The sequence below is a fragment of the Equus caballus genome, chromosome 23 (assembly GCF_041296265.1).
Source record: "Equus caballus isolate H_3958 breed thoroughbred chromosome 23, TB-T2T, whole genome shotgun sequence".
Taxonomy (NCBI): domain Eukaryota; kingdom Metazoa; phylum Chordata; class Mammalia; order Perissodactyla; family Equidae; genus Equus; species Equus caballus.
In genome coordinates this window covers 125,822-263,657 of record NC_091706.1, presented here as the reverse complement: position 1 = coordinate 263,657, position 137,836 = coordinate 125,822, and positions in this window count along the sequence as shown.

The following is a 137,836-nucleotide window of genomic DNA, read 5'->3' as shown; positions in this document are numbered from 1 at the left end:
ACGCTGTGGGGCCTGTCTGCCCTTGAGGAGTCAAGGCAGGACTTTGAGCCTTGCAACTCTAGGCCGATGTAGGACACGGCATAGCAGCAGTTCTACCTCAGCGAGATAAGGCCTGCAAAGAAACTGCATTTCTCAGGCCTTTGCAAGAGATGCTCCCGGTTGGCTGTAAGAGAGGTCTGCAGAGCGAGTTGTTCTTAGCTTCCCAAAGAGCTGGAAGAAAGAGGCTTTGGGGCCCAACACACCCTTTGGAAAGAAGCCTGCACGTTGTGCCTTTCAGCTCTAGGGCCATGTGGCACACCCAGAGTAGAAGTTCTACTTCAGCCAGATCAGGCCTGCAAAGAAACTGCGTTTCACAGGCCTTTGTAAGAGATGTTCCCGGTAGGCTGTAAGAGCACTGTGCAGAGCGAGTTGTTTCTTAGCTTCCCAAGGAGCTGGAAGCAAGATGCTGTGCGGCCCAACTCTCCCTTTGGAAAGAAACCTGCACGTTGTGCCTATCAGCTCTAGGGCCATGTGGCACACCCAGAGCAGAAGTTCTACTTCAGCCAGATCAGGCCTGCAAAGGAACTGCGTTTCACAGGCCTTTGTAAGAGATGTTCCCGGTAGGCTGTAAGAGCACTGTGCAGAGCGAGTTGTTTCTTAGCTGCCGAAAGAGCTGGAATCTGGACCTGAGGGACTCGTCTACCCTTGTGGAAACAAGGCAAGACTTTGTGCCTTGCAGCTCTAGTGCCATGTAGGACCCGGCAGAGCAGAAGTTCTACTTCAGCCAGATCAGGGCTGGGAAGAAACTGCGTTTCACAGGCCTTTGGAAGAGATGTTCCCGGTAGGCTGCAAGAGCACTGTGCAGAGCGAGTTGTTTCTCAGCTTCCAAAGAGCTGGAAGGAAGATGCTTTGGGGACCAACTCGCCCTTTGGATAGGAGACTGCACGTTGTGTCTTTCAGCTCTTGGGCTATGTAGCACACCCGGAGCAGAATTCTACTTCAGATACATCAGGACTGCAAAGAAACTGCGTTTCACAGGCCTTCGTAAGAGATGTTCCCGGTAGGCTGTAAGAGCGCTGTGCAGAGCGAGTTGTTTCTTAGCTTCCCAAAGAGCTGGAAGCAAGATGCTCTGGGTCCCACCTCGCCCTTTTTTAAGAAGCCTGCACGTTGTGCCTTTGAGCTCTAGGTCAATGTGGCACACCCAGAGCAGAAGTCCTACTTCAGCCAGATCAGGCCTGCAAAGAAACTGCGTTTCACTGGCCTTTGGAAGAGATGTTCCCGGTACGCTGTAAGAGCACTGTGCAGAGCGAGTTGTTTCTTAGCTTCCCAAAGAGCTGGAAGCAAGATGCTGTGGGGCCCAACTCGCCCTTTGGAAAGAAGCCTGCACGTTGTGCCTTTCAGCTCTAGGGCAAAGTAGCACACGCAGAGCAGAAGTCCTACTTCAGCCAGATCAGGCCTGCAAAGAAACTGCGTTTCACAGGCCTTTGGAAGAGATGTTCCCACTAGGCTCTAAGAGCACTGTGCAGAGCGAGTTGTTTCTTAGCTGCCGAAAGAGCTGGAAGCTGGACCTGAGGGACTTGTCTACCCTTGTGGAAACAAGGCAGGACTTTGTGCCTTGCAGCTCTAGCGCCATGTAGGACCCGGCAGAGCAGAAGTTCTACTTCAGCCACATCAGGGCTGGAAAGAAACTGCGTTTCACAGGCCTTTGTAAGACTCGTTCCCTGTAGGCTGTAAAACACCAGTGCAGAGCAAGTTGTTTCTTAGCTGCCCAAAGAGGTGGAATCCCCACGCTGAGGGGCCTGTCTGCCCTTGAGGAGTCAAGGCAGGACTTTGAGCCTTGCAACTCTAGGCCGATGTGGGACACGGCATAGCAGCAGTTCTACCTCAGCGAGATAAGGCCTGCAAAGAAACTGCATTTCTCAGGCCTTTGCAAGAGATGCTCCCGGTTGGCTGTAAGAGAGGTCTGCAGAGCGAGTTGTTTGTTAGCTTCCCAAAGAGCTGGAAGCAATATGCTTTGGGGCCCAACTCGCCCTTTGGAAAGAAGCCTGCACGTTGTGCCTTTCAGCTCTAGGGCTATGTGGCACACCCAGAGTAGAAGTTCTACTTCAGCCAGATCAGGCCTGCAAAGAAACTGCGTTTCACAGGCCTTTGGAAGAGATGTTCCCGGTAGGCTGTAAGAGCACTGTGCAGAGCGAGTTGTTTCTTAGCTTCCCAAAGAGCTGGAAGCAAGATGCTCTGAGGCCCAACTCGCCCTTTGGAAAGAAGCCTGCACGTTGTGCCTTTCAGCTCTAGGGCCATGTGGCACACCCAGAGCAGAAGTTCTACTTCAGCCAGATAAGGCCTGCAAAGAAACTGCGTTTCAGAGGCCTTTGGAAGAGATGTTCCCGGTAGGCTGTAAGAGCACTGTGCAGAGTGAGTTGTTTCTTAGCTTCCCAAAGAGCTGGAAGCAAGATGCTGTGGGGCCAGACTCGCCCTTTGGAAAGAAGCCTGCACGTTGTGCCTTTCAGCTCTAGGGCAATGTGGCCCACCCAGAGCAGAAGTTCTACTTCAGCCAGATCAGGCCTGCAAAGAAACTGCGTTTCAGAGGCCTTTGGAAGAGATGTTCCTGGTAGGCTGTAAGAGCACTGTGCAGAGCGAGTTGTTTCTTCGCTTCCCAAAGAGCTGGAAGCAAGATGCTCTGAGGCCCAACTCGCCCTTTGGAAAGAAGCCTGCACGTTGTGCTTTTCAGCTCTAGGGCAATGTGGCACACCCAGAGCAGAAGTTCTACTTCAGCAAGATGAGGCCTGCAAAGAAACTGCGTTTCACAGGCCTTTGTAAGTCATGTTCCCGGTGGGCTGTAAAAGCACTGTGCAGAGCGAGTTGTTTCTTAGCTTCCCAAAGAGCTGGAAGCAAGATGCTCTGGGTCCCAACTCGCCCTTTGGAAAGAAGCCTGCACGTTGTGCCTTTCAGCACTAGGGCCATGTGGCCCAACCAGAGCAGAAGTTCTACTTCAGCCAGATCAGGCCTACAAAGAATCTGCGTTTAACAGGCCTTTGGAAGAGATGTTCACGGTAGGCTGTAAGAGCACTGTGCAGAGCGAGTTGTTTCTTCGCTTCACAAAGAGATGGAAGCAAGATTCTCTGGGCCCCAAATCGCCCTTTGGGACTGAGACTGCACGTTGTGCCTTTCAGCTCTAGGGCAATGTAGCACACCCAGAGCAGAAGTTCTACTTCAGCCAGATCAGGCCTGCAAAGAAACTGCGTTTCACAGTCCTTTGTAAGAGATGTTCCCGGTAGGCTGTAAGAGCACTGTGCAGAGCGAGTTGTTTCTCAGCTTCCAAAGAGCTGGAAGCAAGGTGCTTTGGGGACCAACTCGCCCTTTGGATAGGAGACTGCACGTTGTGTCTTTCAGCTCTTGGGCTATGTAGCACACCCGGAGCAGAATTCTACTTCAGATACATCAGGACTGCAAAGAAACTGCGTTTCACAGGCCTTCGTAAGAGATGTTCCCGGTAGGCTGTAAGAGCGCTGTGCAGAGCGAGTTGTTTCTTAGCTTCCCAAAGAGCTGGAAGCAAGATGCTCTGGGTCCCACCTCGCCCTTTTTTAAGAAGCCTGCACGTTGTGCCTTTGAGCTCTAGGTCAATGTGGCACATCCAGAGCAGAAGTTCCACTTCAGCCAGATCAGGCCTGAAAAGAAACTGCGTTTCACAGGCCTTTGGAAGAGATGTTCCCGGTAGGCTGTAAGAGCACTGTGCAGAGCGAGTTGTTTCTTAGCTTCCCAAAGAGCTGGAAGCAAGATGCTGTGTGGCCCAACTCTCCCTTTGGAAAGAAGCCTGCATGTTGTGCCTTTCAGCTCTAGGGCCATGTTGCACACCCAGAGCAGAAGATCAACTTCAGCCAGATCAGGCCTGCAAAGAAAATGCGTTTCACAGGCCTTTGGCAGAGATGTTCCCGGTAGGCTGTAAGAGCACTGTGCAGAGTGAGTTCTTTCTTCTCTTCCCAAAGAGCTGGAAGCAAGATGCTCTGAGGCTCAACTCGCCCTTTGGAAAGAAGCCTGCACGTTGTGCCTTTCAGCTCTAGGGAAATGTGGCACACCCAGAGCAGAAGTTCTACTTCAGCCAGATCAGGCCTGCGAAGAAACTGCGTTTCACAGGCCTTTGTAAGACTTGTTCCCGGTAGGCTGTAAGAGCCCTATGCAGAGCGAGTTGTTTCTTAGCTGCCGAAAGTGCTGGATGTTGGACCTGAGGGACTTGTCTACCCTTGTGGAATCAAGGCAGGACTTTGCGCCTTGCAGCTCAAGCGCCATGTAGGACCCGGCAGAGCAGAAGTTCCACTTCAGCCACATCAGGGCTGGGAAGAAACTGCGTTTCACAGGCCTTTGTAAGACTCGTTCCCTGTAGGCTGTAAAACACCAGTGCAGAGCAAGTTGTTTCTTAGCTGCCCAAAGAGGTGGAATCCGCACGCTGTGGGGCCTGTCTGCCCTTGAGGAGTCAAGGCAGGACTTTGAGCCTTGCAACTCTAGGCCGATGTAGGACACGGCATAGCAGCAGTTCTACCTCAGCGAGATAAGGCCTGCAAAGAAACTGCATTTCTCAGGCCTTTGCAAGAGATGCTCCCGGTTGGCTGTAAGAGAGGTCTGCAGAGCGAGTTGTTCTTAGCTTCCCAAAGAGCTGGAAGAAAGAGGCTTTGGGGCCCAACTCGCCCTTTGGAAAGAAGCCTGCACGTTGTGCCTTTCAGCTCTAGGGCCATGTGGCACACCCAGAGTAGAAGTTCTACTTCAGCCAGATCAGGCCTGCAAAGAAACTGCGTTTCACAGGCCTTTGTAAGAGATGTTCCCGGTAGGCTGTAAGAGCACTGTGCAGAGCGAGTTGTTTCTTAGCTTCCCAAGGAGCTGGAAGCAAGATGCTGTGCGGCCCAACTCTCCCTTTGGAAAGAAACCTGCACGTTGTGCCTATCAGCTCTAGGGCCATGTGGCACACCCAGAGCAGAAGTTCTACTTCAGCCAGATCAGGCCTGCAAAGGAACTGCGTTTCACAGGCCTTTGTAAGAGATGTTCCCGGTAGGCTGTAAGAGCACTGTGCAGAGCGAGTTGTTTCTTAGCTGCCGAAAGAGCTGGAATCTGGACCTGAGGGACTCGTCTACCCTTGTGGAAACAAGGCAAGACTTTGTGCCTTGCAGCTCTAGCGCCATGTAGGACCCGGCAGAGCAGAAGTTCTACTTCAGCCAGATCAGGGCTGGGAAGAAACTGCGTTTCACAGGCCTTTGGAAGAGATGTTCCCGGTAGGCTGCAAGAGCACTGTGCAGAGCGAGTTGTTTCTCAGCTTCCAAAGAGCTGGAAGGAAGATGCTTTGGGGACCAACTCGCCCTTTGGATAGGAGACTGCACGTTGTGTCTTTCAGCTCTTGGGCTATGTAGCACACCCGGAGCAGAATTCTACTTCAGATACATCAGGACTGCAAAGAAACTGCGTTTCACAGGCCTTCGTAAGAGATGTTCCCGGTAGGCTGTAAGAGCGCTGTGCAGAGCGAGTTGTTTCTTAGCTTCCCAAAGAGCTGGAAGCAAGATGCTCTGGGTCCCACCTCGCCCTTTTTTAAGAAGCCTGCACGTTGTGCCTTTGAGCTCTAGGTCAATGTGGCACACCCAGAGCAGAAGTCCTACTTCAGCCAGATCAGGCCTGCAAAGAAACTGCGTTTCACTGGCCTTTGGAAGAGATGTTCCCGGTACGCTGTAAGAGCACTGTGCAGAGCGAGTTGTTTCTTAGCTTCCCAAAGAGCTGGAAGCAAGATGCTGTGGGGCCCAACTCGCCCTTTGGAAAGAAGCCTGCACGTTGTGCCTTTCAGCTCTAGGGCAAAGTAGCACACGCAGAGCAGAAGTCCTACTTCAGCCAGATCAGGCCTGCAAAGAAACTGCGTTTCACAGGCCTTTGGAAGAGATGTTCCCACTAGGCTCTAAGAGCACTGTGCAGAGCGAGTTGTTTCTTAGCTGCCGAAAGAGCTGGAAGCTGGACCTGAGGGACTTGTCTACCCTTGTGGAAACAAGGCAGGACTTTGTGCCTTGCAGCTCTAGCGCCATGTAGGACCCGGCAGAGCAGAAGTTCTACTTCAGCCACATCAGGGCTGGAAAGAAACTGCGTTTCACAGGCCTTTGTAAGACTCGTTCCCTGTAGGCTGTAAAACACCAGTGCAGAGCAAGTTGTTTCTTAGCTGCCCAAAGAGGTGGAATCCCCACGCTGAGGGGCCTGTCTGCCCTTGAGGAGTCAAGGCAGGACTTTGAGCCTTGCAACTCTAGGCCGATGTGGGACACGGCATAGCAGCAGTTCTACCTCAGCGAGATAAGGCCTGCAAAGAAACTGCATTTCTCAGGCCTTTGCAAGAGATGCTCCCGGTTGGCTGTAAGAGAGGTCTGCAGAGCGAGTTGTTTGTTAGCTTCCCAAAGAGCTGGAAGCAATATGCTTTGGGGCCCAACTCGCCCTTTGGAAAGAAGCCTGCACGTTGTGCCTTTCAGCTCTAGGGCCATGTGGCACACCCAGAGTAGAAGTTCTACTTCAGCCAGATCAGGCCTGCAAAGAAACTGCGTTTCACAGGCCTTTGGAAGAGATGTTCCCGGTAGGCTGTAAGAGCACTGTGCAGAGCGAGTTGTTTCTTAGCTTCCCAAAGAGCTGGAAGCAAGATGCTCTGAGGCCCAACTCGCCCTTTGGAAAGAAGCCTGCACGTTGTGCCTTTCAGCTCTAGGGCCATGTGGCACACCCAGAGCAGAAGTTCTACTTCAGCCAGATAAGGCCTGCAAAGAAACTGCGTTTCAGAGGCCTTTGGAAGAGATGTTCCCGGTAGGCTGTAAGAGCACTGTGCAGAGTGAGTTGTTTCTTCGCTTCCCAAAGTGCTGGAAGCAAGATGCTCTGAGGCCCAACTCGCCCTTTGGAAAGAAGCCTGCACGTTGTGCCTTTCAGCTCTAGGGCAATGTGGCCCACCCAGAGCAGAAGTTCTACTTCAGCCAGATCAGGCCTGCAAAGAAACTGCGTTTCAGAGGCCTTTGGAAGAGATGTTCCTGGTAGGCTGTAAGAGCACTGTGCAGAGCGAGTTGTTTCTTCGCTTCCCAAAGAGCTGGAAGCAAGATGCTCTGAGGCCCAACTCGCCCTTTGGAAAGAAGCCTGCACGTTGTGCTTTTCAGCTCTAGGGCAATGTGGCACACCCAGAGCAGAAGTTCTACTTCAGCAAGATGAGGCCTGCAAAGAAACTGCGTTTCACAGGCCTTTGTAAGTCATGTTCCCGGTGGGCTGTAAAAGCACTGTGCAGAGCGAGTTGTTTCTTAGCTTCCCAAAGAGCTGGAAGCAAGATGCTCTGGGTCCCAACTCGCCCTTTGGAAAGAAGCCTGCACGTTGTGCCTTTCAGCTCTAGGGCCATGTGGCCCAACCAGAGCAGAAGTTCTACTTCAGCCAGATCAGGCCTACAAAGAATCTGCGTTTAACAGGCCTTTGGAAGAGATGTTCACGGTAGGCTGTAAGAGCACTGTGCAGAGCGAGTTGTTTCTTCGCTTCACAAAGAGATGGAAGCAAGATTCTCTGGGCCCCAAATCGCCCTTTGGGACTGAGACTGCACGTTGTGCCTTTCAGCTCTAGGGCAATGTAGCACACCCAGAGCAGAAGTTCTACTTCAGCCAGATCAGGCCTGCAAAGAAACTGCGTTTCACAGTCCTTTGTAAGAGATGTTCCCGGTAGGCTGTAAGAGCACTGTGCAGAGCGAGTTGTTTCTTAGCTTCCCAAAGAGCTGGAAGCAAGATGCTCTGAGGCCCAACTCGCCCTTTGGAAAGAAGCCTGCACGTTGTGCCTTTCAGCTCTAGGGCCATGTGGCACACCCAGAGCAGAAGTTCTACTTCAGCCAGATAAGGCCTGCAAAGAAACTGCGTTTCAGAGGCCTTTGGAAGAGATGTTCCCAGTAGGCTGTAAGAGCACTGTGCAGAGCGAGTTGTTTCTCAGCTTCCAAAGAGCTGGAAGCAAGATGCTTTGGGGACCAACTCGCCCTTTGGATAGGAGACTGCACGTTGTGTCTTTCAGCTCTTGGGCTATGTAGCACACCCGGAGCAGAATTCTACTTCAGATACATCAGGACTGCAAAGAAACTGCGTTTCACAGGCCTTTGTAAGACTTGTTCCCGGTAGGCTGTAAGAGCCCTATGCAGAGCGAGTTGTTTCTTAGCTGCCGAAAGAGCTGGATGTTGGACCTGAGGGACTTGTCTACCCTTGTGGAATCAAGGCAGGACTTTGCGCCTTGCAGCTCAAGCGCCATGTAGGACCCGGCAGAGCAGAAGTTCCACTTCAGCCACATCAGGGCTGGGAAGAAACTGCGTTTCACAGGCCTTTGTAAGACTCGTTCCCTGTAGGCTGTAAAACACCAGTGCAGAGCAAGTTGTTTCTTAGCTGCCCAAAGAGGTGGAATCCGCACGCTGTGGGGCCTGTCTGCCCTTGAGGAGTCAAGGCAGGACTTTGAGCCTTGCAACTCTAGGCCGATGTAGGACACGGCATAGCAGCAGTTCTACCTCAGCGAGATAAGGCCTGCAAAGAAACTGCATTTCTCAGGCCTTTGCAAGAGATGCTCCCGGTTGGCTGTAAGAGAGGTCTGCAGAGCGAGTTGTTCTTAGCTTCCCAAAGAGCTGGAAGAAAGAGGCTTTGGGGCCCAACACACCCTTTGGAAAGAAGCCTGCACGTTGTGCCTTTCAGCTCTAGGGCCATGTGGCACACCCAGAGTAGAAGTTCTACTTCAGCCAGATCAGGCCTGCAAAGAAACTGCGTTTCACAGGCCTTTGTAAGAGATGTTCCCGGTAGGCTGTAAGAGCACTGTGCAGAGCGAGTTGTTTCTTAGCTTCCCAAGGAGCTGGAAGCAAGATGCTGTGCGGCCCAACTCTCCCTTTGGAAAGAAACCTGCACGTTGTGCCTATCAGCTCTAGGGCCATGTGGCACACCCAGAGCAGAAGTTCTACTTCAGCCAGATCAGGCCTGCAAAGGAACTGCGTTTCACAGGCCTTTGTAAGAGATGTTCCCGGTAGGCTGTAAGAGCACTGTGCAGAGCGAGTTGTTTCTTAGCTGCCGAAAGAGCTGGAATCTGGACCTGAGGGACTCGTCTACCCTTGTGGAAACAAGGCAAGACTTTGTGCCTTGCAGCTCTAGCGCCATGTAGGACCCGGCAGAGCAGAAGTTCTACTTCAGCCAGATCAGGGCTGGGAAGAAACTGCGTTTCACAGGCCTTTGGAAGAGATGTTCCCGGTAGGCTGCAAGAGCACTGTGCAGAGCGAGTTGTTTCTCAGCTTCCAAAGAGCTGGAAGGAAGATGCTTTGGGGACCAACTCGCCCTTTGGATAGGAGACTGCACGTTGTGTCTTTCAGCTCTTGGGCTATGTAGCACACCCGGAGCAGAATTCTACTTCAGATACATCAGGACTGCAAAGAAACTGCGTTTCACAGGCCTTCGTAAGAGATGTTCCCGGTAGGCTGTAAGAGCGCTGTGCAGAGCGAGTTGTTTCTTAGCTTCCCAAAGAGCTGGAAGCAAGATGCTCTGGGTCCCACCTCGCCCTTTTTTAAGAAGCCTGCACGTTGTGCCTTTGAGCTCTAGGTCAATGTGGCACACCCAGAGCAGAAGTCCTACTTCAGCCAGATCAGGCCTGCAAAGAAACTGCGTTTCACTGGCCTTTGGAAGAGATGTTCCCGGTACGCTGTAAGAGCACTGTGCAGAGCGAGTTGTTTCTTAGCTTCCCAAAGAGCTGGAAGCAAGATGCTGTGGGGCCCAACTCGCCCTTTGGAAAGAAGCCTGCACGTTGTGCCTTTCAGCTCTAGGGCAAAGTAGCACACGCAGAGCAGAAGTCCTACTTCAGCCAGATCAGGCCTGCAAAGAAACTGCGTTTCACAGGCCTTTGGAAGAGATGTTCCCACTAGGCTCTAAGAGCACTGTGCAGAGCGAGTTGTTTCTTAGCTGCCGAAAGAGCTGGAAGCTGGACCTGAGGGACTTGTCTACCCTTGTGGAAACAAGGCAGGACTTTGTGCCTTGCAGCTCTAGCGCCATGTAGGACCCGGCAGAGCAGAAGTTCTACTTCAGCCACATCAGGGCTGGAAAGAAACTGCGTTTCACAGGCCTTTGTAAGACTCGTTCCCTGTAGGCTGTAAAACACCAGTGCAGAGCAAGTTGTTTCTTAGCTGCCCAAAGAGGTGGAATCCCCACGCTGAGGGGCCTGTCTGCCCTTGAGGAGTCAAGGCAGGACTTTGAGCCTTGCAACTCTAGGCCGATGTGGGACACGGCATAGCAGCAGTTCTACCTCAGCGAGATAAGGCCTGCAAAGAAACTGCATTTCTCAGGCCTTTGCAAGAGATGCTCCCGGTTGGCTGTAAGAGAGGTCTGCAGAGCGAGTTGTTTGTTAGCTTCCCAAAGAGCTGGAAGCAATATGCTTTGGGGCCCAACTCGCCCTTTGGAAAGAAGCCTGCACGTTGTGCCTTTCAGCTCTAGGGCTATGTGGCACACCCAGAGTAGAAGTTCTACTTCAGCCAGATCAGGCCTGCAAAGAAACTGCGTTTCACAGGCCTTTGGAAGAGATGTTCCCGGTAGGCTGTAAGAGCGCTGTGCAGAGCGAGTTGTTTCTTAGCTTCCCAAAGAGCTGGAAGCAAGATGCTCTGGGTCCCACCTCGCCCTTTTTTAAGAAGCCTGCACGTTGTGCCTTTGAGCTCTAGGTCAATGTGGCACATCCAGAGCAGAAGTTCTACTTCAGCCAGATCAGGCCTGCAAAGAAACTGCGTTTCACAGGCCTTTGTAAGAGATGTTCCCAGTAGGCTGTAAGAGCACTGTGCAGAGCGAGTTGTTTCTCAGCTTCCAAAGAGCTGGAAGCAAGATGCTTTGGGGACCAACTCGCCCTTTGGATAGGAGACTGCACGTTCTGTCTTTCAGCTCTTGGGCAATGTAGCACACCCGGAGCAGAATTCTACTTCAGATACATCAGGACTGCAAAGAAACTGCGTTTCACAGGCCTTTGTAAGACTTGTTCCCGGTAGGCTGTAAGAGCCCTATGCAGAGCGAGTTGTTTCTTAGCTGCCGAAAGAGCTGGATGTTGGACCTGAGGGACTTGTCTACCCTTGTGGAATCAAGGCAGGACTTTGCGCCTTGCAGCTCAAGCGCCATGTAGGACCCGGCAGAGCAGAAGTTCCACTTCAGCCACATCAGGGCTGGGAAGAAACTGCGTTTCACAGGCCTTTGTAAGACTCGTTCCCTGTAGGCTGTAAAACACCAGTGCAGAGCAAGTTGTTTCTTAGCTGCCCAAAGAGGTGGAATCCGCACGCTGTGGGGCCTGTCTGCCCTTGAGGAGTCAAGGCAGGACTTTGAGCCTTGCAACTCTAGGCCGATGTAGGACACGGCATAGCAGCAGTTCTACCTCAGCGAGATAAGGCCTGCAAAGAAACTGCATTTCTCAGGCCTTTGCAAGAGATGCTCCCGGTTGGCTGTAAGAGAGGTCTGCAGAGCGAGTTGTTCTTAGCTTCCCAAAGAGCTGGAAGAAAGAGGCTTTGGGGCCCAACACACCCTTTGGAAAGAAGCCTGCACGTTGTGCCTTTCAGCTCTAGGGCCATGTGGCACACCCAGAGTAGAAGTTCTACTTCAGCCAGATCAGGCCTGCAAAGAAACTGCGTTTCACAGGCCTTTGTAAGAGATGTTCCCGGTAGGCTGTAAGAGCACTGTGCAGAGCGAGTTGTTTCTTAGCTTCCCAAGGAGCTGGAAGCAAGATGCTGTGCGGCCCAACTCTCCCTTTGGAAAGAAACCTGCACGTTGTGCCTATCAGCTCTAGGGCCATGTGGCACACCCAGAGCAGAAGTTCTACTTCAGCCAGATCAGGCCTGCAAAGGAACTGCGTTTCACAGGCCTTTGTAAGAGATGTTCCCGGTAGGCTGTAAGAGCACTGTGCAGAGCGAGTTGTTTCTTAGCTGCCGAAAGAGCTGGAATCTGGACCTGAGGGACTCGTCTACCCTTGTGGAAACAAGGCAAGACTTTGTGCCTTGCAGCTCTAGCGCCATGTAGGACCCGGCAGAGCAGAAGTTCTACTTCAGCCAGATCAGGGCTGGGAAGAAACTGCGTTTCACAGGCCTTTGGAAGAGATGTTCCCGGTAGGCTGCAAGAGCACTGTGCAGAGCGAGTTGTTTCTCAGCTTCCAAAGAGCTGGAAGCAAGATGCTTTGGGGACCAACTCGCCCTTTGGATAGGAGACTGCACGTTGTGTCTTTCAGCTCTTGGGCTATGTAGCACACCCGGAGCAGAATTCTACTTCAGATACATCAGGACTGCAAAGAAACTGCGTTTCACAGGCCTTCGTAAGAGATGTTCCCGGTAGGCTGTAAGAGCGCTGTGCAGAGCGAGTTGTTTCTTAGCTTCCCAAAGAGCTGGAAGCAAGATGCTCTGGGTCCCACCTCGCCCTTTTTTAAGAAGCCTGCACGTTGTGCCTTTGAGCTCTAGGTCAATGTGGCACACCCAGAGCAGAAGTCCTACTTCAGCCAGATCAGGCCTGCAAAGAAACTGCGTTTCACTGGCCTTTGGAAGAGATGTTCCCGGTACGCTGTAAGAGCACTGTGCAGAGCGAGTTGTTTCTTAGCTTCCCAAAGAGCTGGAAGCAAGATGCTGTGGGGCCCAACTCGCCCTTTGGAAAGAAGCCTGCACGTTGTGCCTTTCAGCTCTAGGGCAAAGTAGCACACGCAGAGCAGAAGTCCTACTTCAGCCAGATCAGGCCTGCAAAGAAACTGCGTTTCACAGGCCTTTGGAAGAGATGTTCCCACTAGGCTCTAAGAGCACTGTGCAGAGCGAGTTGTTTCTTAGCTGCCGAAAGAGCTGGAAGCTGGACCTGAGGGACTTGTCTACCCTTGTGGAAACAAGGCAGGACTTTGTGCCTTGCAGCTCTAGCGCCATGTAGGACCCGGCAGAGCAGAAGTTCTACTTCAGCCACATCAGGGCTGGAAAGAAACTGCGTTTCACAGGCCTTTGTAAGACTCGTTCCCTGTAGGCTGTAAAACACCAGTGCAGAGCAAGTTGTTTCTTAGCTGCCCAAAGAGGTGGAATCCCCACGCTGAGGGGCCTGTCTGCCCTTGAGGAGTCAAGGCAGGACTTTGAGCCTTGCAACTCTAGGCCGATGTGGGACACGGCATAGCAGCAGTTCTACCTCAGCGAGATAAGGCCTGCAAAGAAACTGCATTTCTCAGGCCTTTGCAAGAGATGCTCCCGGTTGGCTGTAAGAGAGGTCTGCAGAGCGAGTTGTTTGTTAGCTTCCCAAAGAGCTGGAAGCAATATGCTTTGGGGCCCAACTCGCCCTTTGGAAAGAAGCCTGCACGTTGTGCCTTTCAGCTCTAGGGCCATGTGGCACACCCAGAGTAGAAGTTCTACTTCAGCCAGATCAGGCCTGCAAAGAAACTGCGTTTCACAGGCCTTTGGAAGAGATGTTCCCGGTAGGCTGTAAGAGCACTGTGCAGAGCGAGTTGTTTCTTAGCTTCCCAAAGAGCTGGAAGCAAGATGCTCTGAGGCCCAACTCGCCCTTTGGAAAGAAGCCTGCACGTTGTGCCTTTCAGCTCTAGGGCCATGTGGCACACCCAGAGCAGAAGTTCTACTTCAGCCAGATAAGGCCTGCAAAGAAACTGCGTTTCAGAGGCCTTTGGAAGAGATGTTCCCAGTAGGCTGTAAGAGCACTGTGCAGAGCGAGTTGTTTCTCAGCTTCCAAAGAGCTGGAAGCAAGATGCTTTGGGGACCAACTCGCCCTTTGGATAGGAGACTGCACGTTGTGTCTTTCAGCTCTTGGGCTATGTAGCACACCCGGAGCAGAATTCTACTTCAGATACATCAGGACTGCAAAGAAACTGCGTTTCACAGGCCTTTGTAAGACTTGTTCCCGGTAGGCTGTAAGAGCCCTATGCAGAGCGAGTTGTTTCTTAGCTGCCGAAAGAGCTGGATGTTGGACCTGAGGGACTTGTCTACCCTTGTGGAATCAAGGCAGGACTTTGCGCCTTGCAGCTCAAGCGCCATGTAGGACCCGGCAGAGCAGAAGTTCCACTTCAGCCACATCAGGGCTGGGAAGAAACTGCGTTTCACAGGCCTTTGTAAGACTCGTTCCCTGTAGGCTGTAAAACACCAGTGCAGAGCAAGTTGTTTCTTAGCTGCCCAAAGAGGTGGAATCCGCACGCTGTGGGGCCTGTCTGCCCTTGAGGAGTCAAGGCAGGACTTTGAGCCTTGCAACTCTAGGCCGATGTAGGACACGGCATAGCAGCAGTTCTACCTCAGCGAGATAAGGCCTGCAAAGAAACTGCATTTCTCAGGCCTTTGCAAGAGATGCTCCCGGTTGGCTGTAAGAGAGGTCTGCAGAGCGAGTTGTTCTTAGCTTCCCAAAGAGCTGGAAGAAAGAGGCTTTGGGGCCCAACACACCCTTTGGAAAGAAGCCTGCACGTTGTGCCTTTCAGCTCTAGGGCCATGTGGCACACCCAGAGTAGAAGTTCTACTTCAGCCAGATCAGGCCTGCAAAGAAACTGCGTTTCACAGGCCTTTGTAAGAGATGTTCCCGGTAGGCTGTAAGAGCACTGTGCAGAGCGAGTTGTTTCTTAGCTTCCCAAGGAGCTGGAAGCAAGATGCTGTGCGGCCCAACTCTCCCTTTGGAAAGAAACCTGCACGTTGTGCCTATCAGCTCTAGGGCCATGTGGCACACCCAGAGCAGAAGTTCTACTTCAGCCAGATCAGGCCTGCAAAGGAACTGCGTTTCACAGGCCTTTGTAAGAGATGTTCCCGGTAGGCTGTAAGAGCACTGTGCAGAGCGAGTTGTTTCTTAGCTGCCGAAAGAGCTGGAATCTGGACCTGAGGGACTCGTCTACCCTTGTGGAAACAAGGCAAGACTTTGTGCCTTGCAGCTCTAGCGCCATGTAGGACCCGGCAGAGCAGAAGTTCTACTTCAGCCAGATCAGGGCTGGGAAGAAACTGCGTTTCACAGGCCTTTGGAAGAGATGTTCCCGGTAGGCTGCAAGAGCACTGTGCAGAGCGAGTTGTTTCTCAGCTTCCAAAGAGCTGGAAGGAAGATGCTTTGGGGACCAACTCGCCCTTTGGATAGGAGACTGCACGTTGTGTCTTTCAGCTCTTGGGCTATGTAGCACACCCGGAGCAGAATTCTACTTCAGATACATCAGGACTGCAAAGAAACTGCGTTTCACAGGCCTTCGTAAGAGATGTTCCCGGTAGGCTGTAAGAGCGCTGTGCAGAGCGAGTTGTTTCTTAGCTTCCCAAAGAGCTGGAAGCAAGATGCTCTGGGTCCCACCTCGCCCTTTTTTAAGAAGCCTGCACGTTGTGCCTTTGAGCTCTAGGTCAATGTGGCACACCCAGAGCAGAAGTCCTACTTCAGCCAGATCAGGCCTGCAAAGAAACTGCGTTTCACTGGCCTTTGGAAGAGATGTTCCCGGTACGCTGTAAGAGCACTGTGCAGAGCGAGTTGTTTCTTAGCTTCCCAAAGAGCTGGAAGCAAGATGCTGTGGGGCCCAACTCGCCCTTTGGAAAGAAGCCTGCACGTTGTGCCTTTCAGCTCTAGGGCAAAGTAGCACACGCAGAGCAGAAGTCCTACTTCAGCCAGATCAGGCCTGCAAAGAAACTGCGTTTCACAGGCCTTTGGAAGAGATGTTCCCACTAGGCTCTAAGAGCACTGTGCAGAGCGAGTTGTTTCTTAGCTGCCGAAAGAGCTGGAAGCTGGACCTGAGGGACTTGTCTACCCTTGTGGAAACAAGGCAGGACTTTGTGCCTTGCAGCTCTAGCGCCATGTAGGACCCGGCAGAGCAGAAGTTCTACTTCAGCCACATCAGGGCTGGAAAGAAACTGCGTTTCACAGGCCTTTGTAAGACTCGTTCCCTGTAGGCTGTAAAACACCAGTGCAGAGCAAGTTGTTTCTTAGCTGCCCAAAGAGGTGGAATCCCCACGCTGAGGGGCCTGTCTGCCCTTGAGGAGTCAAGGCAGGACTTTGAGCCTTGCAACTCTAGGCCGATGTGGGACACGGCATAGCAGCAGTTCTACCTCAGCGAGATAAGGCCTGCAAAGAAACTGCATTTCTCAGGCCTTTGCAAGAGATGCTCCCGGTTGGCTGTAAGAGAGGTCTGCAGAGCGAGTTGTTTGTTAGCTTCCCAAAGAGCTGGAAGCAATATGCTTTGGGGCCCAACTCGCCCTTTGGAAAGAAGCCTGCACGTTGTGCCTTTCAGCTCTAGGGCTATGTGGCACACCCAGAGTAGAAGTTCTACTTCAGCCAGATCAGGCCTGCAAAGAAACTGCGTTTCACAGGCCTTTGGAAGAGATGTTCCCGGTAGGCTGTAAGAGCACTGTGCAGAGCGAGTTGTTTCTTAGCTTCCCAAAGAGCTGGAAGCAAGATGCTCTGAGGCCCAACTCGCCCTTTGGAAAGAAGCCTGCACGTTGTGCCTTTCAGCTCTAGGGCCATGTGGCACACCCAGAGCAGAAGTCCTACTTCAGCCAGATAAGGCCTGCAAAGAAACTGCGTTTCAGAGGCCTTTGGAAGAGATGTTCCCGGTAGGCTGTAAGAGCACTGTGCAGAGTGAGTTGTTTCTTAGCTTCCCAAAGAGCTGGAAGCAAGATGCTGTGGGGCCAGACTCGCCCTTTGGAAAGAAGCCTGCACGTTGTGCCTTTCAGCTCTAGGGCAATGTGGCCCACCCAGAGCAGAAGTTCTACTTCAGCCAGATCAGGCCTGCAAAGAAACTGCGTTTCAGAGGCCTTTGGAAGAGATGTTCCTGGTAGGCTGTAAGAGCACTGTGCAGAGCGAGTTGTTTCTTCGCTTCCCAAAGAGCTGGAAGCAAGATGCTCTGAGGCCCAACTCGCCCTTTGGAAAGAAGCCTGCACGTTGTGCTTTTCAGCTCTAGGGCAATGTGGCACACCCAGAGCAGAAGTTCTACTTCAGCAAGATGAGGCCTGCAAAGAAACTGCGTTTCACAGGCCTTTGTAAGTCATGTTCCCGGTGGGCTGTAAAAGCACTGTGCAGAGCGAGTTGTTTCTTAGCTTCCCAAAGAGCTGGAAGCAAGATGCTCTGGGTCCCAACTCGCCCTTTGGAAAGAAGCCTGCACGTTGTGCCTTTCAGCTCTAGGGCCATGTGGCCCAACCAGAGCAGAAGTTCTACTTCAGCCAGATCAGGCCTACAAAGAATCTGCGTTTAACAGGCCTTTGGAAGAGATGTTCACGGTAGGCTGTAAGAGCACTGTGCAGAGCGAGTTGTTTCTTCGCTTCACAAAGAGATGGAAGCAAGATTCTCTGGGCCCCAAATCGCCCTTTGGGACTGAGACTGCACGTTGTGCCTTTCAGCTCTAGGGCAATGTAGCACACCCAGAGCAGAAGTTCTACTTCAGCCAGATCAGGCCTGCAAAGAAACTGCGTTTCACAGTCCTTTGTAAGAGATGTTCCCGGTAGGCTGTAAGAGCACTGTGCAGAGCGAGTTGTTTCTCAGCTTCCAAAGAGCTGGAAGCAAGGTGCTTTGGGGACCAACTCGCCCTTTGGATAGGAGACTGCACGTTGTGTCTTTCAGCTCTTGGGCTATGTAGCACACCCGGAGCAGAATTCTACTTCAGATACATCAGGACTGCAAAGAAACTGCGTTTCACAGGCCTTCGTAAGAGATGTTCCCGGTAGGCTGTAAGAGCGCTGTGCAGAGCGAGTTGTTTCTTAGCTTCCCAAAGAGCTGGAAGCAAGATGCTCTGGGTCCCACCTCGCCCTTTTTTAAGAAGCCTGCACGTTGTGCCTTTGAGCTCTAGGTCAATGTGGCACATCCAGAGCAGAAGTTCCACTTCAGCCAGATCAGGCCTGAAAAGAAACTGCGTTTCACAGGCCTTTGGAAGAGATGTTCCCGGTAGGCTGTAAGAGCACTGTGCAGAGCGAGTTGTTTCTTAGCTTCCCAAAGAGCTGGAAGCAAGATGCTGTGTGGCCCAACTCTCCCTTTGGAAAGAAGCCTGCATGTTGTGCCTTTCAGCTCTAGGGCCATGTTGCACACCCAGAGCAGAAGATCAACTTCAGCCAGATCAGGCCTGCAAAGAAAATGCGTTTCACAGGCCTTTGGCAGAGATGTTCCCGGTAGGCTGTAAGAGCACTGTGCAGAGTGAGTTCTTTCTTCTCTTCCCAAAGAGCTGGAAGCAAGATGCTCTGAGGCTCAACTCGCCCTTTGGAAAGAAGCCTGCACGTTGTGCCTTTCAGCTCTAGGGAAATGTGGCACACCCAGAGCAGAAGTTCTACTTCAGCCAGATCAGGCCTGCGAAGAAACTGCGTTTCACAGGCCTTTGTAAGACTTGTTCCCGGTAGGCTGTAAGAGCCCTATGCAGAGCGAGTTGTTTCTTAGCTGCCGAAAGAGCTGGATGTTGGACCTGAGGGACTTGTCTACCCTTGTGGAATCAAGGCAGGACTTTGCGCCTTGCAGCTCAAGCGCCATGTAGGACCCGGCAGAGCAGAAGTTCTACTTCAGCCACATCAGGGCTGGGAAGAAACTGCGTTTCACAGGCCTTTGTAAGACTCGTTCCCTGTAGGCTGTAAAACACCAGTGCAGAGCAAGTTGTTTCTTAGCTGCCCAAAGAGGTGGAATCCCCACGCTGTGGGGCCTGTCTGCCCTTGAGGAGTCAAGGCAGGACTTTGAGCCTTGCAACTCTAGGCCGATGTAGGACACGGCATAGCAGCAGTTCTACCTCAGCGAGATAAGGCCTGCAAAGAAACTGCATTTCTCAGGCCTTTGCAAGAGATGCTCCCGGTTGGCTGTAAGAGAGGTCTGCAGAGCGAGTTGTTTCTTAGCTTCCCAAAGAGCTGGAAGAAAGAGGCTTTGGGGTCCAACACGCCCTTTGGAAGGAAGCCTGCACGTTGCGCCTTTCAGCTCTAGGGCCATGTGGCACACCCAGAGTAGAAGTTCTACTTCAGCCAGATCAGGCCTGCAAAGAAACTGCGTTTCACAGGCCTTTGTAAGAGATGTTCCCGGTAGGCTGTAAGAGCACTGTGCAGAGCGAGTTGTTTCTTAGCTTCCCAAAGAGCTGGAAGCAAGATGCTGTGGGGCCCAACTCTCCCTTTGGAAAGAAACCTGCACGTTGTGCCTTTCAGCTCTAGGGCCATGTGGCACACCCAGAGCAGAAGTTCCACTTCAGCCAGATCAGGCCTGCAAAGGAACTGCGTTTCACAGGCCTTTGTAAGAGATGTTCCCGGTAGGCTGTAAGAGCACTGTGCAGAGCGAGTTGTTTCTTAGCTGCCGAAAGAGCTGGAATCTGGACCTGAGGGACTTGTCTACCCTTGTGGAAACAAGGCAAGACTTTGTTCCTTGCAGCTCTAGCGCCATGTAGGACCTGGCAGAGCAGAAGTTCTACTTCAGCCAGATCAGGGCTGGGAAGAAACTGCGTTTCACAGGCCTTTGGAAGAGATGTTCCCGGTAGGCTGCAAGAGCACTGTGCAGAGCGAGTTGTTTCTCAGCTTCCAAAGAGCTGGAAGGAAGATGCTTTGGGGACCAACTCGCCCTTTGGATAGGAGACTGCACGTTGTGTCTTTCAGCTCTTGGGCTATGTAGCACACCCGGAGCAGAATTCTACTTCAGATACATCAGGACTGCAAAGAAACTGCGTTTCACAGGCCTTTGTAAGAGATGTTCCCGGTAGGCTGTAAGAGCGCTGTGCAGAGCGAGTTGTTTCTTAGCTTCCTAAAGAGCTGGAAGCAAGATGCTCTGTGTCCCACCTCGCCCTTTTTTAAGAAGCCTGCACGTTGTGCCTTTGAGCTCTAGGTCAATGTGGCACACCCAGAGCAGAAGTCCAACTTCAGCCAGATCAGGCCTGCAAAGAAACTGCGTTTCACTGGCCTTTGGAAGAGATGTTCCCGGTACGCTGTAAGAGCACTGTGCAGAGCGAGTTGTTTCTTAGCTTCCCAAAGAGCTGGAAGCAAGATGCTGTGGGGCCCAACTCGCCCTTTGGAAAGAAGCCTGCACGTTGTGCCTTTCAGCTCTAGGGCAAAGTAGCACACGCAGAGCAGAAGTCCTACTTCAGCCAGATCAGGCCTGCAAAGAAACTGCGTTTCACAGGCCTTTGGAAGAGATGTTCCCACTAGGCTCTAAGAGCACTGTGCAGAGCGAGTTGTTTCTTAGCTGCCGAAAGAGCTGGAAGCTGGACCTGAGGGACTTGTCTACCCTTGTGGAAACAAGGCAGGACTTTGTGCCTTGCAGCTCTAGCGCCATGTAGGACCCGGCAGAGCAGAAGTTCTACTTCAGCCACATCAGGGCTGGAAAGAAACTGCGTTTCACAGGCCTTTGTAAGACTCGTTCCCTGTAGGCTGTAAAACACCAGTGCAGAGCAAGTTGTTTCTTAGCTGCCCAAAGAGGTGGAATCCCCACGCTGAGGGGCCTGTCTGCCCTTGAGGAGTCAAGGCAGGACTTTGAGCCTTGCAACTCTAGGCCGATGTGGGACACGGCATAGCAGCAGTTCTACCTCAGCGAGATAAGGCCTGCAAAGAAACTGAATTTCTCAGGCCTTTGCAAGAGATGCTCCCGGTTGGCTGTAAGAGAGGTCTGCAGAGCGAGTTGTTTGTTAGCTTCCCAAAGAGCTGGAAGCAATATGCTTTGGGGCCCAACTCGCCCTTTGGAAAGAAGCCTGCACGTTGTGCCTTTCAGCTCTAGGGCAAAGTAGCACACCCAGAGCAGAAGTCCTACTTCAGCCAGAACAGGCCTGCAAAGAAACTGCGTTTCACAGGCCTTTGGAAGAGATGTTCCCGGTAGGCTGTAAGAGCACTGTGCAGAGCGAGTTGTTTCTTCGCTTCCCAAAGAGCTGGAAGCAAGATGCTCTGAGGCCCAACTCGCCCTTTGGAAAGAAGCCTGCACGTTGTGCCTTTCAGCTTAGGGCAATGTGGCACAACCAGAGCAGAAGTTCTACTTCAGCCAGATCAGGCCTGCAAAGAAACTGCGTTTCACAGGCCTTTGTAAGTCATGTTCCCGGTAGGCTGTAAAAGCACTGTGCAGAGCGAGTTGTTTCTTAGCTTCCCAAAGAGCTGGAAGCAAGATGCTCTGGGTCCCAACTCGCCCTTTGGAAAGAAGCCTGCACGTTGTGCCTTTCAGCTCTAGGGCCATGTGGCCCAACCAGAGCAGAAGTTCTACTTCAGCCAGATCAGGCCTGCAAAGGAACTGCGTTTCACAGGTCTTTGTAAGAGATGTTCCCGGTAGGCTGTAAGAGCACTGTGCAGAGCGAGTTGTTTCTTAGCTGCCGAAAGAGCTGGAATCTGGACCTGAGGGACTTGTCTACCCTTGTGGAAACAAGGCAAGACTTTGTGCCTTGCAGCTCTAGCGCCATGTAGGACCCGGCAGAGCAGAAGTTCTACTTCAGCCAGATCAGGGCTGGGAAGAAACTGCGTTTCACAGGCCTTTGGAAGAGATGTTCCCGGTAGGCTGCAAGAGCACTGTGCAGAGCGAGTTGTTTCTCAGCTTCCAAAGAGCTGGAAGCAAGATGCTTTGGGGACCAACTCGCCCTTTGGATAGGAGACTGCACGTTGTGTCTTTCAGCTCTTGGGCTATGTAGCACACCCGGAGCAGAATTCTACTTCAGATACATCAGGACTGCAAAGAAACTGCGTTTCACAGGCCTTCGGAAGAGATGTTCCCGGTAGGCTGTAAGAGCGCTGTGCAGAGCGAGTTGTTTCTTAGCTGCCGAAAGAGCTGGATGTTGGACCTGAGGGACTTGTCTACCCTTGTGGAATCAAGGCAGGACTTTGCGCCTTGCAGATCTAGCGCCATGTAGGACCCGGCAGAGCAGAAGTTCTACTTCAGCCACATCAGGGCTGGGAAGGAACTGCGTTTCACAGGCCTTTGTAAGACTCGTTCCCTGTAGGCTGTAAAACACCAGTGCAGAGCAAGTTGTTTCTTACCGGCCTAAAGAGGTGGAAGCCCCACGCTGTGGGGCCTGTCTGCCCTTGAGGAGCCAAGGCAGGACTTTGAGCCTTGCAACTCTAGGCAGAAGTAGGATATGGCATAGCAGCAGTTCTACCTCAGCGAGATAAGGCCTGCAAAGAAACTGCATTTCTCAGGCCTTTGCAAGAGATACTCCCAGTTGCCTGTAAGAGAGGTCTGCAGAGCCAGTTGTTTCTTCGCTTCCCAAAGAGCTGGAAGCAGGATGCTCTGAGGCCCAACTCGCCCTTTGGAAAGAAGCCTGCACGTTGTGCCTTTCAGCTCTAGGGCCATGTGGCACACCCAGAGCAGAAGTTCTACTTCAGCCAGATCAGGCCTGCAAAGAAACTGCGTTTCACAGGCCTTTGTAAGACATGTTCCCGGTAGGCTGTAAAAGCACTGTGCAGAGCGAGTTGTTTCTTAGCTTCCCAAAGAACTGGAAGCAAGATGCTGTGGGGCCCAACTCGCCCTTTGGAAAGTAGCCTGCACGTTGCGCCTTTCAGCTCTAGGGCAGAGTAGCACACGGAGAGCAGAAGTCCTACTTCAGCCAGATCAGGCCTGCAAAGAAACTGCGTTTCACAGGCCTTTGGAAGAGATGTTCCCGGTAGGCTGTAAGAGCACTGTGCAGAGCGAGTTGTTTCTTAGCTGCCGAAAGAGCTGGAATCTGGACCTGAGGGACTTGTCAACCCTTGTGGAAACAAGGCAAGACTTTGCGCCTTGCAGCTCTAGCGCCATGTAGGACCCGGAAGAGCAGAAGTTCTACTTCAGCCAGATCAGGGCTGGGAAGAAACTGCGTTTCACAGGCCTTTGGAAGAGATGTTCCCGGTGGGACGTAAGAGCACTCTGCAGAGCGAGTTGTTTCTTAGCTTCCCAAAGAGCTGGAAGCAAGATTCTGTGGCGCCCAACTCGCCCTTTGGAAAGAAACCTGCACGTTGTGCCTTTCATCTCAAGGGCAAAGTAGCACACCCAGACAAGAAGTCCTACATCAGCCAGATCAGACCTTCAAAGAAACTGCGTTTCACGGGCCTTTGGAAGAGATGTTCCCACTAGGCTGTAAGAGCACTGTGCAGAGCGAGTTGTGTCTTAGGTTTCCAAAAGCTGGAAGCAAGATGCTGTGGGGCCCAACTCGCCCTTTGGAAAGAAGCCTGCACGTTGTGCCTTTCAGCTCTAGGGCAAAGTAGCACACCCAGACCAGAAGACTTACTTCAGCCAGATCAGGCCTGCAAAGAAACTGCGTTTCACATTCCTTTGGAAGAGATGTTCTCACTTGGTTGGAAGAGCACTGTGCAGAGCGAGTTGTTTCTTAGCTTCCCAAAGAGCTGGAAGCAAGATGCTGTGGGGCCCAACTCGCCCTTTGGAAAGAAGCCTGCACGTAGTGCCTTTCAGCTCTAGGGCAATGTAGCACACCCAGAGCAGAAGTCCTACTTCAGCCAGATCAGGCATGCAAAGAAAATGCGTTTCACAGGCCTTTGGATGAGATGTTCCCGGTAGGCTGTAAGAGCACTGTGCAGAGCGAGTTGTTTCTTAGCTTCCCAAAGAGCTGGAATCTGGACCTGAGGGACTCGTCTACCCTTGTGGAAACAAGGCAAGACTTTGTGCCATGCAGCTCTAGCGCCATGTAGGACCCGGCAGAGCAGAGGTTGTACTTCAGCCAGATCAGGCCTGCAAAGAAACTGCGTTTCACAGGCCTTTGGAAGAGATGTTCCCGGTAGGCTGTAAGAGCACTGTGCAGAGCGAGTGGTTTCTTAGCTTCCCAAAGAGCTGGAAGCAAGATGCTGTGGGGCCCAACTCGCCGTTTGGAAAGAAGCCTGCACGTTGTGCCTTTCAGCTCTAGGGCAATGTGGCACACCCAGAGCAGAAGTTCTACTTCAGCCAGATCAGGCCTGCAAAGAAACTGTGTTTCACAGGCCTTTGTAAGAGATGTTCCCGGTAGGCTGTAAGAGCACTGTGCAGATCGAGTTGTTTCTCAGCTTCCAAAGAGCTGGAAGCAAGATGCTTTGGGGACCAACTCGCCCTTTGGATAGGAGACTGCACGTTGTGTCTTTCAGCTCTTGGGCTATGTAGCACACCCGGAGCAGAATTCTACTTCAGATACATCAGGACTGCAAAGAAACTGCGTTTCACAGGCCTTTGCAAGAGATGTTCCCGGTAGGCTGTAAGAGAGGTCTGCAGAGCGAGTTGTTTTTAAGCTTCCCAAAGAGCTGGAAGCAAGATGCTCTGGGTCCCACCTCGCCCTTTTTTAAGAAGCCTGCACGTTGTGCCTTTGAGCTCTAGGTCAATGTGGCACATCCAGAGCAGAAGTTCCACTTCAGCCAGATCAGGCCTGCAAAGAAACTGCGTTTCACAGGCCTTTGGAAGAGATGTTCCCGGTAGGCTGTAAGAGCACTGTGCAGAGCGAGATGTTTCTCAGCTTCCAAAGAGCTGGAAGCAAGATGCTTTGGGGACCAACTCGCCCTTTGGATAGGAGACTGCACGTTGTGTCTTTCAGCTCTTGGGCTATGTAGCACACCCGGAGCAGAATTCTACTTCAGATACATCAGGACTGCAAGGAAACTGCGTTTCACAGGCCTTCGTAAGAGATGTTCCCGGTAGGCTGTTAGAGCGCTGTGCAGAGCGAGTTGTTTCTTAGCTTCCCAAAGAGCTGGAAGCAAGATGCTCTGAGGCTCAACACGCCCTTTGGAAAGAAGCCTGCACGTTGTGCCTTTCAGCTCTAGGGAAATGTGGCACACCAAGAGCAGAAGTTCTACTTCAGCCAGATCAGGCCTGCAAAGAAACTTCGTTTCACAGGCCTTTGTAAGACTTGTTCCCGGTAGGCTGTAAGAGCCCTATGCAGAGCGAGTTGTTTCTTAGCTTACCAAAGAACTGGAAGCAAGATGCTGTGGGGCCCAACTCGCCCTTTGGAAAGTAGCCTGCACGTTGCGCCTTTCAGCTCTAGGGCAAAGTAGCACACGGAGAGCAGAAGTCCTACTTCAGCCAGATCAGGCCTGCAAAGAAACTGCGTTTCACAGACCTTTGGAAGAGATGTTCCCGGTGGGACGTAAGAGCACTCTGCAGAGCGAGTTGTTTCTTAGCTTCCCAAAGAGCTGGAAGCAAGATGCTGTGGGGCCCAACTCGCCCTTTGGAAAGAAGCCTGCACGTTGTGCCTTTCAGCTCTAGGGCAAAGTAGCACACCCAGACAAGAAGTCCTACATCAGCCAGATCAGACCTTCAAAGAAACTGCGTTTCACGGGCCTTTGGAAGAGATGTTCCCACTAGGCTGTAAGAGAACTGTGCAGAGCGAGTTGTGTCTTAGGTTTCCAAAAGCTGGAAGCAAGATGCTGTGGGGCCCAACTCGCCCTTTGGAAAGAAACCTGCACGTTGTGCCTTTCAGCTCTAGGGCAAAGTAGCACACCCAGACCAGAAGACTTACTTCAGCCAGATCAGGCCTGCAAAGAAACTGCGTTTCACATTCCTTTGGAAGAGATGTTCTCACTTGGTTAGAAGAGCACTGTGCAGAGCGAGTTGTTTCTTAGCTTCCCAAAGAGCTGGAAGCAAGATGCTGTGGGGCCCAACTCGCCCTTTGGAAAGAAGCCTGCACGTAGTGCCTTTCAGCTCTAGGGCAATGTAGCACACCCAGAGCAGAAGTCCTACTTCAGCCAGATCAGGCATGCAAAGAAACTGCGTTTCACAGGCCTTTGGAAGAGATGTTCCCGGTAGGCTGTAAGAGCACTGTGCAGAGCGAGTGGTTTCTTAGCTTCCCAAAGAGCTGGAAGCAAGATGCTGTGGGGCCCAACTCGCCGTTTGGAAAGAAGCCTGCACGTTGTGCCTTTCAGCTCTAGGGCAATGTGGCACACCCAGAGCAGAAGTTCTACTTCAGCCAGATCAGGCCTGCAAAGAAACTGCGTTTCACAGGCCTTTGTAAGAGATGTTCCCGGTAGGCTGTAAGAGCACTGTGCAGATCGAGTTGTTTCTCAGCTTCCAAAGAGCTGGAAGCAAGATGCTTTGGGGACCAACTCGCCCTTTGGATAGGAGACTGCACGTTGTGTCTTTCAGCTCTTGGGCTATGTAGCACACCCGGAGCAGAATTCTACTTCAGATACATCAGGACTGCAAAGAAACTGCGTTTCACAGGCCTTTGCAAGAGATGTTCCCGGTAGGCTGTAAGAGAGGTCTGCAGAGCGAGTTGTTTTTAAGCTTCCCAAAGAGCTGGAAGCAAGATGCTCTGGGTCCCACCTCGCCCTTTTTTAGAAGCCTGCACGTTGTGCCTTTGAGCTCTAGGTCAATGTGGCACATCCAGAGCAGAAGTTCCACTTCAGCCAGATCAGGCCTGCAAAGATACTGCGTTTCACAGGCCTTTGGAAGAGATGTTCCCGGTAGGCTGTAAGAGCACTGTGCAGAGCGAGATGTTTCTCAGCTTCCAAAGAGCTGGAAGCAAGATGCTTTGGGGACCAACTCGCCCTTTGGATAGGAGACTGCACGTTGTGTCTTTCAGCTCTTGGGCTATGTAGCACACCCGGAGCAGAATTCTACTTCAGATACATCAGGACTGCAAGGAAACTGCGTTTCACAGGCCTTCGTAAGAGATGTTCCCGGTAGGCTGTTAGAGCGCTGTGCAGAGCGAGTTGTTTCTTAGCTTCCCAAAGAGCTGGAAGCAAGATGCTCTGAGGCTCAACACGCCCTTTGGAAAGAAGCCTGCACGTTGTGCCTTTCAGCTCTAGGGAAATGTGGCACACCAAGAGCAGAAGTTCTACTTCAGCCAGATCAGGCCTGCAAAGAAACTTCGTTTCACAGGCCTTTGTAAGACTTGTTCCCGGTAGGCTGTAAGAGCCCTATGCAGAGCGAGTTGTTTCTTAGCTTACCAAAGAACTGGAAGCAAGATGCTGTGGGGTCCAACTCGCCCTTTGGAAAGTAGCCTGCACGTTGCGCCTTTCAGCTCTAGGGCAAAGTAGCACACGGAGAGCAGAAGTCCTACTTCAGCCAGATCAGGCCTGCAAAGAAACTGCGTTTCACAGACCTTTGGAAGAGATGTTCCCGGTGGGACGTAAGAGCACTCTGCAGAGCGAGTTGTTTCTTAGCTTCCCAAAGAGCTGGAAGCAAGATGCTGTGGGGCCCAACTCGCCCTTTGGAAAGAAACCTGCACGTTGTGCCTTTCAGCTCTAGGGCAAAGTAGCACACCCAGACAAGAAGTCCTACATCAGCCAGATCAGACCTTCAAAGAAACTGCGTTTCACGGGCCTTTGGAAGAGATGTTCCCACTAGGCTGTAAGAGCACTGTGCAGAGCGAGTTGTGTCTTAGGTTTCCAAAAGCTGGAAGCAAGATGCTGTGGGGCCCAACTCGCCCTTTGGAAAGAAACCTGCACGTTGTGCCTTTCAGCTCTAGGGCAAAGTAGCACACCCAGACCAGAAGACTTACTTCAGCCAGATCAGGCCTGCAAAGAAACTGCGTTTCACATTCCTTTGGAAGAGATGTTCTCACTTGGTTGGAAGAGCACTGTGCAGAGCGAGTTGTTTCTTAGCTTCCCAAAGAGCTGGAAGCAAGATGCTGTGGGGCCCAACTCGCCCTTTGGAAAGAAGCCTGCACGTAGTGCCTTTCAGCTCTAGGGCAATGTAGCACACCCAGAGCAGAAGTCCTACTTCAGCCAGATCAGGCATGCAAAGAAAATGCGTTTCACAGGCCTTTGGATGAGATGTTCCCGGTAGGCTGTAAAAGCACTGTGCAGAGCGAGTTGTTTCTTAGCTTCCCAAAGAGCTGGAAGCAAGATGCTCTGGGTCCCAACTCGCCCTTTGTAAAGAAGCCTGCACCTTGTGCCTTTCAGCTCTAGGGCCATGTGGCACACCCAGAGCAGAAGTTCTACTTCAGCCAGATCAGGCATGCAAAGAAACTGCGTTTCACAGGCCTTTGGAAGAGATGTTCCCGGTAGGCTGTAAGAGCACTGTGCAGAGCGAGTTGTTTCTTAGCTGCCGAAAGAGCTGGAATCTGGACCTGAGGGACTTGTCTACCCTTGTGGAAACAAGGCAAGACTTTGTGCCTTGCAACTCTAGCGCCATGTAGGACCCGGCAGAGCAGAAGTTCTACTTCAGCCACATCAGGGCTGGGAAGAAACTGCGTTTCACAGGCCTTTGTAAGACTCGTTCCCTGTAGGCTGTAATACACCCGTGCAGAGCAAGTTGTTTCTTAGCTGCCCAAAGAGGTGGAATCCCCACGCTGTGGGGCCTGTCTGCCCTTGAGGAGTCAAGGCAGGACTTTGAGCCTTGCAACTCTAGGCTGATGTAGGACACGGCATAGCAGCAGTTCTACCTCAGCGAGATAAGGCCTGCAAAGAAACTGCATTTCTCAGGCCTTTGCAAGAGATGTTCCCGGTAGGCTGTAAGAGCACTGTGCAGAGCGAGTTGTTTCTTAGCTGCTGAAAGAGCTGGAATCTGGACCTGAGGGACTCGTCTACCCTTGTGGAAACAAGGCAAGACTTTGTGCCTTGCAGCTCTAGCGCCATGTAGGACCCGGCAGAGCAGAAGTTCTACTTCAGCCAGATCAGGCCTGCAAAGAAACTGCGTTTCACAGGCCTTTGGAAGAGATGTTCCCGGTAGGCTGTAAGAGCACTGTGCAGAGCGAGTGGTTTCTTAGCTTCCCAAAGAGCTGGAAGCAAGATGCTGTGGGGCCCAACTCGCCCTTTGGAAAGAAGCCTGCACGTTGTGCCTTTCAGCTCTAGGGCAATGTGGCACACCCAGAGCAGAAGTTCTACTTCAGCCAGATCAGGCCTGCAAAGAAACTGCGTTTCACAGGCCTTTGGAAGAGATGTTCCCGGTAGGCTGTAAGAGCACTGTGCAGAGCGAGTTGTTTCTCAGCTTCCAAAGAGCTGGAAGCAAGATGCTTTGGGGACCAACTCGCCCTTTGGATAGGAGACTGCACGTTGTGTCTTTCAGCTCTTGGGCTATGTAGCACACCCGGAGCAGAATTCTACTTCAGATACATCAGGACTGCAAAGAAACTGCGTTTCACAGGCCTTTGCAAGAGATGTTCCCGGTAGGCTGTAAGAGAGGTCTGCAGAGCGAGTTGTTTCTTAGCTTCCCAAACAGCTGGAAGCAAGATGCTCTGGGTCCCACCTCGCCCTTTTTTAAGAAGCCTGCACGTTGTGCCTTTGAGCTCTAGGTCAATGTGGCACATCCAGAGCAGAAGTTCCACTTCAGCCAGATCAGGCCTGCAAAGAAACTGCGTTTCACAGGCCTTTGGAAGAGATGTTCCCGGTAGGCTGTAAGAGCACTGTGCAGAGCGAGTTGTTTCTTAGCTTCCCAAAGAGCTAGAAGCAAGATGCTGTGTGGCCCAACTCTCCCTTTGGAAAGAAGCGTGCACGTTGTGCCTTTCAGCTCCAGGGCCATGTTGCACACCCAGAGCAGAAGATCCACTTCAGCCAGATCAGGCCTGCAAAGAAACTGCGTTTCACAGGCCTTTGGAAGAGATGTTCCCGCTAGGCTCTAAGAGCACTGTGCAGAGCGAGTTGTTTCTTAGCTGCCGAAAGAGCTGGAAGCTGGACCTGAGGGACTTGTCTACCCTTGTGGAAACAAGGCAAGACTTTGTGCCTTGCAGCTCTAGCGCCATGTAGGACCCGGCAGAGCAGAAGTTCTACTTCAGCCACATCAGGGCTGGGAAGAAACTGCGTTTAACAGGCCTTTGTAAGACTCGTTCCCTGTAGGCTGTAAAACACCAGTGCAGAGCAAGTTGTTTCTTAGCTGCCCAAAGAGGTGGAATCCCCACGCTGAGGGGCCTGTCTGCCCTTGAGGAGTCAAGGCAGGACTTTGAGCCTTGCAACTCTAGGCCGATGTGGGACACGGCATAGCAGCAGTTCTACCTCAGCGAGATAAGGCCTGCAAAGAAACTGCATTTCTCAGGCCTTTTCAAGAGATGCTCCTGGTTGGCTGTAAGAGAGGTCTGCAGAGCGAGTTGCTTCTTAGCATCCCAAAGAGCTGGAAGCAAGAGGCTTTGGGGCCCAACTCGCCCTTTGGAAAGAAGCCTGCACGTTGTGCCTTTCAGCTCTAGGGCCAAGTAGCACACCCAGAGCAGAAGTCCTACTTCAGCCAGATCAGGCCTGGAAAGAAACTGCGTTTCACAGGCCTTTGGAAGAGATGTTCCCGGTAGGCTGTAAGAGCACTGTGCAGAGCGAGTGGTTTCTTAGCTTCCCAAAGAGCTGGAAGCAAGATGCTGTGGGGCCAGACTCGCCCTTTGGAAAGAAGCCTGCACGTTGTGCCTTTCAGCTCTAGGGCAATGTGGCCCACCCAGAGCAGAAGTTCTACTTCAGCCAGATCAGGCCTGCAAAGAAACTGCGTTTCACAGGCCTTTGGAAGAGATGTTCCTGGTAGGCTGTAAGAGCACTGTGCAGAGCGAGTTGTTTCTTAGCTTCCCAAAGAGCTGGAAGCAAGATGCTCTGAGGCCCAACTCGCCCTTTGGAAAGAAGCCTGCACGTTGTGCCTTTCAGCTCTAGGGCAATGTGGCACACCCAGAGCAGAAGTTCTACTTCAGCCAGATGAGGCCTGCAAAGAAACTGCGTTTCACAGGCCTTTGTAAGTCATGTTCCCGGTGGGCTGTAAAAGCACTGTGCAGAGCGAGTTGTTTCTTAGCTTCCCAAAGAGCTGGAAGCAAGATGCTCTGGGTCCCAACTCCCCCTTTGGAAAGAAGCCTGCACGTTGTGCCTTTCAGCTCTAGGGCCATGTGGCCCAACCAGAGCAGAAGTTCTACTTCAGCCAGATCAGGCCTGCAAAGAATCTGCGTTTAACAGGCCTTTGGAAGAGATGTTCACGGTAGGCTGTAAGAGCACTGTGCAGAGCGAGTTGTTTCTTCGCTTCACAAAGAGATGGAAGCAAGATTCTCTGGGCCCCAAATCGCCCTTTGGAACTGAGACTGCACGTTGTGCCTTTCAGCTCTAGGGCAATGTAGCACACCCAGAGCAGAAGTTCTACTTCAGCCAGATCAGGCCTGCAAAGAAACTGCGTTTCACAGGCCTTTGTAAGAGATGTTCCTGGTAGGCTGTAAGAGCACTGTGCAGAGCGAGTTGTTTCTCAGCTTCCAAAGAGCTGGAAGCAAGATGCTTTGGGGACCAACTCGCCCTTTGGATAGGAGACTGCACGTTGTGTCTTTCAGCTCTTGGGCTATGTAGCACACCCGGAGCAGAATTCTACTTCAGATACATCAGGACTGCAAAGAAACTGCGTTTCACAGGCCTTCGTAAGAGATGTTCCCGGTAGGCTGTAAGAGCGCTGTGCAGAGCGAGTTGTTTCTTAGCTTCCCAAAGAGCTGGAAGCAAGATGCTCTGGGTCCCACCTCGCCCTTTTTTAAGAAGCCTGCACGTTGTGCCTTTGAGCTCTAGGTCAATGTGGAACATCCAGAGCAGAAGTTCCACTTCAGCCAGATCAGGCCTGAAAAGAAACTGCGTTTCACAGGCCTTTGGAAGAGATGTTCCCGGTAGGCTGTAAGAGCACTGTGCAGAGCGAGTTGTTTCTTAGCTTCCCAAAGAGCTGGAAGCAAGATGCTGTGTGGCCCAACTCTCCCTTTGGAAAGAAGCCTGCACGTTGTGCCTTTCAGCTCTAGGGCCATGTTGCACACCCAGAGCAGAAGATCCACTTCAGCCAGATCACCCTGCAAAGAAAATGCGTTTCACAGGCCTTTGGAAGAGATGTTCCCGGTAGGCTGTAAGAGCACTGTGCAGAGCGAGTTCTTTCTTCTCTTCCCAAAGAGCTGGAAGCAAGATGCTCTGAGGCTCAACTCGCCCTTTGGAAAGAAGCCTGCACGTTGTGCCTTTCAGCTCTAGGGAAATGTGGCACACCCAGAGCAGAAGTTCTACTTCAGCCAGATCAGGCCTGCGAAGAAACTGCGTTTCACAGGCCTTTGTAAGACTTGTTGCCGGTAGGCTGTAAGAGCCCTATGCAGAGCGAGTTGTTTCTTAGCTGCCGAAAGAGCTGGATGTTGGACCTGAGGGACTTGTCTACCCTTGTGGAATCAAGGCAGGACTTTGCGCCTTGCAGCTCAAGCGCCATGTAGGACCCGGCAGAGCAGAAGTTCCACTTCAGCCACATCAGGGCTGGGAAGAAACTGCGTTTCACAGGCCTTTGTAAGACTCGTTCCCTGTAGGCTGTAAAACACCAGTGCAGAGCAAGTTGTTTCTTAGCTGCCCAAAGAGGTGGAATCCCCACGCTGTGGGGCCTGTCTGCCCTTGAGTAGTCAAGGCAGGACTTTGAGCCTTGCAACTCTAGGCCGATGTAGGACACGGCATAGCAGCAGTTCTACCTCAGCGAGATAAGGCCTGCAAAGAAACTGCATTTCTCAGGCCTTTGCAAGAGATGCTCCCGGTTGGCTGTAAGAGAGGTCTGCAGAGCGAGTTGTTCTTAGCTTCGCAAAGAGCTGGAAGAAAGAGGCTTTGGGGCCCAACACACCCTTTGGAAGGAAGCCTGCACGTTGTGCCTTTCATCTCTAGGGCCATGTGGCACACCCAGAGTAGAAGTTCTACTTCAGCCAGATCAGGCCTGCAAAGAAACTGCGTTTCACAGGCCTTTGTAAGAGATGTTCCCGGTAGGCTGTAAGAGCACTGTGCAGAGCGAGTTGTTTCTTAGCTTCCCAAAGAGCTGGAAGCAAGATGCTGTGCGGCCCAACTCTCCCTTTGGAAAGAAACCTGCACGTTGTGCCTTTCAGCTCTAGGGCCATGTGGCACACCCAGAGCAGAAGTTCTACTTCAGCCAGATCAGGCCTGCAAAGGAACTGCGTTTCACAGGCCTTTGTAAGAGATGTTCCCGGTAGGCTGTAAGAGCACTGTGCAGAGCGAGTTGTTTCTTAGCTGCCGAAAGAGCTGGAAGCTGGACCTGAGGGACTTGTCTACCCTTGTGGAAACAAGGCAAGACTTTGTTCCTTGCAGCTCTAGCGCCATGTAGGACCCGGCAGAGCAGAAGTTCTACTTTAGCCAGATCAGGGATGGGAAGAAACTGAGTTTCACAGGCCTTTGGAAGAGATGTTCCCGGTAGGCTGCAAGAGCACTGTGCAGAGCGAGTTGTTTCTCAGCTTCCAAAGAGCTGGAAGGAAGATGCTTTGGGGACCAACTCGCCCTTTGGATAGGAGACTGCACGTTGTGTCTTTCAGCTCTTGGGCTATGTAGCACACCCGGAGCAGAATTCTACTTCAGATACATCAGGACTGCAAAGAAACTGCGTTTCACAGGCCTTCGTAAGAGATGTTCCCGGTAGGCTGTAAGAGCGCTGTGGAGAGCGAGTTGTTTCTTAGCTTCCCAAAGAGCTGGAAGCAAGATGCTCTGGGTCCCACCTCGCCCTTTTTTAAGAAGCCTGCACGTTGTGCCTTTGAGCTCTAGGTCAATGTGGCACACCCAGAGCAGAAGTCCTACTTCAGCCAGATCAGGCCTGCAAAGGGACTGCGTTTCACTGGCCTTTGGAAGAGATGTTCCCGGTACGCTGTAAGAGCACTGTGCAGAGCGATTTGTTTCTTCGCTTCCCAAAGAGCTGGAAGCAAGATGCTCTGAGGCCCAATTCGCCCTTTGGAAAGAAGCCTGCACGTTGTGCCTTTCAGCTCTAGGGCCATGTGGCACACCCAGAGCAGAAGTTCTACTTCAGCCAGATAAGGCCTGCAAAGAAACTGCGTTTCAGAGGCCTTTGGAAGAGATGTTCCCGGTAGGCTGTAAGAGCACTGTGCAGAGTGAGTTGTTTCTTCGCTTCCCAAAGTGCTGGAAGCAAGATGCTCTGAGGCCCAACTCGCCCTTTGGAAAGAAGCCTGCACGTTGTGCCTTTCAGCTCTAGGGCAATGTGGCACACCCAGAGCAGAAGTTCTACTTCAGCCAGATCAGGCCTGCAAAGAAACTGCGTTTCACAGGCCTTTGTAAGAGATGTTCCCAGTAGGCTGTAAGAGCACTGTGCAGAGCGAGTTGTTTCTTAGCTTCCCAAAGAGCTGGAAGCAAGATGCTGAGCAGCCCAACTCTCCCTTTGGAAAGAAACCTGCACGTTGTGCCTTTCAGCTCTAGGGCCATGTGGCACACCCAGAGCAGAAGTTCCACTTCAGCCAGATCAGGCCTGCAAAGGAACTGCGTTTCACAGGCCTTTGTAAGAGATGTTCCCGGTAGGCTGTAAGAGCCCTGTGCAGAGCGAGTTCTTTCTTCGCTTCCCAAAGAGCTGGAAGCAAGATGCTCTGAGGCCCAACTCGCCCTTTGGAAAGAAGCCTGCCCGTTGTGCCTTTCAGCTCTAGGGAAATGTGGCACACCCAGAGCAGAAGTTCTACTTCAGCCAGATCAGGCCTGCAAAGAAACTGCGTTTCACAGGCCTTTGTAAGTCATGTTCCCGGTAGGCTGTAAAAGCACTGTGCAGAGCGAGTTGTTTCTTAGCTTCCCAAAGAGCTGGAAGCAAGATGCTCTGGGTCCCAACTCGCCCTTTGGAAAGAAGACTGCACGTTGTGCCTTTGAGCTCTAGGTCAATGTGGCACACCCAGAGCAGAAGTTCTACTTCAGCCTGATCAGGGCTGGGAAGAAACTGCGTTTCACAGTCCTTTGTAAGACATGTTCCCGGTAGGCTGTAAGAGCCCTATGCAGAGCGAGTTGTTTCTTAGCTGCCGAAAGAGCTGGATGTTGGACCTGAGGGACTTGTCTACCCTTGTGGAATCAAGGCAGGACTTTGCGCCTTGCAGCTCTAGCGCCGTGTAGGACCCGGCAGAGCAGAAGTTCTACTTCAGCCACATGAGGGCTGGGAAGAAACTGCATTTCACAGGCCTTTGTAAGACTCGTTCCCTGTAGGCTGTAAAACACCAGTGCAGAGCAAGTTGTTTCTTAGCGGCCTAAAGAGGTGGAATCCCCACCCTGTGGGGCCTGTCTGCCCTTGAGGAGTCAAGGCAGGACTTTGAGCCTTGCAACTCTAGGCCGATGTAGGACACGGCATAGCAGCAGTTCTACCTCAGCGAGATAAGGCCTGCAAAGAAACTGCACTTCTCAGGCCTTTGCAAGAGATGCTCCCGGTTGGCTGTAAGAGAGGTCTGCAGAGCGAGTTGTTTCTTAGCTTCCCAAAGAGCTGGAAGAAAGAGGCTTTGGGGCCCAACACGCCCTTTGGAAAGAAGCCTGCACGTTGTGCCTTTCAGCTCTAGGGCCATGTGGCACACCCAGAGCAGAAGTTCCACTTCAGCCAGATCAGGCCTGCAAAGGAACTGCGTTTCACAGGCCTTTGAAAGGGATGTTCCCGGTAGGCTGTAAGAGCACTGTGCAGAGCGAGTTGTTTCTTAGCTGCCGAAAGAGCTGGAATCTGGACCTGAGGGACTTGTCTACCCTTGTGGAAACAAGGCAAGACTTTGTGCCTTGCAGCTCTAGCGCCATGTAGGACCCGGCAGAGCAGAAGTTCTACTTTAGCCAGATCAGGGATGGGAAGAAACTGAGTTTCACAGGCCTTTGGAAGAGATGTTCCCGGTAGGCTGCAAGAGCACTGTGCAGAGCCAGTTGTTTCTCAGCTTCCAAAGAGCTGGAAGGAAGATGCTTTGGGGACCAACTCGCCCTTTGGATAGGAGACTGCACGTTGTGTCTTTCAGCTCTTGGGCTATGTAGCACACCCGGAGCAGAATTCTACTTCAGATACATCAGGACTGCAAAGAAACTGCGTTTCACAGGCCTTCGTAAGAGATGTTCCCGGTAGGCTGTTAGAGCGCTGTGGAGAGCGAGTTGTTTCTTAGCTTCCCTAAGAGCTGGAAGCAAGATGCTCTGGGCCCCACCTCGCCCTTTTTTAAGAAGCCTGCACGTTGTGCCTTTGAGCTCTAGGTCAATGTGGCACACCCAGAGCAGAAGTCCTACTTCAGCCAGATCAGGCCTGCAAAGGGACTGCGTTTCACAGGCCTTTGGAAGAGATGTTCCCGGTACGCTGTAAGAGCACTGTGCAGAGCGAGTTGTTTCTTCGCTTCCCAAAGAGCTGGAAGCAAGATGCTCTGAGGCCCAACTCGCCCTTTGGAAAGAAGCCTGCACGTTGTGCCTTTCAGCTCTAGGGCCATGTGGCACACCCAGAGCAGAAGTTCTACTTCAGCCAGATAAGGCCTGCAAAGAAACTGCGTTTCAGAGGCCTTTGGAAGAGATGTTCCCGGTAGGCTGTAAGAGCACTGTGCAGAGTGAGTTGTTTCTTCGCTTCCCAAAGTGCTGGAAGCAAGATGCTCTGAGGCCCAACTCGCCCTTTGGAAAGAAGCCTGCACGTTGTGCCTTTCAGCTCTAGGGCAATGTGGCACACCCAGAGCAGAAGTTCTACTTCAGCCAGATCAGGCCTGCAAAGAAACTGCGTTTCACAGGCCTTTGTAAGAGATGTTCCCAGTAGGCTGTAAGAGCACTGTGCAGAGCGAGTTGTTTCTCAGCTTCCAAAGAGCTGGAAGCAAGATGCTTTGGGGACCAACTCGCCCTTTGGATAGGAGACTGCACGTTGTGTCTTTCAGCTCTTGGGCTATGTAGCACACCCGGAGCAGAATTCTACTTCAGATACATCAGGCCTGCAAAGAAACTGCGTTTCACAGGCCTTTGTAAGACTTGTTCCCGGTAGGCTGTAAGAGCCCTATGCAGAGCGAGTTGTTTCTTAGCTGCCGAAAGAGCTGGATGTTGGACCTGAGGGACTTGTCTACCCTTGTGGAATCAAGGCAGGACTTTGCGCCTTGCAGCTCTAGCGCCATGTAGGACCCGGCAGAGCAGAAGTTCTACTTCAGGCACATCAGGGCTGGGAAGAAACTGCCCTTCACAGGCCTTTGTAAGACTCGTTCCCTGTAGGCTGTAAAACACCAGTGCAGAGCAAGTTGTTTCTTAGCTGCTCAAAGAGGTGGAAGCCCCACTCTGTGGGGCCTGTCTGCCCTTGAGGAGTCAAGTCAGGACTTTGAGCCTTGCAACTCTAGGCCGATGTAGGACACGGCATAGCAGCAGTTCTACCTCAGTGAGATAAGGCCTGCAAAGAAACTGCATTTCTCAGGCCTTTGGAAGAGATGTTCCCGGTAGGCTGTAAGAGCACTGTGCAGAGCGAGTTGTTTCTTAGCTTCCCAAAGAACTGGAAGCAAGATGCTGTGGGGCCCAATCGCCCTTTGGAAAGTAGCCTGCACGTTGCGCCTTTCAGCTCTAGGGCAAAGTAGCACACGGAGAGCAGAAGTCCCACTTCACCCAGATCAGGCCTGCAAAGAAACTGCGTTTCACAGGCCTTTGGAAGAGATGTTCACGGTAGGCTGTAAGAGCACTGTGCAGAGCGAGTTGTTTCTTCGCTTCACAAAGAGATGGAAGCAAGATTCTCTGGGCCCCAAATCGCCCTTTGGAACTGATACTGCACGTTGTGCCTTTCAGCTCTAGGGCCATGTGGCACACCCAGGGCAGAAGTTCTACTTCAGCCAGATCAGGCCTGCAAAGAAACTGCGTTTCACAGGCCTTTGTAAGAGATGTTCCCGGTAGGCTGTAAGAGCACTGTGCAGAGCGAGTTGTTTCACAGCTTCCATAGAGCTGGAAGCAAGATGCTTTGGGGACCAACTCGCCCTTTGGATAGGAGACTGCACGTTGTGTCTTTCAGCTCTTGGGCTATGTAGCACACCCGGAGCAGAATTCTACTTCAGATACATCAGGACTGCAAAGAAACTGCGTTTCACAGGCCTTCGTAAGAGATGTTCCCGGTAGGCTGTTAGAGCGCTGTGCAGAGCGAGTTGTTTCTTAGCTTCCCAAAGAGCTGGAAGCAAGATGCTCTGAGGCTCAACTCGCCCTTTGGAAAGAAGCCTGCACGTTGTGCCTTTCAGCTCTAGGGAAATGTGGCACACCAAGAGCAGAAGTTCTACTTCAGCCTGATCAGGGCTGGGAAGAAACTGCGTTTCACAGTCCTTTGTAAGACATGTTCCTGGTAGGCTGTAAGAGCCCTATGCAGAGCGAGTTGTTTCTTAGCTGCCGAAAGAGCTGGATGTTGGACCTGAGGGACTTGTCTACCCTTGTGGAATCAAGGCAGGACTTTGCGCCTTGCATCTCTAGCGCCATGTAGGACCCGGCAGAGCAGAAGTTCTACTTCAGCCACATCAGGGCTGGGAATAAACAGCGTTTCCCAGGCCTTTGTGAGACTCGTTCCCTGTAGGCTGTAAAACACCAGTGCAGAGCAAGTTGTTTCTTAGCTGCCCAAAGAGGTGGAAGCCCCACGCTGAGGGGCCTGTCTGCCCTTGAGGAGTCAAGGCAGGACTTTGAGCCTTGCAACTCTAGGCCGATGTGGGACACGGCATAGCAGCAGTTCTACCTCAGCGAGATAACGCCTGCAAAGAAACTGCATTTCTCAGGCCTTTGGAAGAGATGTTCCCGGTAGGCTGTAAGAGCACTGTGCAGAGCGAGTTGTTTCTTCGCTTCCCAAAGAGCTGGAAGCAAGATGCTCTGAGGCCCAACTCGCCCTTTGGAAAGAAGCCTGCACGTTGTGCCTTTCAGCTCTAGGGCAATGTGGCACACCCAGAGCAGAAGTTCTACTTCAGCCAGATCAGGCCTGCAAAGAAACTGCGTTTCAGAGGCCTTTGGAAGAGATGTTCCCGGTAGGGTGTAAGAGCACTGTGCAGAGTGAGTTGTTTCTTCGCTTCCGAAAGAGCTGGAAGCAAGATGCTCTGAGGCCCAACTCGCCCTTAGGAAAGAAGCCTGCACGTTGTGCCTTTCAGCTCTAGGGCAAAGGAGCACACCCATACCAGAAGACTTACTTCAGCCAGATCAGGCCTGCAAAGAAACTGCGTTTCGCAGGCCTTTGGAAGAGATGTTCTCACTTGGTTGGAAGAGCACTGTGCAGAGCCAGTTGTTTCTTAGCTTCCCAAAGAGCTGGAAGCAAGATGCTGTGGGGCCCAACTCGCCCTTTGGAAAGAAGCCTGCACGTTGTGCCTTTCAGCTCTAGGGCAATGTAGCACACCCAGAGCAAAAGTCCCACTTCAGCCAGATCAGGCCTGCAAAGAAACTGCGTTTCACAGGCCTTTGGAAGAGATGCTCCCGGTAGGCTGTAAGAGCACTGTGCAGAGCGAGTTGTTTCTTAGCTGGAAGAAAGATGCTGAGGGGCCCAACTCGCCCTTTGGAAAGAAGCCTGCACGTTGTCCCTTTCAGCTCTAGGGCAAAGCAGCACACCCAGAGCAGAAGTCCTACTTCAGCCAGATCAGGCCTGCAAAGAAACTGCGTTTCACAGGCCGTTGGAAGAGATGCTCCCGGTAGGATGTAAGAGCACTGTGCAGAGCGAGTTGTTTCTTAGCTTCCCAAATGCTGGAAGCAAGATGCTCTGAGGCCCAACTCGCCCTTTGGAAAGAAACCTGCACGTTGTGCCTTTCAGCTCTAGGGCCATGTGGCACACCCAGAGCAGAAGTTCCACTTCAGCCAGATCAGGCCTGCAAAGGAACTGCATTTCACAGGCCTTTGTAAGAGATGTTCCCGGTAGGCTGTAAGAGCACTGTGCAGAGCGAGTTGTTTCTCAGCTTCCAAAGAGCTGGAAGCAAGATGCTTTGGGGACCAACTCGCCCTTGGGATAGGAGACTGCACGTTGTGTCTTTCAGCTCTTGGGCTATGTAGCACACCCGGAGCAGAATTCTACTTCAGATACATCAGGCCTGCAAAGAAACTGCGTTTCACAGGCCTTTGTAAGACTTGTTCCCGGTAGGCTGTAAGAGCCCTATGCAGAGCGAGTTGTTTCTTAGCTGCCGAAAGAGCTGGATGTTGGACCTGAGGGACTTGTCTACCCTTGTGGAATCAAGGCAGGACTTTGCGCCTTGCAGCTCTAGCGCCATGTAGGACCCGGCAGAGCAGAAGTTCTACTTCAGGCACATCAGGGCTGGGAAGAAACTGCCCTTCACAGGCCTTTGTAAGACTCGTTCCCTGTAGGCTGTAAAACACCAGTGCAGAGCAAGTTGTTTCTTAGCTGCTCAAAGAGGTGGAAGCCCCACTCTGTGGGGCCTGTCTGCCCTTGAGGAGTCAAGTCAGGACTTTGAGCCTTGCAACTCTAGGCCGATGTAGGACACGGCATAGCAGCAGTTCTACCTCAGTGAGATAAGGCCTGCAAAGAAACTGCATTTCTCAGGCCTTTGGAAGAGATGTTCCCGGTAGGCTGTAAGAGCACTGTGCAGAGCGAGTTGTTTCTTAGCTTCCCAAAGAACTGGAAGCAAGATGCTGTGGGGCCCAATCGCCCTTTGGAAAGTAGCCTGCACGTTGCGCCTTTCAGCTCTAGGGCAAAGTAGCACACGGAGAGCAGAAGTCCCACTTCACCCAGATCAGGCCTGCAAAGAAACTGCGTTTCACAGGCCTTTGGAAGAGATGTTCACGGTAGGCTGTAAGAGCACTGTGCAGAGCGAGTTGTTTCTTCGCTTCACAAAGAGATGGAAGCAAGATTCTCTGGGCCCCAAATCGCCCTTTGGAACTGATACTGCACGTTGTGCCTTTCAGCTCTAGGGCCATGTGGCACACCCAGGGCAGAAGTTCTACTTCAGCCAGATCAGGCCTGCAAAGAAACTGCGTTTCACAGGCCTTTGGAAGTGATGTTCCCACTAGGCTGTAAGAGCACTGTGCAGAGCGAGTTGTTTCACAGCTTCCATAGAGCTGGAAGCAAGATGCTTTGGGGACCAACTCGCCCTTTGGATAGGAGACTGCACGTTGTGTCTTTCAGCTCTTGGGCTATGTAGCACACCCGGAGCAGAATTCTACTTCAGATACATCAGGACTGCAAAGAAACTGCGTTTCACAGGCCTTCGTAAGAGATGTTCCCGGTAGGCTGTTAGAGCGCTGTGCAGAGCGAGTTGTTTCTTAGCTTCCCAAAGAGCTGGAAGCAAGATGCTCTGAGGCTCAACTCGCCCTTTGGAAAGAAGCCTGCACGTTGTGCCTTTCAGCTCTAGGGAAATGTGGCACACCAAGAGCAGAAGTTCTACTTCAGCCTGATCAGGGCTGGGAAGAAACTGCGTTTCACAGTCCTTTGTAAGACATGTTCCCGGTAGGCTGTAAGAGCCCTATGCAGAGCGAGTTGTTTCTTAGCTGCCGAAAGAGCTGGATGTTGGACCTGAGGGACTTGTCTACCCTTGTGGAATCAAGGCAGGACTTTGCGCCTTGCATCTCTAGCGCCATGTAGGACCCGGCAGAGCAGAAGTTCTACTTCAGCCACATCAGGGCTGGGAATAAACAGCGTTTCCCAGGCCTTTGTGAGACTCGTTCCCTGTAGGCTGTAAAACACCAGTGCAGAGCAAGTTGTTTCTTAGCTGCCCAAAGAGGTGGAAGCCCCACGCTGAGGGGCCTGTCTGCCCTTGAGGAGTCAAGGCAGGACTTTGAGCCTTGCAACTCTAGGCCGATGTGGGACACGGCATAGCAGCAGTTCTACCTCAGCGAGATAACGCCTGCAAAGAAACTGCATTTCTCAGGCCTTTGGAAGAGATGTTCCCGGTAGGCTGTAAGAGCACTGTGCAGAGCGAGTTGTTTCTTCGCTTCCCAAAGAGCTGGAAGCAAGATGCTCTGAGGCCCAACTCGCCCTTTGGAAAGAAGCCTGCACGTTGTGCCTTTCAGCTCTAGGGCAATGTGGCACACCCAGAGCAGAAGTTCTACTTCAGCCAGATCAGGCCTGCAAAGAAACTGCGTTTCAGAGGCCTTTGGAAGAGATGTTCCCGGTAGGGTGTAAGAGCACTGTGCAGAGTGAGTTGTTTCTTCGCTTCCGAAAGAGCTGGAAGCAAGATGCTCTGAGGCCCAACTCGCCCTTAGGAAAGAAGCCTGCACGTTGTGCCTTTCAGCTCTAGGGCAAAGGAGCACACCCATACCAGAAGACTTACTTCAGCCAGATCAGGCCTGCAAAGAAACTGCGTTTTGCAGGCCTTTGGAAGAGATGTTCTCACTTGGTTGGAAGAGCACTGTGCAGAGCCAGTTGTTTCTTAGCTTCCCAAAGAGCTGGAAGCAAGATGCTGTGGGGCCCAACTCGCCCTTTGGAAAGAAGCCTGCACGTTGTGCCTTTCAGCTCTAGGGCAATGTAGCACACCCAGAGCAAAAGTCCCACTTCAGCCAGATCAGGCCTGCAAAGAAACTGCGTTTCACAGGCCTTTGGAAGAGATGCTCCCGGTAGGCTGTAAGAGCACTGTGCAGAGCGAGTTGTTTCTTAGCTGGAAGAAAGATGCTGAGGGGCCCAACTCGCCCTTTGGAAAGAAGCCTGCACGTTGTCCCTTTCAGCTCTAGGGCAAAGCAGCACACCCAGAGCAGAAGTCCTACTTCAGCCAGATCAGGCCTGCAAAGAAACTGCGTTTCACAGGCCGTTGGAAGAGATGCTCCCGGTAGGATGTAAGAGCACTGTGCAGAGCGAGTTGTTTCTTAGCTTCCCAAATGCTGGAAGCAAGATGCTCTGAGGCCCAACTCGCCCTTTGGAAAGAAGCCTGCACGTTGTGCCTTTCAGCTCTAGGGCAATGTGGCACACCAAGAGCAGAAGTTCTACTTCAGGCAGATCAGGCCTGCAAAGAAACTGCGTTTCACAGGCCTTTGTAAGAGATGTTCCCGGTAGGCTGTAAGAGCACTGTGCAGAGCGAGTTATTTCTCAGCTTCCAAAGAGCTGGAAGCAAGATGCTGTGTGGCCCAACTCGCCCTTTGGAAAGAAACCTGCACGTTGTGCCTTTCAGCTCTAGGGCAAAGTAGCACACCCAGACAAGAAGTCCTACATCAGCCAGATCAGACCTTCAAAGAAACTGCGTTTCACGGGCCTTTGGAAGAGATGTTCCCACTAGGCTGTAAGAGCACTGTGCAGAGCGAGTTGTTTCTTAGGTTCCCAAAGAGCTGGAAGCAAGATGCTGTGGGGCCCAACTCGCCCTTTGGAAAGAAGCCTGCACTTTGTGCCTTTCAGCTCTAGGTCAAAGTAGCACACCCAGACCAGAAGACTTACTTCAGCCAGATCAGGCCTGCAAAGAAACTGCGTTTCACAGGCCTTTGTAAGACTTGTTCCCGGTAGGCTGTAAGAGCCCTATGCAGAGCGAGTTGTTTCTTAGCTGTCGAAAGAGCTGGATGTTGGACCTGAGGGACTTGTCTACCCTTGTTGAATCAAGGCAGGACTTTGCGCCTTGCAGCTCTAGCGCCATGTAGGACCCGGCAGAGCAGAAGTTCTACTTCACCCACATCAGGGCTGGGAAGAAACTGCGTTTCACAGGCCTTTGTAAGACTCGTTCCCTGTAGGCTGTAAAACACCAGTGCAGAGCAAGTTGTTTCTTACCGGCCTAAAGAGGTGGAAGCCCCACACTGTGGGGCCTGTCTGCCCTTGAGGAGTCAAGGCAGGACTTTGAGCCTTGCAACTCTAGGCCGATGTAGGATAAGGCATAGCAGCAGTTCTACCTCAGCGAGATAAGGCCTGCAAAGAAACTGCATTTCTCAGGCCTTTGCAAGAGATGCTCCCAGTTGGCTGTAAGAGAGGTCTGCAGAGCCAGTTGTTTCTTAGCTTCCCAAAGAGCTGGAAGGAAGATGCTGTGGGGCCCAACTCGCCCTTTGGAAAGAAGCCTGCGGATTGTGCCTTTCAGCTCCAGGGCAACGTAGCACACCCAGAGCAGAAGTTCTACTTCAGCCAGATCAGGCCTGCAAAGAAACTGCGTTTCAGAGGCCTTTGGAAGAGATGTTCCCGGTAGGCTGTAAGAGCACTGTGCAGAGCGAGTTGTTTCTTAGCTGCCGAAAGAGCTGGAAGCTGGACCTGAGGGACTTGTCTACCCTTGTGGAAACAAGGCAGGACTTTGTGCCATGCAGCTCCAGCGCCATGTAGGACCCGGCAGAGCAGAAGTTCTACTTCAGCCACATCAGGGCTGGGAAGAAACTGCGTTTCACAGGCCTTTGTAAGACATCTTCCAGGTAGGGTGGAAGAGCCCTGTGCACAGCAAGCTGTTTCTTAGCTGCTCTAAGAGCTGGAAGCTGGACGCGGAGGTACTAGTCTCCCTTTGGGGAAACAAGGCAGGACTTTGTGCCTTGCATCTCTAGGGCCATGTTGCACACGGACGAGCAGAAGTTCTACTTCAGCCAGATCAGGGCTGCAAAGAAACTGCGTTTCACATTCCTTTGGAAGAGATGTTCTCACTTGGTTGGAAGAGCACTGTGCAGAGCGAGTTGTTTCTTAGCTTCCCAAAGAGCTGGAAGCAAGATGCTGTGGGGCCCAACTCGCGCTTTGGAAAGAAGCCTGCACGTTGTGCCTTTCAGCTCTAGGGCAAAGTAGCACACCCAGAGCAGAAGTCCTACTTCAGCCAGATCAGGCCTGCAAAGAAACTGCGTTTCACAAGCCTTTGGAAGAGATGCTCCCAGTAGGCTGTAAGAGCACTGTGCAGAGCGAGTTGTTTCTTAGGATCCCAAAGAGCTGGAAGCAAGATGCTGTGGGGCCCAACTCGCCCTTTGGAAAGAAGCCTGCACGTTGTGCCTTTCAGCACTAGGGCAAAGTAGCACACCCAGAGCAGAAGTCCTACTTCAGCCAGATCAGGCCTGCAAAGAAACTGCGTTTCACAGGCATTTGTAAGAGATGTTCCCAGTAGGCTGTAAGAGCACTGTGCAGAGCGAGTTGTTTTGTAGCTTCCCAAAGAGCTGGAAGCAAGATGCTGTGGGGCCCAACTCGCCCTTTGGAAAGAAGCCTGCACGTTGTGCCTTTCAGCTCTAGGGCAAAGTAGCACACCCAGAGCAGAAGTCCTACTTCAGGCAGATCAGGCCTGCAAAGAAACTGCGTTTCACAGGTCTTTGGAAGAGATTTTCCCGGTAGGCTGTAAGAACACTGTGCAGAGCGAGCTGTTTCTCAGCTTCCAAAGAGCTGGAAGCAAGATGCTTTGTGGCCCAACTCGCCCTTTGGAAAGGAGACTGCACGTTGTGCCTTTCAGCTCTAGGGCAAGGTGGCACACCCAGAGCAGAAGTTCTACTTCAGCCAGATGAGGCCTTCATAGAAACTGCGTTTCACAGGCCTTTCTGAGAGATGTTCCCAGTAGGCTGTAAGAGCACTGTGCAGAGCGAGTTGTTTCTTAGCTTCCCAAAGAGCTGGAAGCAAGATGCTGTGGGGTCCAACTGCCCTTAGGAAAGAAGCCTGCACGTTGTGCCTTTCAGCTCTAGGGCAATGTAGCACACCCAGAGCAGAAGTTCTACTTCAGCCAGATGAGGCCTGCATAGAAACTGCGTTTCACAGGCCTTTTTAAGAGATGTTTCCGGATGGCTGTAAGAGCACTGTGCAGAGCGAGTTGTTTCTTAGCTTCCCAAAGAGCTGGAAGCAAGATGCTTTGGGGCCCAACTCGCCCTTTGGAAAGAAGACTGCGGGTTGTGCCTTTCGGCTCCAGGGCAATGTAGCACACCCAGAGCAGATGTTCTACTTCAGCCAGATCAGGGCTGCGAAGAAACTGCGTTTCACAGTCCTTTGTAAGACATGTTCCCGGTAGGCTGTAAGAGCACTGTGCAGAGCGAGTTGATTCTTAGCTGCCGAAAGAGCTGGATGCTGGACCTGAGGGACTTGTCTACCCTTGTGGAATCAAGGCAGGACTTTGTGCCTTGCAGCTCTAGCGCCATGTAGGACCCGGCAGAGCAGAATGTCTACTTCAGCCAGATCAGGGCTGGGAAGAAACTGCGTTTCACAGGCCTTTGTAAGACTCGTTCCCTGTAGGCTGTAAAACACCAGAGCAGAGCAGGTTGTTTCTTAGCTGCCCAAAGAGGAGGAAGCCCCACGCTGTGGGGCCTGTCTGCCCTTGAGGAGTCAAGACAAGACTTTGAGCCTTGCAACTCTAGGCCGATGTAGGACACGGCATAGCAGCAGTTCTACCTCAGCGATATAAGGCCTCAAAGAAACTGCATTTCTCAGGCCTTTGCAAGAGATGTTCCCGGTTGGCTGTAAGAGAGTTCTGCAGAGCGAGTTGTTTCTTAGCTTCCCAAAGAGCTGGAAGCAAGATGCTGTGGGGCCCAACTCGCCCTTTGGAAAGAAGCCTGCACGTTGTGCCCTTCAGCTCTAGGGCAATGTAGCACACCCAGAGCAGAAGTCCTACTTCAGCCAGATCTGGCCTGCAAAGAAACTGCGTTTCACAGGCCTTTGTAAGACATGTTCCAGGTAGGCTTGAAAATCCCTGTGCACAGCAAGCTGTTTGTTATCTGCTCCAAGAGCTGGAAGCTGGACGCTGAGGTACTAGTCTCCCCTTTGGGGAAACAAGGCAGGACTTTGTGCCTTGCATCTCTAGGGCCATGTTGCACACGGCAGAGCAGAAGTTCTACTTCAGCCAGATCAGGGCTGGGAAGAAACTGCGTTTCACAGACCTTTGTAAGTCATGTTCCCGGTAGGCTGTAAAAGCACTGTGCAGAGCGAGTTGTTTCTTAGCTTCCCAAAGAGCTGGAAGCAAGATGCTCTGGGTCGCAACTCACCCTTTGGAAAGAAGCCTGCACCTTGTGCCTTTCAGCTCTAGGGCCATGTGGCACACCCAGAGCAGAAGTTCTACTTCAGCCAGATCAGGCATGCAAAGAAACTGCGTTTCACAGGCCTTTGGAAGAGATGTTCCCGGTAGGCTGTAAGAGCACTGTGCAGAGCGAGTTGTTTCTTAGCTGCCGAAAGAGCTGGAATCTGGACCTGAGGGACTTGTCTACCCTTGTGGAAACAAGGCAAGACTTTGTGCCTTGCAACTCTAGCGCCATGTAGGACCCGGCAGAGCAGAAGTTCTACTTCAGCCACATCAGGGCTGGGAAGAAACTGCATTTCACAGGCCTTTGTAAGACTCGTTCCCTGTAGGCTGTAAAACACCAGTGCAGAGCAAGTTGTTTCTTAGCTGCCCAAAGAGGTGGAATCCCCACGCTGTGGGGCCTGTCTGCCCTTGAGGAGTCAAGGCAGGACTTTGAACCTTGCAACTCTAGGCCGATGTGGGACACGGCATAGCAGCAGTTCTACCTCAGCGAGATAAGGCCTGCAAAGAAACTGCATTTCTCAGGTCTTTGCAAGACATGCTCCCGGTTGGCTGTAAGAGAGGTCTGCAGAGCGAGTTGTTTCTTAGCTTCCCAAAGAGATGGAAGAAAGAGGCTTTGGGGCCCAGCACGCCCTTTGGAAAGAAGCCTGCACGTTGTGCCTTTCAGCTCTAGGGCCATGTGGCACACCCAGAGTAGAAGTTCTACTTCAGCCAGATCAGGCCTGCAAAGAAACTGCGTTTCACAGGCCGTTGTAAGAGATGTTCCCGGTAGGCTGCAAGAGCACTGTGCAGAGCGAGTTGTTTCTAAGCTTCCCAAAGAGCTGGAAGCAAGATGCTGTGCGGCCCAACTCTCCCTTTGGAAAGAAACCTGCACGTTGTGCCTTTCAGCTCTAGGGCCATGTGGCACACCCAGAGCAGAAGTTCTACTTCAGCCAGATCAGGCCTGCAAAGGAACTGCGTTTCACAGGCCTTTGTAAGAGAAGTTCCCGGTAGGCTGTAAGAGCACTGTGCAGAGCGAGTTGTTTCTTAGCTGCCGAAAGAGCTGGAATCTGGACCTGAGGGACTCGTCTACCCTTGTGGAAACAAGGCAAGACTTTGTGCCTTGCAGCTCTAGCGCCATGTAGGACCCGGCAGAGCAGAAGTTCTACTTCAGCCAGATCAGGCCTGCAAAGAAACTGCATTTCACAGGCCTTTGGAAGAGATGTTCCCGGTAGGCTGTAAGAGCACTGTGCAGAGCGAGTGGTTTCTTAGCTTCCCAAAGAGCTGGAAGCAAGATGCTGTGGGGCCCAACTCGCCCTTTGGAAAGAAGCCTGCACGTTGTGCCTTTCAGCTCTAGGGCCATGTGGCACACCCAGAGCAGAAGTTCTACTTCGGCCAGATCAGGCCTGCAAAGAAACTGCGTTTCACACGCCTTTGGAATAGGTGTTCCCGGTAGGCTGTAAGAGCACTATGCAGAGCGAGTTGTTTCTTAGCTGTCGAAAGAGCTGGAAGCTGGACCTGAGGGACTTGTCTACCCTTGTGGAAACAAGGCAGGACTTTGTGCCTTGCAGCTCTAGAGCCATGTAGGACCCGGCAGAGCAGAAGTTTTACTTCAGCCACATCAGGGCTGGGAAGGAACTGCGTTTCACAGGCCTTTGTAAGACTCGTTCCCTGTAGGCTGTAAAACACCAGTGCAGAGCAAGTTGTTTCTTAGCTGCCCAAAGAGGTGGAAGCCCCACGCTGTGGGGCCTGTCTCCCCTTGAGGAGTCAAGTGAGGACTTTGAGCCTTGCAACTCTAGGCCGATGTAGGACACGGCATAGCAGCAGTTCTACCTCAGTGAGATAAGGCCTGCAAAGAAACTGCATTTCTCAGGCCTTTGCAAGAGATGCTCCCAGTTGGCTGTAAGAGAGGTCTGCAGAGCCAGTTGTTTCTTAGCTTCCCAAAGAGCTGGAAGGAAGATGCTGTGGGGCCCAACTCGCCCTTTGGAAAGAAGCCTGCGGATTGTGCCTTTCAGCTCCAGGGAAACGTAGCACACCCAGAGCAGAAGTTCTACTTCAGCCAGATCAGGCCTGCAAAGAAACTGCGTTTCACAGGCCTTTGTAAGAGATGTTCCCGGTAGGCTGTAAGAGCACTGTGCAGAGCGAGTTGTTTCTTAGCTGCCGAAAGAGCTGGAAGCTGGACCTGAGGGACTTGTCTACCCTTGTGGAAACAAGGCAGGACTTTGTGCCTTGCAGCTCTAGTGCCATGTAGGACCCGGCAGAGCAGAAGTTCTACTTCAGCCACATCAGGGCTGGGAAGAAACTGCGTTTCACAGGCCTTTGTAAGACTCGTTCCCTGTAGGCTGTAAAACACCAGTGCAGAGCAAGTTGTTTCTTAGCTGCCCAAAGAGGTGGAATCCCCACGCTGAGGGGCCTGTCTGCCCTTGAGGAGTCAAGGCAGGACTTTGAGCCTTGCAACTCTAGGCCGATGTGGGACACGGCATAGCAGCAGTTCTACCTCAGCGAGATAAGGCCTGCAAAGAAACTGCATTTCTCAGGCCTTTGCAAGAGATGCTCCTGGTTGGCTGTAAGAGAGGTCTGCAGAGCGAGTTGCTTCTTAGCATCCCAAAGAGCTGGAAGCAAGAGGCTTTGGGGCCCAACTCGCCCTTTGGAAAGAAGCCTGCACGTTGTGCCTTTCAGCTCTAGGGCCAAGTAGCACACCCAGAGCAGAAGTCCTACTTCAGCCAGATCAGGCCTGCAAAGAAACTGCGTTTCACAGGCCTTTGGAAGAGATGTTCCCGGTAGGCTGTAAGAGCACTGTGCAGAGCGAGTGGTTTCCTAGCTTCCCAAAGAGCTGGAAGCAAGATGCTGTGGGGCCAGACTCGCCCTTTGGAAAGAAGCCTGCACGTTGTGCCTTTCAGCTCTAGGGCAATGTGGCCCACCCAGAGCAGAAGTTCTACTTCAGCCAGATCAGGCCTGCAAAGAAACTGCGTTTCAGAGGCCTTTGGAAGAGATGTTCCTGGTAGGCTGTAAGAGCACTGTGCAGAGCGAGTTGTTTCTTCGCTTCCCAAAGAGCTGGAAGCAAGATGCTCTGAGGCCCAACTCGCCCTTTGGAAAGAAGCCTGCACGTTGTTCCTTTCAGCTCTAGGGCAATGTGGCACACCCAGAGCAGAAGTTCTACTTCAGCCAGATCAGGCCTGCAAAGAAACTGCGTTTCAGAGGCCTTTGGAAGAGATGTTCCTGGTAGGCTGTAAGAGCACTGTGCAGAGTGAGTTGTTTCTTCACTTCCCAAAGAGCTGTAAGCAAGATGCTCTGAGGCCCAACTCACCCTTTGGAAAGAAGCCTGCACGTTGTGCCTTTCAGCTCTAGGGCAATGTGGCACACCCAGAGCAGAAGTTCTACTTCAGCCAGATCAGGCCTGCAAAGAAACTGCGTTTCACAGACCTTTGTAAGTCATTTTCCCGGTAGGCTGTAAAAGCACTGTGCAGAGCGAGTTGTTTCTTAGCTTCCCAAAGAGCTGGAAGCAAGATGCTCTGGGTCCCAACTCACCCTTTGGAAAGAAGCCTGGACCTTGTGCCTTTCAGCTCTAGGGCCATGTGGCACACCCAGAGCAGAAGTTCTACTTCAGCCAGATCAGGCATGCAAAGAAACTGCGTTTCACAGGCCTTTGGAAGAGATGTTCCCGGTAGGCTGTAAGAGCACTGTGCAGAGCGAGTTGTTTCTTAGCTGCCGAAAGAGCTGGAAGCTGGACCTGAGGGACTTGTCTACCCTTGTGGAAACAAGGCAAGACTTTGTGCCTTGCAACTCTAGCGCCATGTAGGACCCGGCAGAGCAGAAGTTCTACTTCAGCCACATCAGGGCTGGGAAGAAACTGCGTTTCACAGGCCTTTGTAAGACTCGTTCCCTGTAGGCTGTAAAACACCAGTGCAGAGCAAGTTGTTTCTTAGCTGCCCAAAGAGGTGGAATCCCCACGCTGTGGGGCCTGTCTGCCCTTGAGGAGTCAAGGCAGGACTTTGAGCCTTGCAACTCTAGGCCGATGTAGGACACGGCATAGCAGCAGTTCTACCTCAGTGAGATAAGGCCTGCAAAGAAACTGCATTTCTCAGGCCTTTGCAAGAGATGTTCCCGGTAGGCTGTAAGAGCACTGTGCAGAGCGAGTTGTTTCTCAGCTTCCAAAGAGCTGGAAGCAAGATGCTTTGGGGACCAACTCGCCCTTTGGATAGGAGACTGCACGTTGTGTCTTTCAGCTCTTGGGCTATGTAGCACACCCGAAGCAGAATTCTACTTCAGATACATCAGGACTGCAAAGAAACTGCGTTTCACAGGCCTTTGCAAGAGATGCTCCCGGTTGGCTGTAACAGCACTGTGCAGAGCGAGTTGTTTCTTCACTTCCCAAAGAGCTGGAAGCAAGATGCTCTGAGGCCCAACTCGCCCTTTGGAAAGAAGCCTGCACGTTTTGCCTTTCAGCTCTAGGGCAATGTGGCACACCCAGAGCAGAAGTCCTACTTCAGCCAGATCAGGCCTGCAAAGAAACTACGTTTCACAGGCCTTTGTAAGTCATGTTCCCGGTAGGCTGTAAAAGCACTGTGCAGAGCGAGTTGTTTCTTAGTTTCCCAAAGAGCTGGAAGCAAGATGCTCTGGGTCCCAACTCGCCCTTTGGAAAGAAGCCTGCACGTTGTGCCTTTGAGCTCTAGGTCAATGTGGCACACCCAGAGCAGAAGTTCTACTTCAGCCTGATCAGGGCTGGGAAGAAACTGCGTTTCACAGTCCTTTGTAAGACATGTTCCCGGTAGGCTGTAAGAGCCCTATGCAGAGCGAATTGTTTCTTAGCTGCCGAAAGAGCTGGATGTTGGACCTGAGGGTCTTGTCTACCCTTGTGGAATCAAGGCAGGACTTTCCGCCTTGCAGCTCTAGCGCCGTGTAGGACCCGGCAGAGCAGAAGTTCTACTTCAGCCACATGAGGGCTGGGAAGAAACTGCGTTTCACAGGCCTTTGTAAGACTCGTTCCCTGTAGGCTGTAAAACACCAGTGCAGAGCAAGTTGTTTCTTAGCGGCCTAAAGAGGTGGAATCCCCACCCTGTGGGGCCTGTCTGCCCTTGAGGAGACAAGGCAGGACTTTGAGCCTTGCAACTCTAGGCCGATGTAGGACACGGCATAGCAGCAGTTCTACCTCAGCGAGATAAGGCCTGCAAAGAAACTGCACTTCTCAGGCCTTTGCAAGAGATGCTCCCGGTTGGCTGTAAGAGAGGTCTGCAGAGCGAGTTGTTTCTTAGCTTCCCAAAGAGCTGGAAGAAAGAGGCTTTGGGGCCCAACACGCCCTTTGGAAAGAAGCCTGCACGTTGTGCCTTTCAGCTCTAGGGCCATGTGGCACACCCAGAGCAGAAGTTCTACTTCAGCCAGATCAGGCCTGCAAAGAAACTGCGTTTCACAGGCCTTTGTAAGAGATGTTCCCGGTAGGCTGTAAGAGCACTGTGCAGAGCGAGTTGTTTCTTAGCTTCCCAAAGAGCTGGAAGCAAGATGCTGAGCGGCCCAACTCTCCCTTTGGAAAGAAACCTGCACGTTGTGCCTTTCAGCTCTAGGGCCATGTGGCACACCCAGAGCAGAAGTTCCACTTCAGCCAGATCAGGCCTGCAAAGGAACTGCGTTTCACAGGCCTTTGTAGGAGATGTTCCCGTTAGGCTGTAAGAGCACTGTGCAGAGCGAGTTGTTTCTCAGCTTCCAAAGAGCTGGAAGCAAGATGCTTTGGGGACCAACTCGCCCTTTGAATAGGAGACTGCACGTTGTGTCTTTCAGCTCTTGGGCTATGTAGCACACCCGGAGCAGAATTCTACTTCAGATACATCAGGCCTGCAAAGAAACTGCGTTTCACAGGCCTTTGTAAGACTTGTTCCCGGTAGGCTGTAAGAGCCCTATGCAGAGCGAGTTGTTTCTTAGCTGCCGAAAGAGCTGGATGTTGGACCTGAGGGACTTGTCTACCCTTGTGGAATCAAGGCAGGACTTTGCGCCTTGCAGCTCTAGCGCCATGTAGGACCCGGCAGAGCAGAAGTTCTACTTCAGGCACATCAGGGCTGGGAAGAAACTGCCCTTCACAGGCCTTTGTAAGACTCGTTCCCTGTAGGCTGTAAAACACCAGTGCAGAGCAAGTTGTTTCTTAGCTGCTCAAAGAGGTGGAAGCCCCACTCTGTGGGGCCTGTCTGCCCTTGAGGAGTCAAGGCAGGACTTTGAGCCTTGCAACTCTAGGCCGATGTAGGACACGGCATAGCAGCAGTTCTACCTCAGTGAGATAAGGCCTGCAAAGAAACTGCATTTCTCAGGCCTTTGGAAGAGATGTTCCCGGTAGGCTGTAAGAGCACTGTGCAGAGCGAGTTGTTTCTTAGCTTCCCAAAGAACTGGAAGCAAGATGCTGTGGGGCCCAATCGCCCTTTGGAAAGTAGCCTGCACGTTGCGCCTTTCAGCTCTAGGGCAAAGTAGCACACGGAGAGCAGAAGTCCCACTTCACCCAGATCAGGCCTGCAAAGAAACTGCGTTTCACAGGCCTTTGGAAGAGATGTTCACGGTAGGCTGTAAGAGCACTGTGCAGAGCGAGTTGTTTCTTCGCTTCACAAAGAGATGGAAGCAAGATTCTCTGGGCCCCAAATCGCCCTTTGGAACTGATACTGCACGTTGTGCCTTTCAGCTCTAGGGCCATGTGGCACACCCAGGGCAGAAGTTCTACTTCAGCCAGATCAGGCCTGCAAAGAAACTGCGTTTCACAGGCCTTTGTAAGAGATGTTCCCGGTAGGCTGTAAGAGCACTGTGCAGAGCGAGTTGTTTCACAGCTTCCATAGAGCTGGAAGCAAGATGCTTTGGGGACCAACTCGCCCTTTGGATAGGAGACTGCACGTTGTGTCTTTCAGCTCTTGGGCTATGTAGCACACCCGGAGCAGAATTCTACTTCAGATACATCAGGACTGCAAAGAAACTGCGTTTCACTGGCCTTCGTAAGAGATGTTCCCGGTAGGCTGTTAGAGCGCTGTGCAGAGCGAGTTGTTTCTTAGCTTCCCAAAGAGCTGGAAGCAAGATGCTCTGAGGCTCAACTCGCCCTTTGGAAAGAAGCCTGCACGTTGTGCCTTTCAGCTCTAGGGCAATGTGGCACACCAAGAGCAGAAGTTCTACTTCAGCCTGATCAGGGCTGGGAAGAAACTGCGTTTCACAGTCCTTTGTAAGACATGTTCCCGGTAGGCTGTAAGAGCCCTATCCAGAGCGAGTTGTTTCTTAGCTGCCGAAAGAGCTGGATGTTGGACCTGAGGGACTTGTCTACCCTTGTGGAATCAAGGCAGGACTTTGCGCCTTGCATCTCTAGCGCCATGTAGGACCCGGCAGAGCAGAAGTTCTACTTCAGCCACATCAGGGCTGGGAATAAACAGCGTTTCACAGGCCTTTGTGAGACTCGTTCCCTGTAGGCTGTAAAACACCAGTGCAGAGCAAGTTGTTTCTTAGCTGCCCAAAGAGGTGGAAGCCCCACGCTGAGGGGCCTGTCTGCCCTTGAGGAGTCAAGGCAGGACTTTGAGCCTTGCAACTCTAGGCCGATGTGGGACACGGCATAGCAGCAGTTCTACCTCAGCGAGATAACGCCTGCAAAGAAACTGCATTTCTCAGGCCTTTGGAAGAGATGTTCCCGGTAGGCTGTAAGAGCACTGTGCAGAGCGAGTTGTTTCTTCGCTTCCCAAAGAGCTGGAAGCAAGATGCTCTGAGGCCCAACTCGCCCTTTGGAAAGAAGCCTGCACGTTGTGCCTTTCAGCTCTAGGGCAATGTGGCACACCCAGAGCAGAAGTTCTACTTCAGCCAGATCAGGCCTGCAAAGAAACTGCGTTTCAGAGGCCTTTGGAAGAGATGTTCCCGGTAGGGTGTAAGAGCACTGTGCAGAGTGAGTTGTTTCTTCGCTTCCGAAAGAGCTGGAAGCAAGATGCTCTGAGGCCCAACTCGCCCTTAGGAAAGAAGCCTGCACGTTGTGCCTTTCAGCTCTAGGGCAAAGGAGCACACCCATACCAGAAGACTTACTTCAGCCAGATCAGGCCTGCAAAGAAACTGCGTTTCGCAGGCCTTTGGAAGAGATGTTCTCACTTGGTTGGAAGAGCACTGTGCAGAGCCAGTTGTTTCTTAGCTTCCCAAAGAGCTGGAAGCAAGATGCTGTGGGGCCCAACTCGCCCTTTGGAAAGAAGCCTGCACGTTGTGCCTTTCAGCTCTAGGGCAATGTAGCACACCCAGAGCAAAAGTCCCACTTCAGCCAGATCAGGCCTGCAAAGAAACTGCGTTTCACAGGCCTTTGGAAGAGATGCTCCCGGTAGGCTGTAAGAGCACTGTGCAGAGCGAGTTGTTTCTTAGCTGGAAGAAAGATGCTGAGGGGCCCAACTCGCCCTTTGGAAAGAAGCCTGCACGTTGTCCCTTTCAGCTCTAGGGCAAAGCAGCACACCCAGAGCAGAAGTCCTACTTCAGCCAGATCAGGCCTGCAAAGAAACTGCGTTTCACAGGCCGTTGGAAGAGATGCTCCCGGTAGGATGTAAGAGCACTGTGCAGAGCGAGTTGTTTCTTAGCTTCCCAAATGCTGGAAGCAAGATGCTCTGAGGCCCAACTCGCAGTTGGAAAGAAGCCTGCACGTTGTGCCTTTCAGCTCTAGGGCAATGTGGCACACCAAGAGCAGAAGTTCTACTTCAGGCAGATCAGGCCTGCAAAGAAACTGCGTTTCACAGGCCTTTGTAAGAGATGTTCCCGGTAGGCTGTAAGAGCACTGTGCAGAGCGAGTTATTTCTCAGCTTCCAAAGAGCTGGAAGCAAGATGCTTTGGGGACCAACTCGCCCTTTGGATAGGAGACTGCACGTTGTGTCTTTCAGCTCTTGGGCTATGTAGCAAACCCGGAGCAGAATTCTACTTCAGATACATCAGGACTGCAAAGAAACTGCGTTTCACAGGCCTTCGTAAGAGATGTTCCCGGTAGGCTGTTAGAGCGCTGTGCAGAGCGAGTTGTTTCTTAGCTTCCCAAAGAGCTGGAAGCAAGATGCTCTGAGGCTCAAATCGCCCTTTGGAAAGAAGCCTGCACGTTGTGCCTTTCTGCTCTAGGGAAATGTGGCACACCAAGAGCAGAAGTTCTACTTCAGCCAGATCAGGCCTGGAAAGAAACTTCGTTTCTCAGGCCTTTGTAAGACTTGTTCCCGGTAGGTTGTAAGAGCCCTATGCAGAGCGAGTTGTTTCTTAGCTTCCCAACGAACTGGAAGCAAGATGCTGTGTGGCCCAACTCGCCCTTTGGAAAGAAACCTGCACGTTGTGCCTTTCAGCTCTAGGGCAAAGTAGCACACCCAGACAAGAAGTCATACATCAGCCAGATCAGACCTTCAAAGAAACTGCGTTTCACGGGCCTTTGGAAGAGATGTTCCCACTAGGCTGTAAGAGCACTGTGCAGAGCGAGTTGTTTCTTAGGTTCCCAAAGAGCTGGAAGCAAGATGCTGTGGGGCCCAACTCGCCCTTTGGAAAGAAGCCTGCACTTTGTGCCTTTCAGCTCTAGGTCAAAGTAGCACACCCAGACCAGAAGACTTACTTCAGCCAGATCAGGCCTGCAAAGAAACTGCGTTTCACAGGCCTTTGTAAGACTTGTTCCCGGTAGGCTGTAAGAGCCCTATGCAGAGCGAGTTGTTTCTTAGCTGCCGAAAGAGCTGGATGTTGGACCTGAGGGACTTGTCTACCCTTGTGGAATCAAGGCAGGACTTTGCGCCTTGCAGCTCTAGCGCCATGTAGGACCCGGCAGAGCAGAAGTTCTACTTCACCCACATCAGGGCTGGGAAGAAACTGCGTTTCACAGGCCTTTGTAAGACTCGTTCCCTGTAGGCTGTAAAACACCAGTGCAGAGCAAGTTGTTTCTTACCGGCCTAAAGAGGTGGAAGCCCCACGCTGTGGGGCCTGTCTGCCCTTGAGGAGTCAAGGCAGGACTTTGAGCCTTGCAACTCTAGGCCGATGTAGGATAAGGCATAGCAGCAGTTCTACCTCAGCGAGATAAGGCCTGCAAAGAAACTGCATTTCTCAGGCCTTTGCAAGAGATGCTCCCAGTTGGCTGTAAGAGAGGTCTGCAGAGCCAGTTGTTTCTTAGCTTCCCAAAGAGCTGGAAGGAAGATGCTGTGGGGCCCAACTCGCCCTTTGGAAAGAAGCCTGCGGATTGTGCCTTTCAGCTCCAGGGCAACGTAGCACACCCAGAGCAGAAGTTCTACTTCAGCCAGATCAGGCCTGCAAAGAAACTGCGTTTCAGAGGCCTTTGGAAGAGATGTTCCCGGTAGGCTGTAAGAGCACTGTGCAGAGCGAGTTGTTTCTTAGCTGCCGAAAGAGCTGGAAGCTGGACCTGAGGGACTTGTCTACCCTTGTGGAAACAAGGCAGGACTTTGTGCCATGCAGCTCCAGCGCCATGTAGGACCCGGCAGAGCAGAAGTTCTACTTCAGCCACATCAGTGCTGGGAAGAAACTGCGTTTCACAGGCCTTTGTAAGACATCTTCCAGGTAGGGTGGAAGAGCCCTGTGCACAGCAAGTTGTTTCTTAGCTGCTCTAAGAGCTGGAAGCTGGACGCGGAGGTACTAGTCTCCCTTTGGGGAAACAAGGCAGGACTTTGTGCCTTGCATCTCTAGGGCCATGTTGCACACGGACGAGCAGAAGTTCTACTTCAGCCAGATCAGGGCTGCAAAGAAACTGCGTTTCACATTCCTTTGGAAGAGATGTTCTCACTTGGTTGGAAGAGCACTGTGCAGAGCGAGTTGTTTCTTAGCTTCCCAAAGAGCTGGAAGCAAGATGCTGTGGGGCCCAACTCGCGCTTTGGAAAGAAGCCTGCACGTTGTGCCTTTCAGCTCTAGGGCAAAGTAGCACACCCAGAGCAGAAGTCCTACTTCAGCCAGATCAGGCCTGCAAAGAAACTGCGTTTCACAAGCCTTTGGAAGAGATGCTCCCAGTAGGCTGTAAGAGCACTGTGCAGAGCGAGTTGTTTCTTAGGATCCCAAAGAGCTGGAAGCAAGATGCTGTGGGGCCCAACTCGCCCTTTGGAAAGAAGCCTGCACGTTGTGCCTTTCAGCACTAGGGCAAAGTAGCACACCCAGAGCAGAAGTCCTACTTCAGCCAGATCAGGCCTGCAAAGAAACTGCGTTTCACAGGCATTTGTAAGAGATGTTCCCAGTAGGCTGTAAGAGCACTGTGCAGAGCGAGTTGTTTTGTAGCTTCCCAAAGAGCTGGAAGCAAGATGCTGTGGGGCCCAACTCGCCCTTTGGAAAGAAGCCTGCACGTTGTGCCTTTCAGCTCTAGGGCAAAGTAGCACACCCAGAGCAGAAGTCCTACTTCAGGCAGATCAGGCCTGCAAAGAAACTGCGTTTCACAGGCCTTTGGAAGAGATTTTCCCGGTAGGCTGTAAGAACACTGTGCAGAGCGAGCTGTTTCTCAGCTTCCAAAGAGCTGGAAGCAAGATGCTTTGGGGCCCAACTCGCCCTTTGGAAAGGAGACTGCACGTTGTGCCTTTCAGCTCTAGGGCAAGGTGGCACACCCAGAGCAGAAGTTCTACTTCAGCCAGATGAGGCCTTCATAGAAACTGCGTTTCACAGGCCTTTCTGAGAGATGTTCCCAGTAGGCTGTAAGAGCACTGTGCAGAGCGAGTTGTTTCCTAGCTTCCCAAAGAGCTGGAAGCAAGATGCTGTGGGGTCCAACTCGCCCTTAGGAAAGAAGCCTGCACGTTGTGCCTTTCAGCTCTAGGGCAATGTAGCACACCCAGAGCAGAAGTTCTACTTCAGCCAGATGAGGCCTGCATAGAAACTGCGTTTCACAGGCCTTTTTAAGAGATGTTTCCGGATGGCTGTAAGAGCACTGTGCAGAGCGAGTTGTTTCTTAGCTTCCCAAAGAGCTGGAAGCAAGATGCTTTGGGGCCCAACTCGCCCTTTGGAAAGAAGACTGCGGGTTGTGCCTTTCGGCTCCAGGGCAATGTAGCACACCCAGAGCAGAAGTTCTACTTCAGCCAGATCAGGGCTGCGAAGAAACTGCGTTTCACAGTCCTTTGTAAGACATGTTCCCGGTAGGCTGTAAGAGCACTGTGCAGAGCGAGTTGATTCTTAGCTGCCGAAAGAGCTGGATGCTGGACCTGAGGGACTTGTCTACCCTTGTGGAATCAAGGCAGGACTTTGTGCCTTGCAGCTCTAGCGCCATGTAGGACCCGGCAGAGCAGAATTTCTACTTCAGCCAGATCAGGGCTGGGAAGAAACTGCATTTCACAGGCCTTTGTAAGACTCGTTCCCTGTAGGCTGTAAAACACCAGAGCAGAGCAGGTTGTTTCTTAGCTGCCCAAAGAGGAGGAAGCCCCACGCTGTGGGGCCTGTCTGCCCTTGAGGAGTCAAGACAAGACTTTGAGCCTTGCAACTCTAGGCCGATGTAGGACACGGCATAGCAGCAGTTCTACCTCAGCGATATAAGGCCTCAAAGAAACTGCATTTCTCAGGCCTTTGCAAGAGATGTTCCCGGTTGGCTGTAAGAGAGTTCTGCAGAGCGAGTTGTTTCTTAGCTTCCCAAAGAGCTGGAAGCAAGATGCTGTGGGGCCCAACTCGCCCTTTGGAAAGAAGCCTGCACGTTGTGCCCTTCAGCTCTAGGGCAATGTAGCACACCCAGAGCAGAAGTCCTACTTCAGCCAGATCTGGCCTGCAAAGAAACTGCGTTTCACAGGCCTTTGTAAGACATGTTCCAGGTAGGCTGGAAAATCCCTGTGCACAGCAAGCTGTTTGTTATCTGCTCCAAGAGCTGGAAGCTGGACGCTGAGGTACTAGTCTCCCCTTTGGGGAAACAAGGCAGGACTTTGTGCCTTGCATCTCTAGGGCCATGTTGCACACGGCAGAGCAGAAGTTCTACTTCAGCCAGATCAGGGCTGGGAAGAAACTGCGTTTCACAGACCTTTGTAAGTCATGTTCCCGGTAGGCTGTAAAAGCACTGTGCAGAGCGAGTTGTTTCTTAGCTTCCCAAAGAGCTGGAAGCAAGATGCTCTGGGTCGCAACTCACCCTTTGGAAAGAAGCCTGCACCTTGTGCCTTTCAGCTCTAGGGCCATGTGGCACACCCAGAGCAGAAGTTCTACTTCAGCCAGATCAGGCATGCAAAGAAACTGCGTTTCACAGGCCTTTGGAAGAGATGTTCCCGGTAGGCTGTAAGAGCACTGTGCAGAGCGAGTTGTTTCTTAGCTGCCGAAAGAGCTGGAATCTGGACCTGAGGGACTTGTCTACCCTTGTGGAAACAAGGCAAGACTTTGTGCCTTGCAACTCTAGCGCCATGTAGGACCCGGCAGAGCAGAAGTTCTACTTCAGCCACATCAGGGCTGGGAAGAAACTGCATTTCACAGGCCTTTGTAAGACTCGTTCCCTGTAGGCTGTAAAACACCAGTGCAGAGCAAGTTGTTTCTTAGCTGCCCAAAGAGGTGGAATCCCCACGCTGTGGGGCCTGTCTGCCCTTGAGGAGTCAAGGCAGGACTTTGAACCTTGCAACTCTAGGCCGATGTAGGACACGGCATAGCAGCAGTTCTACCTCAGCGAGATAAGGCCTGCAAAGAAACTGCATTTCTCAGGCCTTTGCAAGAGATGCTCCCGGTTGGCTGTAAGAGAGGTCTGCAGAGCGAGTTGTTTCTTAGCTTCCCAAAGAGATGGAAGAAAGAGGCTTTGGGGCCCAGCACGCCCTTTGGAAAGAAGCCTGCACGTTGTGCCTTTCAGCTCTAGGGCCATGTGGCACACCCAGAGTAGAAGTTCTACTTCAGCCAGATCAGGCCTGCAAAGAAACTGCGTTTCACAGGCCGTTGTAAGAGATGTTCCCGGTAGGCTGCAAGAGCACTGTGCAGAGCGAGTTGTTTCTAAGCTTCCCAAAGAGCTGGAAGCAAGATGCTGTGCGGCCCAACTCTCCCTTTGGAAAGAAACCTGCACGTTGTGCCTTTCAGCTCTAGGGCCATGTGGCACACCCAGAGCAGAAGTTCTACTTCAGCCAGATCAGGCCTGCAAAGGAACTGCGTTTCACAGGCCTTTGTAAGAGAAGTTCCCGGTAGGCTGTAAGAGCACTGTGCAGAGCGAGTTGTTTCTTAGCTGCCGAAAGAGCTGGAATCTGGACCTGAGGGACTCGTCTACCCTTGTGGAAACAAGGCAAGACTTTGTGCCTTGCAGCTCTAGCGCCATGTAGGACCCGGCAGAGCAGAAGTTCTACTTCAGCCAGATCAGGCCTGCAAAGAAACTGCATTTCACAGGCCTTTGGAAGAGATGTTCCCGGTAGGCTGTAAGAGCACTGTGCAGAGCGAGTGGTTTCTTAGCTTCCCAAAGAGCTGGAAGCAAGATGCTGTGGGGCCCAACTCGCCCTTTGGAAAGAAGCCTGCACGTTGTGCCTTTCAGCTCTAGGGCAATGTGGCACACCCAGAGCAGAAGTTCTACTTCAGCCAGATCAGGCCTGCAAAGAAACTGCGTTTCACACGCCTTTGGAATAGGTGTTCCCGGTAGGCTGTAAGAGCACTATGCAGAGCGAGTTGTTTCTTAGCTGTCGAAAGAGCTGGAAGCTGGACCTGAGGGACTTGTCTACCCTTGTGGAAACAAGGCAGGACTTTGTGCCTTGCAGCTCTAGAGCCATGTAGGACCCGGCAGAGCAGAAGTTTTACTTCAGCCACATCAGGGCTGGGAAGGAACTGCGTTTCACAGGCCTTTGTAAGACTCGTTCCCTGTAGGCTGTAAAACACCAGTGCAGAGCAAGTTGTTTCTTAGCTGCCCAAAGAGGTGGAAGCCCCACGCTGTGGGGCCTGTCTCCCCTTGAGGAGTCAAGTGAGGACTTTGAGCCTTGCAACTCTAGGCCGATGTAGGACACGGCATAGCAGCAGTTCTACCTCAGCGAGATAAGGCCTGCAAAGAAACTGCATTTCTCAGGCCTTTGCAAGAGATGCTCCCAGTTGGCTGTAAGAGAGGTCTGCAGAGCCAGTTGTTTCTTAGCTTCCCAAAGAGCTGGAAGGAAGATGCTGTGGGGCCCAACTCGCCCTTTGGAAAGAAGCCTGCGGATTGTGCCTTTCAGCTCCAGGGCAACGTAGCACACCCAGAGCAGAAGTTCTACTTCAGCCAGATCAGGCCTGCAAAGGAACTGCGTTTCACAGGCCTTTGTAAGAGATGTTCCCGGTAGGCTGTAAGAGCACTGTGCAGAGCGAGTTGTTTCTTAGCTGCCGAAAGAGCTGGAAGCTGGACCTGAGGGACTTGTCTACCCTTGTGGAAACAAGGCAGGACTTTGTGCCTTGCAGCTCTAGTGCCATGTAGGACCCGGCAGAGCAGAAGTTCTACTTCAGCCACATCAGGGCTGGGAAGAAACTGCGTTTCACAGGCCTTTGTAAGACTCGTTCCCTGTAGGCTGTAAAACACCAGTGCAGAGCAAGTTGTTTCTTAGCTGCCCAAAGAGGTGGAATCCCCACGCTGAGGGGCCTGTCTGCCCTTGAGGAGTCAAGGCAGGACTTTGAGCCTTGCAACTCTAGGCCGATGTGGGACACGGCATAGCAGCAGTTCTACCTCAGCGAGATAAGGCCTGCAAAGAAACTGCATTTCTCAGGCCTTTGCAAGAGATGCTCCTGGTTGGCTGTAAGAGAGGTCTGCAGAGCCAGTTGCTTCTTAGCATCCCAAAGAGCTGGAAGCAAGAGGCTTTGGGGCCCAACTCGCCCTTTGGAAAGAAGCCTGCACGTTGTGCCTTTCAGCTCTAGGGCCAAGTAGCACACCCAGAGCAGAAGTCCTACTTCAGCCAGATCAGGCCTGCAAAGAAACTGCGTTTCACAGGCCTTTGGAAGAGATGTTCCCGGTAGGCTGTAAGAGCACTGTGCAGAGCGAGTTGTTTCTTAGCTGCCGAAAGAGCTGGAATCTGGACCTGAGGGACTTGTCTACCCTTGTGGAAACAAGGCAAGACTTTGTGCCTTGCAACTCTAGCGCCATGTAGGACCCGGCAGAGCAGAAGTTCTACTTCAGCCACATCAGGGCTGGGAAGAAACTGCATTTCACAGGCCTTTGTAAGACTCGTTCCCTGTAGGCTGTAAAACACCAGTGCAGAGCAAGTTGTTTCTTAGCTGCCCAAAGAGGTGGAATCCCCACGCTGTGGGGCCTGTCTGCCCTTGAGGAGTCAAGGCAGGACTTTGAGCCTTGCAACTCTAGGCCGATGTAGGACACGGCATAGCAGCAGTTCTACCTCAGCGAGATAAGGCCTGCAAAGAAACTGCATTTCTCAGGCCTTTGCAAGAGATGTTCCCGGTAGGCTGTAAGAGCACTGTGCAGAGCGAGTTGTTTCTCAGCTTCCAAAGAGCTGGAAGCAAGATGCTTTGGGGACCAACTCGCCCTTTGGATAGGAGACTGCACGTTGTGTCTTTCAGCTCTTGGGCTATGTAGCACACCCAAAGCAGAATTCTACTTCAGATACATCAGGACTGCAAAGAAACTGCGTTTCACAGGCCTTTGCAAGAGATGCTCCCGGTTGGCTGTAACAGCACTGTGCAGAGCGAGTTGTTTCTTCGCTTCCCAAAGAGCTGGAAGCAAGATGCTCTGAGGCCCAACTCGCCCTTTGGAAAGAAGCCTGCACGTTTTGCCTTTCAGCTCTAGGGCAATGTGGCACACCCAGAGCAGAAGTCCTACTTCAGCCAGATCAGGCCTGCAAAGAAACTACGTTTCACAGGCCTTTGTAAGTCATGTTCCCGGTAGGCTGTAAAAGCACTGTGCAGAGCGAGTTGTTTCTTAGTTTCCCAAAGAGCTGGAAGCAAGATGCTCTGGGTCCCAACTCGCCCTTTGGAAAGAAGACTGCACGTTGTGCCTTTGAGCTCTAGGTCAATGTGGCACACCCAGAGCAGAAGTTCTACTTCAGCCTGATCAGGGCTGGGAAGAAACTGCGTTTCACAGTCCTTTGTAAGACATGTTCCCGGTAGGCTGTAAGAGCGCTGTGCAGAGCGAGTTGTTTCTTAGCTGCCGAAAGAGCTGGATGTTGGACCTGAGGGTCTTGTCTACCCTTGTGGAATCAAGGCAGGACTTTCCGCCTTGCAGCTCTAGCGCCGTGTAGGACCCGGCAGAGCAGAAGTTCTACTTCAGCCACATGAGGGCTGGGAAGAAACTGCGTTTCACAGGCCTTTGTAAGACTCGTTCCCTGTAGGCTGTAAAACACCAGTGCAGAGCAAGTTGTTTCTTAGCGGCCTAAAGAGGTGGAATCCCCACCCTGTGGGGCCTGTCTGCCCTTGAGGAGACAAGGCAGGACTTTGAGCCTTGCAACTCTAGGCCGATGTAGGACACGGCATAGCAGCAGTTCTACCTCAGCGAGATAAGGCCTGCAAAGAAACTGCACTTCTCAGGCCTTTGCAAGAGATGCTCCCGGTTGGCTGTAAGAGAGGTCTGCAGAGCGAGTTGTTTCTTAGCTTCCCAAAGAGCTGGAAGAAAGAGGCTTTGGGGCCCAACACGCCCTTTAGAAAGAAGCCTGCACGTTGTGCCTTTCAGCTCTAGGGCCATGTGGCACACCCAGAGCAGAAGTTCTACTTCAGCCAGATCAGGCCTGCAAAGAAACTGCGTTTCACAGGCCTTTGTAAGAGATGTTCCCGGTAGGCTGTAAGAGCACTGTGCAGAGCGAGTTGTTTCTTAGCTTCCCAAAGAGCTGGAAGCAAGATGCTGAGCGGCCCAACTCTCCCTTTGGAAAGAAACCTGCACGTTGTGCCTTTCAGCTCTAGGGCCATGTGGCACACCCAGAGCAGAAGTTCCACTTCAGGCAGATCAGGCCTGCAAAGGAACTGCGTTTCACAGGCCTTTGTAAGAGATGTTCCCGGTAGGCTGTAAGAGCACTGTGCAGAGCGAGTTGTTTCTTAGCTTCCCAAAGAGCTGGAAGCAAGATGCTGTGGGGCCCAACTCGCCCTTTGGAAAGAAGCCTGCACGTTGTGCCTTTCAGCTCTAGGGCAAGGTAGCACACCCAGAGCAGAAGTCCTACTTCAGCCAGATCAGGCCTGCAAAGAAACTGCGTTTCACAGGCCTTTGGAAGAGATGTTCCCGGTACGCTGTAGGAGCACTGTGCAGAGCGAGTTGTTTCTTAGCTTCCCAAAGAGCTGGAAGCAAGATGCTGTGGGGCCCAACTCGCCTTTTGGAAAGAAGCCTGCACGTTGTGCCTTTCAGCTCTAGGGCAAAGTAGCACACGGAGAGCAGAAGTCCCACTTCACCCAGATCAGGCCTGCAAAGAAACTGCGTTTCACAGGCCTTTGGAAGAGATGTTCACGGTAGGCTGTAAGAGCACTGTGCAGAGCGAGTTGTTTCTTCGCTTCACAAAGAGATGGAAGCAAGATTCTCTGGGCCCCAAATCGCCCTTTGGAACTGATACTGCACGTTGTGCCTTTCAGCTCTAGGGCCATGTGGCACACCCAGGGCAGAAGTTCTACTTCAGCCAGATCAGGCCTGCAAAGAAACTGCGTTTCACAGGCCTTTGTAAGAGATGTTCCCGGTAGGCTGTAAGAGCACTGTGCAGAGCGAGTTGTTTCACAGCTTCCATAGAGCTGGAAGCAAGATGCTTTGGGGACCAACTCGCCCTTTGGATAGGAGACTGCACGTTGTGTCTTTCAGCTCTTGGGCTATGTAGCACACCCGGAGCAGAATTCTACTTCAGATACATCAGGACTGCAAAGAAACTGCGTTTCACTGGCCTTCGTAAGAGATGTTCCCGGTAGGCTGTTAGAGCGCTGTGCAGAGCGAGTTGTTTCTTAGCTTCCCAAAGAGCTGGAAGCAAGATGCTCTGAGGCTCAACTCGCCCTTTGGAAAGAAGCCTGCACGTTGTGCCTTTCAGCTCTAGGGCAATGTGGCACACCAAGAGCAGAAGTTCTACTTCAGCCTGATCAGGGCTGGGAAGAAACTGCGTTTCACAGTCCTTTGTAAGACATGTTCCCGGTAGGCTGTAAGAGCCCTATCCAGAGCGAGTTGTTTCTTAGCTGCCGAAAGAGCTGGATGTTGGACCTGAGGGACTTGTCTACCCTTGTGGAATCAAGGCAGGACTTTGCGCCTTGCATCTCTAGCGCCATGTAGGACCCGGCAGAGCAGAAGTTCTACTTCAGCCACATCAGGGCTGGGAATAAACAGCGTTTCACAGGCCTTTGTGAGACTCGTTCCCTGTAGGCTGTAAAACACCAGTGCAGAGCAAGTTGTTTCTTAGCTGCCCAAAGAGGTGGAAGCCCCACGCTGAGGGGCCTGTCTGCCCTTGAGGAGTCAAGGCAGGACTTTGAGCCTTGCAACTCTAGGCCGATGTGGGACACGGCATAGCAGCAGTTCTACCTCAGCGAGATAACGCCTGCAAAGAAACTGCATTTCTCAGGCCTTTGGAAGAGATGTTCCCGGTAGGCTGTAAGAGCACTGTGCAGAGCGAGTTGTTTCTTCGCTTCCCAAAGAGCTGGAAGCAAGATGCTCTGAGGCCCAACTCGCCCTTTGGAAAGAAGCCTGCACGTTGTGCCTTTCAGCTCTAGGGCAATGTGGCACACCCAGAGCAGAAGTTCTACTTCAGCCAGATCAGGCCTGCAAAGAAACTGCGTTTCAGAGGCCTTTGGAAGAGATGTTCCCGGTAGGGTGTAAGAGCACTGTGCAGAGTGAGTTGTTTCTTCGCTTCCGAAAGAGCTGGAAGCAAGATGCTCTGAGGCCCAACTCGCCCTTAGGAAAGAAGCCTGCACGTTGTGCCTTTCAGCTCTAGGGCAAAGGAGCACACCCATACCAGAAGACTTACTTCAGCCAGATCAGGCCTGCAAAGAAACTGCGTTTCGCAGGCCTTTGGAAGAGATGTTCTCACTTGGTTGGAAGAGCACTGTGCAGAGCCAGTTGTTTCTTAGCTTCCCAAAGAGCTGGAAGCAAGATGCTGTGGGGCCCAACTCGCCCTTTGGAAAGAAGCCTGCACGTTGTGCCTTTCAGCTCTAGGGCAATGTAGCACACCCAGAGCAAAAGTCCCACTTCAGCCAGATCAGGCCTGCAAAGAAACTGCGTTTCACAGGCCTTTGGAAGAGATGCTCCCGGTAGGCTGTAAGAGCACTGTGCAGAGCGAGTTGTTTCTTAGCTGGAAGAAAGATGCTGAGGGGCCCAACTCGCCCTTTGGAAAGAAGCCTGCACGTTGTCCCTTTCAGCTCTAGGGCAAAGCAGCACACCCAGAGCAGAAGTCCTACTTCAGCCAGATCAGGCCTGCAAAGAAACTGCGTTTCACAGGCCGTTGGAAGAGATGCTCCCGGTAGGATGTAAGAGCACTGTGCAGAGCGAGTTGTTTCTTAGCTTCCCAAATGCTGGAAGCAAGATGCTCTGAGGCCCAACTCGCAGTTGGAAAGAAGCCTGCACGTTGTGCCTTTCAGCTCTAGGGCAATGTGGCACACCAAGAGCAGAAGTTCTACTTCAGGCAGATCAGGCCTGCAAAGAAACTGCGTTTCACAGGCCTTTGTAAGAGATGTTCCCGGTAGGCTGTAAGAGCACTGTGCAGAGCGAGTTATTTCTCAGCTTCCAAAGAGCTGGAAGCAAGATGCTTTGGGGACCAACTCGCCCTTTGGATAGGAGACTGCACGTTGTGTCTTTCAGCTCTTGGGCTATGTAGCAAACCCGGAGCAGAATTCTACTTCAGATACATCAGGACTGCAAAGAAACTGCGTTTCACAGGCCTTCGTAAGAGATGTTCCCGGTAGGCTGTAAGAGCACTGTGCAGAGCGAGTTGTTTCTCAGCTTCCAAAGAGCTGGAAGCAAGATGCTTTGGGGACCAACTCGCCCTTTGGATAGGAGACTGCACGTTGTGTCTTTCAGCTCTTGGGCTATGTAGCACACCCGGAGCAGAATTCTACTTCAGATACATCAGGACTGCAAAGAAACTGCGTTTCACAGGCCTTCGTAAGAGATGTTCCCGGTAGGCTGTAAGAGCGCTGTGCAGAGCGAGTTGTTTCTTAGCTTCCCAAAGAGCTGGAAGCAAGATGCTCTGGGTCCCACCTCGCCCTTTTTTAAGAAGCCTGCACGTTGTGCCTTTGAGCTCTAGGTCAATGTGGCACATCCAGAGCAGAAGTTCCACTTCAGCCAGATCAGGCCTGCAAAGAAACTGCGTTTCACAGGCCTTTGGAAGAGATGTTCCCGGTAGGCTGTAAGAGCACTGTGCAGAGCGAGTTGTTTCTTAGCTTCCCAAAGAGCTAGAAGCAAGATGCTGTGTGGCCCAACTCTCCCTTTGGAAAGAAGCGTGCACGTTGTGCCTTTCAGCTCCAGGGCCATGTTGCACACCCAGAGCAGAAGATCCACTTCAGCCAGATCAGGCCTGCAAAGAAACTGCGTTTCACAGGCCTTTGGAAGAGATGTTCCCGCTAGGCTGTAAGAGAACTGTGCAGAGCGAGTTGTTTCTTAGCTTCCCAAAGAGCTGGAAGCCAGATGCTGTGGGGCCCAACTCGCCCTTTGGAAAGAAGCCTGCACGTTGTGCCTTTCAGCTCTAGGGCAAAGTAGCACACCCAGAGCAGAAGTCCTACTTCAGCCAGATCAGGCCTGCAAAGAAACTGCGTTTCACAGGCCTTTGGAAGAGATGTTCCCTCTAGGCTCTAAGAGCACTGTGCAGAGCGAGTTGTTTCTTAGCTGCCGAAAGAGCTGGAAGCTGGATCTGAGGGACTTGTCTACCCTTGTGGAAACAAGGCAAGACTTTGTGCCTTGCAGGTCTAGCGCCATGTAGGACCCAGCAGAGCAGAAGTTCTACTTCAGCCACATCAGGGCTGGGAAGAAACTGCGTTTCACAGGCCTTTGTAAGACTCGTTCCCTGTAGGCTGTAAAACACCAGTGCAGAGCAAGTTGTTTCTTAGCTGCCCAAAGAGGTGGAATCCCCACGCTGAGGGGCCTGTCTGCCCTTGAGGAGTCAAGGCAGGACTTTGAGCCTTGCAACTCTAGGCCGATGTGGGACACGGCATAGCAGCAGTTCTACCTCAGCGAGATAAGGCCTGCAAAGAAACTGCATTTCTCAGGCCTTTGCAAGAGATGCTCCTGGTTGGCTGTAAGAGAGGTCTGCAGAGCGAGTTGCTTCTTAGCTTCCCAAAGAGCTGGAAGCAAGATGCTGTGGGGTCCAACTCGCCCTTAGGAAAGAATCCTGCACGTTGTGCCTTCCAGCTCTAGGGCAATGTAGCACACCCAGAGCAGAAGTTCTACTTCAGCCAGATGAGGCCTGCATAGAAACTGCGTTTCACAGGCCTTTTTAAGAGATGTTTCCGGATGGCTGTAAGAGCACTGTGCAGAGCGAGTTGTTTCTTAGCTTCCCAAAGAGCTGGAAGCAAGATGCTTTGGGGCCCAACTCGCCCTTTGGAAAGAAGACGGCGGGTTGTGCCTTTCAGCTCCAGGGCAATGTAGCACACCCAGAGCAGAAGTTCTACTTCAGCCAGATCAGGGCTGCGAAGAAACTGCGTTTCACAGTCCTTTGTAAGACATGTTCCCGGTAGGCTGTAAGAGCACTGTGCAGAGCGAGTTGATTCTTAGCTGCCGAAAGAGCTGGATGCTGGACCTGAGGGACTTGTCTACCCTTGTGGAATCAAGGCAGGACTTTGTGCCTTGCAGCTCTAGCGCCATGTAGGACCCGGCAGAGCAGAATTTCTACTTCAGCCAGATCAGGGCTGGGAAGAAACTGCGTTTCACAGGCCTTTGTAAGACTCGTTCCCTGTAGGCTGTAAAACACCAGAGCAGAGCAGGTTGTTTCTTAGCTGCCCAAAGAGGAGGAAGCCCCACGCTGTGGGGCCTGTCTGCCCTTGAGGAGTCAAGACAAGACTTTGAGCCTTGCAACTCTAGGCCGATGTAGGACACGGCATAGCAGCAGTTCTACCTCAGCGATATAAGGCCTCAAAGAAACTGCATTTCTCAGGCCTTTGCAAGAGATGTTCCCGGTTGGCTGTAAGAGAGTTCTGCAGAGCGAGTTGTTTCTTAGCTTCCCAAAGAGCTGGAAGCAAGATGCTGTGGGGCCCAACTCGCCCTTTGGAAAGAAGCCTGCACGTTGTGCCCTTCAGCTCTAGGGCAATGTAGCACACCCAGAGCAGAAGTCCTACTTCAGCCAGATCAGGCCTGCAAAGAAACTGCGTTTCACAGGCCTTTGTAAGACATGTTCCAGGTAGGCTGGAAAAGCCCTGTGCACAGCAAGCTGTTTGTTATCTGCTCCAAGAGCTGGAAGCTGGACGCTGAGGTACTAGTCTCCCCTTTGGGGAAACAAGGCAGGACTTTGTGCCTTGCATCTCTAGGGCCATGTTGCACACGGCAGAGCAGAAGTTCTACTTCAGCCAGATCAGGGCTGGGAAGAAACTGCGTTTCACAGTCCGTTGTAAGACATGTTCCCGGTAGGCTGTAAGAGCCCTGTGCAGAGCGAGTTGTTTCTTAGCTTCCCAAAGAGCTGGAAGCAAGATGCTGTGGGGCCCAACTCGCCCTTTGGAAAGAAACCTGCACGTTGTGCCTTTCAGCTCTAGGGCAAAGTAGCACACCCAGACAAGAAGTCCTACATCAGCCAGATCAGACCTTCAAAGAAACTGCGTTTCACGGGCCTTTGGAAGAGATGTTCCCACTAGGCTGTAAGAGCACTGTGCAGAGCGAGTTGTGTCTTAGGTTTCCAAAAGCTGGAAGCAAGATGCTGTGGGGCCCAACTCGCCCTTTGGAAAGAAGCCTGCACGTTGTGCCTTTCAGCTCTAGGGCAAAGTAGCACACCCAGACCAGAAGACTTACTTCAGCCAGATCAGGCCTGCAAAGAAACTGCGTTTCACATTCCTTTGGAAAGGATGTTCTCACTTGGTTGGAAGAGCACTGTGCAGAGCGAGTTGTTTCTTAGCTTCTCAAAGAGCTGGAAGCAAGATGCTGTGGGGCCCAACTCGCCCTTTGGAAAGAAGCCTGCACGTTGTGCCTTTCAGCTCTAGGGCAATGTAGCACACCCAGAGCAGAAGTCCTACTTCAGCCAGATCAGGCATGCAAAGAAAATGCGTTTCACAGGCCTTTGGATGAGATGTTCCCGGTAGGCTGTAAAAGCACTGTGCAGAGCGAGTTGTTTCTTAGCTTCCCAAAGAGCTGGAAGCAAGATGCTCTGGGTCCCAACTCGCCCTTTGGAAAGAAGCCTGCACCTTGTGCCTTTCAGCTCTAGGGCCATGTGGCACACCCAGAGCAGAAGTTCTACTTCAGCCAGATCAGGCCTGCAAAGAAACTGCGTTTCACAGGCCTTTGGAAGAGATGTTCCCGGTAGGCCGTAAGAGCACTGTGCAGAGCGAGTTGTTTCTTAGCTGTCGAAAGAGCTGGAAGCTGGACCTGAGGGACTTGTCTACCCTTGTGGAAACAAGGCAGGACTTTGTGCCTTGCAGCTCTAGCGCCATGTAGGACCCGGCAGAGCAGAATCTACTTCAGCCACATCAGGGCTGGGAAGGAACTGCGTTTCACAGGCCTTTGTAAGACTCGTTCCCTGTAGGCTGTAAAACACCAGTGCAGAGCAAGTTGTTTCTTAGCTGCCCAAAGAGGTGGAAGCCCCACGCTGTGGGGCCTGTGTGCCCTTGAGGAGTCAAGGCAGGACTTTGAGCCTTGCAACTCTAGGCCGACTTAGGATACGGCATAGCAGCAGTTCTACCTCAGCGAGATAAGGCCTGCAAAGAAACTGCATTTCTCATGCCTTTGGAAGAGATGTTCCCTTAGGCTGTAAGAGCACTGTGCAGAGCGAGTTGTTTCTTAGCTTCCCAAAGAACTGGAAGCAAGATGCTGTGGGGCCCAACTCGCACTTTGGAAGTAGCCTGCACGGTGCGCCTTTCAGCTCTAGGGAAAAGTAGCACACAGAGAGCAGAAGTCCTACTTCAGCCAGATCAGGCCTGCAAAGAAACTGCGTTTCACAGGCCTTTGGAAGAGATGTTCCCGGTTGGCCGTAAGAGCACTGTGCAGAGCGAGTTGTTTCTTAGCTTCCCAAAGAGCTGGAAGCAAGATGCTGTGGGGCCGAACTCGCCCTTTGGAAAGAAGCCTGCACGTTGTGCCTTTCAGCTCTAGGGCAATGTAGCACACCCAGAGCAAAAGTCCCACTTCAGCCAGATCAGGCCTGCAAAGAAACTGCGTTTCACAGGCCTTTGGAAGAGATGCTCCCGGTAGGCTGTAAGAGCACTGTGCAGAGCGAGTTGTTTCTTAGCTGGAAGAAAGATGCTGAGGGGCCCAACTCGCCCTTTGGAAAGAAGCCTGCACGTTGTCCCTTTCAGCTCTAGGGCAAAGCAGCACACCCAGAGCAGAAGTCCTACTTCAGCCAGATCAGGCCTGCAAAGAAACTGCGTTTCACAGGCCGTTGGAAGAGATGCTCCCGGTAGGATGTAAGAGCACTGTGCAGAGCGAGTTGTTTCTTAGCTTCCCAAATGCTGGAAGCAAGATGCTCTGAGGCCCAACTCGCCCTTTGGAAAGAAGCCTGGACGTTGTGCCTTTCAGCTCTAGGGCAATGTGGCACACCAAGAGCAGAAGTTCTACTTCAGGCAGATCAGGCCTGCAAAGAAACTGCGTTTCACAGGCCTTTGTAAGAGATGTTCCCGGTAGGCTGTAAGAGCACTGTGCAGAGCGAGTTATTTCTCAGCTTCCAAAGAGCTGGAAGCAAGATGCTTTGGGGACCAACTCGCCCTTTGGATAGGAGACTGCACGTTGTGTCTTTCAGCTCTTGGGCTATGTAGCAAACCCGGAGCAGAATTCTACTTCAGATACATCAGGACTGCAAAGAAACTGCGTTTCACAGGCCTTCGTAAGAGATGTTCCCGGTAGGCTGTTAGAGCGCTGTGCAGAGCGAGTTGTTTCTTAGCTTCCCAAAGAGCTGGAAGCAAGATGCTCTGAGGCTCAACTCGCCCTTTGGAAAGAAGCCTGCACGTTGTGCCTTTCAGCTCTAGGGAAATGTGGCACACCAAGAGCAGAAGTTCTACTTCAGCCAGATCAGGCCTGGAAAGAAACTTCGTTTCACAGGCCTTTGTAGGACTTGTTCCCGGTAGGTTGTAAGAGCCCTATGCAGAGCGAGTTGTTTCTTAGCTTCCCAACGAACTGGAAGCAAGATGCTGTGGGGCCCAACTCGCCCTTTGGAAAGAAACCTGCACGTTGTGCCTTTCAGCTCTAGGGCAAAGTAGCACACCCAGACAAGAAGTCCTACATCAGCCAGATCAGACCTTCAAAGAAACTGCGTTTCACGGGCCTTTGGAAGAGATGTTCCCACTAGGCTGTAAGAGCACTGTGCAGAGCGAGTTGTTTCTTAGTTTCCCAAAGAGCTGGAAGCAAGATGCTGTGGGGCCCAACTCGCCCTTTGGAAAGAAGCCTGCACGTTGTGCCTTTCAGCTCTAGGTCAAAGTAGCACACCCAGACCAGAAGACTTACTTCAGCCAGATCAGGCCTGCAAAGAAACTGCGTTTCACAGGCCTTTGTAAGACTTGTTCCCGGTAGGCTGTAAGAGCCCTATGCAGAGCGAGTTGTTTCTTAGCTGCCGAAAGAGCTGGATGTTGGACCTGAGGGACTTGTCTACCCTTGTGGAATCAAGGCAGGACTTTGCGCCTTGCAGCTCTAGCGCCATGTAGGACCCGGCAGAGCAGAAGTTCTACTTCACCCACATCAGGGCTGGGAAGAAACTGCGTTTCACAGGCCTTTGTAAGACTCGTTCCCTGTAGGCTGTAAAACACCAGTGCAGAGCAAGTTGTTTCTTACCGGCCTAAAGAGGTGGAAGCCCCACGCTGTGGGGCCTGTCTGCCCTTGAGGAGTCAAGGCAGGACTTTGAGCCTTGCAACTCTAGGCCGATGTAGGATATGGCATAGCAGCAGTTCTACCTCAGCGAGATAAGGCCTGCAAAGAAACTGCATTTCTCAGGCCTTTGCAAGAGATGCTCCCAGTTGGCTGTAAGAGAGGTCTGCAGAGCCAGTTGTTTCTTAGCTTCCCAAAGAGCTGGAAGGAAGATGCTGTGGGGCCCAACTCGCCCTTTGGAAAGAAGCCTGCGGATTGTGCCTTTCAGCTCCAGGGCAACGTAGCACACCCAGAGCAGAAGTTCTACTTCAGCCAGATCAGGCCTGCAAAGAAACTGCGTTTCAGAGGCCTTTGGAAGAGATGTTCCCGGTAGGCTGTAAGAGCACTGTGCAGAGCGAGTTGTTTCTTAGCTGCCGAAAGAGCTGGAAGCTGGACCTGAGGGACTTGTCTACCCTTGTGGAAACAAGGCAGGACTTTGTGCCATGCAGCTCCAGCGCCATGTAGGACCCGGCAGAGCAGAAGTTCTACTTCAGCCACATCAGGGCTGGGAAGAAACTGCGTTTCACAGGCCTTTGTAAGACATCTTCCAGGTAGGCTGGAAGAGCCCTGTGCACAGCAAGCTGTTTCTTAGCTGCTCTAAGAGCTGGAAGCTGGACGCGGAGGTACTAGTCTCCCTTTGGGGAAACAAGGCAGGACTTTGTGCCTTGCATCTCTAGGGCCATGTTGCACACGGACGAGCAGAAGTTCTACTTCAGCCAGATAAGGGCTGCAAAGAAACTGCGTTTCACATTCCTTTGGAAGAGATGTTCTCACTTGGTTGGAAGAGCACTGTGCAGAGCGAGTTGTTTCTTAGCTTCCCAAAGAGCTGGAAGCAAGATGCTGTGGGGCCCAACTCGCGCTTTGGAAAGAAGCCTGCACGTTGTGCCTTTCAGCTCTAGGGCAAAGTAGCACACCCAGAGCAGAAGTCCTACTTCAGCCAGATCAGGCCTGCAAAGAAACTGCGTTTCACAAGCCTTTGGAAGAGATGCTCCCAGTAGGCTGTAAGAGCACTGTGCAGAGCGAGTTGTTTCTTAGCTTCCCAAAGAGCTGGAAGCAAGATGCTGTGGGGCCCAACTCGCCCTTTGGAAAGAAGCCTGCACGTTGTGCCTTTCAGCACTAGGGCAAAGTAGCACACCCAGAGCAGAAGTCCTACTTCAGCCAGATCAGGCCTGCAAAGAAACTGCGTTTCACACGCCTTTGGAAGAGATGTTCCCGGTAGGCTGTAAGAGCACTGTGCAGAGCGAGTTGTTTCTTAGCTGTCGAAAGAGCTGGAAGCTGGACCTGAGGGACTTGTCTACCCTTGTGGAAACAAGGCAGGACTTTGTGCCTTGCAGCTCTAGCGCCATGTAGGACCCGGCAGAGCAGAAGTTTTACTTCAGCCACATTAGGGCTGGGAAGGAACTGCGTTTCACAGGCCTTTGTAAGACTCGTTCCCTGTAGGCTGTAAAACACCTGTGCAGAGCAAGTTGTTTCTTAGCTGCTCAAAGAGGTGGAAGCCCCACGCTGTGGGGCCTGTCTGCCCTTGAGGAGTCAAGTCAGGACTTTGAGCCTTGCAACTCTAGGCCGATGTAGGACACGGCATAGCAGCAGTTCTACCTCAGTGAGATAAGGCCTGCAAAGAAACTGCATTTCTCAGGCCTTTGGAAGAGATGTTCCCGGTAGGCTGTACGAGCACTGTGCAGAGAGAGTTGTTTCTTAGCATCCCAAAGAACTGGAAGCAAGATGCTGTGGGGCCCAATCGCCCTTTGGAAAGTAGCCTGCACGTTGCGCCTTTCAGCTCTAGGGCAAAGTAGCACACGGAGAGCAGAAGTCCCACTTCAGCCAGATCAGGCCTGCAAAGAAACTGCGTTTCACAGGCCTTTGGAAGAGATGTTCCCGGTAGGCTGTAAGAGCACTGTGCAGAGCGAGTTGTTTCTCAGCTTCCATAGAGCTGGAAGCAAGATGCTCTGAGGCCCAACTCACCCTTTGGAAAGAAGCCTGCACGTTGTGCCTTTCAGCTCTAGGGCAATGTGGCACACCCAGAGCAGAAGTTCTACTTCAGCCAGATCAGGCCTGCAAAGAAACTGCGTTTCACAGGCCTTTGTAAGAGAAGTTCCCGGTAGGCTGTAAGAGCACTGTGCAGAGCGAGTTGTTTCTTAGCTGCCGAAAGAGCTGGAATCTGGACCTGAGGGACTCGTCTACCCTTGTGGAAACAAGGCAAGACTTTGTGCCTTGCAGCTCTAGCGCCATGTGGGACCCGGCAGAGCAGAAGTTTTATTTCAGCCACATCAGGGCTGGGAAGGAACTGCGTTTCACAGGCCTTTGTAAGACTCGTTCCCTGTAGGCTGTAAAACACCAGTGCAGAGCAAGTTGTTTCTTAGCTGCCCAAAGAGGTGGAAGCCCCACGCTGTGGGGCCTGTCTCCCCTTGAGGAGTCAAGTGAGGACTTTGAGCCTTGCAACTCTAGGCCGATGTAGGACACGGCATAGCAGCAGTTCTACCTCAGTGAGATAAGGCCTGCAAAGAAACTGCATTTCTCAGGCCTTTGCAAGAGATGCTCCCAGTTGGCTGTAAGAGAGGTCTGCAGAGCCAGTTGTTTCTTAGCTTCCCAAAGAGCTGGAAGGAAGATGCTGTGGGGCCCAACTCGCCCTTTGGAAAGAAGCCTGCGGATTGTGCCTTTCAGCTCCAGGGAAACGTAGCACACCCAGAGCAGAAGTTCTACTTCAGCCAGATCAGGCCTGCAAAGGAACTGCGTTTCACAGGCCTTTGTAAGAGATGTTCCCGGTAGGCTGTAAGAGCACTGTGCAGAGCGAGTTGTTTCTTAGCTGCCGAAAGAGCTGGAAGCTGGACCTGAGGGACTTGTCTACCCTTGTGGAAACAAGGCAGGACTTTGTGCCTTGCAGCTCTAGTGCCATGTAGGACCCGGCAGAGCAGAAGTTCTACTTCAGCCACATCAGGGCTGGGAAGAAACTGCGTTTCACAGGCCTTTGTAAGACTCGATCCCTGTAGGCTGTAAAACACCAGTGCAGAGCAAGTTGTTTCTTAGCTGCCCAAAGAGGTGGAATCCCCACGCTGAGGGGCCTGTCTGCCCTTGAGGAGTCAAGGCAGGACTTTGAGCCTTGCAACTCTAGGCCGATGTGTGACACGGCATAGCAGCAGTTCTACCTCAGCGAGATAAGGCCTGCAAAGAAACTGCATTTCTCAGGCCTTTGCAAGAGATGCTCCTGGTTGGCTGTAAGAGAGGTCTGCAGAGCGAGTTGCTTCTTAGCATCCCAAAGAGCTGGAAGCAAGAGGCTTTGGGGCCCAACTCGCCCTTTGGAAAGAAGCCTGCACGTTGTGCCTTTCAGCTCTAGGGCCAAGTAGCACACCCAGAGCAGAAGTCCTACTTCAGCCAGATCAGGCCTGCAAAGAAACTGCGTTTCACAGGCCTTCGTAAGAGATGTTCCCGGTAGGCTGTAAGAGCACTGTGCAGAGCGAGTGGTTTCTTAGCTTCCCAAAGAGCTGGAAGCAAGATGCTGTGGGGCCAGACTCGCCCTTTGGAAAGAAGCCTGCACGTTGTGCCTTTCAGCTCTAGGGCAATGTGGCCCACCCAGAGCAGAAGTTCTACTTCAGCCAGATCAGGCCTGCAAAGAAACTGCGTTTCAGAGGCCTTTGGAAGAGATGTTCCCGGTAGGCTGTAAGAGCACTGTGCAGAGCGAGTTGTTTCTTAGCTGCCGAAAGAGCTGGAATCTGGACCTGAGGGACTTGTCTACCCTTGTGGAAACAAGGCAAGACTTTGTGCCTTGCAACTCTAGCGCCATGTAGGACCCGGCAGAGCAGAAGTTCTACTTCAGCCAGATCAGGCCTGCAAAGAAACTGCGTTTCACAGGCCTTTGGAAGAGATGTTCCCGGTAGGCTGTAAGAGCACTGTGCAGAGCGAGTGGTTTCTTAGCTTCCCAAAGAGCTGGAAGCAAGATGCTGTGGGGCCCAACTCGCCCTTTGGAAAGAAGCCTGCACGTTGTGCCTTTCAGCTCTAGGGCAATGTGGCTCACCCAGAGCAGAAGTTCTACTTCAGCCAGATCAGGCCTGCAAAGAAACTGCGTTTCACAGGCCTTTGTAAGAGATGTTCCCGGTAGGCTGTAAGAGCACTGTGCAGAGCGAGTTGTTTCTCAGCTTCCAAAGAGCTGGAAGCAAGATGCTTTGGGGACCAACTCGCCCTTTGGATAGGAGACTGCACGTTGTGTCTTTCAGCTCTTGGGCTATGTAGCACACCCGGAGCAGAATTCTACTTCAGATACATCAGGACTGCAAAGAAACTGCGTTTCACAGGCCTTCGTAAGAGATGTTCCCGGTAGGCTGTAAGAGCGCTGTGCAGAGCGAGTTGTTTCTTAGCTTCCCAAAGAGCTGGAAGCAAGATGCTCTGGGTCCCACCTCGCCCTTTTTTAAGAAGCCTGCACGTTGTGCCTTTGAGCTCTAGGTCAATGTGGCACATCCAGAGCAGAAGTTCCACTTCAGCCAGATCAGGCCTGCAAAGAAACTGCGTTTCACAGGCCTTTGGAAGAGATGTTCCCGGTAGGCTGTAAGAGCACTGTGCAGAGCGAGTTGTTTCTTAGCTTCCCAAAGAGCTAGAAGCAAGATGCTGTGTGGCCCAACTCTCCCTTTGGAAAGAAGCGTGCACGTTGTGCCTTTCAGCTCCAGGGCCATGTTGCACACCCAGAGCAGAAGATCCACTTCAGCCAGATCAGGCCTGCAAAGAAACTGCGTTTCACAGGCCTTTGGAAGAGATGTTCCCGCTAGGCTGTAAGAGAACTGTGCAGAGCGAGTTGTTTCTTAGCTTCCCAAAGAGCTGGAAGCCAGATGCTGTGGGGCCCAACTCGCCCTTTGGAAAGAAGCCTGCACGTTGTGCCTTTCAGCTCTAGGGCAAAGTAGCACACCCAGAGCAGAAGTCCTACTTCAGCCAGATCAGGCCTGCAAAGAAACTGCGTTTCACAGGCCTTTGGAAGAGATGTTCCCTCTAGGCTCTAAGAGCACTGTGCAGAGCGAGTTGTTTCTTAGCTGCCGAAAGAGCTGGAAGCTGGATCTGAGGGACTTGTCTACCCTTGTGGAAACAAGGCAAGACTTTGTGCCTTGCAGGTCTAGCGCCATGTAGGACCCAGCAGAGCAGAAGTTCTACTTCAGCCACATCAGGGCTGGGAAGAAACTGCGTTTCACAGGCCTTTGTAAGACTCGTTCCCTGTAGGCTGTAAAACACCAGTGCAGAGCAAGTTGTTTCTTAGCTGCCCAAAGAGGTGGAATCCCCACGCTGAGGGGCCTGTCTGCCCTTGAGGAGTCAAGGCAGGACTTTGAGCCTTGCAACTCTAGGCCGATGTGGGACACGGCATAGCAGCAGTTCTACCTCAGCGAGATAAGGCCTGCAAAGAAACTGCATTTCTCAGGCCTTTGCAAGAGATGCTCCTGGTTGGCTGTAAGAGAGGTCTGCAGAGCGAGTTGCTTCTTAGCTTCCCAAAGAGCTGGAAGCAAGATGCTGTGGGGTCCAACTCGCCCTTAGGAAAGAATCCTGCACGTTGTGCCTTCCAGCTCTAGGGCAATGTAGCACACCCAGAGCAGAAGTTCTACTTCAGCCAGATGAGGCCTGCATAGAAACTGCGTTTCACAGGCCTTTTTAAGAGATGTTTCCGGATGGCTGTAAGAGCACTGTGCAGAGCGAGTTGTTTCTTAGCTTCCCAAAGAGCTGGAAGCAAGATGCTTTGGGGCCCAACTCGCCCTTTGGAAAGAAGACGGCGGGTTGTGCCTTTCAGCTCCAGGGCAATGTAGCACACCCAGAGCAGAAGTTCTACTTCAGCCAGATCAGGGCTGCGAAGAAACTGCGTTTCACAGTCCTTTGTAAGACATGTTCCCGGTAGGCTGTAAGAGCACTGTGCAGAGCGAGTTGATTCTTAGCTGCCGAAAGAGCTGGATGCTGGACCTGAGGGACTTGTCTACCCTTGTGGAATCAAGGCAGGACTTTGTGCCTTGCAGCTCTAGCGCCATGTAGGACCCGGCAGAGCAGAATTTCTACTTCAGCCAGATCAGGGCTGGGAAGAAACTGCGTTTCACAGGCCTTTGTAAGACTCGTTCCCTGTAGGCTGTAAAACACCAGAGCAGAGCAGGTTGTTTCTTAGCTGCCCAAAGAGGAGGAAGCCCCACGCTGTGGGGCCTGTCTGCCCTTGAGGAGTCAAGACAAGACTTTGAGCCTTGCAACTCTAGGCCGATGTAGGACACGGCATAGCAGCAGTTCTACCTCAGCGATATAAGGCCTCAAAGAAACTGCATTTCTCAGGCCTTTGCAAGAGATGTTCCCGGTTGGCTGTAAGAGAGTTCTGCAGAGCGAGTTGTTTCTTAGCTTCCCAAAGAGCTGGAAGCAAGATGCTGTGGGGCCCAACTCGCCCTTTGGAAAGAAGCCTGCACGTTGTGCCCTTCAGCTCTAGGGCAATGTAGCACACCCAGAGCAGAAGTCCTACTTCAGCCAGATCAGGCCTGCAAAGAAACTGCGTTTCACAGGCCTTTGTAAGACATGTTCCAGGTAGGCTGGAAAAGCCCTGTGCACAGCAAGCTGTTTGTTATCTGCTCCAAGAGCTGGAAGCTGGACGCTGAGGTACTAGTCTCCCCTTTGGGGAAACAAGGCAGGACTTTGTGCCTTGCATCTCTAGGGCCATGTTGCACACGGCAGAGCAGAAGTTCTACTTCAGCCAGATCAGGGCTGGGAAGAAACTGCGTTTCACAGTCCGTTGTAAGACATGTTCCCGGTAGGCTGTAAGAGCCCTGTGCAGAGCGAGTTGTTTCTTAGCTTCCCAAAGAGCTGGAAGCAAGATGCTGTGGGGCCCAACTCGCCCTTTGGAAAGAAACCTGCACGTTGTGCCTTTCAGCTCTAGGGCAAAGTAGCACACCCAGACAAGAAGTCCTACATCAGCCAGATCAGACCTTCAAAGAAACTGCGTTTCACGGGCCTTTGGAAGAGATGTTCCCACTAGGCTGTAAGAGCACTGTGCAGAGCGAGTTGTGTCTTAGGTTTCCAAAAGCTGGAAGCAAGATGCTGTGGGGCCCAACTCGCCCTTTGGAAAGAAGCCTGCACGTTGTGCCTTTCAGCTCTAGGGCAAAGTAGCACACCCAGACCAGAAGACTTACTTCAGCCAGATCAGGCCTGCAAAGAAACTGCGTTTCACATTCCTTTGGAAGAGATGTTCTCACTTGGTTGGAAGAGCACTGTGCAGAGCGAGTTGTTTCTTAGCTTCCCAAAGAGCTGGAAGCAAGATGCTGTGGGGCCCAACTCGCCCTTTGGAAAGAAGCCTGCACGTAGTGCCTTTCAGCTCTAGGGCAATGTAGCACACCCAGAGCAGAAGTCCTACTTCAGCCAGATCAGGCATGCAAAGAAAATGCGTTTCACAGGCCTTTGGATGAGATGTTCCCGGTAGGCTGTAAAAGCACTGTGCAGAGCGAGTTGTTTCTTAGCTTCCCAAAGAGCTGGAAGCAAGATGCTCTGGGTCCCAACTCGCCCTTTGGAAAGAAGCCTGCACCTTGTGCCTTTCATCTCTAGGGCCATGTGGCACACCCAGAGCAGAAGTTCTACTTCAGCCAGATCAGGCCTGCAAAGAAACTGCGTTTCACAGGCCTTTGGAAGAGATGTTCCCGGTAGGCTGTAAGAGCACTGTGCAGAGCGAGTTGTTTCTTAGCTGTCGAAAGAGCTGGAAGCTGGACCTGAGGGACTTGTCTACCCTTGTGGAAACAAGGCAGGACTTTGTGCCTTGCAGCTCTAGCGCCATGTAGGACCCGGCAGAGCAGAAGTTCTACTTCAGCCACATCAGGGCTGGGAAGGAACTGCGTTTCACAGGCCTTTGTAAGACTCGTTCCCTGTAGGCTGTAAAACACCAGTGCAGAGCAAGTTGTTTTGTAGCTTCCCAAAGAGGTGGAAGCCCCACGCTGTGGGGCCTGTGTGCCCTTGAGGAGTCAAGGCAGGACTTTGAGCCTTGCAACTCTAGGCCGACTTAGGATACGGCATAGCAGCAGTTCTACCTCAGCGAGATAAGGCCTGCAAAGAAACTGCATTTCTCATGCCTTTGGAAGAGATGTTCCCTTAGGCTGTAAGAGCACTGTGCAGAGCGAGTTGTTTCTTAGCTTCCCAAAGAACTGGAAGCAAGATGCTGTGGGGCCCAACTCGCACTTTGGAAGTAGCCTGCACGGTGCGCCTTTCAGCTCTAGGGAAAAGTAGCACACAGAGAGCAGAAGTCCTACTTCAGCCAGATCAGGCCTGCAAAGAAACTGCGTTTCACAGGCCTTTGGAAGAGATGTTCCCGGTTGGCCGTAAGAGCACTGTGCAGAGCGAGTTGTTTCTTAGCTTCCCAAAGAGCTGGAAGCAAGATGCTGTGGGGCCGAACTCGCCCTTTGGAAAGAAGCCTGCACGTTGTGCCTTTCAGCTCTAGGGCAATGTAGCACACCCAGAGCAAAAGTCCCACTTCAGCCAGATCAGGCCTGCAAAGAAACTGCGTTTCACAGGCCTTTGGAAGAGATGCTCCCGGTAGGCTGTAAGAGCACTGTGCAGAGCGAGTTGTTTCTTAGCTGGAAGAAAGATGCTGAGGGGCCCAACTCGCCCTTTGGAAAGAAGCCTGCACGTTGTCCCTTTCAGCTCTAGGGCAAAGCAGCACACCCAGAGCAGAAGTCCTACTTCAGCCAGATCAGGCCTGCAAAGAAACTGCGTTTCACAGGCCGTTGGAAGAGATGCTCCCGGTAGGATGTAAGAGCACTGTGCAGAGCGAGTTGTTTCTTAGCTTCCCAAATGCTGGAAGCAAGATGCTCTGAGGCCCAACTCGCCCTTTGGAAAGAAGCCTGGACGTTGTGCCTTTCAGCTCTAGGGCAATGTGGCACACCAAGAGCAGAAGTTCTACTTCAGGCAGATCAGGCCTGCAAAGAAACTGCGTTTCACAGGCCTTTGTAAGAGATGTTCCCGGTAGGCTGTAAGAGCACTGTGCAGAGCGAGTTATTTCTCAGCTTCCAAAGAGCTGGAAGCAAGATGCTTTGGGGACCAACTCGCCCTTTGGATAGGAGACTGCACGTTGTGTCTTTCAGCTCTTGGGCTATGTAGCAAACCCGGAGCAGAATTCTACTTCAGATACATCAGGACTGCAAAGAAACTGCGTTTCACAGGCCTTCGTAAGAGATGTTCCCGGTAGGCTGTTAGAGCGCTGTGCAGAGCGAGTTGTTTCTTAGCTTCCCAAAGAGCTGGAAGCAAGATGCTCTGAGGCTCAACTCGCCCTTTGGAAAGAAGCCTGCACGTTGTGCCTTTCAGCTCTAGGGAAATGTGGCACACCAAGAGCAGAAGTTCTACTTCAGCCAGATCAGGCCTGGAAAGAAACTTCGTTTCACAGGCCTTTGTAGGACTTGTTCCCGGTAGGTTGTAAGAGCCCTATGCAGAGCGAGTTGTTTCTTAGCTTCCCAACGAACTGGAAGCAAGATGCTGTGGGGCCCAACTCGCCCTTTGGAAAGAAACCTGCACGTTGTGCCTTTCAGCTCTAGGGCAAAGTAGCACACCCAGACAAGAAGTCCTACATCAGCCAGATCAGACCTTCAAAGAAACTGCGTTTCACGGGCCTTTGGAAGAGATGTTCCCACTAGGCTGTAAGAGCACTGTGCAGAGCGAGTTGTTTCTTAGTTTCCCAAAGAGCTGGAAGCAAGATGCTGTGGGGCCCAACTCGCCCTTTGGAAAGAAGCCTGCACGTTGTGCCTTTCAGCTCTAGGTCAAAGTAGCACACCCAGACCAGAAGACTTACTTCAGCCAGATCAGGCCTGCAAAGAAACTGCGTTTCACAGGCCTTTGTAAGACTTGTTCCCGGTAGGCTGTAAGAGCCCTATGCAGAGCGAGTTGTTTCTTAGCTGCCGAAAGAGCTGGATGTTGGACCTGAGGGACTTGTCTACCCTTGTGGAATCAAGGCAGGACTTTGCGCCTTGCAGCTCTAGCGCCATGTAGGACCCGGCAGAGCAGAAGTTCTACTTCACCCACATCAGGGCTGGGAAGAAACTGCGTTTCACAGGCCTTTGTAAGACTCGTTCCCTGTAGGCTGTAAAACACCAGTGCAGAGCAAGTTGTTTCTTACCGGCCTAAAGAGGTGGAAGCCCCACGCTGTGGGGCCTGTCTGCCCTTGAGGAGTCAAGGCAGGACTTTGAGCCTTGCAACTCTAGGCCGATGTAGGATATGGCATAGCAGCAGTTCTACCTCAGCGAGATAAGGCCTGCAAAGAAACTGCATTTCTCAGGCCTTTGCAAGAGATGCTCCCAGTTGGCTGTAAGAGAGGTCTGCAGAGCCAGTTGTTTCTTAGCTTCCCAAAGAGCTGGAAGGAAGATGCTGTGGGGCCCAACTCGCCCTTTGGAAAGAAGCCTGCGGATTGTGCCTTTCAGCTCCAGGGCAACGTAGCACACCCAGAGCAGAAGTTCTACTTCAGCCAGATCAGGCCTGCAAAGAAACTGCGTTTCAGAGGCCTTTGGAAGAGATGTTCCCGGTAGGCTGTAAGAGCACTGTGCAGAGCGAGTTGTTTCTTAGCTGCCGAAAGAGCTGGAAGCTGGACCTGAGGGACTTGTCTACCCTTGTGGAAACAAGGCAGGACTTTGTGCCATGCAGCTCCAGCGCCATGTAGGACCCGGCAGAGCAGAAGTTCTACTTCAGCCACATCAGGGCTGGGAAGAAACTGCGTTTCACAGGCCTTTGTAAGACATCTTCCAGGTAGGCTGGAAGAGCCCTGTGCACAGCAAGCTGTTTCTTAGCTGCTCTAAGAGCTGGAAGCTGGACGCGGAGGTACTAGTCTCCCTTTGGGGAAACAAGGCAGGACTTTGTGCCTTGCATCTCTAGGGCCATGTTGCACACGGACGAGCAGAAGTTCTACTTCAGCCAGATCAGGGCTGCAAAGAAACTGCGTTTCACATTCCTTTGGAAGAGATGTTCTCACTTGGTTGGAAGAGCACTGTGCAGAGCGAGTTGTTTCTTAGCTTCCCAAAGAGCTGGAAGCAAGATGCTGTGGGGCCCAACTCGCGCTTTGGAAAGAAGCCTGCACGTTGTGCCTTTCAGCTCTAGGGCAAAGTAGCACACCCAGAGCAGAAGTCCTACTTCAGCCAGATCAGGCCTGCAAAGAAACTGCGTTTCACAAGCCTTTGGAAGAGATGCTCCCAGTAGGCTGTAAGAGCACTGTGCAGAGCGAGTTGTTTCTTAGCTTCCCAAAGAGCTGGAAGCAAGATGCTGTGGGGCCCAACTCGCCCTTTGGAAAGAAGCCTGCACGTTGTGCCTTTCAGCACTAGGGCAAAGTAGCACACCCAGAGCAGAAGTCCTACTTCAGCCAGATCAGGCCTGCAAAGAAACTGCGTTTCACAGGCATTTGTAAGAGATGTTCCCAGTAGGCTGTAAGAGCACTGTGCAGAGCGAGTTGTTTTGTAGCTTCCCAAAGAGCTGGAAGCAAGATGCTGTGGGGCCCAACTCGCCCTTTGGAAAGAAGCCTGCACGTTGTGCCTTTCAGCTCTAGGGCAAAGTAGCACACCCAGAGCAGAAGTCCTACTTCAGGCAGATCAGGCCTGCAAAGAAACTGCGTTTCACAGGTCTTTGGAAGAGATTTTCCCGGTAGGCTGTAAGAACACTGTGCAGAGCGAGCTGTTTCTCAGCTTCCAAAGAGCTGGAAGCAAGATGCTTTGGGGCCCAACTCGCCCTTTGGAAAGGAGACTGCACGTTGTGCCTTTCAGCTCTAGGGCAAGGTGGCACACCCAGAGCAGAAGTTCTACTTCAGCCAGATGAGGCCTTCATAGAAACTGCGTTTCACAGGCCTTTCTGAGAGATGTTCCCAGTAGGCTGTAAGAGCACTGTGCAGAGCGAGTTGTTTCTTAGCTTCCCAAAGAGCTGGAAGCAAGATGCTTTGGGGCCCAACTCGCCCTTTGGAAAGAAGACTGCGGGTTGTGCCTTTCAGCTCCAGGGCAATGTAGCACACCCAGAGCAGAAGTTCTACTTCAGCCAGATCAGGGCTGCGAAGAAACTGCGTTTCACAGTCCTTTGTAAGACATGTTCCCGGTAGGCTGTAAGAGCACTGTGCAGAGCGAGTTGATTCTTAGCTGCCGAAAGAGCTGGATGCTGGACCTGAGGGACTTGTCTACCCTTGTGGAATCAAGGCAGGACTTTGTGCCTTGCAGCTCTAGCGCCATGTAGGACCCGGCAGAGCAGAATTTCTACTTCAGCCAGATCAGGGCTGGGAAGAAACTGCGTTTCACAGGCCTTTGTAAGACTCGTTCCCTGTAGGCTGTAAAACACCAGAGCAGAGCAGGTTGTTTCTTAGCTGCCCAAAGAGGAGGAAGCCCCACGCTGTGGGGCCTGTCTGCCCTTGAGGAGTCAAGACAAGACTTTGAGCCTTGCAACTCTAGGCCGATGTAGGACACGGCATAGCAGCAGTTCTACCTCAGCGATATAAGGCCTCAAAGAAACTGCATTTCTCAGGCCTTTGCAAGAGATGTTCCCGGTTGGCTGTAAGAGAGTTCTGCAGAGCGAGTTGTTTCTTAGCTTCCCAAAGAGCTGGAAGCAAGATGCTGTGGGGCCCAACTCGCCCTTTGGAAAGAAGCCTGCACGTTGTGCCCTTCAGCTCTAGGGCAATGTAGCACACCCAGAGCAGAAGTCCTACTTCAGCCAGATCAGGCCTGCAAAGAAACTGCGTTTCACAGGCCTTTGTAAGACATGTTCCAGGTAGGCTGGAAAAGCCCTGTGCACAGCAAGCTGTTTGTTATCTGCTCCAAGAGCTGGAAGCTGGACGCTGAGGTACTAGTCTCCCCTTTGGGGAAACAAGGCAGGACTTTGTGCCTTGCATCTCTAGGGCCATGTTGCACACGGCAGAGCAGAAGTTCTACTTCAGCCAGATCAGGGCTGGGAAGAAACTGCGTTTCACAGTCCGTTGTAAGACATGTTCCCGGTAGGCTGTAAGAGCCCTGTGCAGAGCGAGTTGTTTCTTAGCTTCCCAAAGAGCTGGAAGCAAGATGCTGTGGGGCCCAACACGCCCTTTGGAAAGAAGACTGCACGTTGTGCCTTTCAGCTCTAGGGCAAAGTAGCACACGCAGAGCAGAAGTCCTACTTCAGCCAGATCAGGCCTGCAAAGAAATTGCGTTTCACAGGCCTTTGGAAGAGATGTTCCCACTAGGCTGTAAGAGCAGTGTGCAGAGCGAGTTGTTTCTTAGCTTCCCAAAGAGCTGGAAGGAAGATGCTTTGTGGCCCAACTCGCCCTTTGGAAAGAAGCCTGCGGATTGTGCCTTTCAGCTCCAGGGAAACGTAGCACACCCACAGCAGAAGTTCTACTTCAGCCACATCAGGCCTGCAAAGGAACTGCGTTTCACAGGCCTTTGTAAGAGATGTTCCCGGTAGGCTGTAAGAGCACTGTGCAGAGCGAGTTGTTTCTTAGCTGCCGAAAGAGCTGGAAGCTGGACCTGAGGGACTTGTCTACCCTTGTGGAAACAAGGCAGGAGTTTGTGCCTTGCAGCTCTAGTGCCATGTAGGACCCGGCAGAGCAGAAGTTCTACTTCATCCACATCAGGGCTGGGAAGAAACTGCGTTTCACAGGCCTTTGTATGACTCGTTCCCTGTAGGCTGTAAAACACCAGTGCAGAGCAAGTTGTTTCTTAGCTGCCCAAAGAGGTCGAATCCCCACGCTGAGGGGCCTGTCTGCCCTTGAGGAGTCAAGGCAGGACTTTGAGCCTTGCAAATCTAGGCCGATGTGGGACACGGCATAGCAGCAGTTCTACCTCAGCCAGATAAGGCCTGCAAAGAAACTGCATTTCTCAGGCCTTTGCAAGAGATGCTCCCGGTTGGCTGTAAGAGCACTGTGCAGAGCGAGTTGTTTCTCGCTTCCCAAAGAGCTGGAAGCAAGATGCTCTGAGGCCCAACTCGCCCTTTGGAAAGAAGCCTGCACGTTGTGCCTTTCAGCTCTAGGGCAATGTGGCACACCCAGAGCAGAAGTTCTACTTCAGCCAGATCAGGCCTGCAAAGAAACTGCGTTTCACAGGCCTTTGGAAGACATGTTCCCGGTAGGCTGTAAGAGCACTGTGCAGAGCGAGTTGTTTCTTAGCTTCCCAAAGAGCTGGAAGCAAGATGCTCTGGGTCCCAACTCGCCCTTTGGAAAGAAGCCTGCACCTTGTGCCTTTCAGCTCTAGGGCCATGTGGCACACCAAGAGCAGAAGTTCTACTTCAGCCAGATCAGGCATGCAAAGAAACTGCGTTTCACAGGCCTTTGGAAGAGATGTTCCCGGTAGGCTGTAAGAGCACTGTGCAGAGCGAGTTGTTTCTTAGCTGCCGAAAGAGCTGGAATCTGGACCTGAGGGACTTGTCTACCCTTGTGGAATCAAGGCAGGACTTTGCGCCTTGCAGCTCTAGCGCCATGTAGGACCCGGCAGAGCAGAAGTTCTTCTTCACCCACATCAGGGCTGGGAAGAAACTGCGTTTCACAGGCCTTTGTAAGACTCGTTCCCTGTAGGCTGTAAAACACCAGTGCAGAGCAAGTTGTTTCTTACCGGCCTAAAGAGGTGGAAGCCCCACGCTGTGGGGCCTGTCTGCCCTTGAGGAGTCAAGGCAGGACTTTGAGCCTTGCAACTCTAGGCCGATGTAGGATATGGCATAGCAGCAGTTCTACCTCAGCGAGATAAGGCCTGCAAAGAAACTGCATTTCTCAGGCCTTTGCAAGAGATGCTCCCAGTTGGCTGTAAGAGAGGTCTGCAGAGCCAGTTGTTTCTTAGCTTCCCAAAGAGCTGGAAGGAAGATGCTGTGGGGCCCAACTCGCCCTTTGGAAAGAAGCCTGCGGATTGTGCCTTTCAGCTCCAGGGCAACGTAGCACACCCAGAGCAGAAGTTCTACTTCAGCCAGATCAGGCCTGCAAAGAAACTGCGTTTCAGAGGCCTTTGGAAGAGATGTTCCCGGTAGGCTGTAAGAGCACTGTGCAGAGCGAGTTGTTTCTTAGCTGCCGAAAGAGCTGGAAGCTGGACCTGAGGGACTTGTCTACCCTTGTGGAAACAAGGCAGGACTTTGTGCCATGCAGCTCCAGCGCCATGTAGGACCCGGCAGAGCAGAAGTTCTACTTCAGCCACATCAGGGCTGGGAAGAAACTGCGTTTCACAGGCCTTTGTAAGACATCTTCCAGGTAGGCTGGAAGAGCCCTGTGCACAGCAAGCTGTTTCTTAGCTGCTCTAAGAGCTGGAAGCTGGACGCGGAGGTACTAGTCTCCCTTTGGGGAAACAAGGCAGGACTTTGTGCCTTGCATCTCTAGGGCCATGTTGCACACGGACGAGCAGAAGTTCTACTTCAGCCAGATCAGGGCTGCAAAGAAACTGCGTTTCACATTCCTTTGGAAGAGATGTTCTCACTTGGTTGGAAGAGCACTGTGCAGAGCGAGTTGTTTCTTAGCTTCCCAAAGAGCTGGAAGCAAGATGCTGTGGGGCCCAACTCGCGCTTTGGAAAGAAGCCTGCACGTTGTGCCTTTCAGCTCTAGGGCAAAGTAGCACACCCAGAGCAGAAGTCCTACTTCAGCCAGATCAGGCCTGCAAAGAAACTGCGTTTCACAAGCCTTTGGAAGAGATGCTCCCAGTAGGCTGTAAGAGCACTGTGCAGAGCGAGTTGTTTCTTAGCTTCCCAAAGAGCTGGAAGCAAGATGCTGTGGGGCCCAACTCGCCCTTTGGAAAGAAGCCTGCACGTTGTGCCTTTCAGCACTAGGGCAAAGTAGCACACCCAGAGCAGAAGTCCTACTTCAGCCAGATCAGGCCTGCAAAGAAACTGCGTTTCACAGGCATTTGTAAGAGATGTTCCCAGTAGGCTGTAAGAGCACTGTGCAGAGCGAGTTGTTTTGTAGCTTCCCAAAGAGCTGGAAGCAAGATGCTGTGGGGCCCAACTCGCCCTTTGGAAAGAAGCCTGCACGTTGTGCCTTTCAGCTCTAGGGCAAAGTAGCACACCCAGAGCAGAAGTCCTACTTCAGGCAGATCAGGCCTGCAAAGAAACTGCGTTTCACAGGTCTTTGGAAGAGATTTTCCCGGTAGGCTGTAAGAACACTGTGCAGAGCGAGCTGTTTCTCAGCTTCCAAAGAGCTGGAAGCAAGATGCTTTGTGGCCCAACTCGCCCTTTGGAAAGGAGACTGCACGTTGTGCCTTTCAGCTCTAGGGCAAGGTGGCACACCCAGAGCAGAAGTTCTACTTCAGCCAGATGAGGTCTTCATAGAAACTGCGTTTCACAGGCCTTTCTGAGAGATGTTCCCAGTAGGCTGTAAGAGCACTGTGCAGAGCGAGTTGTTTCTTAGCTTCCCAAAGAGCTGGAAGCAAGATGCTTTGGGGCCCAACTCGCCCTTTGGAAAGAAGACTGCGGGTTGTGCCTTTCAGCTCCAGGGCAATGTAGCACACCCAGAGCAGAAGTTCTACTTCAGCCAGATCAGGGCTGCGAAGAAACTGCGTTTCACAGTCCTTTGTAAGACATGTTCCCGGTAGGCTGTAAGAGCACTGTGCAGAGCGAGTTGATTCTTAGCTGCCGAAAGAGATGGATGCTGGACCTGAGGGACTTGTCTACCCTTGTGGAATCAAGGCAGGACTTTGTGCCTTGCAGCTCTAGCGCCATGTAGGACCCGGCAGAGCAGAATTTCTACTTCAGCCAGATCAGGGCTGGGAAGAAACTGCGTTTCACAGGCCTTTGTAAGACTCGTTCCCTGTAGGCTGTAAAACACCAGAGCAGAGCAGGTTGTTTCTTAGCTGCCCAAAGAGGAGGAAGCCCCACGCTGTGGGGCCTGTCTGCCCTTGAGGAGTCAAGACAAGACTTTGAGCCTTGCAACTCTAGGCCGATGTAGGACACGGCATAGCAGCAGTTCTACCTCAGCGATATAAGGCCTCAAAGAAACTGCATTTCTCAGGCCTTTGCAAGAGATGTTCCCGGTTGGCTGTAAGAGAGTTCTGCAGAGCGAGTTGTTTCTTAGCTTCCCAAAGAGCTGGAAGCAAGATGCTGTGGGGCCCAACTCGCCCTTTGGAAAGAAGCCTGCACGTTGTGCCCTTCAGCTCTAGGGCAATGTAGCACACCCAGAGCAGAAGTCCTACTTCAGCCAGATCAGGCCTGCAAAGAAACTGCGTTTCACAGGCCTTTGTAAGACATGTTCCAGGTAGGCTGGAAAAGCCCTGTGCACAGCAAGCTGTTTGTTATCTGCTCCAAGAGCTGGAAGCTGGACGCTGAGATACTAGTCTCCCCTTTGGGGAAACAAGGCAGGACTTTGTGCCTTGCATCTCTAGGGCCATGTTGCACACGGCAGAGCAGAAGTTCTACTTCAGCCAGATCAGGGCTGGGAAGAAACTGCGTTTCACAGTCCGTTGTAAGACATGTTCCCGGTAGGCTGTAAGAGCCCTGTGCAGAGCGAGTTGTTTCTTAGCTTCCCAAAGAGCTGGAAGCAAGATGCTGTGGGGCCCAACTCGCCCTTTGGAAAGAAACCTGCACGTTGTGCCTTTCAGCTCTAGGGCAAAGTAGCACACCCAGACAAGAAGTCCTACATCAGCCAGATCAGACCTTCAAAGAAACTGCGTTTCACGGGCCTTTGGAAGAGATGTTCCCACTAGGCTGTAAGAGCACTGTGCAGAGCGAGTTGTGTCTTAGGTTTCCAAAAGCTGGAAGCAAGATGCTGTGGGGCCCAACTCGCCCTTTGGAAAGAAGCCTGCACGTTGTGCCTTTCAGCTCTAGGGCAAAGTAGCACACCCAGACCAGAAGACTTACTTCAGCCAGATCAGGCCTGCAAAGAAACTGCGTTTCACATTCCTTTGGAAAGGATGTTCTCACTTGGTTGGAAGAGCACTGTGCAGAGCGAGTTGTTTCTTAGCTTCCCAAAGAGCTGGAAGCAAGATGCTGTGGGGCCCAACTCGCCCTTTGGAAAGAAGCCTGCACGTAGTGCCTTTCAGCTCTAGGGCAAAGTAGCACACGCAGAGCAGAAGTCCTACTTCAGCCAGATCAGGCCTGCAAAGAAACTGCGTTTCACAGGCCTTTGGAAGAGATGTTCCCACTAGGCTGTAAGAGCAGTGTGCAGAGCGAGTTGTTTCTTAGCTTCCCAAAGAGCTGGAAGGAAGATGCTGTGGGGCCCAACTCGCCCTTTGGAAAGAAGCCTGCGGATTGTGCCTTTCAGCTCCAGGGAAACGTAGCACACCCACAGCAGAAGTTCTACTTCAGCCACATCAGGCCTGCAAAGGAACTGCGTTTCACAGGCCTTTGTAAGAGATGTTCCCGGTAGGCTGTAAGAGCACTGTGCAGAGCGAGTGGTTTCTTAGCTTCCCAAAGAGCTGGAAGCAAGATGCTGTGGGGCCCAACTCGCCCTTTGGAAAGAAGCCTGCACCTTGTGCCTTTCAGCTCTAGGGCCATGTGGCACACCCAGAGCAGAAGTTCTACTTCAGCCAGATCAGGCCTGCAAAGAAACTGCGTTTCACACGCCTTTGGAATAGGTGTTCCCGGTAGGCTGTAAGAGCACTATGCAGAGCGAGTTGTTTCTTAGCTGTCGAAAGAGATGGAAGCTGGACCTGAGGGACTTGTCTACCCTTGTGGAAACAAGGCAGGACTTTGTGCCTTGCAGCTCTAGAGCCATGTAGGACCCGGCAGAGCAGAAGTTTTACTTCAGCCACATCAGGGCTGGGAAGGAACTGCGTTTCACAGGCCTTTGTAAGACTCGTTCCCTGTAGGCTGTAAAACACCAGTGCAGAGCAAGTTGTTTCTTACCTGCCCAAAGAGGTGGAAGCCCCACGCTGTGGGGCCTGTCTCCCCTTGAGGAGTCAAGTGAGGACTTTGAGCCTTGCAACTCTAGGCCGATGTAGGACACGGCATAGCAGCAGTTCTACCTCAGTGAGATAAGGCCTGCAAAGAAACTGCATTGCTCAGGCCTTTGCAAGAGATGCTCCCAGTTGGCTGTAAGAGAGGTCTGCAGAGCCAGTTGTTTCTTAGCTTCCCAAAGAGCTGGAAGGAAGATCCTGTGAGGCCCAACTCGCCCTTTGGAAAGAAGCCTGCGGATTGTGCCTTTCAGCTCCAGGGAAACGTAGCACACCCAGAGCAGAAGTTCTACTTCAGCCAGATCAGGCCTGCAAAGGAACTGCGTTTCACAGGCCTTTGGAAGAGATGTTCCCGGTAGGCTGTAAGAGCACTGTGCAGAGCGAGTTGTTTCTTAGCTGCCGAACGAGCTGGAAGCTGGACCTGAGGGACTTGTCTACCCTTGTGGAAACAAGGCAGGACTTTGTGCCTTGCAGCTCTAGTGCCATGTAGGACCCGGAAGAGCAGAAGTTCTACTTCATCCACATCAGGGCTGGGAAGAAACTGCGTTTCACAGGCCTTTGTAAGACTCGTTCCCTGTAGGCTGTAAAACACCAGTGCAGAGCAAGTTGTTTCTTAGCTGCCCAAAGAGGTCGAATCCCCACGCTGAGGGGCCTGTCTGCCCTTGAGGAGTCAAGGCAGGACTTTGAGCCTTGCAAATCTAGGCCGATGTGGGACACGGCAGAGCAGCAGTTCTACCTCAGCGAGATAAGGCCTGCAAAGAAACTGCATTTCTCAGGCCTTTGCAAGAGATTCTCCCGGTTGGCTGTAAGAGCACTGTGCAGAGCGAGTTGTTTCTCGCTTCCCAAAGAGCTGGAAGCAAGATGCTCTGAGGCCCAACTCGCCCTTTGGAAAGAAGCCTGCACGTTGTGCCTTTCAGCTCTAGGGCAATGTGGCACACCCAGAGCAGAAGTTCTACTTCAGCCAGATCAGGCCTGCAAAGAAACTGCGTTTCAGAGGCCTTTGGAAGAGATGTTCCCGGTAGGCTGTAAGAGCACTGTGCAGAGTGAGTTGTTTCTTCACTTCCCAAAGAGCTGGAAGCAAGATGCTCTGAGGCCCAACTCACCCTTTGGAAAGAAGCCTGCACGTTGTGCTTTTCAGCTCTAGGGCAATGTGGCACACCCAGAGAAGAAGTTCTACTTCAGCCAGATCAGGCCTGCAATGAAACTGCGTTTCACAGACCTTTGTAAGTCATGTTCCCGGTAGGCTGTAAAAGCACTGTGCAGAGCGAGTTGTTTCTTAGCTTCCCAAAGAGCTGGAGGCAAGATGCTCTGGGTCCCAACTCACCCTTTGGAAAGAAGCCTGCACCTTGTGCTTTTCAGCTCTAGGGCCATGTGGCACACCCAGAGCAGAAGTTCTACTTCAGCCAGATGAGGCATGCAAAGAAACTGCGTTTCACAGGCCTTTGGAAGAGATGTTCCCGGTAGGCTGTAAGAGCACTGTGCAGAGCGAGTTGTTTCTTAGCTGCCGAAAGAGCTGGAATCTGGACCTGAGGGACTTGTCTACCCTTGTGGAAACAAGGCAAGACTTTGTGCCTTGCAACTCTAGCGCCATGTAGGACGCGGCAGAGCAGAAGTTCTACTTCAGCCACATCAGGGCTGGGAAGAAACTGCGTTTCACAGGCCTTTGTAAGACTCGTTCCCCTAGGCTGTAAAACACCAGTGCAGAGCAAGTTGTTTCTTAGCTGCCCAAAGAGGTGGAATCCCCACGCTGTGGGGCCTGTCTGCCCTTGAGGAGTCAAGGCAGGACTTTGAGCCTTGCAACTCTAGGCCGATGTAGGACACGGCATAGCAGCAGTTCTACCTCAGCGAGATAAGGCCTGCAAAGAAACTGCATTTCTCAGGACTTTGCAAGAGATGTTCCCGGTAGGCTGTAAGAGCACTGTGCAGAGCGAGTTGTTTCTTAGCTTCCGAAAGAGCTGGAATCTGGACCTGAGGGACTCCTCTACCCTTGTGGAAACAAGGCAAGACTTTGTGCCTTGCAGCTCTAGCGCCATGTAGGACCCGGCAGAGCAGAAGTTCTACTTCAGCCAGATCAGGCCTGCAAAGAAACTGCGTTTCACAGGCCTTTGGAAGAGATGTTCCCGGTAGGCTGTAAGAGCACTGTGCAGAGCGAGTGGTTTCTTAGCTTCCCAAAGAGCTGGAAGCAAGATGCTGTGGGGCCCAACTCGCCCTTTGGAAAGAAGCCTGCACGTTGTGCCTTTCAGCTCTAGGGCAATGTGGCTCACCCAGAGCAGAAGTTCTACTTCAGCCAGATCAGGCCTGCAAAGAAACTGCGTTTCACAGGCCTTTGTAAGAGATGTTCCCGGTAGGCTGTAAGAGCACTGTGCAGAGCGAGTTGTTTCTCAGCTTCCAAAGAGCTGGAAGCAAGATGCTTTGGGGACCAACTCGCCCTTTGGATAGGAGACTGCACGTTGTGTCTTTCAGCTCTTGGGCTATGTAGCACACCCGGAGCAGAATTCTACTTCAGATACATCAGGACTGCAAAGAAACTGCGTTTCACAGGCCTTCGTAAGAGATGTTCCCGGTAGGCTGTAAGAGCGCTGTGCAGAGCGAGTTGTTTCTTAGCTTCCCAAAGAGCTGGAAGCAAGATGCTCTGGGTCCCACCTCGCCCTTTTTTAAGAAGCCTGCACGTTGTGCCTTTGAGCTCTAGGTCAATGTGGCACATCCAGAGCAGAAGTTCCACTTCAGCCAGATCAGGCCTGCAAAGAAACTGCGTTTCACAGGCCTTTGGAAGAGATGTTCCCGGTAGGCTGTAAGAGCACTGTGCAGAGCGAGTTGTTTCTTAGCTTCCCAAAGAGCTAGAAGCAAGATGCTGTGTGGCCCAACTCTCCCTTTGGAAAGAAGCCTGCACGTTGTGCCTTTCAGCTCCAGGGCCATGTTGCACACCCAGAGCAGAAGATCCACTTCAGCCAGATCAGGCCTGCAAAGAAACTGCGTTTCACAGGCCTTTGGAAGAGATGTTCCCGCTAGGCTGTAAGAGAACTGTGCAGAGCGAGTTGTTTCTTAGCTTCCCAAAGAGCTGGAAGCAAGATGCTGTGTGGCCCAACTCTCCATTTGGAAAGAAGCCTGCACGTTGTGCCTTTCAGCTCTAGCGCCATGTGGCACACCCAGAGCAGAAGTTCTACTTCAGCCAGATCAGGCCTGCAAAGAAACTGCGTTTCACAGGCCTTTGGAAGAGATGTTCCCGGTAGGCTGTAAGAGTACTGTGCAGAGCGAGTTGTTTCTTAGCTTCCCAAAGAGCTGGAAGCCAGATGCTGTGGGGCCCAACTCGCCCTTTGGAAAGAAGCCTGCACGTTGTGCCTTTCAGCTCTAGGGCAAAGTAGCACACCCAGAGCAGAAGTCCTACTTCAGCCAGATCAGGCCTGCAAAGAAACTGCGTTTCACAGGCCTTTGGAAGAGATGTTCCCTCTAGGCTCTAAGAGCACTGTGCAGAGCGAGTTGTTTCTTAGCTGCCGAAAGAGCTGGAAGCTGGACCTGAGGGACTTGTCTACCCTTGTGGAAACAAGGCAAGACTTTGTGCCTTGCAGGTCTAGCGCCATGTAGGACCCAGCAGAGCAGAAGTTCTACTTCAGCCACATCAGGGCTGGGAAGAAACTGCGTTTCACAGGCCTTTGTAAGACTCGTTCCCTGTAGGCTGTAAAACACCAGTGCAGAGCAAGTTGTTTCTTAGCTGCCCAAAGAGGTGGAATCCCCACGCTGAGGGGCCTGTCTGCCCTTGAGGAGTCAAGGCAGGACTTTGAGCCTTGCAACTCTAGGCCGATGTGGGACACGGCATAGCAGCAGTTCTACCTCAGCGAGATAAGGCCTGCAAAGAAACTGCATTTCTCAGGCCTTTGCAAGAGATGCTCCTGGTTGGCTGTAAGAGAGGTCTGCAGAGCGAGTTGCTTCTTAGCTTCCCAAAGAGCTGGAAGCAAGATGCTGTGGGGTCCAACTCGCCCTTAGGAAAGAAGCCTGCACGTTGTGCCTTTCAGCTCTAGGGCAATGTAGCACACCCAGAGCAGAAGTTCTACTTCAGCCAGATGAGGCCTGCATAGAAACTGCGTTTCACAGGCCTTTTTAAGAGATGTTTCCGGATGGCTGTAAGAGCACTGTGCAGAGCGAGTTGTTTCTTAGCTTCCCAAAGAGCTGGAAGCAAGATGCTGTGGGGCCCAACTCGCCCTTTGGAAAGAAGCCTGCACGTTGTGCCCTTCAGCTCTAGGGCAATGTAGCACACCCAGAGCAGAAGTCCTACTTCAGCCAGATCAGGCCTGCAAAGAAACTGCGTTTCACAGGCCTTTGTAAGACATGTTCCAGGTAGGCTGGAAAAGCCCTGTGCACAGCAAGCTGTTTGTTATCTGCTCCAAGAGCTGGAAGCTGGACGCTGAGGTACTAGTCTCCCCTTTGGGGAAACAAGGCAGGACTTTGTGCCTTGCATCTCTAGGGCCATGTTGCACACGGCAGAGCAGAAGTTCTACTTCAGCCAGATCAGGGCTGGGAAGAAACTGCGTTTCACAGTCCGTTGTAAGACATGTTCCCGGTAGGCTGTAAGAGCCCTGTGCAGAGCGAGTTGTTTCTTAGCTTCCCAAAGAGCTGGAAGCAAGATGCTGTGGGGCCCAACTCGCCCTTTGGAAAGAAACCTGCACGTTGTGCCTTTCAGCTCTAGGGCAAAGTAGCACACCCAGACAAGAAGTCCTACATCAGCCAGATCAGACCTTCAAAGAAACTGCGTTTCACGGGCCTTTGGAAGAGATGTTCCCACTAGGCTGTAAGAGCACTGTGCAGAGCGAGTTGTGTCTTAGGTTTCCAAAAGCTGGAAGCAAGATGCTGTGGGGCCCAACTCGCCCTTTGGAAAGAAGCCTGCACGTTGTGCCTTTCAGCTCTAGGGCAAAGTAGCACACCCAGACCAGAAGACTTACTTCAGCCAGATCAGGCCTGCAAAGAAACTGCGTTTCACATTCCTTTGGAAGAGATGTTCTCACTTGGTTGGAAGAGCACTGTGCAGAGCGAGTTGTTTCTTAGCTTCCCAAAGAGCTGGAAGCAAGATGCTGTGGGGCCCAACTCGCCCTTTGGAAAGAAGCCTGCACGTAGTGCCTTTCAGCTCTAGGGCAAAGTAGCACACGCAGAGCAGAAGTCCTACTTCAGCCAGATCAGGCCTGCAAAGAAACTGCGTTTCACAGGCCTTTGGAAGAGATGTTCCCACTAGGCTGTAAGAGCAGTGTGCAGAGCGAGTTGTTTCTTAGCTTCCCAAAGAGCTGGAAGGAAGATGCTGTGGGGCCCAACTCGCCCTTTGGAAAGAAGCCTGCGGATTGTGCCTTTCAGCTCCAGGGAAACGTAGCACACCCACAGCAGAAGTTCTACTTCAGCCACATCAGGCCTGCAAAGGAACTGCGTTTCACAGGCCTTTGTAAGAGATGTTCCCGGTAGGCTGTAAGAGCACTGTGCAGAGCGAGTTGTTTCTTAGCTGCCGAAAGAGCTGGAATCTGGACTTGAGGGACTCGTCTACCCTTGTGGAAACAAGGCAAGACTTTGTGCCTTGCAGCTCTAGCGCCATGTAGGACCCGGCAGAGCAGAAGTTCTACTTCAGCCAGATCAGGCCTGCAAAGAAACCGCGTTTCACAGGCCTTTGGAAGAGATGTTCCCGGTAGGCTGTAAGAGCACTGTGCAGAGCGAGTGGTTTCTTAGCTTCCCAAAGAGCTGGAAGCAAGATGCTGTGGGGCCCAACTCGCCCTTTGGAAAGAAGCCTGCACCTTGTGCCTTTCAGCTCTAGGGCCATGTGGCACACCCAGAGCAGAAGTTCTACTTCAGCCAGATCAGGCCTGCAAAGAAACTGCGTTTCACACGCCTTTGGAATAGGTGTTCCCGGTAGGCTGTAAGAGCACTATGCAGAGCGAGTTGTTTCTTAGCTGTCGAAAGAGATGGAAGCTGGACCTGAGGGACTTGTCTACCCTTGTGGAAACAAGGCAGGACTTTGTGCCTTGCAGCTCTAGAGCCATGTAGGACCCGGCAGAGCAGAAGTTTTACTTCAGCCACATCAGGGCTGGGAAGGAACTGCGTTTCACAGGCCTTTGTAAGACTCGTTCCCTGTAGGCTGTAAAACACCAGTGCAGAGCAAGTTGTTTCTTACCTGCCCAAAGAGGTGGAAGCCCCACGCTGTGGGGCCTGTCTCCCCTTGAGGAGTCAAGTGAGGACTTTGAGCCTTGCAACTCTAGGCCGATGTAGGACACGGCATAGCAGCAGTTCTACCTCAGTGAGATAAGGCCTGCAAAGAAACTGCATTGCTCAGGCCTTTGCAAGAGATGCTCCCAGTTGGCTGTAAGAGAGGTCTGCAGAGCCAGTTGTTTCTTAGCTTCCCAAAGAGCTGGAAGGAAGATCCTGTGAGGCCCAACTCGCCCTTTGGAAAGAAGCCTGCGGATTGTGCCTTTCAGCTCCAGGGAAACGTAGCACACCCAGAGCAGAAGTTCTACTTCAGCCACATCAGGCCTGCAAAGGAACTGCGTTTCACAGGCCTTTGGAAGAGATGTTCCCGGTAGGCTGTAAGAGCACTGTGCAGAGCGAGTTGTTTCTTAGCTGCCGAACGAGCTGGAAGCTGGACCTGAGGGACTTGTCTACCCTTGTGGAAACAAGGCAGGACTTTGTGCCTTGCAGCTCTAGTGCCATGTAGGACCCGGAAGAGCAGAAGTTCTACTTCATCCACATCAGGGCTGGGAAGAAACTGCGTTTCACAGGCCTTTGTAAGACTCGTTCCCTGTAGGCTGTAAAACACCAGTGCAGAGCAAGTTGTTTCTTAGCTGCCCAAAGAGGTCGAATCCCCACGCTGAGGGGCCTGTCTGCCCTTGAGGAGTCAAGGCAGGACTTTGAGCCTTGCAAATCTAGGCCGATGTGGGACACGGCAGAGCAGCAGTTCTACCTCAGCGAGATAAGGCCTGCAAAGAAACTGCATTTCTCAGGCCTTTGCAAGAGATGCTCCCGGTTGGCTGTAAGAGCACTGTGCAGAGCGAGTTGTTTCTCGCTTCCCAAAGAGCTGGAAGCAAGATGCTCTGAGGCCCAACTCGCCCTTTGGAAAGAAGCCTGCACGTTGTGCCTTTCAGCTCTAGGGCAATGTGGCACACCCAGAGAAGAAGTTCTACTTCAGCCAGATCAGGCCTGCAATGAAACTGCGTTTCACAGACCTTTGTAAGTCATGTTCCCGGTAGGCTGTAAAAGCACTGTGCAGAGCGAGTTGTTTCTTAGCTTCCCAAAGAGCTGGAGGCAAGATGCTCTGGGTCCCAACTCACCCTTTGGAAAGAAGCCTGCACCTTGTGCTTTTCAGCTCTAGGGCCATGTGGCACACCCAGAGCAGAAGTTCTACTTCAGCCAGATGAGGCATGCAAAGAAACTGCGTTTCACAGGCCTTTGGAAGAGATGTTCCCGGTAGGCTGTAAGAGCACTGTGCAGAGCGAGTTGTTTCTTAGCTGCCGAAAGAGCTGGAATCTGGACCTGAGGGACTTGTCTACCCTTGTGGAAACAAGGCAAGACTTTGTGCCTTGCAACTCTAGCGCCATGTAGGACCCGGCAGAGCAGAAGTTCTACTTCAGCCACATCAGGGCTGGGAAGAAACTGCGTTTCACAGGCCTTTGTAAGACTCGTTCCCTGTAGGCTGTAAAACACCAGTGCAGAGCATGTTGTTTCTTAGCTGCCCAAAGAGGTGGAATCCCCACGCTGTGGGGCCTGTCCGCCCTTTAGGAGTCAAGGCAGGACTTTGAGCCTTGCAACTCTAGGCCGATGTAGGACACGGCATAGCAGCAGTTCTACCTCAGCGAGATAAGGCCTGCAAAGAAACTGCATTTCTCAGGACTTTGCAAGAGATGTTCCCGGTAGGCTGTAAGAGCACTGTGCAGAGCGAGTTGTTTCTTAGCTGCCGAAAGAGCTGGAATCTGGACCTGAGGGACTCCTCTACCCTTGTGGAAACAAGGCAAGACTTTGTGCCTTGCAGCTCTAGCGCCATGTAGGACCCGGCAGAGCAGAAGTTCTACTTCAGCCAGATCAGGCCTGCAAAGAAACTGCGTTTCACAGGCCTTTGTAAGAGATGTTCCCGGTAGGCTGTAAGAGCACTGTGCAGAGCGAGTGGTTTCTTAGCTTCCCAAAGAGCTGGAAGCAAGATGCTGTGGGGCCCAACTCGCCCTTTGGAAAGAAGCCTGCACGTTGTGCCTTTCAGCTCTAGGGCAATGTGGCTCACCCAGAGCAGAAGTTCTACTTCAGCCAGATCAGGCCTGCAAAGAAACTGCGTTTCACAGGCCTTTGTAAGAGATGTTCCCGGTAGGCTGTAAGAGCACTGTGCAGAGCGAGTTGTTTCTCAGCTTCCAAAGAGCTGGAAGCAAGATGCTTTGGGGACCAACTCGCCCTTTGGATAGGAGACTGCACGTTGTGTCTTTCAGCTCTTGGGCTATGTAGCACACCCGGAGCAGAATTCTACTTCAGATACATCAGGACTGCAAAGAAACTGCGTTTCACAGGCCTTCGTAAGAGATGTTCCCGGTAGGCTGTAAGAGCGCTGTGCAGAGCGAGTTGTTTCTTAGCTTCCCAAAGAGCTGGAAGCAAGATGCTCTGGGTCCCACCTCGCCCTTTTTTAAGAAGCCTGCACGTTGTGCCTTTGAGCTCTAGGTCAATGTGGCACATCCAGAGCAGAAGTTCCACTTCAGCCAGATCAGGCCTGCAAAGAAACTGCGTTTCACAGGCCTTTGGAAGAGATGTTCCCGGTAGGCTGTAAGAGCACTGTGCAGAGCGAGTTGTTTCTTAGCTTCCCAAAGAGCTAGAAGCAAGATGCTGTGTGGCCCAACTCTCCCTTTGGAAAGAAGCCTGCACGTTGTGCCTTTCAGCTCCAGGGCCATGTTGCACACCCAGAGCAGAAGATCCACTTCAGCCAGATCAGGCCTGCAAAGAAACTGCGTTTCACAGGCCTTTGGAAGAGATGTTCCGGCTAGGCTGTAAGAGAACTGTGCAGAGCGAGTTGTTTCTTAGCTTCCCAAAGAGCTGGAAGCAAGATGCTGTGTGGCCCAACTCTCCATTTGGAAAGAAGCCTGCACGTTGTGCCTTTCAGCTCTAGCGCCATGTGGCACACCCAGAGCAGAAGTTCTACTTCAGCCAGATCAGGCCTGCAAAGAAACTGCGTTTCACAGGCCTTTGGAAGAGATGTTCCCGGTAGGCTGTAAGAGTACTGTGCAGAGCGAGTTGTTTCTTAGCTTCCCAAAGAGCTGGAAGCCAGATGCTGTGGGGCCCAACTCGCCCTTTGGAAAGAAGCCTGCACGTTGTGCCTTTCAGCTCTAGGGCAAAGTAGCACACCCAGAGCAGAAGTCCTACTTCAGCCAGATCAGGCCTGCAAAGAAACTGCGTTTCACAGGCCTTTGGAAGAGATGTTCCCTCTAGGCTCTAAGAGCACTGTGCAGAGCGAGTTGTTTCTTAGCTGCCGAAAGAGCTGGAAGCTGGACCTGAGGGACTTGTCTACCCTTGTGGAAACAAGGCAAGACTTTGTGCCTTGCAGGTCTAGCGCCATGTAGGACCCAGCAGAGCAGAAGTTCTACTTCAGCCACATCAGGGCTGGGAAGAAACTGCGTTTCACAGGCCTTTGTAAGACTCGTTCCCTGTAGGCTGTAAAACACCAGTGCAGAGCAAGTTGTTTCTTAGCTGCCCAAAGAGGTGGAATCCCCACGCTGAGGGGCCTGTCTGCCCTTGAGGAGTCAAGGCAGGACTTTGAGCCTTGCAACTCTAGGCCGATGTGGGACACGGCATAGCAGCAGTTCTACCTCAGCGAGATAAGGCCTGCAAAGAAACTGCATTTCTCAGGCCTTTGCAAGAGATGCTCCTGGTTGGCTGTAAGAGAGGTCTGCAGAGCGAGTTGCTTCTTAGCTTCCCAAAGAGCTGGAAGCAAGATGCTGTGGGGTCCAACTCGCCCTTAGGAAAGAAGCCTGCACGTTGTGCCTTTCAGCTCTAGGGCAATGTAGCACACCCAGAGCAGAAGTTCTACTTCAGCCAGATGAGGCCTGCATAGAAACTGCGTTTCACAGGCCTTTTTAAGAGATGTTTCCGGATGGCTGTAAGAGCACTGTGCAGAGCGAGTTGTTTCTTAGCTTCCCAAAGAGCTGGAAGCAAGATGCTTTGGGGCCCAACTCGCCCTTTGGAAAGAAGACGGCGGGTTGTGCCTTTCAGCTCCAGGGCAATGTAGCACACCCAGAGCAGAAGTTCTACTTCAGCCAGATCAGGGCTGCGAAGAAACTGCGTTTCACAGTCCTTTGTAAGACATGTTCCCGGTAGGCTGTAAGAGCACTGTGCAGAGCGAGTTGATTCTTAGCTGCCGAAAGAGCTGGATGCTGGACCTGAGGGACTTGTCTACCCTTGTGGAATCAAGGCAGGACTTTGTGCCTTGCAGCTCTAGCGCCATGTAGGACCCGGCAGAGCAGAATTTCTACTTCAGCCAGATCAGGGCTGGGAAGAAACTGCGTTTCACAGGCCTTTGTAAGACTCGTTCCCTGTAGGCTGTAAAACACCAGAGCAGAGCAGGTTGTTTCTTAGCTGCCCAAAGAGGAGGAAGCCCCACGCTGTGGGGCCTGTCTTCCCTTGAGGAGTCAAGACAAGACTTTGAGCCTTGCAACTCTAGGCCGATGTAGGACACGGCATAGCAGCAGTTCTACCTCAGCGATATAAGGCCTCAAAGAAACTGCATTTCTCAGGCCTTTGCAAGAGATGTTCCCGGTTGGCTGTAAGAGAGTTCTGCAGAGCGAGTTGTTTCTTAGCTTCCCAAAGAGCTGGAAGCAAGATGCTGTGGGGCCCAACTCGCCCTTTGGAAAGAAGCCTGCACGTTGTGCCCTTCAGCTCTAGGGCAATGTAGCACACCCAGAGCAGAAGTCCTACTTCAGCCAGATCAGGCCTGCAAAGAAACTGCGTTTCACAGGCCTTTGTAAGACATGTTCCAGGTAGGCTGGAAAAGCCCTGTGCACAGCAAGCTGTTTGTTATCTGCTCCAAGAGCTGGAAGCTGGACGCTGAGGTACTAGTCTCCCCTTTGGGGAAACAAGGCAGGACTTTGTGCCTTGCATCTCTAGGGCCATGTTGCACACGGCAGAGCAGAAGTTCTACTTCAGCCAGATCAGGGCTGGGAAGAAACTGCGTTTCACAGTCCGTTGTAAGACATGTTCCCGGTAGGCTGTAAGAGCCCTGTGCAGAGCGAGTTGTTTCTTAGCTTCCCAAAGAGCTGGAAGCAAGATGCTGTGGGGCCCAACTCGCCCTTTGGAAAGAAACCTGCATGTTGTGCCTTTCAGCTCTAGGGCAAAGTAGCACACCCAGACAAGAAGTCCTACATCAGCCAGATCAGACCTTCAAAGAAACTGCGTTTCACGGGCCTTTGGAAGAGATGTTCCCACTAGGCTGTAAGAGCACTGTGCAGAGCGAGTTGTGTCTTAGGTTTCCAAAAGCTGGAAGCAAGATGCTGTGGGGCCCAACTCGCCCTTTGGAAAGAAGCCTGCACGTTGTGCCTTTCAGCTCTAGGGCAAAGTAGCACACCCAGACCAGAAGACTTACTTCAGCCAGATCAGGCCTGCAAAGAAACTGCGTTTCACATTCCTTTGGAAGAGATGTTCTCACTTGGTTGGAAGAGCACTGTGCAGAGCGAGTTGTTTCTTAGCTTCCCAAAGAGCTGGAAGCAAGATGCTGTGGGGCCCAACTCGCCCTTTGGAAAGAAGCCTGCACGTAGTGCCTTTCAGCTCTAGGGCAATGTAGCACACCCAGAGCAGAAGTCCTACTTCAGCCAGATCAGGCATGCAAAGAAAATGCGTTTCACAGGCCTTTGGATGAGATGTTCCCGGTAGGCTGTAAAAGCACTGTGCAGAGCGAGTTGTTTCTTAGCTTCCCAAAGAGCTGGAAGCAAGATGCTCTGGGTCCCAACTCGCCCTTTGGAAAGAAGCCTGCACCTTGTGCCTTTCATCTCTAGGGCCATGTGGCACACCCAGAGCAGAAGTTCTACTTCAGCCAGATCAGGCCTGCAAAGAAACTGCGTTTCACAGGCCTTTGGAAGAGATGTTCCCGGTAGGCTGTAAGAGCACTGTGCAGAGCGAGTTGTTTCTTAGCTGTCGAAAGAGCTGGAAGCTGGACCTGAGGGACTTGTCTACCCTTGTGGAAACAAGGCAGGACTTTGTGCCTTGCAGCTCTAGCGCCATGTAGGACCCGGCAGAGCAGAAGTTCTACTTCAGCCACATCAGGGCTGGGAAGGAACTGCGTTTCACAGGCCTTTGTAAGACTCGTTCCCTGTAGGCTGTAAAACACCAGTGCAGAGCAAGTTGTTTCTTAGCTGCCCAAAGAGGTGGAAGCCCCACGCTGTGGGGCCTGTGTGCCCTTGAGGAGTCAAGGCAGGACTTTGAGCCTTGCAACTCTAGGCCGACTTAGGATACGGCATAGCAGCAGTTCTACCTCAGCGAGATAAGGCCTGCAAAGAAACTGCATTTCTCATGCCTTTGGAAGAGATGTTCCCTTAGGCTGTAAGAGCACTGTGCAGAGCGAGTTGTTTCTTAGCTTCCCAAAGAACTGGAAGCAAGATGCTGTGGGGCCCAACTCGCACTTTGGAAGTAGCCTGCACGGTGCGCCTTTCAGCTCTAGGGCAAAGTAGCACACAGAGAGCAGAAGTCCTACTTCAGCCAGATCAGGCCTGCAAAGAAACTGCGTTTCACAGGCCTTTGGAAGAGATGTTCCCGGTTGGCCGTAAGAGCACTGTGCAGAGCGAGTTGTTTCTTAGCTTCCCAAAGAGCTGGAAGCAAGATGCTGTGGGGCCGAACTCGCCCTTTGGAAAGAAGCCTGCACGTTGTGCCTTTCAGCTCTAGGGCAATGTAGCACACCCAGAGCAAAAGTCCCACTTCAGCCAGATCAGGCCTGCAAAGAAACTGCGTTTCACAGGCCTTTGGAAGAGATGCTCCCGGTAGGCTGTAAGAGCACTGTGCAGAGCGAGTTGTTTCTTAGCTGGAAGAAAGATGCTGAGGGGCCCAACTCGCCCTTTGGAAAGAAGCCTGCACGTTGTCCCTTTCAGCTCTAGGGCAAAGCAGCACACCCAGAGCAGAAGTCCTACTTCAGCCAGATCAGGCCTGCAAAGAAACTGCGTTTCACAGGCCGTTGGAAGAGATGCTCCCGGTAGGATGTAAGAGCACTGTGCAGAGCGAGTTGTTTCTTAGCTTCCCAAATGCTGGAAGCAAGATGCTCTGAGGCCCAACTCGCCCTTTGGAAAGAAGCCTGGACGTTGTGCCTTTCAGCTCTAGGGCAATGTGGCACACCAAGAGCAGAAGTTCTACTTCAGGCAGATCAGGCCTGCAAAGAAACTGCGTTTCACAGGCCTTTGTAAGAGATGTTCCCGGTAGGCTGTAAGAGCACTGTGCAGAGCGAGTTATTTCTCAGCTTCCAAAGAGCTGGAAGCAAGATGCTCTGAGGCCCAACTCGCCCTTTGGAAAGAAGCCTGGACGTTGTGCCTTTCAGCTCTAGGGCAATGTGGCACACCAAGAGCAGAAGTTCTACTTCAGCCAGATCAGGCCTGGAAAGAAACTTCGTTTCACAGGCCTTTGTAAGACTTGTTCCCGGTAGGTTGTAAGAGCCCTATGCAGAGCGAGTTGTTTCTTAGCTTCCCAACGAACTGGAAGCAAGATGCTGTGGGGCCCAACTCGCCCTTTGGAAAGAAACCTGCACGTTGTGCCTTTCAGCTCTAGGGCAAAGTAGCACACCCAGACAAGAAGTCCTACATCAGCCAGATCAGACCTTCAAAGAAACTGCGTTTCACGGGCCTTTGGAAGAGATGTTCCCACTAGGCTGTAAGAGCACTGTGCAGAGCGAGTTGTTTCTTAGGTTCCCAAAGAGCTGGAAGCAAGAAGCTGTGGGGCCCAACTCGCCCTTTGGAAAGAAGCCTGCACCTTGTGCCTTTCAGCTCTAGGTCAAAGTAGCACACCCAGACCAGAAGACTTACTTCAGCCAGATCAGGCCTGCAAAGAAACTGCGTTTCACAGGCCTTTGTAAGACTTGTTCCCGGTAGGCTGTAAGAGCCCTATGCAGAGCGAGTTGTTTCTTAGCTGCCGAAAGAGCTGGATGTTGGACCTGAGGGACTTGTCTACCCTTGTGGAATCAAGGCAGGACTTTGCGCCTTGCAGCTCTAGCGCCATGTAGGACCCGGCAGAGCAGAAGTTCTACTTCACCCACATCAGGGCTGGGAAGAAACTGCGTTTCACAGGCCTTTGTAAGACTCGTTCCCTGTAGGCTGTAAAACACCAGTGCAGAGCAAGTTGTTTCTTACCGGCCTAAAGAGGTGGAAGCCCCACGCTGTGGGGCCTGTCTGCCCTTGAGGAGTCAAGGCAGGACTTTGAGCCTTGCAACTCTAGGCCGATGTAGGATATGGCATAGCAGCAGTTCTACCTCAGCGAGATAAGGCCTGCAAAGAAACTGCATTTCTCAGGCCTTTGCAAGAGATGCTCCCAGTTGGCTGTAAGAGAGGTCTGCAGGGCCAGTTGTTTCTTAGCTTCCCAAAGAGCTGGAAGGAAGATGCTGTGGGGCCCAACTCGCCCTTTGGAAAGAAGCCTGCGGATTGTGCCTTTCAGCTCCAGGGCAACGTAGCACACCCAGAGCAGAAGTTCTACTTCAGCCAGATCAGGCCTGCAAAGAAACTGCGTTTCAGAGGCCTTTGGAAGAGATGTTCCCGGTAGGCTGTAAGAGCACTGTGCAGAGCGAGTTGTTTCTTAGCTGCCGAAAGAGCTGGAAGCTGGACCTGAGGGACTTGTCTACCCTTGTGGAAACAAGGCAGGACTTTGTGCCATGCAGCTCCAGCGCCATGTAGGACCCGGCAGAGCAGAAGTTCTACTTCAGCCACATCAGGGCTGGGAAGAAACTGCGTTTCACAGGCCTTTGTAAGACATCTTCCAGGTAGGCTGGAAGAGCCCTGTGCACAGCAAGCTGTTTCTTAGCTGCTCTAAGAGCTGGAAGCTGGACGCGGAGGTACTAGTCTCCCTTTGGGGAAACAAGGCAGGACTTTGTGCCTTGCATCTCTAGGGCCATGTTGCACACGGACGAGCAGAAGTTCTACTTCAGCCAGATCAGGGCTGCAAAGAAACTGCGTTTCACATTCCTTTGGAAGAGATGTTCTCACTTGGTTGGAAGAGCACTGTGCAGAGCGAGTTGTTTCTTAGCTTCCCAAAGAGCTGGAAGCAAGATGCTGTGGGGCCCAACTCGCGCTTTGGAAAGAAGCCTGCACGTTGTGCCTTTCAGCTCTAGGGCAAAGTAGCACACCCAGAGCAGAAGTCCTACTTCAGCCAGATCAGGCCTGCAAAGAAACTGCGTTTCACAAGCCTTTGGAAGAGATGCTCCCAGTAGGCTGTAAGAGCACTGTGCAGAGCGAGTTGTTTCTTAGCTTCCCAAAGAGCTGGAAGCAAGATGCTGTGGGGCCCAACTCGCGCTTTGGAAAGAAGCCTGCACGTTGTGCCTTTCAGCTCTAGGGCAAAGTAGCACACCCAGAGCAGAAGTCCTACTTCAGCCAGATCAGGCCTGCAAAGAAACTGCGTTTCACAAGCCTTTGGAAGAGATGCTCCCAGTAGGCTGTAAGAGCACTGTGCAGAGCGAGTTGTTTCTTAGCTTCCCAAAGAGCTGGAAGCAAGATGCTGTGGGGCCCAACTCGCCCTTTGGAAAGAAGCCTGCACGTTGTGCCTTTCAGCACTAGGGCAAAGTAGCACACCCAGAGCAGAAGTCCTACTTCAGCCAGATCAGGCCTGCAAAGAAACTGCGTTTCACAGGCATTTGTAAGAGATGTTCCCAGTAGGCTGTAAGAGCACTGTGCAGAGCGAGTTGTTTTGTAGCTTCCCAAAGAGCTGGAAGCAAGATGCTGTGGGGCCCAACTCGCCCTTTGGAAAGAAGCCTGCACGTTGTGCCTTTCAGCTCTAGGGCAAAGTAGCACACCCAGAGCAGAAGTCCTACTTCAGGCAGATCAGGCCTGCAAAGAAACTGCGTTTCACAGGTCTTTGGAAGAGATTTTCCCGGTAGGCTGTAAGAACACTGTGCAGAGCGAGCTGTTTCTCAGCTTCCAAAGAGCTGGAAGCAAGATGCTTTGTGGCCCAACTCGCCCTTTGGAAAGGAGACTGCACGTTGTGCCTTTCAGCTCTAGGGCAAGGTGGCACACCCAGAGCAGAAGTTCTACTTCAGCCAGATGAGGCCTTCATAGAAACTGCGTTTCACAGGCCTTTCTGAGAGATGTTCCCAGTAGGCTGTAAGAGCACTGTGCAGAGCGAGTTGTTTCTTAGCTTCCCAAAGAGCTGGAAGCAAGATGCTTTGGGGCCCAACTCGCCCTTTGGAAAGAAGACTGCGGGTTGTGCCTTTCAGCTCCAGGGCAATGTAGCACACCCAGAGCAGAAGTTCTACTTCAGCCAGATCAGGGCTGCGAAGAAACTGCGTTTCACAGTCCTTTGTAAGACATGTTCCCGGTAGGCTGTAAGAGCACTGTGCAGAGCGAGTTGATTCTTAGCTGCCGAAAGAGCTGTATGCTGGACCTGAGGGACTTGTCTACCCTTGTGGAATCAAGGCAGGACTTTGTGCCTTGCAGCTCTAGCGCCATGTAGGACCCGGCAGAGCAGAATTTCTACTTCAGCCAGATCAGGGCTGGGAAGAAACTGCGTTTCACAGGCCTTTGTAAGACTCGTTCCCTGTAGGCTGTAAAACACCAGAGCAGAGCAGGTTGTTTCTTAGCTGCCCAAAGAGGAGGAAGCCCCACGCTGTGGGGCCTGTCTGCCCTTGAGGAGTCAAGACAAGACTTTGAGCCTTGCAACTCTAGGCCGATGTAGGACACGGCATAGCAGCAGTTCTACCTCAGCGATATAAGGCCTCAAAGAAACTGCATTTCTCAGGCCTTTGCAAGAGATGTTCCCGGTTGGCTGTAAGAGAGTTCTGCAGAGCGAGTTGTTTCTTAGCTTCCCAAAGAGCTGGAAGCAAGATGCTGTGGGGCCCAACTCGCCCTTTGGAAAGAAGCCTGCACGTTGTGCCCTTCAGCTCTAGGGCAATGTAGCACACCCAGAGCAGAAGTCCTACTTCAGCCAGATCAGGCCTGCAAAGAAACTGCGTTTCACAGGCCTTTGTAAGACATGTTCCAGGTAGGCTGGAAAAGCCCTGTGCACAGCAAGCTGTTTGTTATCTGCTCCAAGAGCTGGAAGCTGGACGCTGAGGTACTAGTCTCCCCTTTGGGGAAACAAGGCAGGACTTTGTGCCTTGCATCTCTAGGGCCATGTTGCACACGGCAGAGCAGAAGTTCTACTTCAGCCAGATCAGGGCTGGGAAGAAACTGCGTTTCACAGTCCGTTGTAAGACATGTTCCCGGTAGGCTGTAAGAGCCCTGTGCAGAGCGAGTTGTTTCTTAGCTTCCCAAAGAGCTGGAAGCAAGATGCTGTGGGGCCCAACTCGCCCTTTGGAAAGAAGACTGCACGTTGTGCCTTTCAGCTCTAGGGCAAAGTAGCACACGCAGAGCAGAAGTCCTACTTCAGCCAGATCAGGCCTGCAAAGAAACTGCGTTTCACAGGCCTTTGGAAGAGATGTTCCCACTAGGCTGTAAGAGCAGTGTGCAGAGCGAGTTGTTTCTTAGCTTCCCAAAGAGCTGGAAGGAAGATGCTGTGGGGCCCAACTCGCCCTTTGGAAAGAAGCCTGCGGATTGTGCCTTTCAGCTCCAGGGAAACGTAGCACACCCACAGCAGAAGTTCTACTTCAGCCACATCAGGCCTGCAAAGGAACTGCGTTTCACAGGCCTTTGTAGGAGATGTTCCCGGTAGGCTGTAAGAGCACTGTGCAGAGCGAGTTGTTTCTTAGCTGCCGAAAGAGCTGGAAGCTGGACCTGAGGGACTTGTCTACCCTTGTGGAAACAAGGCAGGAGTTTGTGCCTTGCAGCTCTAGTGCCATGTAGGACCCGGCAGAGCAGAAGTTCTACTTCATCCACATCAGGGCTGGGAAGAAACTGCGTTTCACAGGCCTTTGTAAGACTCGTTCCCTGTAGGCTGTAAAACACCAGTGCAGAGCAAGTTGTTTCTTAGCTGCCCAAAGAGGTCGAATCCCCACGCTGAGGGGCCTGTCTGCCCTTGAGGAGTCAAGGCAGGACTTTGAGCCTTGCAAATCTAGGCCGATGTGGGACACGGCATAGCAGCAGTTCTACCTCAGCCAGATAAGGCCTGCAAAGAAACTGCATTTCTCAGGCCTTTGCAAGAGATGCTCCCGGTTGGCTGTAAGAGCACTGTGCAGAGCGAGTTGTTTCTCGCTTCCCAAAGAGCTGGAAGAAAGATGCTCTGAGGCCCAACTCGCCCTTTGGAAAGAAGCCTGCACGTTGTGCCTTTCAGCTCTAGGGCAATGTGGCACACCCAGAGCAGAAGTTCTACTTCAGCCAGATCAGGCCTGCAAAGAAACTGCGTTTCACAGGCCTTTGGAAGACATGTTCCCGGTAGGCTGTAAGAGCACTGTGCAGAGCGAGTTGTTTCTTAGCTTCCCAAAGAGCTGGAAGCAAGATGCTCTGGGTCCCAACTCGCCCTTTGGAAAGAATCCTGCACCTTGTGCCTTTCAGCTCTAGGGCCATGTGGCACACCAAGAGCAGAAGTTCTACTTCAGCCAGATCAGGCATGCAAAGAAACTGCGTTTCAAAGGCCTTTGGAAGAGATGTTCCCGGTAGGCTGTAAGAGCACTGTGCAGAGCGAGTTGTTTCTTAGCTGCCGAAAGAGCTGGAATCTGGACCTGAGGGACTTGTCTACCCTTGTGGAAACAAGGCAAGACTTTGCGCCTTGCAACTCTAGCGCCATGTAGGACCCGGCAGAGCAGAAGTTCTACTTCAGCCACATCAGGGCTGGGAAGAAACTGCGTTTCACAGGCCTTTGTAAGACTCGTTCCCTGTAGGCTGTAAAACACCAGTGCAGAGCAAGTTGTTTCTTAGCTGCCGAAAGAGGTGGAATCCCCACGCTGTGGGGCCTGTCTGCCCTTGAGGAGTCAAGGCAGGACTTTGAGCCTTGCAACTCTAGGCCGATGTAGGACACGGCATAGCAGCAGTTCTACCTCAGCGAGATAAGGCCTGCAAAGAAACTGCATTTCTCAGGCCTTTGCAAGAGATGCTCCCGGTTGGCTGTAACAGCACTGTGCAGAGCGAGTTGTTTCTCAGCTTCCAAAGAGCTGGAAGCAAGATGCTTTGGGGACCAACTCGCCCTTTGCATAGGAGACTGCACGTTGTGTCTTTCAGCTCTTGGGCTATGTAGCACAATCGGAGCAGAATTCTACTTCAGATACATCAGGACTGCAAGGAAACTGCGTTTCACAGGCCTTCGTAAGAGATGTTCCCGGGTGGCTGTAAGAGCGCTGTGCAGAGCGAGTTGTCTCTTAGCTTCCCAAAGAGCTGGAAGCAAGATGCTCTGAGGCTCAACTCGCCCTTTGGAAAGAAGCCTGCACGTTGTGCCTTTCAGCTGTAGGGAAGTGTGGCACACCAAGAGCAGAAGTTCTACTTCAGCCCGATCAGGCCTGCAAAGAAACTTCGTTTCACAGGCCTTTGTAAGACTTGTTCCCGGTAGGCTGTAAGAGCCCTATGCAGAGCGAGTTGTTTCTTAGCTGCCGAAAGAGCTGGATGTTGGACCTGAGGGACTTGTCTACCCTTGTGGAATCAAGGCAGGACTTTGCGCCTTGCAGCTCTAGCGCCATGTAGGACCCGGCAGAGCAGAAGTTCTACTTCACCCACATCAGGGCTGGGAAGAAACTGCGTTTCACAGGCCTTTGTAAGACTCGTTCCCTGTAGGCTGTAAAACACCAGTGCAGAGCAAGTTGTTTCTTAGCGGCCTAAAGAGGTGGAAGCCCCACGCTGTGGGGCCTGTCTGCCCTTGAGGAGTCAAGGCAGGACTTTGAGCCTTGCAACTCTAGGCCGATGTAGGATATGGCATAGCAGCAGTTCTACCTCAGCGAGATAAGGCCTGCAAAGAAACTGCATTTCTCAGGCCTTTGCAAGAGATGCTCCCAGTTGGCTGTAAGAGAGGTCTGCAGAGCCAGTTGTTTCTTAGCTTCCCAAAGAGCTGGAAGGAAGATGCTGTGGGGCCCAACTCGCCCTTTGGAAAGAAGCCTGCGGATTGTGCCTTTCAGCTCCAGGGCAACGTAGCACACCCAGAGCAGAAGTTCTACTTCAGCCAGATCAGGCCTGCAAAGAAACTGCGTTTCAGAGGCCTTTGGAAGAGATGTTCCCGGTAGGCTGTAAGAGCACTGTGCAGAGCGAGTTGTTTCTTAGCTGCCAAAAGAGCTGGAAGCTGGACCTGAGGGACTTGTCTACCCTTGTGGAAACAAGGCAGGACTTTGTGCCATGCAGCTCCAGCGCCATGTAGGACCCGGCAGAGCAGAAGTTCTACTTCAGCCACATCAGGGCTGGGAAGAAACTGCGTTTCACAGGCCTTTGTAAGACATCTTCCAGGTAGGCTGGAAGAGCCCTGTGCACAGCAAGCTGTTTCTTAGCTGCTCTAAGAGCTGGAAGCTGGACGCGGTGGTACTAGTCTCCCTTTGGGGAAACAAGGCAGGACTTTGTGCCTTGCATCTCTAGGGCCATGATGCACACGGCAGAGCAGAAGTTCTACTTCAGCCAGATCAGGGCTGCAAAGAAACTGCGTTTCACATTCCTTTGGAAGAGATGTTCTCACTTGGTTGGAAGAGCACTGTGCAGAGCGAGTTGTTTCTTAGCTTCCCAAAGAGCTGGAAGCAAGATGCTGTGGGGCCCAACTCGCCCTTTGGAAAGAAGCCTGCACGTTGTGCCTTTCAGCTCTAGGGCAAAGTAGCACACCCAGAGCAGAAGTCCTACTTCAGGCAGATCAGGCCTGCAAAGAAACTGCGTTTCACAGGTCTTTGGAAGAGATTTTCCCGGTAGGCTGTAAGAACACTGTGCAGAGCGAGCTGTTTCTCAGCTTCCAAAGAGCTGGAAGCAAGATGCTTTGTGGCCCAACTCGCCCTTTGGAAAGGAGACTGCACGTTGTGCCTTTCAGCTCTAGGGCAAGGTGGCACACCCAGAGCAGAAGTTCTACTTCAGCCAGATGAGGCCTTCATAGAAACTGCGTTTCACAGGCCTTTCTGAGAGATGTTCCCAGTAGGCTGTAAGAGCACTGTGCAGAGCGAGTTGTTTCTTAGCTTCCCAAAGAGCTGGAAGCAAGATGCTGTGGGGTCCAACTCGCCCTTAGGAAAGAAGCCTGCACGTTGTGCCTTTCAGCTCTAGGGCAATGTAGCACACCCAGAGCAGAAGTTCTACTTCAGCCAGATGAGGCCTGCATAGAAACTGCGTTTCACAGGCCTTTTTAAGAGATGTTTCCGGATGGCTGTAAGAGCACTGTGCAGAGCGAGTTGTTTCTTAGCTTCCCAAAGAGCTGGAAGCAAGATGCTTTGGGGCCCAACTCGCCCTTTGGAAAGAAGACGGCGGGTTGTGCCTTTCAGCTCCAGGGCAATGTAGCACACCCAGAGCAGAAGTTCTACTTCAGCCAGATCAGGGCTGCGAAGAAACTGCGTTTCACAGTCCTTTGTAAGACATGTTCCCGGTAGGCTGTAAGAGCACTGTGCAGAGCGAGTTGATTCTTAGCTGCCGAAAGAGCTGGATGCTGGACCTGAGGGACTTGACTACCCTTGTGGAATCAAGGCAGGACTTTGTGCCTTGCAGCTCTAGCGCCATGTAGGACCCGGCAGAGCAGAATTTCTACTTCAGCCAGATCAGGGCTGGGAAGAAACTGCGTTTCACAGGCCTTTGTAAGACTCGTTCCCTGTAGGCTGTAAAACACCAGAGCAGAGCAGGTTGTTTCTTAGCTGCCCAAAGAGGAGGAAGCCCCACGCTGTGGGGCCTGTCTGCCCTTGAGGAGTCAAGACAAGACTTTGAGCCTTGCAACTCTAGGCCGATGTAGGACACGGCATAGCAGCAGTTCTACCTCAGCGATATAAGGCCTCAAAGAAACTGCATTTCTCAGGCCTTTGCAAGAGATGTTCCCGGTTGGCTGTAAGAGAGTTCTGCAGAGCGAGTTGTTTCTTAGCTTCCCAAAGAGCTGGAAGCAAGATGCTGTGGGGCCCAACTCGCCCTTTGGAAAGAAGCCTGCACGTTGTGCCCTTCAGCTCTAGGGCAATGTAGCACACCCAGAGCAGAAGTCCTACTTCAGCCAGATCAGGCCTGCAAAGAAACTGCGTTTCACAGGCCTTTGTAAGACATGTTCCAGGTAGGCTGGAAAAGCCCTGTGCACAGCAAGCTGTTTGTTATCTGCTCCAAGAGCTGGAAGCTGGACGCTGAGGTACTAGTCTCCCCTTTGGGGAAACAAGGCAGGACTTTGTGCCTTGCATCTCTAGGGCCATGTTGCACACGGCAGAGCAGAAGTTCTACTTCAGCCAGATCAGGGCTGGGAAGAAACTGCGTTTCACAGTCCGTTGTAAGACATGTTCCCGGTAGGCTGTAAGAGCCCTGTGCAGAGCGAGTTGTTTCTTAGCTTCCCAAAGAGCTGGAAGCAAATGGTTTGGGGCCCAACTCGCCCTTTGGAAAGAAGACTGCGGGTTGTGCCTTTCAGCTCCAGGGCAATGTAGCACACCCAGAGCAGAAGTTCTACTTCAGCCAAATCAGGCCTGCAAAGGAACTGCGTTTCACAGGCCTTTGGAAGAGATGTTCCCGGTAGGCTGTAAAAGCACTGTGCAGAGCGAGTTGTTTCTTAGCTTCCCAAAGAGCTGGAAGCAAGATGCTCTGGGTCCCAACTCGCCCTGTGCAAAGAAGCCTGCACCTTGTGCCTTTCAGCTCTAGGGCCATGTGGCACACCTAGAGCAGAAGTTCTACTTCAGCCAGATCAGGCCTGCAAAGAAACTGCGTTTCACACGCCTTTGGAATAGGTGTTCCCGGTAGGCTGTAAGAGCACTATGCAGAGCGAGTTGTTTCTTAGCTGTCGAAAGAGCTGGAAGCTGGACCTGTGGGACTTGTCTACCCTTGTGGAAACAAGGCAGGACTTTGCGCCTTGCAGCTCTAGAGCCATGTAGGACCCGGCAGAGCAGAAGTTTTACTTCAGCCACATCAGAGCTTGGAAGGAACTGCGTTTCACAGGCCTTTGTAAGACTCGTTCCCTGTAGGCTGTAAAACACCAGTGCAGAGCAAGTTGTTTCTTAGCTGCCCAAAGAGGTGGAAGGCCCACGCTCTGGGGCCTGTCTCCCCTTGAGGAGTCAAGTCAGGACTTTGAGCCTTGCAACTCTAGGCCGATGTAGGACACGGCATAGCAGCAGTTCTACCTCAGTGAGATAAGGCCTGCAAAGAAACTGCATTTCTCAGGCCTTTGCAAGAGATGCTCCCAGTTGGCTGTAAGAGAGGTCTGCAGAGCCAGTTGTTTCTTAGCATCCCAAAGAGCTGGAAGGAAGATGCTGTGGGGCCCAACTCGCCCTTTGGAAAGAAGAGTGCGGATTGTGCCTTTCAGCTCCAGAAAAACGTAGCACACCCACAGCAGAAGTTCTACTTCAGCCACATCAGGCCTGCAAAGGAAGTGCGTTTCACAGGCCTTTGTAAGAGATGTTCCCGGTAGGCTTTAAGAGCACTGTGCAGAGCGAGTTGTTTCTTAGCTGCCGAAAGAGCTGGAAGCTGGACCTGAGGGACTTGTCTACCCTTGTGGAAACAAGGCAGGACTTTGTGCCTTGCAGCTCTAGTGCCATGTAGGACCCGGCAGAGCAGAAGTTCTACTTCATCCACATCAGGGCTGGGAAGAAACTGCGTTTCACAGGCCTTTGTAAGACTCGTTCCCTGTAGGCTGTAAAACACCAGTGCAGAGCAAGTTGTTTCTTAGCTGCCCAAAGAGGTCGAATCCCCACGCTGAGGGGCCTGTCTGCCCTTGAGGAGTCAAGGCAGGACTTTGAGCCTTGCAAATCTAGGCCGATGTGGGACACGGCATAGCAGCAGTTCTACCTCAGCCAGATAAGGCCTGCAAAGAAACTGCATTTCTCAGGCCTTTGCAAGAGATGCTCCCGGTTGGCTGTAAGAGCACTGTGCAGAGCGAGTTGTTTCTCGCTTCCCAAAGAGCTGGAAGCAAGATGCTCTGAGGCCCAACTCGCCCTTTGGAAAGGAGCCTGCACGTTGTGCCTTTCAGCTCTAGGGCAATGTGGCACACCCAGAGCAGAAGTTCTACTTCAGCCAGATCAGGCCTGCAAAGAAACTGCGTTTCACAGGCCTTTGGAAGACATGTTCCCGGTAGGCTGTAAGAGCACTATGCAGAGCGAGTTGTTTCTTAGCTTCCCAAAGAGCTGGAAGCAAGATGCTCTGGGTCCCAACTCACCCTTTGGAAAGAAGCCTGCACCTTGTGCCTTTCAGCTCTAGGGCCATGTGGCACACCCAGAGCAGAAGTTCTACTTCAGCCAGATCAGGCATGCAAAGAAACTGCGTTTCACAGGCCTTTGGAAGAGATGTTCCCGGTAGGCTGTAAGAGCACTGTGCAGAGCGAGTTGTTTCTTAGCTGCCGAAAGAGCTGGAATCTGGACCTGAGGGACTTGTCTACCCTTGTGGAAACAAGGCAAGACTTTGTGCCTTGCAACTCTAGCGCCATGTAGGACCCGGCAGAGCAGAAGTTCTACTTCAGCCACATCAGGGCTGGGAAGAAACAGCGTTTCACAGGCCTTTGTAAGACTCGTTCCCTGTAGGCTCTAAAACACCAGTGCAGAGCAAGTTGTTTCTTAGCTACCCAAAGAGGTGGAATCCCCACGCTGAGGGGCCTGTCTGCCCTTGAGGAGTCAAGGCAGGACTTTGAGCCTTGCAACTCTAGGCCGATGTAGGACACGGCATAGCAGCAGTTCTACCTCAGCGAGATAAGGCCTGCAAAGAAACTGCATTTCTCAGGCCTTTGCAAGAGATGCTCCCGGTTGGCTGTAAGAGCACTGTGCAGAGCGAGTTGTTTCTCAGCTTCCAAAGAGCTGGAAGCAAGATGCTTTGGGGACCAACTCGCCCTTTGGATAGGAGTCTGCACGTTGTGTCTTTCAGCTCTTGGGCTATGTAGCACACCCGGAGCAGAATTCTACTTCAGATACATCAGGACTGCAAAGAATCTGCGTTTCACAGGCCTTTGCAAGAGATGCTCCCGGTTGGCTGTAAGAGCACTGTGCAGAGCGAGTTGTTTCCTCGCTTCCCAAAGAGCTGGAAGCAAGATGCTCTGGGTCCCAACTCGCCCTTTGGAAAGAAGCCTGCACGTTGTGCCTTTGAGCTCTAGGTCAATGTGGCACACCCTGAGCAGAAGTTCTACTTCAGCCTGATCAGGGCTGGGAAGAAACTGCGTTTCACAGTCCTTTGTAAGACATGTTCCCGGTAGGCTGTAAGAGCCCTATGCAGAGCTAGTTGATTCTTAGCTGCTGAAAGAGCTGGATGTTGGACCTGAGGGACTTGTCTACCCTTGTGGAATCAAGGCAGGACTTTGCGCCTTGCAGCTCTAGCACCATGTAGGACCCGGCAGAGCAGAAGTTCTACTTCAGCCACATGAGGGCTGGGAAGAAACTGCGTTTCACAGGCCTTTGTAAGACTCGTTCCCTGTAGGCTGTAAAACACCAGTGCAGAGCAAGTTGTTTCTTAGCTGCCGAAAGAGGTGGAATCCCCACACTGTGGGGCCTGTCTGCCCTTGAGGAGTCAAGGCAGGACTTTGAGCCTTGCAACTCTAGGCCGATGTAGGACACGGCATAGCAGCAGTTCTACCTCAGCGAGATAAGGCCTGCAAAGAAACTGCATTTCTCAGGCCTTTGCAAGAGATGCTCCCGGTTGGCTGTAAGAGAGGTCTGCAGAGCGAGTTGTTTCTTAGCTTCCCAAAGAGCTGGAAGAAAGAGGCTTTGGGGCCCAACACGCCCTTTGGAAAGAAGCCTGCACGTTGTGCCTTGCAGCTCTAGGGCCATGTGGCACACCCAGAGTAGAAGTTCTACTTCAGCCAGATCAGGCCTGCAAAGAAACTGCGTTTCACAGGCCTTTGTAAGAGATGTTCCCGGTAGGCTGTAAGAGCACTGTGCCGAGCGAGTTGTTTCTTAGCTTCCCAAAGAGCTGGAAGCAAGATGCTGTGCGGCCCAACTCTCCCTTTGGAAAGAAACCTGCACGTTGTGCCTTTCAGCTCTAGGGCCATGTGGCACACCCAGAGCAGAAGTTCCACTTCAGCCAGATCAGGCCTGCAAAGGAACTGCGTTTCACAGGCCTTTGTAAGAGATGTTCCCGGTAGGCTGTAAGAGCACTGTGCAGAGCGAGTTGTTTCTTAGCTGCCGAAAGAGCTGTAATCTGGACCTGAGGGACTTGTCTACCCTTGTGGAAACAAGGCAAGACTTTGTGCCTTGCAGCTCTAGCGCCATGTAGGACCCGGCAGAGCAGAAGTTCTACTTCAGCCAGATCAGGGCTGGGAAGAAACTGCGTTTCACAGGCCTTTGGAAGAGATGTTCCCGGTAGGCTGTAAGAGCACTGTGCAGAGCGAGTTGTTTCTCAGCTTCCAAAGAGCTGGAAGCAAGATGCTTTGGGGACCAACTCGCCCTTTGGATAGGAGACTGCACGTTGTGTCTTTCAGCTCTTGGGCTATGTAGCACACCCGGAGCAGAATTCTACTTCAGATACATCAGGACTGCAAAGAAACTGCGTTTCACAGGCCTTCGTAAGAGATGTTCCCGGTAGGCTGTAAGAGCGCTGTGCAGAGTGAGTTGTTTCTTAGCTTCCCAAAGAGCTGGAAGCAAGATGCTCTGGGTCCCAACTCGCCCTTTGGAAAGAAGACTGCACGTTGTGCCTTTGAGCTCTAGGTCAATGTGGCACACCCAGAACAGAAGTTCTACTTCAGCCTGATCAGGGTGGGAAGAAACTGCGTTTCACAGTCCTTTGTAAGACATGTTCCCGGTAGGCTGTAAGAGCCCTATGCAGAGCGAGTTGTTTCTTAGCTGCCGAAAGAGCTGGATGTTGGACCTGAGGGACTTGTCTACCCTTGTGGAATCAAGGCAGGACTTTGCGCCTTGCAGCTCTAGCGCCATGTAGGACCCGGCAGAGCAGAAGTTCTACTTCAGCCACATCAGGGCTGGGAAGAAACTGCGTTTCGCAGGCCTCTGTAAGACTCGTTCCCTGTAGGCTGTAAAACACCAGTGCAGAGCAAGTTGTTTCTTAGCGGCCTAAAGAGGTGGAAGCCCCATGCTGTGGGGCCTGTCTGCCCTTAGGGGTCAAGGCAGGACTTTGAGCCTTGCAACTCTAGGCCGAAGTAGGATATGGCATAGCAGCAATTCTACCTCAGCGAGATAAGGCCTGCAAAGAAACTGCATTTCTCAGGCCTTTGCAAGAGATGCTCCCAGTTGGCTGTTAGAGAGGTCTGCAGAGCGAGTTGTTTCTTAGCTTCCCAAAGAGCTGGAAGCAAGATGCTGTGGGGCCCAACTCGCCCTTTGGAAAGAAGCCTGCGGATTGTGCCTTTCAGCTCCAGGGCAACGTAGCACACCCAGAGCAGAAGTTCTACTTCAGCCAGATAAGGCCTGCAAAGAAACTGCGTTTCACAGGCCTTTGTAAGAGATGTTCCCGGTAGGCTGTAAGAGCACTGTGCAGAGCGAGTTGTTTCTTAGCTTCCCAAAGAGCTGGAAGCAAGATGCTGAGCGGCCCAACTCTCCCTTTGGAAAGAAACCTGCACGTTGTGCCTTTCAGCTCTAGGGCCATGTGGCACACCCAGAGCAGGAGTTCCACTTCAGCCAGATCAGGCCTGCAAAGGAACTGCGTTTCACAGGCCTTTGTAAGAGATGTTCCCGGTAGGCTGTAAGAGCACTGTGCAGAGCGAGTTGTTTCTTAGCTGACGAAAGAGCTGGAATCTGGACCTGAGGGACTTGTCTACCCTTGTGGAAACAAGGCAAGACTTTGTGCCTTGCAGCTCAAGCGCCATGTAGGACCCGGCAGAGCAGAAGTTCTACTTCAGCCAGATCAGGGCTGGGAAGAAACTGCGTTTCACAGGCCTTTGGAAGAGATGTTCCCGGTAGGCTGTAAGAGCACTGTGCAGAGCGAGTTGTTTCTCAGCTTCCAAAGAGCTGGAAGCAAGATGCTTTTGGGGACCAACTCGCCCTTTGGATAGGAGACTGCACGTTGTGTCTTTCAGCTCTTGGGCTATGTAGCACACCCGGAGCAGAATTCTACTTCAGATACATCAGGACTGCAAAGAAACTGCGTTTCACAGGCCTTCGTAAGAGATGTTCCCGGTAGGCTGTAAGAGCGCTGTGCAGAGCGAGTTGTTTCTTAGCTTCCCAAAGAGCTGGAAGCAAGATGCTCTGGGTCCCAACTCGCCCTTTGGAAAGAAGCCTGCACGTTGTGCCTTTCAGCTCTAGGACAATGTGGCACACCCAGAGCAGAAGTTCTACTTCAGCCAGATCTGGCCTGCAAAGAAACTGCGTTTCACAGGCCTTTGTAAGTCATGTTCCCGGTAGGCGGTAAAAGCACTGTGCAGAGCGAGTTGTTTGTTAGCTTCCCAAAGAGCTGGAAGCAAGATGCTCTTTGTCCCAACTCACCCTTTGGAAAGAAGCCTGCACCTTGTGCTTTTCAGCTCTAGGGCCATGTGGCACACCCAGAGCAGAAGTTCTACTTCAGCCAGATCAGGCATGCAAAGAAACTGCGTTTCACAGGCCTTTGGAAGAGATGTTCCCGGTAGGCTGTAAGAGCACTGTGCAGAGCGAGTTGTTTCTTAGCTTCCCAAAGAGCTGGAAGCAAGATGCTGTGTGGCCCAACTCTCCCTTTGGAAAGAAGCGTGCACGTTGTGCCTTTCAGCTCCAGGGCCATGTTGCACACCCAGAGCAGAAGATCCACTTCAGCCACATCAGGCCTGCAAAGGAAGTGCGTTTCACAGGCCTTTGTAAGAGATGTTCCCGGTAGGCTTTAAGAGCACTGTGCAGAGCGAGTTGTTTCTTAGCTGCCGAAAGAGCTGGAAGCTGGACCTGAGGGACTTGTCTACCCTTGTGGAAACAAGGCAGGACTTTGTGCCTTGCAGCTCTAGTGCCATGTAGGACCCGGCAGAGCAGAAGTTCTACTTCATCCACATCAGGGCTGGGAAGAAACTGCGTTTCACAGGCCTTTGTAAGACTCGTTCCCTGTAGGCTGTAAAACACCAGTGCAGAGCAAGTTGTTTCTTAGCTGCCCAAAGAGGTCGAATCCCCACGCTGAGGGGCCTGTCTGCCCTTGAGGAGTCAAGGCAGGACTTTGAGCCTTGCAAATCTAGGCCGATGTGGGACACGGCATAGCAGCAGTTCTACCTCAGCCAGATAAGGCCTGCAAAGAAACTGCATTTCTCAGGCCTTTGCAAGAGATGCTCCCGGTTGGCTGTAAGAGCACTGTGCAGAGCGAGTTGTTTCTCGCTTCCCAAAGAGCTGGAAGCAAGATGCTCTGAGGCCCAACTCGCCCTTTGGAAAGGAGCCTGCACGTTGTGCCTTTCAGCTCTAGGGCAATGTGGCACACCCAGAGCAGAAGTTCTACTTCAGCCAGATCAGGCCTGCAAAGAAACTGCGTTTCACAGGCCTTTGGAAGACATGTTCCCAGTAGGCTGTAAGAGCACTATGCAGAGCGAGTTGTTTCTTAGCTTCCCAAAGAGCTGGAAGCAAGATGCTCTGGGTCCCAACTCACCCTTTGGAAAGAAGCCTGCACCTTGTGCCTTTCAGCTCTAGGGCCATGTGGCACACCCAGAGCAGAAGTTCTACTTCAGCCAGATCAGGCATGCAAAGAAACTGCGTTTCACAGGCCTTTGGAAGAGATGTTCCCGGTAGGCTGTAAGAGCACTGTGCAGAGCGAGTTGTTTCTTAGCTGCCGAAAGAGCTGGAATCTGGACCTGAGGGACTTGTCTACCCTTGTGGAAACAAGGCAAGACTTTGTGCCTTGCAACTCTAGCGCCATGTAGGACCCGGCAGAGCAGAAGTTCTACTTCAGCCACATCAGGGCTGGGAAGAAACTGCGTTTCACAGGCCTTTGTAAGACTCGTTCCCTGTAGGCTCTAAAACACCAGTGCAGAGCAAGTTGTTTCTTAGCTACCCAAAGAGGTGGAATCCCCACGCTGAGGGGCCTGTCTGCCCTTGAGGAGTCAAGGCAGGACTTTGAGCCTTGCAAATCTAGGCCGATGTGGGACACGGCATAGCAGCAGTTCTACCTCAGCCAGATAAGGCCTGCAAAGAAACTGCATTTCTCAGGCCTTTGCAAGAGATGCTCCCGGTTGGCTGTAAGAGCACTGTGCAGAGCGAGTTGTTTCTCAGCTTCCAAAGAGCTGGAAGCAAGATGCTTTGGGGACCAACTCGCCCTTTGGATAGGAGTCTGCACGTTGTGTCTTTCAGCTCTTGGGCTATGTAGCACACCCGGAGCAGAATTCTACTTCAGATACATCAGGACTGCAAAGAATCTGCGTTTCACAGGCCTTTGCAAGAGATGCTCCCGGTTGGCTGTAAGAGCACTGTGCAGAGCGAGTTGTTTCCTCGCTTCCCAAAGAGCTGGAAGCAAGATGCTCTGGGTCCCAACTCGCCCTTTGGAAAGAAGCCTGCACGTTGTGCCTTTGAGCTCTAGGTCAATGTGGCACACCCTGAGCAGAAGTTCTACTTCAGCCTGATCAGGGCTGGGAAGAAACTGCGTTTCACAGTCCTTTGTAAGACATGTTCCCGGTAGGCTGTAAGAGCCCTATGCAGAGCTAGTTGATTCTTAGCTGCTGAAAGAGCTGGATGTTGGACCTGAGGGACTTGTCTACCCTTGTGGAATCAAGGCAGGACTTTGCGCCTTGCAGCTCTAGCGCCATGTAGGACCCGGCAGAGCAGAAGTTCTACTTCAGCCACATCAGGGCTGGGAAGAAACTGCGTTTCGCAGGCCTCTGTAAGACTCGTTCCCTGTAGGCTGTAAAACACCAGTGCAGAGCAAGTTGTTTCTTAGCGGCCTAAAGAGGTGGAAGCCCCATGCTGTGGGGCCTGTCTGCCCTTAGGGGTCAAGGCAGGACTTTGAGCCTTGCAACTCTAGGCCGAAGTAGGATATGGCATAGCAGCAATTCTACCTCAGCGAGATAAGGCCTGCAAAGAAACTGCATTTCTCAGGCCTTTGCAAGAGATGCTCCCAGTTGGCTGTTAGAGAGGTCTGCAGAGCGAGTTGTTTCTTAGCTTCCCAAAGAGCTGGAAGCAAGATGCTGTGGGGCCCAACTCGCCCTTTGGAAAGAAGCCTGCGGATTGTGCCTTTCAGCTCCAGGGCAACGTAGCACACCCAGAGCAGAAGTTCTACTTCAGCCAGATAAGGCCTGCAAAGAAACTGCGTTTCACAGGCCTTTGTAAGAGATGTTCCCGGTAGGCTGTAAGAGCACTGTGCAGAGCGAGTTGTTTCTTAGCTTCCCAAAGAGCTGGAAGCAAGATTCTGAGCGGCCCAACTCTCCCTTTGGAAAGAAACCTGCACGTTGTGCCTTTCAGCTCTAGGGCCATGTGGCACACCCAGAGCAGAAGTTCCACTTCAGCCAGATCAGGCCTGCAAAGGAACTGCGTTTCACAGGCCTTTGTAAGAGATGTTCCCGGTAGGCTGTAAGAGCACTGTGCAGAGCGAGTTGTTTCTTAGCTGCCGAAAGAGCTGGAATCTGGACCTGAGGGACTTGTCTACCCTTGTGGAAACAAGGCAAGACTTTGTGCCTTGCAGCTCAAGCGCCATGTAGGACCCGGCAGAGCAGAAGTTCTACTTCAGCCAGATCAGGGCTGGGAAGAAACTGCGTTTCACAGGCCTTTGGAAGAGATGTTCCCGGTAGGCTGTAAGAGCACTGTGCAGAGCGAGTTGTTTCTCAGCTTCCAAAGAGCTGGAAGCAAGATGCTTTTGGGGACCAACTCGCCCTTTGGATAGGAGACTGCACGTTGTGTCTTTCAGCTCTTGGGCTATGTAGCACACCCGGAGCAGAATTCTACTTCAGATACATCAGGACTGCAAAGAAACTGCGTTTCACAGGCCTTCGTAAGAGATGTTCCCGGTAGGCTGTAAGAGCGCTGTGCAGAGCGAGTTGTTTCTTAGCTTCCCAAAGAGCTGGAAGCAAGATGCTCTGGGTCCCAACTCGCCCTTTGGAAAGAAGCCTGCACGTTGTGCCTTTCAGCTCTAGGACAATGTGGCACACCCAGAGCAGAAGTTCTACTTCAGCCAGATCAGGCCTGCAAAGAAACTGCGTTTCACAGGCCTTTGTAAGTCATGTTCCCGGTAGGCTGTAAAAGCACTGTGCAGAGCGAGTTGTTTGTTAGCTTCCCAAAGAGCTGGAAGCAAGATGCTCTTTGTCCCAACTCACCCTTTGGAAAGAAGCCTGCACCTTGTGCTTTTCAGCTCTAGGGCCATGTGGCACACCCAGAGCAGAAGTTCTACTTCAGCCAGATCAGGCATGCAAAGAAACTGCGTTTCACAGGCCTTTGGAAGAGATGTTCCCGGTAGGCTGTAAGAGCACTGTGCAGAGCGAGTTGTTTCTTAGCTTCCCAAAGAGCTGGAAGCAAGATGCTGTGTGGCCCAACTCTCCCTTTGGAAAGAAGCGTGCACGTTGTGCCTTTCAGCTCCAGGGCCATGTTGCACACCCAGAGCAGAAGATCCACTTCAGCCACATCAGGCCTGCAAAGGAAGTGCGTTTCACAGGCCTTTGTAAGAGATGTTCCCGGTAGGCTTTAAGAGCACTGTGCAGAGCGAGTTGTTTCTTAGCTGCCGAAAGAGCTGGAAGCTGGACCTGAGGGACTTGTCTACCCTTGTGGAAACAAGGCAGGACTTTGTGCCTTGCAGCTCTAGTGCCATGTAGGACCCGGCAGAGCAGAAGTTCTACTTCATCCACATCAGGGCTGGGAAGAAACTGCGTTTCACAGGCCTTTGTAAGACTCGTTCCCTGTAGGCTGTAAAACACCAGTGCAGAGCAAGTTGTTTCTTAGCTGCCCAAAGAGGTCGAATCCCCACGCTGAGGGGCCTGTCTGCCCTTGAGGAGTCAAGGCAGGACTTTGAGCCTTGCAAATCTAGGCCGATGTGGGACACGGCATAGCAGCAGTTCTACCTCAGCCAGATAAGGCCTGCAAAGAAACTGCATTTCTCAGGCCTTTGCAAGAGATGCTCCCGGTTGGCTGTAAGAGCACTGTGCAGAGCGAGTTGTTTCTCGCTTCCCAAAGAGCTGGAAGCAAGATGCTCTGAGGCCCAACTCGCCCTTTGGAAAGGAGCCTGCACGTTGTGCCTTTCAGCTCTAGGGCAATGTGGCACACCCAGAGCAGAAGTTCTACTTCAGCCAGATCAGGCCTGCAAAGAAACTGCGTTTCACAGGCCTTTGGAAGACATGTTCCCGGTAGGCTGTAAGAGCACTATGCAGAGCGAGTTGTTTCTTAGCTTCCCAAAGAGCTGGAAGCAAGATGCTCTGGGTCCCAACTCACCCTTTGGAAAGAAGCCTGCACCTTGTGCCTTTCAGCTCTAGGGCCATGTGGCACACCCAGAGCAGAAGTTCTACTTCAGCCAGATCAGGCATGCAAAGAAACTGCGTTTCACAGGCCTTTGGAAGAGATGTTCCCGGTAGGCTGTAAGAGCACTGTGCAGAGCGAGTTGTTTCTTAGCTGCCGAAAGAGCTGGAATCTGGACCTGAGGGACTTGTCTACCCTTGTGGAAACAAGGCAAGACTTTGTGCCTTGCAACTCTAGCGCCATGTAGGACCCGGCAGAGCAGAAGTTCTACTTCAGCCACATCAGGGCTGGGAAGAAACTGCGTTTCACAGGCCTTTGTAAGACTCGTTCCCTGTAGGCTCTAAAACACCAGTGCAGAGCAAGTTGTTTCTTAGCTACCCAAAGAGGTGGAATCCCCACGCTGAGGGGCCTGTCTGCCCTTGAGGAGTCAAGGCAGGACTTTGAGCCTTGCAACTCTAGGCCGCTGTAGGACACGGCATAGCAGCAGTTCTACCTCAGCGAGATAAGGCCTGCAAAGAAACTGCATTTCTCAGGCCTTTGCAAGAGATGCTCCCGGTTGGCTGTAAGAGCACTGTGCAGAGCGAGTTGTTTCTCAGCTTCCAAAGAGCTGGAAGCAAGATGCTTTGGGGACCAACTCGCCCTTTGGATAGGAGTCTGCACGTTGTGTCTTTCAGCTCTTGGGCTATGTAGCACACCCGGAGCAGAATTCTACTTCAGATACATCAGGACTGCAAAGAATCTGCGTTTCACAGGCCTTTGCAAGAGATGCTCCCGGTTGGCTGTAAGAGCACTGTGCAGAGCGAGTTGTTTCCTCGCTTCCCAAAGAGCTGGAAGCAAGATGCTCTGGGTCCCAACTCGCCCTTTGGAAAGAAGCCTGCACGTTGTGCCTTTGAGCTCTAGGTCAATGTGGCACACCCTGAGCAGAAGTTCTACTTCAGCCTGATCAGGGCTGGGAAGAAACTGCGTTTCACAGTCCTTTGTAAGACATGTTCCCGGTAGGCTGTAAGAGCCCTATGCAGAGCTAGTTGATTCTTAGCTGCTGAAAGAGCTGGATGTTGGACCTGAGGGACTTGTCTACCCTTGTGGAATCAAGGCAGGACTTTGCGCCTTGCAGCTCTAGCACCATGTAGGACCCGGCAGAGCAGAAGTTCTACTTCAGCCACATGAGGGCTGGGAAGAAACTGCGTTTCACAGGCCTTTGTAAGACTCGTTCCCTGTAGGCTGTAAAACACCAGTGCAGAGCAAGTTGTTTCTTAGCTGCCGAAAGAGGTGGAATCCCCACGCTGTGGGGCCTGTCTGCCCTTGAGGAGTCAAGGCAGGACTTTGAGCCTTGCAACTCTAGGCCGATGTAGGACACGGCATAGCAGCAGTTCTACCTCAGCGAGATAAGGCCTGCAAAGAAACTGCATTTCTCAGGCCTTTGCAAGAGATGCTCCCGGTTGGCTGTAAGAGAGGTCTGCAGAGCGAGTTGTTTCTTAGCTTCCCAAAGAGCTGGAAGAAAGAGGCTTTGGGGCCCAACACGCCCTTTGGAAAGAAGCCTGCACGTTGTGCCTTTCAGCTCTAAGGCCATGTGGCACACCCAGAGTAGAAGTTCTACTTCAGCCAGATCAGGCCTGCAAAGAAACTGCGTTTCACAGGCCTTTGTAAGAGATGTTCCCGGTAGGCTGTAAGAGCACTGTGCCGAGCGAGTTGTTTCTTAGCTTCCCAAAGAGCTGGAAGCAAGATGCTGTGCGGCCCAACTCTCCCTTTGGAAAGAAACCTGCACGTTGTGCCTTTCAGCTCTAGGGCCATGTGGCACACCCAGAGCAGAAGTTCCACTTCAGCCAGATCAGGCCTGCAAAGGAACTGCGTTTCACAGGCCTTTGTAAGAGATGTTCCCGGTAGGCTGTAAGAGCACTGTGCAGAGCGAGTTGTTTCTTAGCTGCCGAAAGAGCTGTAATCTGGACCTGAGGGACTTGTCTACCCTTGTGGAAACAAGGCAAGACTTTGTGCCTTGCAGCTCTAGCGCCATGTAGGACCCGGCAGAGCAGAAGTTCTACTTCAGCCAGATCAGGGCTGGGAAGAAACTGCGTTTCACAGGCCTTTGGAAGAGATGTTCCCGGTAGGCTGTAAGAGCACTGTGCAGAGCGAGTTGTTTCTCAGCTTCCAAAGAGCTGGAAGCAAGATGCTTTGGGGACCAACTCGCCCTTTGGATAGGAGACTGCACGTTGTGTCTTTCAGCTCTTGGGCTATGTAGCACACCCGGAGCAGAATTCTACTTCAGATACATCAGGACTGCAAAGAAACTGCGTTTCACAGGCCTTCGTAAGAGATGTTCCCGGTAGGCTGTAAGAGCGCTGTGCAGAGCGAGTTGTTTCTTAGCTTCCCAAAGAGCTGGAAGCAAGATGCTCTGGGTCCCACCTCGCCATTTTTAAGAAGCCTGCACGTTGTGCCTTTGAGCTCTAGGTCAATGTGGCACATCCAGAGCTGAAGTTCCACTTCAGCCAGATCAGGCCTGCAAAGAAACTGCGTTTCACAGGCCTTTGGAAGAGATGTTCCTGGTAGGCTGTAAGAGCACTGTGCAGAGCGAGTTGTTTCTTAGCTTCCCAAAGAGCTGGAAGCAAGATGCTGTGTGGCCCAACTCTCCCTTTGGAAAGAAGCCTGCACGTTGTGCCTTTCAGCTCTAGGGAAATGTGGAACACCCAGAGCAGAAGTTCTACTTCAGCCAGATCAGGCCTGCAAAGAAACTGCGTTTCACAGGCCTTTGTAAGTCATGTTCCCGGTAGGCTGTAAAAGCACTGTGCAGAGCGAGTTGTTTCTTAGCTTCCCAAAGAGCTGGAAGCAAGATGCTCTGGGTCCCAACTCGCCCTTTGGAAAGAAGACTGCACGTTGTGCCTTTGAGCTCTAGGTCAATGTGGCACACCCAGAACAGAAGTTCTACTTCAGCCTGATCAGGGTGGGAAGAAACTGCGTTTCACAGTCCTTTGTAAGACATGTTCCCGGTAGGCTGTAAGAGCCCTATGCAGAGCGAGTTGTTTCTTAGCTGCCGAAAGAGCTGGATGTTGGACCTGAGGGACTTGTCTACCCTTGTGGAATCAAGGCAGGACTTTGCGCCTTGCAGCTCTAGCGCCATGTAGGACCCGGCAGAGCAGAAGTTCTACTTCAGCCACATCAGGGCTGGGAAGAAACTGCGTTTCGCAGGCCTCTGTAAGACTCGTTCCCTGTAGGCTGTAAAACACCAGTGCAGAGCAAGTTGTTTCTTAGCGGCCTAAAGAGGTGGAAGCCCCATGCTGTGGGGCCTGTCTGCCCTAGAGGAGTCAAGGCAGGACTTTGAGCCTTGCAACTCTAGGCCGAAGTAGGATATGGCATAGCAGCAATTCTACCTCAGCGAGATAAGGCCTGCAAAGAAACTGCATTTCTCAGGCCTTTGCAAGAGATGCTCCCAGTTGGCTGTTAGAGAGGTCTGCAGAGCGAGTTGTTTCTTAGCTTCCCAAAGAGCTGGAAGCAAGATGCTGTGGGGCCCAACTCGCCCTTTGGAAAGAAGCCTGCGGATTGTGCCTTTCAGCTCCAGGGCAACGTAGCACACCCAGAGCAGAAGTTCTACTTCAGCCAGATAAGGCCTGCAAAGAAACTGCGTTTCACAGGCCTTTGTAAGAGATGTTCCCGGTAGGCTGTAAGAGCACTGTGCAGAGCGAGTTGTTTCTTAGCTTCCCAAAGAGCTGGAAGCAAGATGCTGAGCGGCCCAACTCTCCCTTTGGAAAGAAACCTGCACGTTGTGCCTTTCAGCTCTAGGGCCATGTGGCACACCCAGAGCAGAAGTTCTACTTCAGCCAGATCAGGCCTGCAAAGGAACTGCGTTTCACAGGCCTTTGTAAGAGATGTTCCCGGTAGGCTGTAAGAGCACTGTGCAGAGCGAGTTGTTTCTTAGCTGCCGAAAGAGCTGGAATCTGAACCTGAGGGACTTGTCTACCCTTGTGGAAACAAGGCAAGACTTTGTGCCTTGCAGCTCAAGCGCCATGTAGGACCCGGCAGAGCAGAAGTTCTACTTCAGCCAGATCAGGGCTGGGAAGAAACTGCGTTTCACAGGCCTTTGGAAGAGATGTTCCCGGTAGGCTGTAAGAGCACTGTGCAGAGCGAGTTGTTTCTCAGCTTCCAAAGAGCTGGAAGCAAGATGCTTTGGGGACCAACTCGCCCTTTGGATAGGAGACTGCACGTTGTGTCTTTCAGCTCTTGGGCTATGTAGCACACCCGGAGCAGAATTCTACTTCAGATACATCAGGACTGCAAAGAAACTGCGTTTCACAGGCCTTCGTAAGAGATGTTCCCGGTAGGCTGTAAGAGCACTGTGCAGAGCGAGTTGTTTCTTAGCTTCCCAAAGAGCTGGAAGCAAGATGCTCTGGGTCCCACCTCGCCCTTTTTTAAGAAGCCTGCACGTTGTGCCTTTGAGCTCTAGGTCAATGTGGCACATCCAGAGCAGAAGTTCCACTTCAGCCAGATCAGGCCTGAAAAGAAACTGCGTTTCACAGGCCTTTGGAAGAGATGTTCCCGGTAGGCTGTAAGAGCACTGTGCAGAGCGAGTTGTTTCTTAGCTTCCCAAAGAGCTGGAAGCAAGATGCTGTGTGGCCCAACTCTCCCTTTGGAAAGAAGCCTGCACGTTGTGCCTTTCAGCTCTAGGGCAAAGTAGCACACCCAGAGCAGAAGTCCTACTTCAGCCAGATCAGGCCTGCAAAGAAACTGCGTTTCACAGGCCTTTGGAAGAGATGTTCCCACTAGGCTCTAAGAGCACTGTGCAGAGCGAGTTGTTTCTTAGCTGCCGAAAGAGCTGGAAGCTGGACCTGAGGGACTTGTCTACCCTTGTGGAAACAAGGCAGGACTTTGTGCCTTGCAGCTCTAGCGCCATGTAGGACCCGGCAGAGCATAAGTTCTACTTCAGCCACATCAAGGCTGGGAAGAAACTGCGTTTCACAGGCCTTTGTAAGACTCGTTCCCTGTAGGCTTTAAAACACCAGTGCAGAGCAAGTTGTTTCTTAGCTGCCCAAAGAGGTGGAATCCCCACGCTGAGGGGCCTGTCTGCCCTTGAGGAGTCAAGGCAGGACTTTGAGCCTTGCAACTCTAGGCCGATGTGGGACATGGCATAGCAGCAGTTCTACCTCAGCGAGATAAGGCCTGCAAAGAAACTGCATTTCTCAGGCCTTTGCAAGAGATGACCCTGGTTGGCTGTAAGAGAGGTCTGCAGAGCGAGTTGTTTCTTAGCTTCCCAAAGAGCTGGAAGCAAGAGGCTTTGGGGCCCAACTCGCCCTTTGGAAAGAAGCCTGCACGTTGTGCCTTTCAGCTCTAGGGCAAAGTAGCACATCCAGAGCAGAAGTTCTACTTCAGCCAGATCAGGCCTTCAAAGAAACTGCGTTTCACAGGCCTTTGGAAGAGATGTTCCCGGTAGGCTGTAAGAGCACTGTGCAGAGCGAGTTGTTTCTTAGCTTCCCAAAGAGCTGAAAGCAAGATGCTGTGGGGCCCAACTCGCCCTTTGGAAAGAAGCGTGCAGGTTGTGCCTTTCAGCTCTAGGGCAAAGTAGCACACCCATACCAGAAGACTTACTTCAGCCAGATCAGGCCTGCAAAGAAACTGCGTTTCACATTCCTTTGGAAGAGATGTTCTCTCTTGGTTGCAAGAGCACTGTGCAGAGCGAGTTGTTTCTTAGCTTCCCAAAGAGCTGGAAGCAAGATGCTGTGGGGCCCAACTCGCCCTTTGGAAAGAAGCCTGCACGTTGTGCCTTTCAGCTCTAGGGCCAAGTAGCACACCCAGAGCAGAAGTCCTACTTCAGCCAGATCAGGCCTGCAAAGAAACTGCGTTTCACAGGCCTTTGGAAGAGATGTTCCCGGTAGGCTGTAAGAGCACTGTGCAGAGCGAGTGGTTTCTTAGCTTCCCAAAGAGCTGGAAGCAAGATGCTGTGGGGCCAGACTCGCCCTTTGGAAAGAAGCCTGCACGTTGTGCCTTTCAGCTCTAGGGCAAAGTAGCACACCCAGAGCAGAAGTCCTACTTCAGCCAGATCAGGCCTGCAAAGAAACTGCGTTTCACAGGCCTTTGGAAGAGATGTTCCCGGTACGCTGTAAGAGCACTGTGCAGAGCGAGTTGTTTCTTAGCTACCCAAAGAGCTGGAAGCAAGATGCTGTGGGGCCCAACTCGCCCTTTGGAAAGAAGCCAGCACGTTGTGCCTTTCAGCTCTAGGGCAAAGTAGCACACCCAGAGCAGAAGTCCTACTTCAGCCAGATCAGGCCTGCAAAGAAACTGCGTTTCACAGGCCTTTGGAAGAGATGTTCCCACTAGGCTGTAAGAGCACTGTGCAGAGCGAGTGGTTTCTTAGCTTCCCAAAGAGCTGGAAGCAAGATGCTGAGGGGCCCAACTCGCCCTTTGGAAAGAAGCCTGCACGTTGTGCCTTTCAGCTCTAGGGCAAAGTAGCACACCCAGAGCAGAAGTCCTACTTCAGCCAGATCAGGCCTGCAAAGAAACTGCGTTTCACAGGCCTTTGGAAGAGATGTTCCCACTAGGCTCTAAGAGCACTGTGCAGAGCGAGTTGTTTCTTAGCTGCCGAAAGAGCTGGAAGCTGGACCTGAGGGACTTGTCTACCCTTGTGGAAACAAGGCAGGACTTTGTGCCTTGCAGCTCTAGCGCCATGTAGGACCCGGCAGAGCAGAAGTTCTACTTCAGCCACATCAGGGCTGGGAAGAAACTGCGTTTCACAGGCCTTTGTAAGACTCGTTCCCTGTAGGCTGTAAAACACCAGTGCAGAGCAAGTTGTTTCTTAGCTGCCCAAAGAGGTGGAATCCCCACGCTGAGGGGCCTGTCTGCCCTTGAGGAGTCAAGGCAGGACTTTGAGCCTTGCAACTCTAGGCCGATGTGGGACACGGCATAGCAGCAGTTCTACCTCAGCGAGATAAGGCCTGCAAAGAAACTGCATTACTCAGGCCTTTGCAAGAGATGACCCTGGTTGGCTGTAAGAGAGGTCTGCAGAGCGAGTTGTTTCTTAGCTTCCCAAAGAGCTGGAAGCAAGAGGCTTTGGGGCCCAACTCGCCCTTTGGAAAGAAGCCTGCATGTTGTGCCTTTCAGCTCTAGGGCAAAGTAGCACACCCAGACAAGAAGTCCTACATCAGCCAGATAAGGCCTTCAAAGAAACTGCGTTTCACAGGCCTTTGGAAGAGATGTTCCCGGTAGGCTGTAAGAGCACTGTGCAGAGCGAGTTGTTTCTTAGCTTCCCAAAGAGCTGAAAGCAAGATGCTGTGGGGCCCAACTCGCCCTTTGGAAAGAAGCGTGCAGGTTGTGCCTTTCAGCTCTAGGGCAAAGTAGCACACCCATACCAGAAGACTTACTTCAGCCAGATCAGGCCTGCAAAGAAACTGCGTTTCACATTCCTTTGGAAGAGATGTTCTCTCTTGGTTGCAAGAGCACTGTGCAGAGCGAGTTGTTTCTGAGCTTCCCAAAGAGCTGGAAGCAAGATGCTGTGGGGCCCAAAACGCCCTTTGGAAAGAAGCCTGCACGTTTTGCCTTTCAGCTCTAGGGCCAAGTAGCACACCCAGAGCAGAAGTCCTACTTCAGCCAGATCAGGCCTGCAAAGAAACTGCGTTTCACAGGCCTTTGGAAGAGATGTTCCCGGTAGGCTGTAAGAGCACTGTGCAGAGCGAGTGGTTTCTTAGCTTCCCAAAGAGCTGGAAGCAAGATGCTGTGGGGCCAGACTCGCCCTTTGGAAAGAAGCCTGCACGTTGTGCCTTTCACCTCTAGGGCAATGTGGCCCACCCAGAGCAGAAGTCCTACTTCAGCCAGATCAGGCCTGCAAAGAAACTGCGTTTCACAGGCCTTTGGAAGAGATGTTCCCACTAGGCTCTAAGAGCACTGTGCAGAGCGAGTTGTTTCTTAGCTGCCGAAAGAGCTGGAAGCTGGACCTGAGGGACTTGTCTACCCTTGTGGAAACAAGGCAGGACTTTGTGCCTTGCAGCTCTAGCGCCATGTAGGACCCGGCAGAGCAGAAGTTCTACTTCAGCCACATCAGGGCTGGGAAGAAACTGCGTTTCACAGGCCTTTGTAAGAGATGTTCCCGGTAGGCTGTAAGAGCACTGTGCAGAGCGAGTTGTTTCTCAGCTTCCAAAGAGCTGGAAGCAAGATGCTTTGGGGACCAACTCGCCCTTTGGATAGGAGACTGCACGTTGTGTCTTTCAGCTATGGGCTATGTAGCACACCCGGAGCAGAATTCTACTTCAGATACATCAGGACTGCAAAGAAACTGCGTTTCCCAGGCCTTCGTAAGAGATGTTCCCGGTAGGCTGTAAGAGCGCTGTGCAGAGCGAGTTGTTTCTTAGCTTCCCAAAGAGCTGGAAGCAAGATGCTCTGGGTCCCACCTCGCCCTTTGGAAAGAAGCCTGCACGTTGTGCCTTTGAGCTCTAGGTCAATGTGGCACATCCAGAGCAGAAGTTCCACTTCAGCCAGATCAGGCCTGCAAAGAAACTGCGTTTCACAGGCCTTTGGAAGAGATGTTCCCGGTACGCTGTAAGAGCACTGTGCAGAGCGAGTTGTTTCTTAGCTTCCCAAAGAGCTGGAAGCAAGATGCTGTGTGGCCCAACTCTCCCTTTGGAAAGAAGCGTGCACGTTGTGCCTTTCAGCTCCAGGGCCATGTTGCACACCCAGAGCAGAAGATCCACTTCAGCCAGATCAGGCCTGCAAAGAAACTGCGTTTCACAGGCCTTTGGAAGAGATGTTCCCGGTAGGCTGTAAGAGCACTGTGCAGAGCGAGTTGTTTCTTAGCTTCCCAAAGAGCTGGAAGCAAGATGCTGTGTGGCCCAACTCTCCCTTTGGAAAGAAGCCTGCACGTTGTGCCTTTCAGCTCTAGGGCCATGTGGCACACCCAGAGCAGAAGTTCTACTTCAGCCAGATCAGGCCTGCAAAGAAACTGCGTTTCACATTCCTTTGGAAGAGATGTTCTCTCTTGGTTGCAAGAGCACTGTGCAGAGCGAGTTGTTTCTTAGCTTCCCAAAGAGCTGGAAGCAAGATGCTGTGGGGCCCAACTCGCCCTTTGGAAAGAAGCCTGCACGTTGTGCCTTTCAGCTCTAGGGCCAAGTAGCACACCCAGAGCAGAAGTCCTACTTCAGCCAGATCAGGCCTGCAAAGAAACTGCGTTTCACAGGCCTTTGGAAGAGATGTTCCCGGTAGGCTGTAAGAGCACTGTGCAGAGCGAGTGGTTTCTTAGCTTCCCAAAGAGCTGGAAGCAAGATGCTGTGGGGCCAGACTCGCCCTTTGGAAAGAAGCCTGCACGTTGTGCCTTTCAGCTCTAGGGCAAAGTAGCACACCCAGAGCAGAAGTCCTACTTCAGCCAGATCAGGCCTGCAAAGAAACTGCGTTTCACAGGCCTTTGGAAGAGATGTTCCCGGTACGCTGTAAGAGCACTGTGCAGAGCGAGTTGTTTCTTAGCTACCCAAAGAGCTGGAAGCAAGATGCTGTGGGGCCCAACTCGCCCTTTGGAAAGAAGCCAGCACGTTGTGCCTTTCAGCTCTAGGGCAAAGTAGCACACCCAGAGCAGAAGTCCTACTTCAGCCAGATCAGGCCTGCAAAGAAACTGCGTTTCACAGGCCTTTGGAAGAGATGTTCCCACTAGGCTGTAAGAGCACTGTGCAGAGCGAGTGGTTTCTTAGCTTCCCAAAGAGCTGGAAGCAAGATGCTGAGGGGCCCAACTCGCCCTTTGGAAAGAAGCCTGCACGTTGTGCCTTTCAGCTCTAGGGCAAAGTAGCACACCCAGAGCAGAAGTCCTACTTCAGCCAGATCAGGCCTGCAAAGAAACTGCGTTTCACAGGCCTTTGGAAGAGATGTTCCCACTAGGCTCTAAGAGCACTGTGCAGAGCGAGTTGTTTCTTAGCTGCCGAAAGAGCTGGAAGCTGGACCTGAGGGACTTGTCTACCCTTGTGGAAACAAGGCAGGACTTTGTGCCTTGCAGCTCTAGCGCCATGTAGGACCCGGCAGAGCAGAAGTTCTACTTCAGCCACATCAGGGCTGGGAAGAAACTGCGTTTCACAGGCCTTTGTAAGACTCGTTCCCTGTAGGCTGTAAAACACCAGTGCAGAGCAAGTTGTTTCTTAGCTGCCCAAAGAGGTGGAATCCCCACGCTGAGGGGCCTGTCTGCCCTTGAGGAGTCAAGGCAGGACTTTGAGCCTTGCAACTCTAGGCCGATGTGGGACACGGCATAGCAGCAGTTCTACCTCAGCGAGATAAGGCCTGCAAAGAAACTGCATTACTCAGGCCTTTGCAAGAGATGACCCTGGTTGGCTGTAAGAGAGGTCTGCAGAGCGAGTTGTTTCTTAGCTTCCCAAAGAGCTGGAAGCAAGAGGCTTTGGGGCCCAACTCGCCCTTTGGAAAGAAGCCTGCATGTTGTGCCTTTCAGCTCTAGGGCAAAGTAGCACACCCAGACAAGAAGTCCTACATCAGCCAGATAAGGCCTTCAAAGAAACTGCGTTTCACAGGCCTTTGGAAGAGATGTTCCCGGTAGGCTGTAAGAGCACTGTGCAGAGCGAGTTGTTTCTTAGCTTCCCAAAGAGCTGGAAGCAAGATGCTGTGGGGCCCAACTCGCCCTTTGGAAAGAAGCCTGCACGTTGTGCCTTTCAGCTCTAGGGCAAAGTAGCACACCCATACCAGAAGACTTACTTCAGCCAGATCAGGCCTGCAAAGAAACTGCGTTTCACATTCCTTTGGAAGAGATGTTCTCTCTTGGTTGCAAGAGCACTGTGCAGAGCGAGTTGTTTCTGAGCTTCCCAAAGAGCTGGAAGCAAGATGCTGTGGGGCCCAAAACGCCCTTTGGAAAGAAGCCTGCACGTTTTGCCTTTCAGCTCTAGGGCCAAGTAGCACACCCAGAGCAGAAGTCCTACTTCAGCCAGATCAGGCCTGCAAAGAAACTGCGTTTCACAGGCCTTTGGAAGAGATGTTCCCGGTAGGCTGTAAGAGCACTGTGCAGAGCGAGTGGTTTCTTAGCTTCCCAAAGAGCTGGAAGCAAGATGCTGTGGGGCCAGACTCGCCCTTTGGAAAGAAGCCTGCACGTTGTGCCTTTCACCTCTAGGGCAATGTGGCCCACCCAGAGCAGAAGTCCTACTTCAGCCAGATCAGGCCTGCAAAGAAACTGCGTTTCACAGGCCTTTGGAAGAGATGTTCCCGGTAGGCTGTAAGAGCACTGTGCAGAGCGAGTTGTTTCTTAGCTGTCGAAAGAGCTGGAAGCTGGACCTGAGGGACTTGTCTACCCTTGTGGAAACAAGGCAGGACTTTGTGCCTTGCAGCTCTGGCGCCATGTAGGACCCGGCTGAGCAGAAGTTCTACTTCAGCCACATCAGGGCTGGGAAGGAACTGCGTTTCACAGGCCTTTGGAAGAGATGTTCCCGGTAGTCTGTAAGAGCACTGTGCAGAGCGAGTTGTTTCTTAGCTTCCCAAAGAGCTGGAAGCAAGATGCTCTGGGTCCCAACTCGCCCTTTGGATAGGAGACTGCACGTTGTGTCTTTCAGCTATGGGCTATGTAGCACACCCGGAGCAGAATTCTACTTCAGATACATCAGGACTGCAAAGAAACTGCGTTTCCCAGGCCTTCGTAAGAGATGTTCCCGGTAGGCTGTAAGAGCGCTGTGCAGAGCGAGTTGTTTCTTAGCTTCCCAAAGAGCTGGAAGCAAGATGCTCTGGGTCCCACCTCGCCCTTTGGAAAGAAGCCTGCACGTTGTGCCTTTGAGCTCTAGGTCAATGTGGCACATCCAGAGCAGAAGTTCCACTTCAGCCAGATCAGGCCTGCAAAGAAACTGCGTTTCACAGGCCTTTGGAAGAGATGTTCCCGGTACGCTGTAAGAGCACTGTGCAGAGCGAGTTGTTTCTTAGCTTCCCAAAGAGCTGGAAGCAAGATGCTGTGTGGCCCAACTCTCCCTTTGGAAAGAAGCGTGCACGTTGTGCCTTTCAGCTCCAGGGCCATGTTGCACACCCAGAGCAGAAGATCCACTTCAGCCAGATCAGGCCTGCAAAGAAACTGCGTTTCACAGGCCTTTGGAAGAGATGTTCCCGGTAGGCTGTAAGAGCACTGTGCAGAGCGAGTTGTTTCTTAGCTTCCCAAAGAGCTGGAAGCAAGATGCTGTGTGGCCCAACTCTCCCTTTGGAAAGAAGCCTGCACGTTGTGCCTTTCAGCTCCAGGGCCATGTGGCACACCCAGAGCAGAAGTTCTACTTCAGCCAGATCAGGCCTGCAAAGAAACTGCGTTTCACAGGCCTTTGGAAGAGATGTTCCCGGTAGGCTGTAAGAGCACTGTGCAGAGCGAGTTGTTTCTTAGCTTCCCAAAGAGCTGGAAGCAAGATGCTGTGCGGCCCAACTCGCCCTTTGGAAAGAAGCCTGCCCGTTGTGCCTTTCAGCTCTAGGGCAAAGTAGCACACCCAGAGCAGAAGTCCTACTTCAGCCAGATCAGGCCTGCAAAGAAACTGCGTTTCACAGGCCTTTGGAAGAGATGTTCCCACTAGGCTCTAAGAGCACTGTGCAGAGCGAGTTGTTTCTTAGCTGCCGAAAGAGCTGGAAGCTGGACCTGAGGGACTTGTCTACCCTTGTGGAAACAAGGCAGGACTTTGTGCCTTGCAGCTCTAGCGCCATGTAGGACCCGGCAGAGCAGAAGTTCTACTTCAGCCACATCAGGGCTGGGAAGAAACTGCGTTTCACAGGCCTTTGTAAGACTCGTTCCCTGTAGGCTGTAAAACACCAGTGCAGAGCAAGTTGTTTCTTAGCTGCCCAAAGAGGTGGAATCCCCACGCTGAGGGGCCTGTCTGCCCTTGAGGAGTCAAGGCAGGACTTTGAGCCTTGCAACTCTAGGCCGATGTG